This window comes from Rhamphochromis sp. 'chilingali', assembly GCF_963969265.1.
Source record: "Rhamphochromis sp. 'chilingali' genome assembly, chromosome: 13".
NCBI classification, from domain to species: Eukaryota; Metazoa; Chordata; class Actinopteri; order Cichliformes; family Cichlidae; genus Rhamphochromis; species Rhamphochromis sp. 'chilingali'.
In genome coordinates, this window is record NC_137940.1 from 23706630 (window position 1) to 23848164 (window position 141535).

The window sequence follows — 141535 nt, forward strand, 5'->3', positions numbered from 1 at the left end:
CTTCACAGACAATTGTTGTATACATTTAAAATAAGTTAAAACAGGAGGGAATGTTACAGGAAAAATGATTCTATGTTTCTTTACCTTCTTTTAAATGTGCAAGCATGCCCTTTTGTCTATGGTTAGATTAGTTTAGAATTATCTTTTTAGACTTTCTCAGCAAAGACATACTGTTTTGGGACATATTGTTTTAGATTGTTTTATCTCTCACAGCTTTCTCCCAGCTCTCTGCTGACGAGACTAGCGCCACATATGGAGTTGTTTATTTTATCTGTTTTGTATTTTCTTATCCTGTTCTCACTGTCTTTCCTATAAAAAGTGCCCAGCCTCTGTACACGTTGTGAGTTGTTCTGAACAGCTTACCCGTGTGCACGTTAAAGCATAAAAAGTGATCTTGTCTCATTGTGTCTTTATTTCTCCTGGGTCTTTTACAGAGTTTTCCCCCAACAATCTTCATGTTTGTTTTTGAGTTTGTTTTTTTAAGGAACTGAAATTGTTTAGTTCTCAGTGCTCTCTAATAGGAAAAAAAACCCTTTTGTCACTACTATGGCAACACTGGCCTAATGCAGCATAATGCATCTTGTCTCAACTTCCTGTGAACCTTAATGACTATAAGCTGAAAGCACAAGTGATATAGAAGAACACATCTTTATAGCAGGAATGTCAAACTAATTTTATACAGCCCACTTTCAGTCAATGTAAAGAAGTATACCTATACAGTTTGGACAGTTCTTATACATGATAAAGAAATGCTGCTGTAGCAACAAGGAAATCTGTTAGCATGATTCTTTGGGCTTAAACTGTAAAAAATAAATGTGTTTTTAAAAAGGAGTTCTGGTAGCTCATTGCTCAGACTGCCCTGTAATTATTAAAGTTTTTGTTAATTCACAAAAAAAATGTGTGTGACTCAGAAAACCCCCCCATAAACATTTCTATAGTAGATCGAAAAATACTGCTGGCTTCCAGTGCGACCCCTCAGGCTCCTAGTAGATGCAGATATGTTATCAATTTGAACATCAAAGGTGACTTTTTTACTGAGTTATCATATTCACAAGATTTTCAGAAAACTTTACCAGTGGCCTTGACCTTGAGCTCAAGATCACCAGGATTCAAATTTGCCGAAGACTTTTAGTAGATGCACCTATGGTATGAATGTGAAAATCCTAGGTGACTTCCTTCTTGAGTTATGGCATTCAGAAATTTTTCAGAAAACCTGATCTCTGACCTTCACTGGGAGTCAAACTTGTCCGCAAGCTTTATTAGATGCGCCTTTGGTACGAATTTCTACATCACCTTGTTCTCAAGTTATCGCATTCACAAATTTTGGCGTCCACTCCACCCACCTGGCTGACAACAATACCCTGTCAGGCTTGTTACAGCTGATGGGTAAGAATTGTTATTTAATTGTTTTTCTGTTACTTAATTACTTTGGTGTAGTATGAATGGTGATTATGGGGTAGGTCTTTATTAGTAGAAAAAGCTGTAAAAGTTGTGAAAATACAGTTAAAAGTCTAAAATGTATATCTATATATATTCTCTTTTTTCAAAGAGAATATCAGCAGAATTCTGGCTGATTTGTTGGCCCAATTCTGGCCCCTGGACCTTATGTTTGACATCACTAATCTATTGCGTAAATCAGAATTACTATAAGTACTTTATATAGGGTCTTAGTATGTTTTACTTGTTATGTTTTGTTTTTTAACTTTACTGTTTAATTTAACAATTTCTCAAATTCAGTGAGAGGTCCTTATTCTAAAAATATGTCTACGTCCTAGAACGTTTTTTCCATTATTTAAATATCCCCATAGTCATTAATAGATGTGAATAATTTGCGAAAGCTCTTTCTCTAACTTTATATAAAGGTTAATGTAATCATGTATCAAGGTGGTGTCCGAATACATGCTATAAACTACAACTCCAATCCTGCTTTACGCAGTTTTGATGACGTTGCACGGGCATTTCCCATAGTAACCTTTCCTGTCTGCTTGCTGGTGCGTTTGCGCCTCCTGTCTTGAAAGCGAGGTGAAGAATAGTTTACTTTCCAGAGTTCAAGGTTTGGTGTCGGTGTTCGTTTGGAGTAAAGGCTTTTGCCGAGGCGTTAAGCCCCCTTTCTCAGAGCCAACATGCTGAACATGTGGAAAGTTAGGGAGTTGGTTGACAAAGCGTGAGTATCTTCTTATCACAGTACGGCTGTAACGAGTTATTTGTGCTTGTAGTTTACCTGTTTGAAAGAGACACGTACCCAAAACTTTGACGTCACGTCATTCTTTACAAGTTAGCTAGCCTGTATGCTACTAGCGAATTAGTTAACTGACTTTTACAAACACCATACTTCTTGTTTTAAGTGTGGGTGTCTTGTTTTTCTTACAGTTCTTCTTGCCTTGTCGTTCAGCTAAACTGTAACTAAAAGGATATGGTGTGACTGCGCTTGACATTTGTTCGTTTTCTCCGAAAGCGCATGCTAACCTGCTTGGCTAACAAGCTAATTATGTAGCCTGTTGACTGGGTGGGTAGCTAGCTGACCAGGCTAGCCAGCTAAGCTAGTTTGACAGCTCCCAGGCTGAATAATTAAACAATGGGTGTTTTTGGAGTTATGTGAAACAGACTTGTCGTCCAACCACTGTTTAGCTGCTACTGCCTGGAAATACATTTTTAATTAATTAATTTAAGGTAGAAGTGCTTTACGATCGTCTTGACACTTGTAGCTAAGTTACACACGACGTTGTGGTAGTTGCACGAGAGCCCTTGAGTTGTAAGTTAAATTGTTCGTCGTTAAGTTACAATACAACAATTGTCTAGATTGTTGTAGATTTTCCACCAGCGTCACGCTAGCATACACATAAATACATAAATTAACACATCGTGTTAGTTTTAAAATAAAAACACACCCTTAAAAAACAACTACCTTTACACTTTTGGCTTACAATCATGTTGGTGGCAACTAGTTCCCAGTAAACGTAAGTGTGTGTTAAGAAGTTTGACCACAACTTACGACAGTTGTTATTTGAGTTGGCTTTACTGTTATTGAGGGTGCTTTATGTTTTTATTTATTTTTCTACTTAAAAGAGCCACTACAGAGTATTTATTAATGAGTGATCAGTCATCTGCTGGGTTTTGTAACTTGTTGGTGGATGTCAAGCTTTCTCCCTCTCTCTCTTTTGTTTGCTTCCGGTGCATTTTTGCATAGTTTGATGGGAGTGTTGGTCAAAGCTTCCATGGCAGTAATTTATTACCTAGCTTTATCAAAGAGCAAGCCAACACCTTTGTTCAGCACATTTGTTCTCCTTTGGCTGCTGGTTTATTTTCAGCTGATGACTGTACTCTGAAGCTTTTGTAGGCTATTGCACGATTTTCTTAAAAATGTATTTTTATTTTTTGTTCCTTCAAGGGCTTAGTGGCTTATTGTGCACAGTCAGACAATAGTGTGTTAAGTCTATCCAAGAATGCAATCCTGTGGATGCACTTGACTCCCCTCTGTGTGTGACCTTCTGCAGCATGTTTTGCTTTTGTTGGAGCGAGTCAGACAAAGAAGGAAATATTTACTTTACAAAATTTAACTCAGTAATTCCACATTTGAAAGAACTTAAGTTTCAGTTGAGATAAAGGAGACGAGGCATAGATGTATAAAGATGCCGCAACTTGTAAAAACAATGGTCATGACGTGCCAGACATTCATTCATCTACACACACACACACACCCAGAAGCATGTAAATTATTTACTAAACTTAATGTTATATAGATCACACTATCCTGCAGTATTGTATAAATACTGTATATTGTTGCATATATTTATTTTCTGATGCATCTGCACCATTTTTATTTTAACTTATAATATAAAGCAATTTGAATTGACAGACTAAAAGAGAGATTATTTTTATGCCTGAATGAGTGCGCCTTCATTCTAATCTGGCTTTATTTGAAATACTGGGTGGTGTAAGAGCTCGTGTCTTGAGACCTTTGAAATTGGGAACTTGTTGACTTGTTTTCATAATGTGTCAATAAATGCTGAGTCATTAAGACTGATTGTTGCATTCTTCCTCTGATTAATCAGAGGGCTTTATGTGCATTTTTTTTTTGTTAAATATAATGAGTAAAATGCTGATTTGTTTTTCTTATTTTTTTAACTTTTGTAATGAGTAAAGTTAACATTAATATAAGAACTAAAGTGCAGTTGCAATGAAGAGCAAGGGAAATGCTTCAGCAGTATAGCAGCGGAAATATGTGTGATTGTGTGTCACTGAGAGTATCACAGCTTCCGTTTTATCTAGCTGATATCTAGAACAGCAGCAACCTCTGTGTGAAGATAAGCAGTTGCATCAGTGCCTTTTATTTTTTGTCTGTCATTCATGCATGGCAGGTTAGCATTTTCCCTAACTAGCTAGAGAAATTCTGGATATATAAAGTTATAACTACACATGGAGTAACTAGAATCCTTTGAAAACTCTTGGATATAGAATGTTTGAATGTCTGTCTGGGACTTTTCAGCAAATGTTGACTGTGATCCATGGTTGGGCCCAGAGGCTTATTTTAATTAGCTGTGAAAGGACTCTGGCGTGGTAATTTTCAAATACTTTTCATGGCTTAAGCCACATTTTACAAAAGAGAGTATGTTGTCAGAGTTGTAACCATACCCTGCAACTTTTAGCAATGCAGTCTGCCTGAAAACCACAGAGAGGGTGTATCCTTGTTAACAATATGGCATCAAATCAGTGTTGCTCTGTCAGGCGCTGTGCTGTTTATTGCTGATGTGGCAGTAGTGAAGGAGGAGGTTGTAGAAATTTCAAATTGCTTATTTGCCTTGCCACATTTTATTGCTAAAGTTGCAGCAGGGCCTGCTTACTTATTTTAAAGATGATGCCTGTATGATTATTGATCATAGTTCTGCGGTTCTGTAACAAACAAGTTAATACTCTAAATCTGAATAAGCTCTCAGGTTGTGGCTCAGTTTTACGTTGCATATACAATTTGGGATAGTGGCTATACTGCTTCCCTTAATGCAAACACTGCATTAAGGGATAACCAGTTTATCCAGTTATGACTGAATAGATGCCAAATGACATGTTAAATTAAATCCCCTTACACAAACGGCGATTAGTCAAATAAAGATGCAAAATCTCAATTAAAAAACACAAGGACACCATTGTCAAATAATGCACAGCAGGTGATGTAAATAGAAATTACAGAAGCAGAAATGAACTTTATAAAAAAAGGTAAAGAAAAACTTTATAAAGTCCTTTGCTTTTTTCAAGATCTTGGTGGAACCCTTATACACACTGAAGCTAAGACGTGATATTTTTTTCTTTCCCTTACAGAATGCTGGCTATATTTTTAAGTAGAAACAAGATTTGTAGACTCTAATCCTGGATAAATATAAGGCAGAGTTTGATTAGCCTTTGTTAGTTCTGTACTGATTGTGATTGCGTTTTTTACTTCTTTAGTCTTTTATAATATACGAAGTCCTATATATTTGGAACACAGATTTTAGCCTGAAATGCTTAGAGAGATTCATTGTTTTGATTTCTTCCCATTTGAGTCTCTGATTCCTGTTGTACTAGTTTCTAACTAGAGCTCAAAATCAGTCAGCAACTCTTGTTTTATTCATCGCCATTTTAGCCTGCATGTATGTGTTTACACTGAACGCATTGTGCATTTGCCTGTGTGGTAAGCTGTTTTAGGTTTTGACAAGGAGTTATAGAAAACACGTGATCCTTTTGTTCTTTTAGCCTTTAAAAGGGCACTTGTGGTTGGCTTAAGCATCTTTAAGTCTCTGATTTTATATGATTTTTGTACTGTCATTCATGTTGGTCTTGCTGGGCTGAGGTGCAGGTGCATACTTTGAGCAGAAATGACAAATAAAATGTATTATAATTGAAGTTTGTTTTTGTTTGTTATTATAGAACCAATGTGGTGATGAACTACTCCGAGGTGGAGTCTAAGGTGAGAGAAGCCACCAATGATGACCCCTGGGGACCATCAGGACAGCTGATGAGTGAAATTTCTAGGTAAGGTTTGTTGTTTATTTCATTTATGTTTTACTGAAAAGCACCCACTGTAAATAAAAAGAAAACCTTACATCCCTTTATCTGCATTTCCATGAACATTATTTTTAAAGATCAGGCTTCTATGACAAATCCAGCTCTTACTGGATTTTAAGCCTCCTCGCTCATCAAAACAGGAAACAGGGCTTCTTTGAAAGTCAGCAGAACGTTTCTGAATAAACAACCATAAACAATTATAGTTTAAAAGTTAAGCTGTAAATTACCTGCATCTGAATGTCTAAGAACTCCCGTGAACTACCTCTGATGTGTCTTACGTGACTTTCTTTAAGTGCAGAAAGCTTTGTCAAAAACGTATGAGCCCCGAAGTTATGAGTGACACAGAAGTTTCTAATGACTCATTTAGAAGCTGTTTTTACAAAAAATGGTTTTTGATGTTCAAGCGTCCCGTTTGACCTCAAGTCTTTTCCTGCACAGAACTGCAAACAATGAGAATATTAAACCCCCAAGTGTTCATTGTTGATTATTTATCATATTCAAAGTGGACATCAGTGTTTGAGTTCATCTGGCTTTTACTGTTCATGCTTTCTTCTTATGCAACTATGCATACACAGATATGCTTAATTGCAGATATGCTTTTTTTTTTTTTTTTTTTTTTTTAACATGAAAGTAAAAAGTCTAATTCCCCCCCCACCCCTCCGTTTTTTTTATAAACAGAGCCACCTTCATGTATGAACAGTTCCCAGAGGTGATGAACATGCTGTGGGCCCGCATGCTGCGGGACAACAAAAAGAACTGGAGGAGAGTCTACAAGGTCTGCCTCAGTGCTGTTGTAAAATGACACAAACGCATGTTCTTGCATTAATTGTGAAACAAGGCTTGAAGACCTAAGTGCTGAGAACATTTTTCATTCTGTGGAACACTTTGGACTTGCTAAACTAAAATTAATAGATTTGATTTAACTTTAAAGGCTTTTCTCCTTACTTTTAGCAATAATCGGGTATCAGCAAGAACTTTAAGATTGGGTTAAGCTTTTTTTACAAATAACCTACTGATGGATTTCACTCAGCAAGAGATGTGAAGACAAACCACATTGTTTGAAACACTGTGATTGAGAGTAAACGAAAGTCTGACACAAGAATCACAACTTGAACAAACTGGGTTAACTCCAAACTTGAAGTTAAAAATAAAATCTTAAATCTTTTTTTTAATTTCCCATTTTGTTTTTTTCTTCCCCCCTTCCCTTCAGTCTCTATTACTGCTAGCCCATCTCATCAGGAACGGGTCTGAAAGGGTTGTGACTAGTGCCAGAGAACATCTGTATGACTTGAGATCACTAGAAAGCTACCATTTTGTAGGTAAGGTATCATTCTGGTCTTCTTTTTTTTTCTTTTTTTTTTAATTTAGATCTTAGATGGCTAGACATTTTGTTTGCTGAATGTTGTTGTAATGAGGTGAAAAGTTCTGTATCAACAACAGCTTTAATGTGGGCTGCAATGAATGGAAGGAGGAAGGAGGCCCTAAGCAGTGCTTAGTCCAGAAACTCTTCGCATACTACTGTAAAGCTGCTTTCAGTGGCCCAAACCATGTGTGTATTTTAGACTTTGTTTAGAAGGAAGGACACAATAATTATTATTCTTTGTCTGTGTCTGGATTTTGTGTATTACTGTTGTAATTTAATCAGTTTTGTTATTCTTTCTCCTTAAATTGCTACCCTTAGATGAGAATGGGAAGGACCAAGGTGTGAATGTACGTCAGAAGGTGAAGGAGATGGTGGAGTTTGTTCAGGATGATGACAGGCTTAGGGAAGAACGGAAAAAGGCAAAGAAGAATAAAGACAAATACATTGGTGTATCCTCTGACAGCATGGGACACAGAGGCTACTGTAAGTCCACAGATGTGCACATTTTGTAAATAGAGGTGTTGGGAAAAGAGCAGCTGGAACTGATGTGATTACTTTTTGGTGCGGAAGTATAACCTGATATCCTATGATGTCCAACTCATGTTTGCTTCTCTTTTTCCACTAATAGCGGGGGACAGGTATGACTCTGGTGATAGAAAGTGGGATGATGACTGGGAGAAAAAAGGGCCATTCCCCTTCAGTGATAAGCTGGGGGAAATCAGTGACAAAATTGGCACCACCATTGATGACACCATAAACAAGTTTAGAAAGAAGGACAGAGACGACTCACCAGATCGATTCAGGTAGGATACAGCCTCCGATCTGATGCAAGGAAACTAAACACAAAAGGAAAGTTTCTTGTTGCTATTTAGGACAAAGACATTTGAAGATGTGATCACAGAGCTTTGTGTGTTTCTTGATGGGTAGAATGTGTACAATGATTGTGTCTGGTCACCTTACCTCTCATGTTGTTTTTGTCCCTAGTGACAACGAGGAGGACAGGGGTCGATCATCTCACAATGGCCAGCAAAGAAAAGAGTTCAAAGATGAAGAGGAGACTGTTACCACAAAAAGTCTACAGATTGTCCAAGCAACAGAGACGACAGCAACACGGAAGAGAGGAGGGCCATCCAAGAAAGTAGACCTTGGGGCCGCAGCCCATTACACAGGAGACAAGAGCCCAGATACCACCGCCAAACAGGTAGCAATAGCGCTCTTCAACAAATGAAATGAGAGAAGATTTTATTGATATGAGGCTGGTTATGTTTACTCTGAATCTTGAGTTTTTAGCTTTCTTATTTTATTTTTTTGGTTGTTTGTTTTAATTCCAGATGCAGCCAGCCGCAGCCCCTCAGCCAACCAATGCTGCCCTTGCTGATCTACTGATGGTGGACACAACACCTAGTCAGCCTGCTGCCACAGGTATAATGTCACTAAGTTTGAGAAACCTTTTGTGAAGCACACTTATAACCTGTCTTATGAGAAGATTGATGAGACTATTATCAGTAAAAAAAAAAAATTTCCAGTAGACAAATTGGACAGGATCCTTAAAGAAACTGATGGTCTCTGCCCAAAATGAAAAATACCTTCCAGTCACTGCAATTGTGACATACCAGTAAATCCAGGACTAACCGTTTTAGTTCAGCGTTACAGTACCACAAAGAAAAAAACTCCAGAGTAGCTGCACGAACACACTAGACTCTACTGAAAGTGTGGTGCCCAGCTGCTGATAGCAGCTTCCCATTTTTTGGGGACAGCAGGAGGAGGGAGTTGATGTATAGGAACTAAGTGCACCAGATGTTTTTGGAGGAGTCCCTAGGGAATGGAGAGGGCAGAAGCACTGAACAGATGTTTGGTCCCCTCCACCTATTCACTGCTTCCCCCTCCCCTCCCTCCTACACTTCTGACACTAAGGGAATGCTAACTATGGTGGAATGACACCTGGAGCTCACTTGTTTTAAATTTATTTCTGTTTCTCAATGCAGGCCTGATCGGTGGATTTGCCGACTTCTCCTCACCTGCTGCCTCTGCTGGACTGTCCTCGGGTTGGTTTTAAAAGTTTTTGGAGTGTGTGTGTGTGTGTGTGTGTGTTGTTGGTGTGTGTGTGTGTGTGTGTGTGTGTTGTTGGTGTGTGTGTGCATGTCTATGCTGTCCTGTTGCAACCATACCACTAGAATATTCAGAGGGATTCTGGGAGGGAGCCCTGGCCATATGGAGCCTGCTACCTGCTCTGCATAATAAGAACAGACACACATCAACTCCTGTTATGGATGACAAGGAGATGGGGACAGAGGAAGAAGTTGGTGGGGGTGGAGAAAGATGAGAGAGACTGAGAGAGGGAGAGAGACATTAGGCCAGGCCAGTTCAATAAAAATTTAAAAAGAGCCATCAGTGGTCACTGAGAATGTCCTCAAAAACATAACCTCTTTAGCTTTCTATTGTTTACTGTCAGGCTCAGATTTGTGATTTTGCTGAATCATATATTTGCACGGCTCACAGTACAAATATCACTGTTTCGATGGCAAATAAAGACACTCATGCAGCTGTCTGTTTTTTGTTTTTGTTGTTTTTCTGCCTTTCTTGTTGCAGCAGCACAACCCTCTAACCCCAATGGAGACTTTGGAGAATGGAATGCTTTTCCTGGAGGTCAGATGCCAGCATCTGCTCAGACTGGCAACATGAGTGGAAATGACCTTTTTGCACCCATGAATGCAGGTCCTTCTGTTGCCACCCCAACTGCTGCCCCGGCCCCAGCTTCAGGCTCTGGTCTTGCCTCAGCAAACCTGTTTGACTTGATGGGGCCAACACAGTCTCTCACCTCCTCTCAGAGCCTCAGCTTTACCATGAGCAACACACAGAGTGTGAGCACCACGGTCCTACCCCAGTCTAAGTCACAGGTATGCATGATTGCACTCATTCATACACACATCCTTGTTAAATTATTGATTGTTCTACACATCATTACAAGAGTCCTATCGGGTGTAAATAGAATACAGGTGGAATCAAAATCTCTTGGGTCACAGACTCTTAGGCTTCATGGATACAGAGCTAGAGATATGGATTAGTGTGTGGTATATAAAGCATAGCATGAGATATGAGACATTGCTAGCTCCAATAGTAAGTTCGAGTGATTAGATCTGGATTTTCCTCAGCAATATTTTTAGATCTTGTCAATGCCGAATCTGAATTAAGCATGTTTTTGTGAATTCAAAATGTGTACCTTTTATCGTACCACATGCTTGTTTGCTCTTGGCCTACAAATTCAAATGCTGTGCAAAATTTCTTTCACATGCTGTTTATAATAGATTAATTCCAGATGTGACAAGCTAGATAACTATTATCACTAAGGGTCAAATACTTCCATTTATCCTCTTACTCCCACTTTTTAACATTGCACCTTGACCTCCTTGTGTGATGGAGACATACTTCATGTGATTGAAAGACAAAGGACAAGCGGGATGGTGGAGAGTTAATGTGCAGCCACTCCAGATGCTCATCTTCCCCTGAGACCTTTCCATAACCACCCACTCCTCATTTTACTGACACCGAATGAGAAAAATGAGATTTGAGTCACAAAAACATTAAAAGTCCAAGGAAAGTTCACATATGTTGACTGTATCTTCATGTAAAAAGGGTGTTGACCTACTTTAAAGGGGGGAAGACATTCACCTCTTCCATTTCGTCTATTTATTTTAAATGATATGTTTTTATTGAGTTAAGAAAGAGACTCGGGTAGATTTCCCTCTGTCGAGGTTAAGTGGGTCATGCTAAAGGTTTAGAGGCTTGAATAATGAAGTAAAAACTGCATCTCAATTTTTTTATGAATTTGGCACAAATGAGCTCTTTTTCTAACATTTTGCCTGCTTGTTTATCTGTGCCAGCCCCTCCAGACAATGGGGGGTCCTCTTCAACCACAGCCCATGCAGTCTCTCCAGCCTGTTCAGCAGGGAGTGTCATCTCAAGGTGCAGGAGCCAAAGCATCCCTTCCATCCACCTGGTCAGATCACTCTGTTAACATCAGCCTGGACTTCCTAGGCCCTGGAATGCAGCCCCCCAAACAGGCCCAGCCCAGTCTCAACACTCTCCAACAAGGTGAGAGGATTAGTACTTCAGATCTGACATGAATGGCAACAACCTCACAGTCCAGGTTCTGGCTTAAGTCTTTTTAAAATTTGAATTTCTCTTTTGTTATTTCCAGGCAACCAGGCACCCGGCAACATGCTCTCCCAGGGATTTTCCAATATGAGTCTGGGACCTACAGCTGCCCGACCTCCTGTTAATCCCATGATGCACCCTGGTGCTGGCATGGGGATGGGGATGGGAATGGGCATGGCCCCCAATCAGGGCATGATGGGAATGGGGATGAACATGGGGATGCATCAAGGTGGGATGAACATGGGGATGCATCAAGGTGGGATGAACATGGGGATGCCACAGGGAGGTATGACCATGGGGATGCCTGGTGGGATGGGGATGGGGATGAACCCTGCGATGGCCCAGCAGCCCAAACAAGATGCTTTTGCTGACTTTGGAAATTTTGGAAAGTGATGGAACTGGAGAGCAAAGATTATAAGAGGAGCAGTGGCAGTCTCCCTCTCCGTCCACTGGTGAAGGATTGTTAAGAGCTGCAAACAAAGAGTACTTGAATGTCAATAATGTCAACTATCATAATACCAACACCCTGCAATCTCTTTTTTATAGTAATATGATTTGGATCTAAGTGAATGAGTGTGTGCGTGCGTTTGAACGAATGATCTGTCAGGTCTGGGTTCATGGTCAGGCACTCTGATGATGGTGTGCCTTGTAGGTTAGTTGTATATCAGTGAGCAGAAAGAAGAAAGTGCCACTGAGAGAATGTCAGGGGGATTTGCTTTATAACCTCAATCAAATGAAATCACCAGAATTGCAAAAAAACACAACTAGCTGCGTTTGTTTTCCTTTTTTCCTTTTGCTATATAATGTCGATAACTTGATGAATCATGAATTTCGATAGCTTGATCTGCCATTTTAACTTCCTAACAAACATTGAAGGATGTCAGGTTACCTCTTTCTTTAATGTCATCGTTCTTCCTTCAACGTGTAAATAGAAATCTGAAGCCCTAACAATAAGTTATGAAGCTCATATATGAGAGGCAGTGACAATGTGAAGAATTGTATCATGTAGACCAAATCTGATATGAATTAAGAACTATAACAAAGCACATTGACACCTTCTCTTTGTACATAAGTATCCAGACTTCAAATGTGCCTGCAGCTGGAGTAATTAATTATTTGCAGTGAACGCTATCAATTGAATTTGAGGAGTTGCACCTGCAAGACCATGAATTTGCCTTTCTTATTGGTATATAGCTATATTTTTCTTCTGATAATTATAATCAGTTAGCATCCAAATGAGATAATCAGTAGGTAGAAAAGCCTTATACAGGAGTAGAGTGCCTGAAAGACCTTTGCCTTTTCTCTTCAGTCAACCTCTTTGAAGGCGACAATGTGACTGCAGTGTTGAAAATAGCTGCGAGGATGGAGTTTTTGTGCTTGGTACAAATATGCCTGTGCCTCAAGCCAAGTGTACTGTCTGTACAGATGGCGGATGCAGTTGTTTCACTAGTTCTGTTTGTTCATCTGATTCAACTTTTTTTTTCTTGTTTGTTTGTTTTTGTTTTCAATCTATTAAGGCCAGTGAGAACTTCAGAGCTACAAGACACCAAGATAAATTCATTCAAACCTCAAGTGTTGATTCAGACTGTTAAGATTGTAAAATGCAGCTGTCTGTTAGATGTTCATCAGTGCATTTTGGTACACGACACCTTCCATGTTGATTAATGTTGCACATTAAAGCAGGAGCAGGAGTCCTGAAAAGATTTTCTGTCATAGCCACCATCAGTCCGAGTCTGTGTGTTTAGTGACTTATCAGGTACAGATGATTGTGTGAGAGGAAGCACTAACCTGCCGTGTTTCAGATCAGCATGTTGGTTGGATTGCATTTGTGTCATCGGGTAGCACATCATGAACAGTCCCATCCAGCTGTATGCCAGTTTCGTTATGCTATAGATGTACACAACATTGCACTTCAGTGGTTCAAGTGCCTGCCGGTGGTTGCCTCCTGATCCTTGTGATGAGTGATAGATAATCAAAATTGAATCTTGACTGCCTGACATTTTTGGTGTGTCGACGCTGAGATAAATAATTCACTGACCACAGGAGAAGGCGGTGGATTCTGCAGCCTCAGGAGGATTTAAGTTGTGTTTTTCTACTCTCAACCCTCCTCTCAAGGGCTCATAAGGCTGAGCACACTAACACATAGTAGCCTTGCATCGGTGTCTGAAGCATTAAAATGACCAAAATCTGTTTGCTGTTTTTAGTTTTGTTTTTTTTTTCTATTATATACATATATATATCCGTAGAGGTTTGTTTTACGCATTTTCTTTTCTACTTTAAATCCTCTTGGTCCTCTCAAAAATGGGATTGTTGAAACACTAGTATATGCAAATGTAAGATCATGGAAATCCTTCTAGAAAATGAAATTTTGCATTATTCCCATTTTGATTTGATTTACACATCAAGATTCTTTATCTACAACATTAAACAGTTGATTGAAATTTGCTAATGGTGTGTGTTATTTGGTGTGTTGTGTCATTAGCCTCATTCAAAACTGCTTCAAGCAGCAAAAGTGAAGCATCTGCACTTGGCTTGGAAATTACATTTACTTGATGGGAGTTTAATTTGTGCCAGTAACGAGACGGTGTTCAAAAGGCCGTCTGTAAATCAAAGAGAAAAGTTACGCGCTGCCAGATGCATTATAGCTCAGGTAGATCCCCCAGCATTTTATCTTTTTGCCGGCCAGTCACAAGGACTCCTGTACCACTTCAAATCTTTATTATGGATCTCTTATAACACTGATATAATGTTTAAAAAGGTCTTTCAAAGTTTTTCTCTGGACGCTTTTCTGCTTTTCAACTCCTTTTCAGTCCAGTACCTGACCATTTTCAGAGGAATGTTATTTTTGCCTCTTGTGGTCAACAAGCAACTTCACAAATAATCAGTATAAAATTAAATTTTTAAACACAGTTTGAGAATTTATTTTTTGCACCAACAAGGTTATTTTCACAGATCTATAGGTGAAAACCTGACATATCGCAGCATAGTGTGTCCTTAAAAATTTTAAAATGAGAAAACTGCTCAAGTGGAGGACAAAAGGAGTGGAACTAAACTATAGATTAACAGTATCTGAAAGTCATGTCCTTAAAAACTAAAGAAGTCTGAACTCTTATGCAAGCAGTCCTCTGAAGCGTAGAAGTGGTCATACCAAATATTTACCTTAACGCTTGTTATAATTGTGCAAACTCTGATTTGCCTTGCATATTGTAACCCTGTATGTTTGCACGTTTGAATAAACCTGTTTCCAGGTTTCTTAGCAATATATAAAGAAATGAGGTGACTCAAGACTTTTGCACAGGACTGTATTTCAATTGTTAATCCAAACTTAACAGTTATAACTCTAGCTCTAATTTTAGCCAGTGAGTTTATCACTTTTTGATCATTCAGCTTGTCCATTATTGCTGATTAAGTAACTTTTCTTGTGAAACCAGTTGTGGTCCACGTAGGTCTTTAATTAACTGTACTTCTGTTTTCTGATAAGTTGAGCTAATTCCAATTTACCCGCCGGGTCCTGCAAAGGTAGCCCAGGCTGAAAAAACACTGATTATAGAACACAAGAGAATAAATCAAGAAAGCAACGAGCCAGCTGCAGCTCCTGAGCTCAACACATGCTTTGAACCTTTTGCACTTTCAGACTATCGGGACTTAAGGAATGCAACAAAATCCTTTTGGTGTTACAGTTAAGGAAGCGCTGGATTCTTTTATTTGTCAAATTTATAGTCTCTCCCAGTGCAAGTGATGGCCTCATTACTCTGGTATAACACACACAAGAGACAGATGTTGCAGTTGTTGCCACAATTAGACCACACAATCAGTACTGTGCTCTGCTCACACTGCATCAGGGATTGTTGGAACACACTTTTGTGACAAACACAGCTTGCATTAAACAATTGACCCCATTTTTTCCCTCTCTGGAGAGGCCTTTTAAATGGGCTACACTAATAATATTCTGATACATTATATGAAAAGTAACGTTATATACAGTAAATGAATAAAAGCTCACCTTATTCATAGAACATGCCCCACTTATGACATAAAATATATGGAAAGAGGGTCAGTCTCTAAACAAATTAAGAGACGCTGAAATGCAGAAAGAAATCTGACGCAGACCCAGAAACATTGCAGCGACGGTTGTTCTGTGCCACTCATCATCCAAAACTAACCTCTGTCATTTAAAAAGGAAAAAAAAAATGCAACATCTTTACAACTTCTAAGAGATGCAGTAAATCGTGCTTTTATGGGTAATGTGCCCATTAAAGAGTAAAAGCAATCTAAGACGTCAAGACAAATGACAGCTTTTGAGTGCCATCTGCAATCTCGAGCTTCACAAACTCAATTATTCATAATGCATTTATGAAGTCCGCTGAGACTGCGCTGTCATTCCCATTCAAACTAGCGGGGAAATGCAACATAAAGGGACAAGCTCTTTGAGATGACAATGGCCTGTTCGATGGCTCTGGTGTGTTTATGGTGCCACCTGCTGGGAGACAGCCATTTCACTGGGTTTCCTTTACAGGGTGTCAAATAAACTAAACAGGCAAAAACAAAACACATACAAACACACTTTTCTGTAATTACAACTGGAAAGCTTTTATTTATCAAAAGCAAAATCATTTCTCTGGTGGGCAAAGACAAACCTCCATATCAATATGATATAAATCATCAGTCTGTGATCCATCTGAATCTCTAGAATTTGTCAGTACTAGTTAGCGCAGAATGCTCCAAAAAACCCTGCATTGTTGCCCGGGATCAATGTAAGAGTGAAAATCAGAGCGGCTGGGGGTTAACCAGGATGACATTCTCGCCACGGATGAACAGCTGGTTGATGTGGCGCGTATGGACCTTGCCGTACGTCTTGGTTTCTTTCTTCTGGCGAGCCTGTGGACTTTGGACCACGAGCAGTGTTTTGTTTGCATCCTTTTCGGTTTCAGCAGCTCCTGACAGATCTGAGTCTGCTGTCCTGCTGTCTCCTCTCACACCAACGGCAGGAGAAGAAGAACGACTTTCTGGAGTCTCTTTGGGAGAATCTGCAGGCTGCTTCTTCACCGACTCAGCACATTCAGAGGTTTCCTGGAGACTTAGCTTCTCAAAAAGCTGCAGATACAAAGATTTGATCATTCTTAAGATTTTCATCCAACTGAACCACATAAAAGCGCTCCGTGTGCTCTATATGTATATGTAAAAAGACCTTTACAATTTAAGCCAGCAATACTACTGTCAGCTTGCTTGCAAGCATTTAATCAGCAAAGCACAGATAGCTGTTATTATGAAGTAGTCATTAGAAACTAAATGTTTCTAGCTTTCCTTAGAAAATCGAAGGACAAAATTTTACTCGTGTGTGTGTGTGTATATATATATATATATATATATATATATAGAATGAAAACTCATCCATTACCCGTGTAGTGGTGAGGGCTTTCTCATGATAGAAAGCCTCTCCAAACAGAGGCTCTCTGTACGTTTCATCCACATCCACCATCGCCTGACAGCGAGAGATAACCAACGATTAAGATACGAAATTTGCGTAGTTCAAGAATGCCACATGAGATCACTGACCATGTTCCAGAACTTGTCGAAGGCCACGACAAAGCCAGAGCACACTCCCCTCAGACCTTTGAAAGTCCTGACGTGAACTTTGACTCTTATCCTCTCCTCCACGCAGCGGTACAGCTCCCCCAGAGGACTGCCTTTACACACTGAAAACACAAGACAAGCAGGTCGCACAGCTGCTTCTGCCTATTATGATAAATGATACAGGGAATTCAGCTAAAACTGATGCTTCTTTAAAGTAACAAGTAATGCTAAAATTATGAATAAAATATTTTAAAAATGAAATATATATATATGTGTGTGTGTAATGTTGTAATGTGGTTTTCATTTTATTGGGGGCAAAGGGGTTATACGTAAACCACAACTAGGAACCTGCCAACCAAGCCATTCTGCGTCTTTTATTACTCCAGTAGTCCTATTTTACTGGGACATTTTATTTTATTTGTCGGTTTATTTGGGGTAGTCTGTCAGTTCTTAGTGTATTCTAATAAATACAAATATCGTATTCTAGTCCCTCCTAAAGTTTAAAGCGGCTCAGTGAAACTGCCCAGGCGGGACTAGGTCTCCAACACATTACATGATGAGTGTTGAACCTACGGGGCATTCTCGTCAGGACATTTTTCACAGGTTTCTGCCTCCTCTTCCTCCGCGTCGTGCCGCTGCTGCTTTCTCCCTCCTCTGACTCAGATACCGGGTTGTTCACCATGAGTTTCTTCAGCCTCTCGATGCGCTCCAGGTCAACCACGCCTTTCATCGCCTTACGCTGCCTTTTCTCCACGTTCTCCGGTTTAGCTCTCCCGCGGCCGCCCTTCAGAAAGCTCTCGTACTCGGCCACGTTGTTGAAGCACTTGATGTTTGGGATGGGAAGCTGCACTGTCGGTGAGTACAAGGCCAAGAGTGGATCAAATTTATCCGAGCAGACGTCCAGTTTATCTGCGCCATCGTCCTCGGCTTTACTGCCAGCCTCCGGCGCCGAGGCCGGGCTGGAGCAGGGTGCTGACAACGTCTCCTTACTGTCTGAATTTACACTTCTTTTTTCCCTCTCCTCCATGTTCAAAACAACCGAGGAATTCTGGGTATTTTGTCGTGTTTATCAACTGGACTACAAGTCCCATAGCCTCCTAGATGTACAGTATCTAGTTTAGTTTCTATTTAGGCACAAGATGGCGCTAGAAAGCAAATTACTTTCGTAAAATCTTTAAAACTTAAAAAAAAATTCCGCAAAGCATCCAAAAAAATTGAAAATTGAAGCATTATTTTTAAGGTGGCTGAAGAAACGGGAAATTATTTGCGTTTTATTTTAAGTCTACCGTAGCTCCGAAAATTTGTGTTCCGGGTGATTGTAGTTCCTCTACGACACAATTTCTGGGCGGACCGTATACAAACCAACGTGTTTGAATGTGCGGAAGAGAATTATTCTTATTATTTAGATATATTTAGTTTATATATTCTCTAAATAGAGAACTGACATACGTATAACACAGATCATTTTAATAATAACACTTTCCATCATTTGAAGTTATTGAATTTAGTTTTTTATATCATAGTAGTTGTCCGTTTTGACTGAATATTTTCCCACTGTTGACATATAATTTTCGCTCCTTGTGCTTTCTCTTCAGGATCATCCCAATGCTAATTAGTACAGCGAGCAGATTTGGTGTTTCGTGCTGTTCTCTTACACCTTCGGTCCGTCTTTTCTCCAGATCCAGTAACATGGCCAAAAGTAAGTTTGAGTATGTGCGCAACTTCGAAACAGATGACACCTGTCTGCGGAACTGCTACATTGTCGTGAGACTGGATGGTCGCAATTTTCACAAGTGAGTATTCTTCATTTGCGCTAAAACACCAGGAGCTATTTGAATCCAAATTGTTGTTTTGGCGTCTTAATGCATTATGTGTTTCAGGTTTGCAGAGCAGCACAAGTTTGCAAAGCCCAATGACGACAGGGCCTTGGGGCTGATGACAAGGAGTGCACGCTCTGTCATGGAAGAACTGGAGGATATTGTTGTTGCCTATGGCCAAAGTGATGAGTTCAGCTTTGTTTTCAACCGGTCTTCTACCTGGTTCAAAAGAAGAGCCAGGTGCTGATGTTTTACATAATGTTGAATAACATCATTTTCACACAGACATCTTCTAGCATTTTATCTGACTTCATTTTGTCCCCTCTTTTCCTTACAGTAAGCTCATGACCCACGTGGCCTCCCAGTTCTCCTCCTCGTACGTGTTTTACTGGAAGGAGTTTTTTGAGAATCAGCCCCTCCTGTACCCTCCGGGATTTGACGGACGGGTGGTCCTATATCCTAGCAATCGTAACCTTAGAGACTACCTTAGCTGGAGGCAGGCAGACTGTAAGTGCAAATGATGCTCTGAATGGTAAATCACACATTTGGCGTGGTGGAAATATGTCACATTGTGTCTCTGTTTCTTTAAGGTCACATAAATAATTTGTACAACACAGTGTTTTGGATGTTAGTGCAAAGAAAAGGACTCAGCACAACACAGGCAGAGGATCGCTTAAAGGTGAAACACAATTGATTAATGTATTTTTGAGTGTAAACTGGCAGCTGCAAGTGCTTATTAACAGATATAAGTATTTGAAAAAGGTATCATCAAAAAATCATATTAAGGTAATGCCCACATATTTAAGGTTGTAAGCATCGATATGTTAAAGACTGTCGCTTATAGTCAAGGTCATCCACACAGTATTCAAAGTGTACCATGTCCCAAATGACACACTGGCTTCTACCTACCAATAGATTCCAGCAGCATGTTTTGTAGATCCATATCAGCTGATCATGTGTCAGAAAAAAACAACAGTGAATGCTCACATCTCTCAAAATGTGCCATATAAAGGATAATTGATTGCCATACTTGGTGATTTTTTTCTTTCTGGCTACAGATACGTTATGGTAGGTATAAAGCTTTTCAACTACGAGTATCTGGTCTCCTAAACAGCATCAGGAACAAGCTAGTGGCAGTGATGGCTGGTGCTGATATAGTTATGTATTATCTATTACTTGTAAATTAAAAGGTTAATTCAGGGTATTGAATATTGTGAATTAGCCACAGTAAGCAAATCTGCCCTTTTAACATTTCCTAGAAGGAAGGTGAGGTCCCAAAACTATTAGGAAAGGGATTATTTCCATTATTTCCCCACACGCTATAGAAAACTGCCAACCAGAAACAAATAACTCACCAGACCACCAAAAAGCGAGGAAACAGGCGATGAGCCCCCAGTTGGCACAATATGAAAAAGGCATCCCCTTCCCCTGAGTCCCAAGTAGCCATAAGAACAACTTCTTAGTTATGTATTAGTGTTATATTTATTGAACAACAGATTTCCCAAAAATCAGAGTATAAAATGAGTGAGCCAAGACCACAATAACAAACAAGTAGAGCTATCCATCAACACAAACTTACATGACCTGGCAAAAAGTAATAAACCCAAATATATAAGTTTACCTACCCGGACTGTGAAAATGAATAAATTGGTTGATTCGTTAGCTAAGAATGTCTTAATTGTAAAAATTCATCTATCAGTATAATTTCAGTTTAAAAACAAAACAAACATCTTCTCCATTTAATAATATCACTTATATACTTACACAACACTTGGCTTTAGGGGCTGATAAGTTTCAAGGTACTATTTCTGATATTTCATCCGAGTAAACAAAGAGGTTATTTAAAAGATGTAAGCTTTCAGCTACGTCATTGTGAACAATTTATTACTGTGCATTAAAATAGTGTGTACAGGAACAGGTCTGTCACTAGCTATGACAGCTGCTACAGACTGACGCAGCTGTCCTCTGGAAATCACCTCATTCTTGTGGGGGCTGTCTGGAACCAGCTGATGGGTTTTGGGTGGATGTTTAGGCAGCATGAGTTATTTATTTATACCTTATCCAACATTCATGGTTCATAATTCCTACGTAATAATAACAACAACAAATAATAACAAAAAAATGACAGAGTGGTTTACTATTTATTTCTTGTTGATTTTCTTCTAGTTTTAATTCCAAAGTAAAAGAAACAGCCACTATATATAACCAGCGGTTTGGTGGGCGGTGGTGTTCCTGTCATGCTTTTGTTGTAGCTGTTTATAAAACTGTACTATCTAAAGACCATGTGAGGGATTGTGTAGCTACACACCTAAGTTTGGATGTCTCACAGTATTTCTGCCTTTTTCAGGGAACATTGGCTGGAGATAAAAATGAGATCCTCTTCACAGAATTTGGTATCAACTACAACAATGAATCTGCCGTCCACAAGAAAGGTACCACCCTCATCTGGGAAAAGGTGAGGTGCTCAAGAAGGGTTTTAAATCTATTCCCCTATTCCGTGGGCTATCTACTAAACTCAAAGGATAGAAACAAAGTATAGATCCTGTCACGCAATTATCAGTCCGATACCGATACAGGCATTTGTGTCAATACTATTGATATTTTGATCAGTCCACCCACCTCCATTCATCAGGTTAGGTATGCCTCTCAGTGAAGTGCAGGGACACGCTGATCCAATCAGTGCGGTACATGTGCAGCCCTGGACATCCATGGCACGAAATCTATTATTGCTTAATCTAATGTGCATGAATGCCACTTGTCCCTGTAAGAAATTGGACTCAGTCTGCATGGGGGTTCAGTACCTAGTTAATATGTCAGAGTTTTTTGTTGGAATTAACCAGACGAATTGCTCCACCTGCGGCAATGCACCAAATTCTGTGTCAAAAAGTTAGGGCAAAACCTTTTAACAGTTTGAGGTGACGTCAGAACCTGTACATAGAAGTTTGTTGTTGTCCAGAAATTGAATCCAAGGTTTAAAAAAATGCCTAAAAACCTGAATTCTTTTAAATAGCCAGCAGGATCAACTCTTGTGCTTGCATAAATCAATTCCCTTGTTATGAGGTTTCTCATTCACATCACGTAGACATTGCTTAAGATTTGTCTGCCATATTGGACCAGTAGGGAAACGTGTATTCTTCTACTGGTTGGCAGTGGAGTACCTGGAGGTTGCTGGATCTTCCTTGGTGAAATATTTGCAAAGAAGATGCTGCACCCAAAAGCTCATAGTGATTGCTTTGGTTGCTAGCAGGTTTCCAAGGTTGCCTGCGGTTCTTCCTGTTTGTCCACAAGCTTTTGCTAACTACTAGCGTAACAGTAATAACTTGAGAAAGTGTGACGCAAATTGGATAGGGGGAAGATTAGCCTTCAAAGTAAAAGTCGCACCTTTTGAAACTTTGAAAGTCCTACCTTAACATAACACATTGTTTTATTTATTTTTTTAAGTTATTCCCAAATTTCCTGTGAAATAGATGTTAAAGCAGGGTATGCATTTTAGAATGGCTGCCTTATGGTTGATAGATTGCTATTGTATGGTGCAACATCAGTTTTCTTCTCCGTCACATCCACCCCTCGCTAGTTAGATCAGGATTTATAACACCAGTCAAAATGCCTCTCTCTCAAACTCAAAACAGTAGTCCACAAACCAGTGGGCCATGGGTGTGACCATATTTATATAGTCTGTGGTTGTTTTTGCATGTTTAAGCACACTAACGGCTCGCTTTTTCAAATGGTGTCTGTTTTTCTTCTTGTTAGAAGCAGTGAAGTCTGAGATTGAAACATTAAAATCACCACACTGCCTTTTTTCCCCTTTATTGGTATTTCTGTTGTTGTACATGAAAGAGAAATGTCAGCAGCTGCATACACTTTTTTTATTGCACATGACCTCACATTGTGGATGGAGTGTAAGAGAAAAGAGTTCTGCCACTAACATAGCAAGAAGCCATTTTTAGAAATTTCCTTTTCATGTAATAGTAGCAATTCCTTTAATAGGACATTTATTTATGCAGTTAGATGCTCCTTGGTTGTGAAAGGGAAATTTAAACTCACACAAAAACAAAGAAAAGGAAAGAAGAGATTTTCATAGGATCAAATGTATAAATAAATAACAAAGTATAAATCACTGTAATGTGTAGTGTGTCAGGCTGCCACTTGCTGTGGCACTGGATGTAGTCCTGACACTAACTGCAGGAAACGCTGGTTTCATAGAAATTTAAGTTAGGTTGCATCACACTGCACCAGCTCCTCTGAGGGTTTTTTTTTTAAATGCACTCAAAACCAAATCCCACAAAATAATTTTACAGGGTTTAGGTACCGGACTGATTGATTATGTACTGCTTATCTATTCTCCAAATGTTGAACTACTTATATTAATCAATTTTCTCATTTGTCTTATCTAGCGAGATGAGACTGTCATTAAACGCACAAAGCTGCCAAATGGGGAGGAAAAGGACATGCCCGTCACACGTAGCAGGAGGAGGGTAGAGGCCTACCATTGTGACCTTATAGGAGAGCAGTTCTGGGAGGAGCACCCAGACATCCTGGAGGATGACAACTGCTAACCGAACCTTTCCTGTTGAAGGAGAACAACTCTGAACGCATCTGACCTCGGAGGTGGTCGGAAGCGGACCCTTTTAAGCAGCCACTCCAGAGCTACAGCTTTATATTGACTTTGTGTCAAATGACATGTTACCCATGAAGATCCAATGTATTCTTACTTTCATATATAAAAATGTTCCTAATATGTTGGAACTTCCCTTCTTTGACTGCATAATGATGTCTGTCATGTTTAAAGAAAAGCAGATGTGAGTGTTTTAATAGTGTGATATCTATTTACTCCTGCATGTGGCTCTCCTAAGGTTGCCTTTCCTAAAATATGCCCTCATCTGATACCATGAATGACATTTAGAATACTACCAACACTTGATCTTTCAGTACGTTTGACATATTTTCTCTTGGCCTCCTGCTCTTATTACTCAGGGGTATTCAGCATGTGTCAAATCTATTTTACCTTAAAATTCTAATCCTTGAGTTTTAATACTACTTCTGCAAAGCATTCCCTTGCAGTGTCCAGTAAGAAAAGAAATAAGCAGAGTAAAGCAGAAATCAATACCTTGACAGGAACTCACGGCCTTGTCTTGAAGCCAGCTTACCATTTAGAGACGTGAATGGGCTGCACTGTCATCGGAGCTAAGAATACCTCACACACCCTGCATACACTTTATCCTTGACATGTGCGCTGTGGGGTAGTTATCATCACACTTATAAATGACCGGCTCAGTATGAATGGCTGCTGGAAGCCTAAACTAGTAGGAGCCTACTGTATGTTGTTACTTTAGGTGGACTCGGTTGCAGTTGATATTTTTGGTTCTGTGACCTTGTTAAAAGCATTTAGCTGTACTGTATTTTATGTAATTAGAATTTAACTTTCTAAGCACAGATGTGGAGCAAATTCTAATACGGAGGCCTTTTTGTTTCAAATATACAGCGGTCATTATCTAGAATGACTTCATGAACAATTATATACAGATACAGTTATATAGTAATTAAAATATCAGCATATACTATATTATACTGTATGTTACTTTAATAACATATATAATCTGCCTGCCTGAGTCATTGGCAAACAGTCCGCCCAGTGGTTCAGCGTGTGGCCTAGAAAGTTCAGATAGCAGAACATGTTAGAACAAGTGGTGCAGTTATTTAAAGACAGCATATGCAATGCCAAACATTTACTCGCAGGTCTACTAAGTTAGACAATAAATTCAGGAGTGACCTAAATTGTAAGCTTGTGTTTATTTGGGTTTTTTTTTGGTTAGTCCTTCAGTTCTGATAAGGTTACTAAGCTACTGGTAAAATGGCCAGATGGTGTGTGATAACGCCAACTAAATTTAAAACACAGTCATTAGGTCATTTAAAAAGGAAAACACACACAGCCACTGGACCCATGTGGGTATTTTATGGCATTTTTCAAAAGGTCTAGTAGCTCATTGTCCAGACTATCCTTTACTTATAACACTGAAAGCTTTTTTTTTTTAATTAACTGAAAAACAAAAGAAATTTCTGTATTGCATAGTGAAAAAAATCTAACTTTTGTCATTTAATGGTTTATTTATTACCTAATTACTTTGGTGTAGTATGAATGGTAATCAGAGAGGTCTTCATTAGTAGGAAAAGCTGTAAAACTTATGAAAATACAGTTAAAAGTTCAAAATTTATACCCTCCTTTACATTTTCCAAAGCAGTCCAGAGATTCTGGTCCCCGGGCCTTACATTTGACAGCCCTGTTGTAGACAGTAGCTTTTAATCTTTAGCAGCTGTCAAAAAGCTTTACATTTGAAACTAACATGACTCTGCAGATGTCCTAGTGATGTCATCAGGAATGTCTTAAATTGGAGTCTAAGTACATTACCAATTTTAATTATTTCATAATAATTGTTCATAATTATTCTAAATAATTATGAAAAACATATATAGCACAGCTAATGTACACTTATCTTTTCATTTATATATTTTCAATGTATAACATGAATGCAACAGTCCATTGTCTAGCCTATGGTGGCATTAAAGGTCCATAACTTGTTCTGAGAGACACTGCAATGGATAAGCATGTTATAAAAAGAGAACAACAGAAAGCCTCCATTAAAAATTGTTTTGGTGGAAAAGAAAGTGAGAAATGAAAATAGTAGTCAAATAATGGGAAGTACATTCTTATTAATGTCTTTTGTCCTGTCTTCCTCCTTTTACCTTTAACTGGTGGCGCAGATGGCTGGCGTGGTTCTGGTAAAGGTTTCTTCGTGTTAAAATGAAGTTTTTCCTTCCCACCGTCGCCAAGTGCTTACTCGTAGGGGTCGTCTGATTGTCGGGGTCTTTTCTGTACTATTTTAGGGTAACCTTACAATATAAGTGTTATTGTGATTTGGGGCTATATAAATCAAACAGAGTTGAATTAAACATGATCTGGTATTTCTGTCAGTTTTGCCACGGCTTTGTCTTTCAAATTTGTGGAAGTACAGTAGGATATCCTTTGAAGTGGTGCAAAATAACCATTTCAAGACTTCTAGAATAAATTAAATGCGCTAAATTGATATATTTTTTAAATAATCCCGTTTATAGATTTTCACTTAAAAAAGCGCTGTGATCGTGATTTCCTTCTCGCTCGTTTGTTCCTGACTGCTAGTCTGCCTCGTCTCGGCTCATCGTCCTCTCTGTCTGTCGAAGGGGAGTGGTTAGGCAAAATGGTGTGCCAGCATCTCACGGTTTGCCTCTGTGATGTGAAGCAACCGGGCCGGATCACCGCACATTTATGCCTCTGCTGAGCGACTTCACCCGGAGCCGTTTGTTTTTAGAATGCGTCCAGGAGCGCGTCCTCCACCACCACCATCACCACCTCCCTATGCCGCGCGGTGCTGTGTGTGTGTGTGCCTCATAGTTGTCCTCTACTGTACCGTCACTGCTGCTGTGTCTGAAGCCGCTGTTTACAATGGTGAGTCCAAGACTAGAATCTGGATGCCTGCTTTGAATAGACGACTGTTGTTTTGCGCAGGGATGCATTCCTGTTTAAATGGTTGCATCAGGTGTGTGTCGGTTATGTAGACGACAACGTGGATCTCCAGTGTTGTTTCTTAACTAGCAGCAAAGAAAAGACGCTAACTCTTATTCTGTGGTATTTTCAACCTTTCCCTCCGTTCCATGTGTTTCTAATCAGGAGACACCAAACAGGCTTCGCTGGAAAGCATCCTTGAGAACGTGGAGAGTTATGAGATTACTTATCCCATATGGCTGCATCCTCTCAGACACAAGAGGTCTGACAACAAAGAGGTGAATTTGTCTCGCTCTTTGTCCTTCTGACTAACAAAATGCTTTAGACGCACTGACACACATCCAGCTTTCATATAAAACCTTTGTGTAAACCACTGCTGTGAAAAAGTGCTTGCCCCCTTCTTGAGTTCTTATATTTTTTGCATATTTCTCACTCTTAAATGTTTCAGATCCAACAAAGGGATCAGGCAAAGATAACCAGAGTAAATAAAAAAGCAGGTTTTAAATGATTTTAAACGATCGCTTATTGAGAGATAAAGCTGTCAAAGCCCACCTGGTCCTAAAACTAATAACTAGTTGTGGCACCATCAGATTGCAAGAACTGCAATCAAGCGTTTGCAATAACATCACTGTGGAGGAATTTTGCCCACTCAACTTTGCAGAATTGTTTTATTTCAGCCAGATTGGAGGGTCATGTCAAAGCATATCCATCTAATTTAAGTCCAGACTTTAACTAGCCCACGCCAAAACCACCATTTAGTTGTTTTAGGCATTCAGAGGTGGACTTGCTAGTGTTTTGTAGAGTGTCCTTCTGCATAACTCGAGTGTGTTTGAGCTTCAAGGCACGAACTGATGGCTGATCGTCCTCCTTCAGGATTTTCTGGTAGCGAAAAGAATTCATGGTTCCATCAATGAGGGCAGTCGTCCCGAAGCAGCAAAGCAGCCCCAGACCATCACACTACTACCACCACCACGCTTGACTGGTTGCTGTGATGTTCTTTTTATGAAATATGAATTACTGCGTTAGTTTCATACCAGATGTAACTGGACTCAAACCTCCCAAAAAGTTCTGCTTTTGTCTCATCAGTCCACAGAATGTTTTCCCACAAGTCTTGGTGATCATTATAATATTCTTTGGCAAAAGTGAGACGAGCCTTTGTGTTCTTTGTGGTCGGCAGTGGTTTTCAGTTTGGAACTCCCCCATTGTGCCGTTTTACCCAGTTCTTATTGTTAAATCATAATCGCTGACCTTAACTGTGGAAAATGAGGCTTGCAGTTCTTTAGATGTTGTTGTGGGGTCTTTTGTGATCTCCTGGATGAGTCAAGTATGCGCTTTTGGGGTAAATTCGGGAGGCTGGTCACTCCTGGGAAAGTTCACCACTTCAAAGTTTTCTCCATTTCACCCATACAATGTCTCTCACCATGATTCACTGGAGTCCTAAAGCCTTAGAAATGGCTTTGCAACCCTTTCCAGACTGTCAGTGACTCTGTTTCTTTAGATTACAGTTTGTTGCTTTTTGAGATCTTTTAGCCTACTTCATTCTTTCAGACAGGTACTAGCAGTAATTGGGGCTTATAGAGTGTGGCTAATAAAATTGAACTCAGCTTTCCAGAACATGTGTTGAATCACAATTAATTCATGATTTGAAACATACAAGTGTGACAAATATGCAAAAAACAAAACCAAAAATCCAACAACTAAGAAATCAGGAAAAGGGGAAATACTTCCTTGGCACTGTCACTTCTTCTCACTGATTAGTATGCATTTAATGTTTTGCTTCCAGCATCCAGCAGAGGCACAGGTTCTCATCACAACTGAGGGCCAGGAGCTCAGACTACTATTAGAGAAAAATGAGTGAGTAACTTGAGTTTTCAACACCAGCCTTATCTTTCCATGCAAAATCAGTAAAGCAGTAGTTTAGAGGAGCCGATGAAATCACTCATCGACATTGTTCCTTTGACTTCCACAACATGCCCTTTCCATACCTCTGTTTATTTGGCCAGATGTTAACTGTCACATAGACGCATTTATAAGGTCAGCGCCCCTTGAGGGGGTGCTGAGAAGGGGGATGAGCAGAGGAAAGCAGGCTGATGGTTTTTGGACACTGGAGGGATGACACCCGATCCGTTCAACCAGGGCATGATGAGGCAATCAGGAAGTGAGGACTGTGCCTCTGCATCTAACGCCCTCTAATCTGATGGAGCGGTTCCTGTCCAGTAACAATGGATTGGTGATAGGAAGGGAGCTTGGTGTCTCATCTGTTTAATAGACTGTGTACTAGTTTGGGGGGGGGGGGGGGGGTTGCAACATTGAGATATCAGTGGTAACAACGGAGCTGCGGTTTATCACTTTTGGATTCGAGCCAGCGCACAAGTAGACCGGGAAGCTTTTAGGAATATTAGGAATGAAGTCCGTTTTTACCCTCGATTGCATACCGTCTCTGTCATTCATTGACTCGTAGGCACACAAATACTAACAAGCCCCGACTCCACCGTGTCTGACTGACTGCCCCCTGAGGGGATCTTGCCCCCTGTTCTCCAAACCCAGCAGGTGGTCACTCACTTACATTTCCTCCTGAGTGAGGTATTTCGCCTGCGCATGTATGATAAGAGAGTAACTGAAGAAGATACGCCACAAAACCCTTCAACAAGGTGTTGAATGGTGCAAATAAAATATGTTACAATTTTTTCCTAAGAAAGAGGAACTACAATCCCCGCTCGGTACTCAGGACAGGAAAAAATATTGTGAAACTTGTGTTCTTTTGTGAAACTTCTCATTTTTTGTGCAACAGAGAAGCTGTGAGAATGGATTAACTCATAACAGTTTTTTTCTGCCGCAGTCAGAGTTACGGAGATTTCTGTAAAGATATTTACTTTTTTCTGAAAAGCTGGATTTAGTTACTGAAGCAGTGTATCCTGTGATGCACACACTTTAGTATAAAACCGAATGTTTTGATTCTTTAATGTACTGTGTCTGAGAGCTATATTGAGCTGAACAAATGATGCAAATATTCCATCCATGCATCCAGGCAACCATTGTCTGCTGTTTTTGCTTATGTGGATGTAGGTATTGAAGTCAGAAGACAGTTTAACATTCGTTAAAACAACAAACAAAAAACGAGGCTTCAATTCACCTCAGCTCATATTTCCTGTACAGTGCGCTGCATGAGCGGTGCTGCAGGTTCAAAGAAAGCTTGCAGCTTCTTTTGTAGATTCATTGTTTAGCTGAGGCTCAGCAGTGTTGCCCACCAACTCTGTTGCCCCACAGAGAATGCTATTCTGGATTAGCCTACCCTGTTTCTGTTTATCCTTTGCTGGTCTAATGTGAGACTTGAGTCAGGGCTAAGGCAGAAAGCAGTTTATGCCAAGGGAGATTAATGTCTGATTTTGGAGACAAGCCAGAGAAAATGCTACCAGTGTCCACCCTGTGTCCTGGTTACTCCCTTATGTCCTCATTGCACCTAAAACCGGACAAGAATTCAATTCAATTTAAAAAAAAAAAAAAAAAACGATGTGAGAGCTCCAGCTGTCCTCCTTAAATCACTTCAAATCTTAGGGGAAAGCATAACTGTGAGTTTATGTGGGCATCAGCCCCCTCCCCATGGCTCGAGTCAACACTCAATCCATTTCTGTCCTCCCTGGTCATGTTTTTGAATGTGTGTGTATCTGTGTGGCTCTTTAGCATTTATACTTCACTGGTGTGGTTGTGTATAAGCGGCTGCCTGAGCTTTTATCTTAATGAAAGACTGTAGTGCACCAGCAGAGGGTTAATTCAGTTAAGAGCAAGGCAGGGGCCATAGTGAGTGCTGACTCAGGTAGCAGGAAAAGGATGTAAAAACAGAGTGAGCGAGGCAGGAAACAGTAAGAAACTGAACGATGAGCTTGAGGTGTTGAAAGTCATGAGAAGAGGAAAGCAGATTCTCTGGTCAGTTCTGGTTCAGAATGTGCCGACACTCTTGCTTCCTCCTCCGCCTGACTTTCTCTGTTCTCCTCTGTAATGTCCTTCCTGCACACCCTTAAGTGCATTAATCTGAATTAAGCACTCTCATGGGAAGATCACACTATACTGTTTCTCCTCTCCTTCCTTTCCCCTCTTGTCCCTTGCCATCATGCCCACACCTTATATGTCTTTCCACTGGCCAACTTAAAAAATGTGCACCCCGTTCTTTCTCCTTCTCTCCCCCCTTCTCTCACCTCGTCTGATATCCCCCCAGGGCTTTAATCCAAATATACATTCCCACATGTTCCCTGCGGTCAGGCTTGGGCGTCTGCGGCCACACGCAGACAGACGACACTCGCAGACACATTTGTGCACCCCCAAAAAGAACACAAACATGACTTGAAAGCGCAGATCTGATGGATTGCAGGTCTGTTGAACAGAGAGTGGGTTCATGGATTTGCTTGTCCTTGTTTCCCTTGTGCCTATGTTTAGTTTCACAGCCGTCCTGTTTGCTTAGATGCATTAATCTAGGCCTCTGTGTTAGCCTGTGTGTGTGTGTTCAACCAAGGCTCCGCACACACAGAACGTTAGCCTCCACCTGCAATAAAAGCCTCTTCATCATCTGTTGCTGAGAGGTAATTTGACTTTGCATCAGCCTTCCCCCTCCTCCCCGTCTTCCAGCTCTATGTGGTGATGTCATCTGATACTATGAGAGAATGTGACCCACTGACCCTTAAAGCATTACCCCAAATTCCCTCTCGCTCCCCCCTTCTTTATCTCTCAAGTACATTAGCATTACTCTTCCCCCATCCCTTCTTTCTCCTCTTGAGGCTGAACCAGGCCTTTGTCTCAGCTTCACTGCCAGACCGCCGTGATTCAGGCATCGCCAGGCTCCTCAATCACAGCATCTGTCCAAGCGCTGGATGACATCCAGTCGCTGCTGCTGACCGCCATTGGACAAAGCTTTTTTTTTTTTATTCCAGTCTCTACTTGAAAGCTGTCACAGTATTCAGCAGAATACATAAAGCTTTGGGGTATTCCAAAAGTGTTGCTGGAGAGTTTCACGGCAGTTGACTCAGGGCTTTGTGGTGCCATTAAATTGCATATCTGGCCAAATTATTACTGATTTAATAAAGGGTGTAAAAGTTTTTAATTATCTGCAGTATTTCATTTAATTTCAATTTCAAATGACTAACTAAGTGATATTTATCTTTCTATTTCAGTTATTCTAATATGTTTCACCACCCTGCAGGTTGTCCATTTACTTGAACCCTGTATAGTATTTTCATTTCTTTCTCTCACTGAGCTCCAACTTCTGGAGACGTTGGTGATTAGAAATGAAACTCAGACACACCCGCAGGTTGTTATTCTCTGGTTTCTGTGGTTGTAACTCGCTCATCATTAATGCACACCTTAGATCTTACAGTTAGAAGTGCTGTAGAGTCAACTTTTATGTCACGATTGCTCAGTCATTGACTCTGTCTTTTGAGTTCATTGTTTTTTGTCCCCAGTTAAGAGTTTTTCAGTGTTCTTGTAATTATAGATTTCTGGAGTTCTATGTTTGTGGTTATGATTAAGTTCTAGTCTAGTGTATTATCGATTAGTATTTTGGGCATTTTGGTTTTGTCACCTGTTATTTTTATCAGCCTCCCCTGTGCTCATGTGTCCAGCTAAGTTTCCGTCAGTGTAGGCGTATTCATGTTTTGTTACTTCCTGTCTTATTTTGCCAGTCCCAGTCTTGTGTGTATTGTGTTCAGTTTTGGGTCCCCTTGTCTTGTTACTTAGATTCTGTTCACCCGTGTTTCATTTTCCTCAGCTGTATAATGGTTCCCTAATTACCTCATGTGTATTTCACTTCCTTTTGGCTGGAGCCCAGCTTTGTTTTGAATTTTTTTGCGCATTCCAGTGATGAATTTCCTTATTTTGAGTTCAGCCACTGTCTCTGGAGTCCTGCACAGTAGTTAGTCATGGTGTGATAAATCACCATGAATGTGTTGAATCTTTCCAATTGCTTCACCAAAAGGCAGAGGTAATATCACAGAAGCCTCTGTACCGTCTGCTCTGAGATCGATTTGAGAAGATGTATGCTGTTATTGGGAGATATTATGTAAAATGCCCCCAAATTTGTGGACCCATAATGGTCACGTGCTGCAGAACGATACGGGCCTCGACACAGGCTTCATTTGGACACGCCCCCTTTGCTCGACACAGGCCTCGGGGCTTCAACATCAGATGTAACATCACGAATATTGGGTCCTAAATCTGTCTACCGTGCAGCATATTGTGAGATTTTTAGTTGTTATTTTGCCATGTTTTAAGTCTTTTCTATTTCTTAAGCATAGACTACCATCAACGATACCAAAGTAACTTACAAATACATTGCTGGGATTAGACTTTTCATTAAAACTTTCATTAAAATGAGTCCCCAAGGAATAGCAAGATTCAGCTCAGAAACTGCAGCTGACTGTCAAGTTAAGGATAAGGGAGAACAGAAGTGGAGTACTTGTGTGGTTCCATCATGGAAGAAATGACTGTGGAACAGCAGCAGGCTAAAGTTCAGTCATCTAATGTCATTAATTGCCACAAAATTGGCCTACAGTTGACACAGAGGATGATGGGAAATGTCTTCAGGAAGTTAGGGAAGCTGGAAAACTTGTGGAATTACAGATATAAATGACATTTAGCTCAAATCACAACATGACCCTGTTCATGCTGACATCATACGTCCCACCGATCGTTTTGAGGTCCCCCTTTAGAGTTCCTATTGGTCTATGTGGTTAGCCAGCCCCTTCTTCCTGTGAGTCCTAATCTGTTAAAAGTAGTCATTTTGTGTCTTTGCTTGTTTTATTTCAAATTCTCATCAGCAGGCTGTCATTGTCTTAAGAGGCTTGTTTCCTTCTTGGCATCGAACAGGGATGAAAAAGAAAATTTGCATCATCCTTTCAATGAGTTTAACACTGGTGGATCTGTGCTAATTTGCCTTCCTGGTCAGATAGTCAGATTAGAAGCCATTCTTATCCTCGATAAAGCTTATAGGTATAGGTAGGGCTAAATCAAGTGACTCAGAAACATCCCTTAGGTACAATACCGATCCAAGGTTTTGGACTGGGAGGTAGATGGTCTTTTCCTGCCTTTGGGCAGAACATAATTTCCAGCAGTTTAATCATTTGTTCCTCATTGAACTATATGGCAGTGATAAGGATCTTCTCATTTAAGTTAAGAAATCAAATTTGGCTGAGGCATATTTACAAGAAGATTACATTTTTATTTTTCTATTTCCCTTAAAAGCCACCAGATTAAAAAATAAATGAAGAAGCAATGATAATAAGGAAATCTTTAAGATCTTTGGTCTGTTTGAGTCAAACTCCTGCAGTTTAATGCTTCAGGAAACAACATCAGTAGATGTGCTTGAGTTTCTCTGCAGTTACAGCCAGTTGCTGAGTTGGCCTGAGGAGAAGATGAAGATGACTTAAAGTTTAAAGTTGACTGAAAACAGGAAGAATGGTTTGCAATAAACATTGGACTTAATTGTGCTGATACAGATAAATAGAAAATAAGAGGATTATGATACTTTATCCAAAGAAAGCTTTCGGTGTCATGCATATGCATGTTTCTGCTTCACAGCCTGAAAAATAGCAAAGAAGCTCAAGAGCACTTGTAAATAATCCATCTGTCAAACAAATGCAGTCAGGACATGCCAACAACTGAAGCTGTCAGCATAGGGAAGTTATCATCTCTTGCTTCAGCAATAGACTAGTACTCGCCAAGAAGTAAAAAGGATCACTGGGGGACGGTACATATGGCTTTGATTACAGTTTCCCACATTCTCCTGTGCGCTCTCTTGTCACCAATAGGCTCTTTGTTTAAATCTTTAAAGCACTTTGTTTTTTGGGGAGCGCCTGTGTTAGAGTGAATGTTTTACGAGCTGTGGGCTGTTGCAGAGAGTCTGTCCTCTGCTAACCTCTCAGCTTCCTGCAGTTTTGTATTTCACCGTCTTTTCACAATATTGTTGTTTCCATAGACTGTATTACTGTCACAAAATACAGAATATTTTGTTGTCCCTGAATTTGTTTTTTTTTTTACCCAGGCAGCTGTTGGCCCCTGGATATCAGGAAATATGGTACACACCCAATGGAGCGCGCAAGTCCTCTTCTCGACCCAGCACTGTGAGTCTGCGAGATAGTTTCATGCTCTTAGGCTGCGGAGGGGAGTCTTAGCTGATAAACATCAGTGTAGTTGATCAAGTCAAGTGGGAGGAGGGTAATAAACAGTTAGTGACAGGTTTTGGCATAAATACTACTACTTCTGTTTACATTAAAAGGTCAGTGTGTGATGAATGAAAATGTTGTTTTTCAGGGACACTGTTTCTACCATGGCGAGGTTCAGGGCATGGAAGGCTCCAGCGTTGCTGTCAGCACTTGTTCAGGGCTCAGGTAATAAAAAATATTTCTTATTATTCATTAAATCCCTCCAATGAGCAAGCCTTTCATTAAATTACATTGGTCTTGAATTATCAGTCCCATCCTATCTTTAGGAACTCATAGTATCGTATCACCCAATTAGAGCACTTTGCTCTCAGACTGCAGGCTTACTTGAGGTTCTTAGGGTAAAAAAAGTAGAATGGGATCCAGAGCCTTCAGCTTTTAGGCCCCTTGTCTGTGGAACTGGCTCCCAGTTTGGATTCAGGAGACAGACAGTCTCTCTATATTTAAGATTAGGCTTAAAAGTTTCATTTTCATTTTTACAAAGCATATAGTTAGGGCTGGAACATGTGACTTTAAACCCTTGCTTAGTTATGCTCCAACAGGCCTGCGCTGTTCGGCTTCCCATGATGCACTGTTTCTTCTTCAGTCACCTCTTTTTACTCCGTGTGCATTTAATCATTAGGTATCATTATTTATAATTAATCTCTGTTTTCCCCTCTCTGATTCTGGTTGGAGCAGAGGTTTCTTCCTGTTAAAAGGGAGTTTTTCCTTCCCACTGTCACCAAGTGCTTGCTCGTACAGTGTCATCTGATTGTTGGAATTTGCTCTGTATTAAGGCAGCATTTTTGAGGTGTTTATTGTTCTGATTTGGCGCCATATAAGTCAAATTAAGTTGATTTAAGACAGGGGAAACCATGCATCCGAACAGATTTAGAATATAAAAAGTAATAAAACTTTACAGTAACATATATTTAAGTCCAACTCAAGTATGGATGGATGTAGATGGCTCAGAGTAAGAGAAAAGTTTCTCAAGTTTGTTTGAAAAAACACCATTTAAAGCTACATGTTCCATCCATAGATAAAATCTTTAAATTTATCCGGCAAGGAAAAGAGCTGAAAGGACAAAAAAGAGGATGTTTCTGTAAAGTCAACATTTTCTGAAAAAGCAGAGGTAAGAGCTAAAAGACGTGATGGCAGGGGAAAGAGCTGTGCTTATACAAACAGGAAATTGTTTGATACCGACTAGATTGTGCAGAGATTATATTGATCAGCTGGTTGCTCAGCTCATTCATTTGCTTATCTATAGTAGCAATAAGTTGCTTGCTTTTAAAAAAAACCTGCTAGAAACAAGTTTCTCAAACTTCCTGTCTAAAACATGTACGTATTTCTGTTTTATATACGTGCTGAGAGACGTGCTGAGAATTCGACAGCTGGGCAGTGGGAGTAAAAGATGTATGAATTTGACTTTCTTCAGCTTGTGATCAAGCTGTGCCTCAATAAATAATGTTACAGGAAACAGCCCTGTGTACTGTCCGATGTAGTCTCCAAGTTTATTAGGTCACTGGCTTCAGTGCTGGTTCATTGAGTACAGCTCGGTACTGGAGATCTTGTGTGTTCTCCTGATGCACCTCCAGAGCAGCTGCTGCTTCCTGCTGGAGACACTCAGAGAGAGAGAGAGAGGAGAGGCAGGCAGCAGAGGGGGAACTAGTGAGGGCTGACAAACATCTTAGTCGTGCGTGTGTGATTTCTTTCTGGGTTAATGTTCTGCATCTGGAGGATGAGCGAATAACATCTTCCTGCTAATGTAGATTCTGCAAGGGAATGCAAATACAGCATAAAGGGATGTTGACGTGTGGGCGTCTGACTTCTCCAGATGTTTTCTGCAGCTGCACGGCCCGCTGCTCTGCATGCACTCGTGTGTGTTTGAGTATAGGTGTCTGTTATGATCAGTGGCTTTTTGAAGAGGATTGTTTATGTCAGCTGATCTTTATTTACACAACAACGGAGAAAGAGAGAAGCGTGACCTTCTGTCGCACAAATATTAAGACATCGCTGATTTTCTGAATATGACTGTTTTTCCCTCCTAGGGGACTAATTTCCCTGAACACGAGCATCAGCTACCTGATAGAGCCTCTTCCCGTTTCTACGGATGCTGATCGGCATGCTGTGTTCCGAGCCGAGAGTGTTCGTCTCCCCGGGGGTCACTGCCAGCATCACCATGGCAAAGTGGAGCATGAGGAGGGGCTTAATGACTTTATCAAGGGAATGATGTCACCACAGGGTTTGAGGGTGAGCTCAGTAGCAGTAACCTCATCGATGACATTCTTTGAGATTTATTAAAACATGATTATGTTGTCTTTCTCGTCAGGAAAAAAGGGAAGTGAGTCAGAATATGAAGTACGTAGAGCTGCTCATAGTTGCAGACAAGACTGAGGTGAGAAAACAGTGTACTCAGATTGGGTGACTTTTGCAACCACACTGGGGGGGGTTTGCAGTGAACCATTAAGATGTGGTAGCGGGGAGTGTGGCTTTTCGTATGTGGGATTAGGTGTGTGCCATCATTATTATTTATGACCTGTAAAGTTTGCATTATGTATAGCTTCCCACTTCATGCAGTTGCAGGTAAACCCAATTGTGGAGAACGCTTGCAAAAAAAAAAAAAGGTTCACTTCCTGTTTTATTTCAAGTGTGAGATGTACCCTTTATGGGAAAGATATTTTAACAGATGTGTAGACGTTGAGTTTCTATTTCTGTGTGTTCATTGTGGTTTATGGTCGTTGCAGTTTGAGAAGCACAACTCTGATCTTGACAAGACGAAACAGAAATTAGTGGAAGCAGCCAACCTAGTTGACAAGGTAACATCTGATTTGAAACCAGAAAAAAACCCCAGATACTGGAGTTTAACATGCCTATTTTTATTCCTTATGCCGACACCGATAGTACTACAAAGCTTTAAATATCCGTGTGGCACTAATTGGTCTGGAGGTGTGGACCAGCCAGGACATGATCAGCGTCTCCGATAACCCGCACAGCACCCTGGCAGCGTTCCTGTCTTGGAGACAGAAACAGCTACGCAGTCTCCCCAACGACAATGCTCAGTTGGTCACGTCAGTGTTTCTCATTCACTCTAGTACATTTCATAATCATTGCGCAAGACAGTAATAAACACCGGTTGCAGTCCAGTGGGATGCTCTTGACTTGGAACTAATTTCAAGTGCTCTCTTTTGTCTCCAGGGGGAAGTCATTCCGGGGCACGACCATCGGGCTGGCACCTCTCAAAGCCATGTGCTCCGAATACCAGTCCGGCGGAGTAAACATGGTGAGGGACGAGTGTGTTTAGATTTAAATTTGATGATGCTACGCTACATCAGCATGCATCAAGTCAAAGAATCACACGTTGATTTCTGCTGATCTTAAAATTCTCGTGCTGTGTCGAACAGGACCACTCAGATTTATCAGTCGGCGTTGCTGCCACGATGGCGCACGAGATGGGACACAACTTTGGTATGAGCCACGACATTCCAGGTTGTTGCCAGGCGAAAGCAGAAGACGGAGGCTGTATCATGGCTGCTGCTACTGGGTATGAAATTCAGCTTGCCACAATACAAAAAATTGCATTCATTAAACCAGGAGAAAGGGGATAAATGATAGAATATGAAATAAAAAATTGAACCTGATTTCTTCCTTACCTCGTGCTCAGGGATCCTTTTCCTCGAGTGTTTAATGATTGCAACATAAAGGAGCTGAAGAGCTACCTGAGCTCTGGAGGAGGAAAGTGTCTCTTTAACCTGCCCAACACCAGGACAATGTATGGAGGGCATCGCTGTGGTAACGGTTACCTGGAAGACGGAGAAGAATGCGACTGTGGAGAAGAAGAGGTCAGTGGGTGTTTCTGTGTATGCACTGCGGGTTTTTCTTTTGATGGTTTTGCCAGGCTTCATAACTCTACAACACGTTTTGCCCAGGAGTGCACAAGTCCATGCTGTAATGCCAACAACTGTACCCTGAAAGCTGGAGCTGAGTGTGCCCACGGAGTCTGCTGTCAGAACTGCAAGGTACATTTATTAGTGTACATACTATTTAAATGGGAAATCACCAACCCTTATTCTCACTAGTACAGAATAAATGTTCTACTCTTCTAACTTTATTTATGTCATTACTCTTTTGTCTTTCACTGTGAAGCTGAAGAGCCCGGGTGTGCTGTGCCGTGCTCTCTCGGGGTCATGTGATCTTCCTGAGTTCTGTGATGGCAAAACAGAGTCTTGTCCTGCAGATTTTTATTTAGTAGATGGCACATCATGTGCAGGCGGGAAGGCCTATTGTTACACCGGCATGTGTCTGACCCTTGAGCAACAGTGTCGCTCACTTTGGGGAAAAGGTGGGTAAAGCGGACTCTCCATCTATAGCTAACTGCTGTTTATCCTCACTTAAACGCACTTGGTTAATTGATCATCAACAAGTCTCAGCACCTCATAAAAGCAGAGGTTTTGGCAGTTTGCTGGTCTGGAACATGCAGGTGTGTTTTAACATAATCCTACAATCAAGAAAGTAATCAAGGTGTTGGAATAGTCCAGGCAAAGTCCAGAACTCAGTCCGAATGAAATGTGGTGGGAACTTAAGAGAATTTTGCATAAACAAATTCAAACAAACCTCAGTGAACGGAAGCAACATTGTAACAAAGAGTCGTCCAAAACTCCTCCACAAAATGTTGAAACTGATGAACTCATACTGAAAATAACTACTTCAACTTATTTCTGCTAAAGGTGGTTTTGCTTCTAAAAATGGTCTTTATTATTAAAGGATTATTAAAGTTTATATACATATATCTTATAGACTAACTTTAAATCAGTATTTTTAGTGAACAATAACTTAACAAAAATAAAACTGAAACAGTCAAATTTTACAAACTGTACATGGTTTGAAGGTGCATGCACTCATGCTTTGAACTTTAAAATGGTCTTGGTATTATTTTAAATACCAAAACCACAGGAACAATAGCTCACTACTTTTTAAGGAAGTGACTGCACAAATAATATCTCTTTTCTTTTCATCCGTAGGGCTTTGAGGGGTTTGAGTCATACCAAGTTTCTGGACTTTTTTTAATTAAAGAAATGAATGTTAAAGAGATAAATATCCAGTCAGGCTCAGTGTATTTAAAGATGAGTCCTTGATGGGTCACAGGACTAGGGATTGTTATTGGACAGTGTCCATGTTCATGTGGTGACAGAGCCTTTGTAGTACCACAGGAGCCACATTGAACAGTAAGGGATGCCATCTGGTCTTCATCAGACGGTCAAATAACACAACCTGACTGTATGCCTGCATGTGTGTTATTGTGTTTGCGTGAGCTCACACTTTTAAATATGTTTCTGTGCATTTTTTTGTTGTTGTTTTTTGTTAAACCACAGATGGTCGTCCGGCCCCTGACCTGTGCTTTAAGAGGGTAAATGAAGCTGGCAATATGTATGGGAATTGTGGCAAAGATGAGTCTGGGAATTACAGGAGCTGTAGTGACAGGTGAAAACCAAAACGTTCAGCAACAAACTAATCACACTTTCATTTACTTCTCCCTCAACTGAAGTCTAACTTTGTTGTTTTGGGTGGGGGGTTCTGTTTACATGACAGGAATGCTAAATGTGGGAAAATCCAGTGTTTGGCTTCAGCCTCCAAGCCTATTGAGCAAAATGCGGTTGTCATAGAAACCACGGTTACTGAGGGCTACAAAAGAATCATGTGCAAGGGGACACATGTGTACAAGCTTGACAAGGAGGAAAAGGAGGCACAGGGTGACACTTTGGATCCAGGTCTGGTCATGACGGGCACCAAGTGCGGCGAAGACTTGGTGAGAGTTATGAAAATGTACTAAACAGAGTTTGCAGTAGTAGTAAAGAGCATGTACCAGTACTACTTTTTTTTCACCCGATCTTAAGTCACAAACAAAGCAGACAAAACTGTTTCGATCAGACAGAGAAAATGGATCATCTGTGATTTCAGTTTTCACCTGAAAGGGGATAAGCAACCTGTCTCGAAGCGCTTCTCTAATGTTCCTCCTCACGCTTCTTTTGTTTGAACAGATTTGCTTTAACGGATTATGCCGCAATGCATCTTTTCTCAGAGCGGGGGAATGCAACGCCAAGTGCCACGGACACGGAGTAAGTTTCAGTGTGTCGCAGAAGAGATGCTGGTTTGATGGATTTCTCTGGACTTCTGAGAAAGATTTGGCAGCTAGCCTACAATTACTGAAAGCTGGCAGCCCTAAGCAGCGCTGCAGGAACGGTCCAGATCCTTTGCTTAATTAAAAGTAGCAACACAACAATATAAAAAAAACATATCATAAACAAGTAAGGGTTTGGCATTCAGGCATCTTACTTATGGGAAACCACGGCTGTATTATGCAGCAATATGGTCACCTCTGTAAAATGTTCCATAAACTATACAATTTTTTTCGGCAGAGCCTTTTTACTACATTTTGTTACAAAACATTGACTTCCTGTCCCTGATTCTCCTTCAGTCATAAAAAATGTGACTTATTCTCTTACCAGCTGTGCAACAACAACCGTAACTGCCACTGTGATCCAGGCTGGGCTCCTCCTCTCTGCGACCAGAAAGGATCAGGGGGCAGTGTGGACAGCGGGCCTGTCATCAACCGCAGTGAGACCCATGCACCAATCATTTATGTGCAGTTAATTAAAGTTAAAACAATTTTTTTGGTGTTTGTTTATTTTCTGACTCTTGTCTATTTTATATTCCAACAGGAAGCGTTGGTACAGCCCTCCTTACTTCCTTTCTGCTTCTCTTGGTGGGTTTGGCTGTTTTTGCTTTTTGGCGCTTCGGCAGACATAAGCTCCCCTCGCTGAAGCCTTCTGCTCCACCACCAGTGCCAAAGTATGTAGTTCTGAAGTTGCTAAACACTAAAAACGTACTTTGCAGATAACGTTTTTCCTTTGTGTTGTGCGAACATCCAGAATGAATGAAATCCACACTTCCGAGCCACCTGACGTCAAGCCTCTTAATCCGGAAAGTCGTGCCAACGGTCATGCCAACCCAACATTCTTGCTAAAGAATTCGGTAAATAAGCCCACTCTTTGACCACCTAAGTAATGTCTGTCATGTAATACCATAAAAAATGTTGAAAATACTTGTCATCTTTGTGCTTTTCCACATGGGAAGCCTTCTCCGCATCCGAGCCCGTCTGCCCCACCTCTACCCAGGAATGGTATTGTATATCCTGCAGGGAAGCCTCCCCCTGTACCAATGTGTGCAGGAGAGCAGCGAAAGCAGACACCACAGCCCCAGAGAGTGATCTCTCCTCAGGGCCGCACTCCCCCTGTCCCTCCAGGACAGAAACCCAACCAGGCTTCTGCACTGCCTACAAGACCTCCACCTTTACGCTCCCTGGATGCCAAAAACTCGTCACAGCTTTCAGCAGTACCCAAAAATAGACCAAACCCCCCAAACAGACCTCCACCGCCTTGCCCTATCAAAAAACAATCAGGGGTAAATCCTTCTCTTCTGCATTAATAAGTAAAGTGTGTACTTTTGCAACAGTGAAATAAATGCTGAACGTCTCGTTTGTCTTGCAGGACCCTGTGAAAGGCCCACAGGTTACCACCAATGCCTTGCAACGAGGAAAACCTGGTTTGGCTCCATCTGCTGGACAGAAAATGCCAAACAGGTAAGTGGTCTTGTGTTCTCAAATGTCTCTCTGTAGGAATAAACAGATCTTAATACCGTCCTATATTTTATTAAAATTTTCTTGCACTTCTTCTCTCTAGAGCCTAATCTACAAGCTCAGGGAGGCATTGGGGACCACTGCTTACATCCAGTGACAGACTGCCTCACAATATATTTTCAGTGCGGTGCCAGGTCGTAAAAAAGGTGATAAGCGAGGAATACTTGACGCTGTACACTGGTGTGCAATATGTGGAAAATTATATAATTACAGCAAGTTATAAAGTAGAGATGTTTTAAGCCTAAGATTTAGGCTTAACAATGAGTGCTTTGTGTATTACATGTGTCTGCTTTATCAACTTTGAAGCTAGAGCTCTGAATTGAACCGCGTTTAGTTTCTTTTACTTATGTTGGTAGAATTATAAATGAAGAAGTATTTATTCACAAAATCAATGAGAAATGAATGTTTACAGAGAAACCATTGTACCAAACGTGATGCCTCTCAAAGCGAATTAGCCATAAAGGGATGTCTTATATTAAGAAAAGATGCCAGTAATGAAGTTCTTATCTGTGAATAATAATGGGTTTTAACTGGACTGATAGTAACCAGAGAAAGACCTGCATGCCTGTAAGTTTATTCTTATGGTGAAAAGTGCATGTCTGATATGTAGCAGGAGCTGTGAGGGACTTTTTTCCATTTCTTTAGTTTTTAATTTCTTTAATTTAATTTTTTTTAATTGTCTTTTTGAGTTCTCATGCCCTGAAGGGTTTAAAAGGTGGTCGTGTAACCGCAGGCTTTGGAGCAGTAATAATTTGGCATTACTGTTAGGTGCTTCTAAATATTGTGTCATATTGTGACTGCTTGGGGAATTGTAATCTGTAAAAGGGAAATGCAGAATGCCAACTCCCATGTTTTACCTCATTATCAGACCTATGCAAACACAGGGCTTGTGTAACACTGTGTCTGAAACTGAAATTCAAATGAACACATGGGTAAATAAAAAGATATTGAACATTTTAACAGGTTGTTGTTTTTTCAGCTTTTTCTTCCTAGCTTTCGCCAATACAGCTGCCAGCAGCAGTTCTTGAGTTCAGATACTTGCTATGTTAGATTTAAAAAAATGGCTTTTTTTATAAAACCAAAAAGTGTGTGAAAAGTGTCAGTAATGAACATATAATCTGACTTTTCCCCTTCATTGTAAGTGCTATGTACAAAAACAGCTCTAGAGGTACTTTTAAACCATAGATTTGAACATGACTGCATCATAGAAAACTTCAATAAATAGCAACTCTGAGGGATTGTAAATTATTTTCCTGTGCATTCTTACAGTAAACTGGAAACACCTTTATTCACCCTGTTCACAATTCTCTTAAAGTGGTTCAGACTGCATTTGCAGAAGAAAAATAAACTCTTAATTTTAGCGTTTACATTCATACTTTGGCCACCAGGTGGCAGCACAACATGCTGGAATCAACACTGACACATTATCACATGACCAAAATAGAAACTTCACAGCCAAGGCTTATAGTCTTACAGTGAAGGGATCATCATTAGTATTTCTTTGGGGAACTGATGACCACCCGACTACCAGTTAACTCATTTAGTCTAATCTCAATGCTGTCGTCACGTGTTCTCCTCATAGAAGGATGTTTTTTGAACATATTACACTAAAAATAGTCGTCCATGTTTGATTTTTCACATCCTGTTCTTCCTGAAAACAACTTGGTAGTAGGAGCAGAGTGGAATAAGATGAGCCAGTGGCTACGTTTATCCATGTTCTGTGCACTGACAGCCATGAAATATAATGAACTTATTTTTTTAACTGTTTTTGGCAGCTCCATCAAAGCAACTGTATCCAGGTCTCAAATATTTTTATGTTTGTTATTTAGAGATCATTTGAGGCAAATGCTGTGGGGCAAATTGAGTCAACAGTCCAGTTTACATTGTACAGCAGCACATTTTCATTGTACAACTTACTCATTTTCCCGTATCTTGGATATCACGAGTTAAAAAAGAAAAAGGCTCTTTTTACCCCCGTCTCCCATACCAGTTCTGTGCTGAGACAATCCACTGTGCTAAATTGGAGTTGAACTGTTTTTTGTACATTTCCCTCTGCTTTCCTGTCACTCACCTGTCACCAGTGTTTGTATAAGTGTAAATGGCATCCCCTCTTAGTAGGGCTAGAAATGCTGAAAGGTGTCTACCTGCCCTTTAGATCTCTGCATCATTCACTGAGATGAAAGCGCTTTGATTTATTCTAATTAAAAGACCATTAAATACCAGGGCCAGACCCCCCAAACCAATCTATCTCCAACACAAAGACAGCCTATCGCATGCACACACATATAGACACATACACAGTAGTTGACTCTCTGTGGACTGAAGAGCCAGGTGATCTTCCACAGGCATTGGTAGGCAAAGGTTTTAGCATGTGGCTTAATTGCAGCCAGCCTCCCCTGCTGAGCGTAATTAGTGTTCGCTACCATGTCACTTCCTGTGGAGGTTCATTTATTAGAGATGATGATTGGCTGTGGGATGAAACGCGGGGGTGACACCCCCGCCTCCCCTCACAGTGGGAGAGGGACACAGCCAGGAGGCCAGTAAAGAGAGGATCTCTCCTGCTGGATGCTCCCCTGCCTTGTATAATGACCTCATTAAACCCAAGTTGTTTTGCCACTTGTCATGTTGATCATTTAACACACACAAAAATTCACTTTTCGCCAGTCGGCCTGAAAATTCCTCTTTGTCCTGACTCTGTTATCAAGCTATTTCACATTTATTATTCAACACTGACACACTGACGATGCTTTTTTATTGCTTACTTTCTTTCAAAAGTAAATAGGCTGAATTCAGGATGAACTATTTAATGCCAAAAATGGCATACACTAACAGGCAAACACAGGTACTACTAATCAAATTAATGAAGGCTCTATACCTAGATGAGAATCTTTATTAATGTCATTAGTAACACCTGAGTTTATCAAATATTACAGTTTGTGAAATAAAGGAGCAGACACTGGGAGGCAATCGCAGTTTCCCCCACTGCAGCATAATGTTGAGCTGCCTCTTGGTTTATGCGGTGTAAGACCGTAGATCAGCACACTGATATCAGAGTGAACGCAAACCGTTTCTTTGTGGTTATCCATTGTGTAACAGAAATGTGGGTTATTATCGCCGAGAGGCTAATTTGTGCTATGACAATGGCAGTCACTTCACATCAGCACGCGTTTACAGCCAGTCTCTTCATTGCATGCAGTAAGTGTCTCCATTCTCTCATGGAAGAAAAACAGATCAGTTAATCTGTTCCATAGATTTTTTTATTGATTATTTTATTATTATGAAGTAAACACCCGACTGGGGGCATGATTTCCAATATGACAAGTGATGTATGTAAGCTCTGTGGTCTTGAGCAATCACACAGAAGTGTGAGGGAGTTGTTACTTGGGGCAGGTGCAGTCTGATCAGGCACAATAAGTAAAACAAACTCTAATGCACGCACTAAAAAAACGTGTGCATGACACCATTAAATATACAGCTATACTATATTTTGCATATTCGGTCTACATTATAGCATGTAGAGGAAGTGCACAGGCTCCTCTTGGCTGAAAATAAAATGATTTAATGGTAGCATGCAAATCTTGGAACAATACAAAAAAAATCTTATGAAGTTTAATTGAAGGTTTGGGTTCAAGCCTGGAGTTTGATTGTTGTGCACATGCTTTTTGGAAATCACTTCACCTGCCAGTAACTGTGCCAAATGAGCAAGCGAGATGCCTGCCAGATATTAGCAGCTCCTGGGGTTTCTGTTGAAATTGGATAAAATCCCACAACTGCAGATTTACTGGCTCATTTACCAGACTAAATGCTTCAGCCAGAGGTGCCAACAACCATGGCTGTAAATAACATCCGTGTACTTTTGTTAAAGATAGTACAACAGCCACGATTAATGTTCAGTTACTGTTTGTTTTTGTTTTGCAATAACATTGCATTATTTCACCGCTGAAACAGCAGAGGTGAAAACTTCAGTCCACTAATGAGGGTCTAGCTTTTTGTTGCCTTCAGTGTTTATGGTCAGGTCACTACCCCGGGGACTGATGGTGGGTTGTATAGTTAAGTGTTGCTCTGATTGATGTATTTTGCCTCTGGCAATAAAAGGTCAATATAAATGATTAATGAGAGGAAAATGTCATGAGGGAGGGGAAAGCGAAAACAGGGTGATTAGAACCTAAACTTTCCTCTGCTCTCTCTTTTTTTCAACCTTTTACCCTCATTTTAGGATGTAAAACCCTGAGATTTAACTACACGTAAAAAAATAAGAATGTAGGTCTTTCATTAGGGAGGAGGAGGAAGATTATTCAGAATGGGCTTGAGTGTTAATCACAGCAGCAGACAGACAAATTGATTACAGATCAGCAGAGTTTCCACTCGTGATGTTTATCCCTTTTACTGTGATACCTGTTATGTGTGTTTAAATCAGTGAAGAGAGAATTCCTTGTGAGATTCCAGTAAAACTGCATGTGAGTTCAGACGACGGCTCTTTCTCTCTAATTATAAAACTTCAGCAAATCTAATGAATACCCTTATGAAAATACATTCAATGACCCGATCAGCTTGAGACATGTTTGATGCATCCCTTTAGGATGCTACTGTATGTGCGTGAGTGCCACTGATTAAACCAATAACAAGAATATTTTTGACACCACAAAAACAACCACACTTGAGTTAAATTTTAATACTCTTTATTAGATCACAAAACAATCCCCACAGATCTTTTCATTTTTGTGCAAAAAAGCTGGTCTACTTTAGCATTACTTTATAACATTCAGAGAGTATTTACATGCAGTTATTGCACAGCTGCAAAAATTATTTTTTATATGTTCAAAGAGCAGCATGAAGTCCAAATAATATAAGCTGGCAAATATTCCACAGAAACACCAGGACATACAGGATATACAGATCTGTTCTACTGTGTAATTTACATAATCATTATTGCCAGAAGTTTCTATGTACAGCCACCAAAAATCACCTTACTCTAAATATAGTAATGCTAACACATTGTTGTGAATTCGGTCGTTTACACAGATATAGATGTAGTCCACATTCACACCGATTGCACTTCTTACCTTTGAATAATACTATAAACACACCTGACAGAATTACAGTTATTTACAGTTCAGCACTCTGCAGTCCTCTCAGCTTCGGTCGGGTGATGATCGGCTGAAAAGGTGGTAGCTATTTTTTTTCCTCTATGCTTTGGTTCTCCCACGGCACAGGGTCGTTTTCCTGTGTGAGTGATCCACCTTCCCTCTCGTGCCAGAACTGCTCCACATCAGGCAAGACGCTCCCATCTTTAAGACTCACGGTGTCCGCTTCCCTCCCTCCTCCTTCTGCTCCGACTTGCTCCGGCTGAGGCTGAGCCTCCCTGGTGGCTTCCTTGCTGCAGCCTGATTGAAGGCTTCTCTCCCCCCGCAGCTGACCTGAGGTCTCTGGTCTAGGACAAGGGGACTGGAGAGTGGTGGGGTTGTGGGGTCCAGGCTTAGGTGGCAGTTGCTTGCGCAGGGTGAGGCGTCTCCAAAGCCCCCTGTAACCCTCTCTGAACTCCTCGGAGAGAGAAAGGACAATGAGAGGGTTTACCAAAGACAGAGAGAAGGTGAGCAGCTGAGCAGAAAGGATAAGGAGAAGGGGAGGAGAGGAAATAAGGGGCTGAGCTCCTTCAGTTTCCTTTTCTGCAATCTGGCGCTCCCAAAGCCACACAACCCAGTGAGGAATCCAGAGGACAGCCATGGCCACAGTGAGGCTGAAAAGCATTAAAGTGAGCTTCCTGGATCTGATCTGTGTACGGAGATTCTGACTCTTACTGGAACGGCGCTGGCACTGGCCATAAGCCTTCCAGAAATACATAAGGGCAATGCTCAGAGGTGCACAGTAGACCCCCAGAGGATACGCTTTCACATACACAGACATGAAATCCTGGGCTTCAGGAGGAACCGTCATTACGCACACCAGCCCACGGATCTCTCTCTGCAGCCGAGCAAACAGCCAGTGTGGGATGGTGACAGTGCAGCCAGACAGCCATATGAAGAAGAGCACCACCAGGATGGAGCCCAGGTGTATGCTCACCTGCTTGTTTGGATTTGACACGTAGCGGTAGCAGGCTTTGGCCATGATGGCCACGGTGAAGCTCTTCACAACCATGCAGGATTGGAGAAACCAGTCGGCTGTCTTGCACACCACCCAGCCTAGATTCCAGCTCGTCTTGGAGTATGAGGCAGCCCTGAAAGGCACTGTAAACATCAGCACCAGCCCATCTGCAAACATCAGGTTGAAAATGAGGGAGTTGATGAGAGACAGTTTGCCTTTGTGCGCATTAGAGAACAGGATGACCATCGCAGTGAGATTGCAAGCCGCGCCCAGGATACAAATGACTCCCAGAATAGCTGGCACCAGGACCCTGAGCTCAGTCGTGTCCAGGTGCTGGAAGGAATCGTGTTCACTAAATGACCACATGTCTACAGAGCTGTTCACCACAGTGCTATTGGTCCCACTAAGCTTATCCATTGTTTCCAGAAGATGCTGATCTGGTCACAAGAAGATAATAAATGAATTTTAAAAAATAATTGAAGGCAGGCAGGAAATGTAGGGGAAAAATGCCCTGGGCGGAAAAAATGTCCAAAAACAATGTGACAATATATCTTGGAGTTTACACCTGTTCAAATTTAAGCACCAGAGAAGCAATGACTTCGCAGTGTACAGAGCACCTGACAGTCCTCTGGTTTATCCCGAGATGCGATGGTGCAGCATCTCGAGCAAGTTATAAAGATGCTGTTTGATTGACAGCTGCTGTCCCCAGCTGGCAAAATGTGTGTAGACTACACCCACATGGGGCCAATTAGGAAAATCTCAGCACAGATGAATATACTGGATTGGTGCAAATGATTCATTAAAGTTATGGTCTTAACAGTAATCAGATTCCTTAAATAAGAGTTAAAGGTAACAGTGCCTACCCAAGGCACTACCATAAACTGTGACCTGCATTCACTAGACATCCTGACAGAGTATGTGATTTATCAATGAGGTGGTTGGGACATAATCACAAGCTTCATTTAAAATGTTTCTTTTGTTTTGTTTTGTTTTCAAAATTTCATCATATATAAACAACAATAGATATTAATATTGAGCTTCCTCCAACGGGTGGCTGGCCTCTCCCTTAGAGATAGGGTGAGAAGTTCAGCCATCTGGGAGGGACTCAGAGTAGAGCCGCTGCTCTTCCACATCGAAAGGAGCCAGCTGAGGTGGTTCGGGCATCTGACAAGGATGCCTCCTGGGTTAGGTGTTCTGGGCATGTCCCACCGGGAGGAGGCCCCGGGGCAGACCCAGGACACGCTGGAGAGATTATATCTCTCGGCTGGCCTGGGAATGCCTTGGTGTTCCCCCGGATAAGCTGGAGGAGGTGGCTAGGGAGAGGGTGGTCTGGGCTTCTCTGCTTAGGCTGCTGACCCGTGACCCGGCCCCGGATAAAGCGGAAGAAGATGGATGGATGGATATTAATATGAATAAACCAACCAGAACCAATCAGAAGAAGTCTCCTGTAAATGTGCTCAGATGAACAGTTTTTATAATTTTGTCTTTGTAAACCACCACAGTGAATTTGAAGTTAAACACTCATGGCATTAATTGTTTAAGAAATACAGCCCCTCATTTTCAGCGACTCAAATGTAACTTCACAGACTAACATCATTTTAATTTTAACACGTTTTAATACTTGGGTGAAATTCCTTTAAATCAACGAGTGCCTGAAGTCTATCACCAAATGTTGTGTTTCCCTACCAGACCTTTCATTGCAGCCACCTTTAGTTGCTCTAGTTGCATTTTCTTACTATCAGCCTGTCACAAAAACACATAATTTGTTAGAGTTTGACATACAATCATACCAAAGATAAGTTTGAGAGGCATAAAATTATAGTTTTGCAACAACAAGATCTATTAGCTGGAAAACTTCATAGGCAAGTTGAGGACAAAAGGTAGCCAACATCCAAAGAAGAGCTTTGAATGTCTATACTACTCAAAGAAATTACAGAAAGCTTGCCTCAGGATGTTCAGACTGTGGTGAAAAATAAAGATGGTCATAGCAAATACTGATGAAATGACAACAAACAGCCTAAAATGTAGGAATATGTAGTATGAGGTGTGGTCCAGAAATTCATGTGTAGTGAATTAAAGCTGAAAATTGCATCTTGATTGATTTAAAATCCAACATAGTGATATACAGGCACAATATTACAAGTACTTATGGACCTAGCTGTAACTTTGCTTAACCTCCTAGGACCTGGCATCCACATATATGGACATCACATTTTGGGTTATTTAGACCAAAATACCAAAGACCAAAATTTTGCTCTCCTAAGGCCTGATATCCACTTACGAGGACATTATACTGCTACTGTTCTATCAAAATTGTAAACAAATATCCTTATATGTGGCTCTTATTTTTCTTAAAAACAAAAATAAGGTAAAAAAAAAAAAAAAAAATCTGTTAATTCTTTGTTTTTACATTCATCAGGCCCCAATCAGCCCAAATATCAAAGAGAAATTAAAAATGCATGCTGTGGAAGAGTTCGGGTCTTAGGAGGTTGAGGAAAATCCCATTTCATCAGCTGGACTGCCTTTATTTGTCTTAATTTTTGTCCACACGAGGGCGCCCTAACACCACAAGCAGAAACGGTCTTAGCCCATAAAACATCTTACATAAAGTTTGATAATTGATTCAGCAGGTGTTAACAGAGAAAGTCCACCAGTGCATGATTTGAACTTGCACATCTTTATTCTTTTTTTTTATTCAAAAGAAAGTCCAGTAAGCATAAAGACTGCATGGTATTTCATTGCATTTCAATACATTCTGAGCTATAAAAGTCTTTTTTTTTTCAATTAGAGTGTCACAAAGGAGGTTGTTTAGAAGACATTACTGTTTAAAGGAATCACACTTAATTATTCCCTGATTTCACAGAGTTCACTTAGACCTTTGCTTTACGGGAGTTGGCCGGTAAGAGCCGAGTGCTGAAAGACAATCTGCTACTGTTCCATGTTACCCATTTTCAGCTTGATGAGAAACATGGAAAGGCATTGCAGCAATCTAATATTTATATTAAAAAAACTGAATAGTGCCCCAGATGATCTGCAGATGTACAAATATAGCTATACGCAGGCTGTCAGCTTCATCAGAATCAGATCCAACGCATGCAAAGAAAAAAAAAAGCTATGCTAGCATTGTTAGGCCAAGAAAATCTCAAGTTTTAAATTCAATATGTCAACACGATGAGTCGACCAATCTACAGTCTACAGATCATTTTTAGTACTATCCAAATAAAGAGAAAATGTGGCAAGAAATTTAGAAATGAATGTGACTTTGTTTGTGTCTCTTGCAAACTGACAACATCAGACTGACTTGCAAGGTGAGAGCAACAATTACTTTGTACATATCACAGCATTCTCCCCTGAGCTCACAAGCATGAAACCAGTGCTCTAATGTAGAATTGTGACTACATTGATTCAAGCACTTTTTCTACTTGGGACCTGTGTGGAGCTTTTTTTGTGTGTGTTTGTTTATTTAGAGAGAAAGAAAGAAAGAAAAAGAACAAAAAAAAATCCTAAGTTAACATTTCATTTGAAACATTCACACACTCCCTCCTTGTGGCCATTACCCCTCCTCCCCACCCGACCCTCCCCTCCCCTCCCTTCCACTACATCGAACCCCCACATACCAAAAGAAGGCACCACAGCTTCTAAATAGACTCATTGACCGAGAGAAGGACTCAACAAAAACAAAAGCGTTAAATAAAACCCAATGACACAGCCTGGAAGGGCTTCATTCACATTACAGACTACAGCAGTCTCACAAGGAGACACGAGATTGGTACTAGAAAGACTGTCTGTGTTGTGTCACAGGCAGCGAGAACTCAGTTTCTGCGGGTCAGAGATTAACAGTCTTTTCCTCTTCTGCAGCACATTGCGCTGTTCAGGAATTTTGCCTCACGTAGAGGCTGCAGGGTTGATCACATGCATTGCAGCATGAGAAGACCGAAAGACAGGGGGCACTGTTGCTACATGACAGTGAGCCACCATCACGTAGGCCTGGTTTCTGTCAGTGTGCTCTATTTTCTGTTCATTGTGCCCACATCTGCCTCTGTCCTTAGGGTCCAGAGTGCTGCTACGTCATAATGTGATGGTAGCAATCCTCTTGTTGCATAAACGCATGGGAAACAATTCTTCGGGTGTCCGCATGGCTAAATAAATTAAATTATAAGTCAAATTGAAGAAGTTCATTCTTGATTTCAAGGAATCAAGTTGTTGCTTCCTAAAACATGTGCTGTCCACTTCCCCCACTTTAGTCACTGGATACTTTTACCCTGGTCGTCATCAGCAGAGTCAGGGAATTCAAGACAGCAGCCCCTTACAGGTGCAGGGTCAGGGGTCAGCAGGGGGCAGGCTGCCCTTTAGTTGACCTTGTCCTGAAAGATGTATAGGTTGTTGGTGGCTGCTACAGCAATGATGTTTTCATGTGGGTGCCACGTCGTGTGAAGGATCTTCTTGCTGAAGTCAAGGCTGTCGACGCTGATCTCATCCTTACGCCGCTTCCCACCTACACACACCTGGAGGACAACAACAAAAATGAAGAGGCATTAAGAAGTGGGAGTGTGGCAGCTCGCACGTTTCACTGATGTCAGTCATTTGAAAGATGACGGGGTGGGTGGGGTGCTGACTAGGCTTGTAGCTGGCGTCAATGGCGTCACTGAGCTGGACCTCTAAACCGTGTTGGTGCTAAGCGTTAAGAGGCCCATGCTCCAGTTTTGGTGAGTTAAAAGTCTGGCTGTATTTATTAGGTATCTGTGTCTGCGAGATATAAATGGATGCATCTTGATAACGAGCCAAGCTAGTGTTAGCTGATAGCTTTGCACCCTTCCAGATATGGTCAGTTTGGTTCAAAAACCTCTAATGGTGATAGCCAAAATGCTAAACATAGGACTTAAAAAGGGCTATTACCAACATTTGTTTCAGGTTTGGTCACTTTACAAAGTTGATATAAGATTGAGTTAGCAAATTAGCTAGCCCCATATTTACACATGAAAGAACATAAATCTAAAGTTATCTTTCATGAGCAGAAAACAGAACTTTGATGAGAGCAAGCAAAACCTAAAGTGCTTCAAAACCTAAACCTAAAGCTGTTCTTTACAGCTTTGTGTATACAAAAGATTCTTCTCTCCACTGAAAACATGTATCCGGTCTTTAAGTCTGACGTCATTAGCCATGTCTGGGCCCAAACTCCGCTGCAAGTCCCTAAGTCAAATGATCACTGCAGCATTACTGAGAGTTGAAAACTGTCTAAATTCTCTCATCTGTAATAAAATGATCAATGTGGCTGCTCTACCAGGTGTAACAATTAAGTTTAACGTCCAGGCATCCATGAAAACAGAATTTATGATATTTAACAGAGTTAGAAGTTAGCAGGGCGTTAGCTTGCTAGCTTCCATCTAAATATAATATATAGGGTTGCCAACCGTCCCTTAAAATACGGAATCGTCCCGTATTTCGAAACAAAAGTACACGTCCCGTATTGAGCTAATAAGGGACGCACTTTGTCCCGTAATACAGTGAGAATCAAAAGTAGTCTATAAATGTTTATGGAATTAACGCTTTGTTTGAAAACATAATTCCCAGCCCCTCTCCTGCTTTGTGACCAATGAGCTGACAGCACACTTATGACAATTCGAGTATGACAATTCAGATTACCGCTCATCTCATTGGTCGAGGAAAGGTCGCTTGCGGAGAAAATACCGGAAGACAACAGATGACCACAACAAGAAGCATGGTCAACAGGGGAACAAACGCCGACACTGCGGTGCAAGTCTCGGATGACAGTACACCTAAAGCTGGGCAGACACTGTGCGATTTTTTTCAGTCACGTTATTCAGCTCCTGCTCAAACTGCACGATTGACTCGCAGGGGTTAGAAGTTCGTATGTCACGATGTACTCTCACACTATACCGCCCGATGCTCTGATGGGACCTGAGTGCTCACACTGTGCCTCCATAACATGAAGGTTATAACAGAAAATCTGTCGCTCGCTCTCTCTGTCTTTCACTCACACAGACACACCACTACCATCAACTTTGCTAAATTGCTAATGAAAAACATGATCAGGCAGCTGTGATTTAGCAGCAGTGTAAATCCAACTATTTTCACGGTTGTTGTGGTTGTGATAATTTTGTGATGCCACATCGAAAAGGCTCGGATGAGCTTTCCAAAGTTCTACAAGTTGTGCCTCCATCGCTTGTGTCCAGATCACACGCTGCACAGCCGTGCTGCGCCGTCTTTTTCACCAACGTTTACGTTTGCGCGCGAGCAGTGTGAGCGCCTGTGGTGAGAACCTCACGAGCGATTGATGATCGGGAGCTGGTCATGAGGTGTTAATCACTTCTCGTTACCCCACATATACTACACGACGCACGATGAAGGCCAAAATCGGTCCGATCACTCAAAAATCGGCTCAAAATGGGCCAAAAACCGCACAGTGTGAGCCCAGCATTAGAGCAGCAATGTTTGTTCCCCTCAGAGAAAGGGAAGAATGGGAAAAGGAAAACACCTGGCTGGAAAACGTTAATATGGGCATGTGCAGTGAATATCAGCGCTATGTGGCCAGAAGTGTGATAATATAATTTATTTTGTGTAATAAACAACTGCAAGGATAGATGATTACAACAAATTGATGACTAATACATAAAAGTAATACATAGATGAATAATGATGATGAGTTATGATGCGTAATCATGGGAACAAGCGGGTTTACAAACAGGAGCAGCTGATTAGCTTTAGAAAAGCTGAAATAATACCTCAACTGAAGCCAATTGTACTAAATGCACTAAATGTGCACTGTTACAAGAATATTTTTCTTTCTATTGTTTTCTATTATTTTAAGTTAAGCAGGACAGAGTGCTTTTAAAGAAAGATTTACTTATATTCTCAAAAGTTAAGCATGACAGGCTTCTGTTTAAGAAAGAGACCTGTTTTACTGTGTTAATGTTGTCATTTTGAGCTAAAAATAAATGGCTAAATGATCATTTGTTTCACATGTGTTCATATCACAAAGAATAGAATATGCATCTACTTAAATCAACTTCAAGTCAAATGGTTAAAAAAATAATTTCACACACAAAAAAAGAGCTAGAAAATTCACCACACTGGGAAGGGTGAAGACAACTGGGTCGCCCGGCCCTGGCCACGAGGTGTCCCTTATTTATTTTTCAGGGAGTTGGCAACCCTAATAATATACCATGTTCTGACTGAGCGATTTATGAAACAAATTCAAACGTACAGCTCTGCTATCACTTCCAACATAAATGAAGACAGAAAACTAAACAGCAACGACATTTGTTACTGAAGTTGGGCTAGCTGGTATATAATGATGTGCTACGTGATCGCTAGCATGACAAAGCTATGTTAACATAACATAAACAGTAAAGCTGGAGGGCAAACGCTAACAAACGGAGGACTTTTTTCCACACGATAAAAGTTAACATAAGGGTTCCCAATGGTTAGGGGCAAATGCAATTGCATGGCAGAAGACATTACTGTAAACTGACCAAACGTCAGTCAGGAGAACCACCTAGATAATCCATTCACAATACAAGGTTAGTCATTAATATACTGCTGCACGGGCTGGGCTGTAGTTACATCGTAAGGGTTTAAAAACTGAGCTTTAAAGTGATTAGCAGTAATAAAAACCGAGAGAAGCTGACAGTGATCACTGACTGTTTTTAGGGGCTTGTTGAGATTAAATAGAACAAGATACAAAGCATTAAAACATGTTAAAACACATGACAGCCTTATTAAATGCAGACTACTTTGGGCCCGGAAGCAGTATTCATCACGTCATCACTTAAAGACCGGATTACTGCAGTTTGAAACATAAGACTGCACTGTGTACATATACTAAACACATTTCTTTTGTTCATTTGTGTGTTGTATTCAGTCATGATTGTCACTGTTAAGTCAGGTCTGTTTTGATATTGAATTTCTGGACTTGTACAGCAGATTTCTAGTGAGGACATTTTTATCAAAGTTACAGAATATAAGGAGGGGAAGTGAATTGTTTTTAGTGACACCATTACTTTAAAATCTCAAAACCGACTGGTCACAAAAACTGCTGGTATTTACTTAATCCTTTTTTTTTTTTTGTCATAAATGAATATCATAGATGAACTCAAAGACATCTGGAGGTGCCACTTTCAATCAGTGAAAATTACAGCAGGAAATTTCACTATTGACCAGCTTTTTATAGATATTCAATAAATCATTTGGCTTAGGAAATAATTGACAAATTAATCGATTATGACAATCATTGCTTAAACCCTGAACTAATTACATTATCAATGAGTCTGTCAATGATTGCCTCTGATACTTTGGTGATAACATGTCAGAAAATAGTGAAAATAATGTCAATCACAGGTTTCCAAATTAACAAATTGAATACTTTTGCTTGACAAATCAAAAGATATTAACTGTCACAGATCCACACAATCCAGCAAGAATCACAATTTTGGAGAACCAGTGAATAATTAGCATTTCTCCATTAGAAACTCACTTGCGGTGAGGCATTATAAGACTAAAACCAGATGTCTTTGAATTTAAAAAGGATAACTTGTGTTGGTGATGGTACCTTGCGAGGCTTCAGAATAGCTCTGGGTTTGCTGTTCTCTCTGGATGCTTCCAGTGTGACATCGCGTTTGGTATTTCGGTCGAACATTCGGAAAAAATTGTTGTAAGAGCCGGTCATTATGACGCTGAGGAGGGAAAAAAGAAGAGAGGGGGTGTTATCGAGAGGGGTGGCTGGATGGACCGAGCGGTTGGTAGATCTGGTCGATGGCGGCGCTGAAAAGAAGTCTCACCTGTCTGATCCATTCCAGACGCACTCAAACTTGTCAAAGATGCAGTCGTTTTCGTACAGAGAACACAGCTTACCCCGTAAATAGTCGTGAACCTGAAGAACAAAACCAAAAACATGACAATCTGCAGTACTTTTTGGATCAGTCTTTATAGGCCTTTGGAGTTCTTCGCATTGCCTTTTAGTGGGCAAACACACCGAAACCATAAGCTGCACCACCATATGCTCTGCTTTCAGTAATCCCTCAAGACCTGGTGACCTGTGCTAAGATGCTAGGTAGCAGGTGGAGGCTGAGGTGGAACTGGACAGAGAATCCCTTGAGCCCGGTTGATGGCCTTATCAATCATGATCTGCCCTAAGATGGCTTCCCCTGATCAGACAGCGTGGACGTGACTGCCGTGACCACACAGTGGGAGGTTCTGCCCTCCGGGTTCCATCAGCGCCTATACTATCCGTCTTCTTACGGACATTCAGCTCAATAAGCCCTCCTGGGGTAATTGCTACACATGACACGGTTACAGATTGGCAGGGTGACAGTGAAACAGGATTATATTGAGTGATAAGCCTGAAATCAATAAGTTTTGATTTGATCTGGGCACAGCGGTTATTTACTAACTTCAGCAGCGGAACATTTTCTTTGGAGCCCTCAAGCTATCTAAAAAGCACACGAGAGAACAATGAAAAGCGTACCTGGTACGTCTCGAGCGGCTTGTTCTCCATTTGAAGGTCCCACACCTTTACAGTGAGGTAGTCTCTTGTCATCAGGTAGCGTCCGCTGTGGCTGAACTTCACGTCAGAGATGGATGAGATGATTTCAGAGAAGAAGGAGCGAGTGGATGGATCCTCTGGCTCCTCAAAGTCTACATGTAAAAGAAAATGTATAAAGCAGTTATCTTTCAACAGAAGATTTTACACTGTTGGTGCTCGCTGCTTTAAAGACTTTAAATCGCTTCAAGGAGGAAGATTCGGTTTGGGCAGTGGAGGCTGCTATTAGAAAACAATGACAGCCACGACAATGCCTGGATGCTGAGTTTTCTGCAGCAGCTGCATCTCCTCACAGAATTACATGTGTGTTTAGGGAGATAGTTGTGGGTCAGCATGGTGGGTAAATATTGGTTATGATTCATATTGATTTTGGCAGCTGCTGTTCCGTGTGTAGGCCAGCACGCTGGGGATAACAGACAGGCATTCCATCGTTAGCTGTCAAGTTATTGTTCCTTCTCCTCCTCCTCCTCCTCTTTTCCTCCCACCCTTCCTACCCTCTCTCTCTCTCTCTTTAAAAAAAAAAACCAAAAAAAAAAAAATTCCCCCACCATTCTCCCCCCACTTCCACTCAATCCCACTCCTCAGCTGAGGCCTGGAGAATAGCTCTGTGATGTATCAGTGGGGAGTCTAACTCGGGATGCAGTGTGAGAGATGAAAAAAAAATGGGGGGATGAGGAAGGGATAAGAAAAACAAATCAATGTCAAAGTGCTGGGTCCATATGAGCCCTGCTGGATTTGTATGTGCGCGCGCCAGCGAATGCGTGCGAATAAGAGCAAGTGTAATGTGTGCATGTATATATGCATGTGTGCCCCTGCCCTCCCTCCCATCCAGATCCACGGGTGGATAATAGGGTCCCCGGGGAGTCAGCAGGGGGGCTGTTTGGTCCCTCTCTCTATTTGTCCTGGGGCTCAGCTCACTGGCAATCCTCGGCGGCCATTCATCCTTCCTGTAAAACTGACTGATAGCAGCGTGCTCCAGAATTTATTTTTTTTATATATATATATATATATATATATATATATATATATATATATATATATATATATATATATATATATATATATATATATATATATATATATATATATATATATATATCCTTCTATATAGAAGGAGATACACTATGATTGTGAGTTTGTGTTGTGTGTGTGTCACAAAAAGGAGGAGTGGTGTGTGAGTGCAGGAGAGAAGGCTTTACATTGCTCTGAGCCGTAAACGTTAATGCAGTGAGACAGTAGGTTGGTATTAACAGACCTCTCCTGAGGCTAACAAGAGCACCTGCCTGCTTTGCCTGTGTGTGTTTGCTACAAGCACCTGTCTAGGAATGGCACACACATGCCAAACAATCAGAGTATGAAGCCGACAACTTCAACTGCCCAATGTCTCCAAATGTAAACATTTTTTTTCCAGCTCTCATGTGATGCTCATGTGAAATTCAACAGGCCGTGTTGGTGCTGGGTCCAGTGGATCCATCAATACGTCTGAGGAAATGAGTGACATTATTGAACAACAGGGTGTGTCCATGAGGGACTAATGCGATTGCTCTTAAGCCATTGATTTCCCAGCAAAAATGTCAATGTATTCATTATTCATTCAGCTAAAGTGTATCCATGTGATGTCAAGCTTCGGAGAAGGCCATTCATTGTTTGAGACGCGCTACAAGATTTATTCGTGTGTTATCAATCGTGGCATATTGAGCAGGGGAAGCCCACATGTCACAGCTGAAAAAAAAAGGTGGAGCTGAGTGTGAATTTACAGCCAAGGTGTGGAATATTGGAATCGGGCTATATTTCCCTTGTTGACTACCATCACCTCAATGGCAATAAAGGCATCGATGGAAATTGTTGATTTTTGCGGTTTTGCGTCCCGTGAATTTTGCAGTTCTCCAGTATCTAAATTTTGTCTGCCTTAAAGGAATAAATTAATACAATAGAACAAAGGTGTTCAGTATTTCAGTGAACCTTTAAAGAATTGTGGCTAGATAAAAACAGCCACGTTTCTGGTAGGTCTACCTGAACACTAAGACACTTATTAAATCTGCTCCCATGATGCTCTGGTACTCACATTTGCAGTGCTTGTCGCAGAGTGCGGCTTGTCTCATGTCACAGAGGCGTATTGAACCTTTGCTGCTACTGTAGGCAAAGGTGTTACACTCCTGCGGGTGGAACTCTGCAGAGGTGATTACTTCCGTCAGCTCCTCCATGTTGGCTGGTTTGATGTCCACAATGTCTGAGAGAGAACCGCTAAGGAACAGAAGACTACAGTGGACATGTAACCCACAGAGTAAAATGAAAAATTGTGCCACTACTGAAATGCAGCCCTGGAAAAAAATACATATTTTATGTACAAACTGTTACTAACAATGATTTTTTTAGAACCTCAAATCTATTTATCACCCTATCATTATTAATTAAAAAGAATTAAGTGTGATTTTGAGTGTTTTTTTCTTCTCTTTTTTGTCTTTTTTAAAAATGAAAACAATGATAATCATAGGAAAAAAAAAAAAAAAAAACAGAACAGAACAAGAGGATACTGAAGCTGCGGTCGGTGATCTCCAGGTTCCACAGGTTTATCCGAAGGTCATCGGTGGAGATGAAGGTCTGAAGGTCGGAGTTGACAGAGATGGAGTTGATGTGGTAGGTATGGGCGTTGCTGAACACCCGTCTGGCTGTAGCCTCGACCATCAAATCCATAGGTTGAAGCACCGGCACCTGGAGTGAACATTTAAGGGAAAATGTAAAGTAATGCAGACAAATATGCAAGAATAGAAAAATCAGCTTGAGGTTTTTGAGGGTAGTAATTACTAGGCTGGCCTTCTGTGAGTGTATCTGTGTCTATACTTGTGTCGGTGTGTGTGATTGTCCAGATATTTTAGTGAGGACCATTTGGGCAGTTTTGTGTGTGTCTGTGTGTGAGGCACAATCGGATGACTCCGGGGATTTATTTGACATTTACTCCGCAAATCTTAATGACACAGAAGCTCAAGGGCTGCTTGATGAGTTGGTTCAATCAGACCGCAAATATCTCTCTGCTACACAGCTACCCAGTAATCACGCCTCCTTCTCTTTCTCCAAGTCACTCCTGCTTTCTTGTTTGTGTGTGTGTGTCATGGAGAAAGAGAAAATGGAGAGAAATCGAAGGAGGTGGAAAAAAAGACATGGCCCGAGGGCATCGGCAGGCCCTGCTGAGGAATGATAACTGAACTCTGCAGAATTAAGACAAGCTTGCACAGACACACACGCAGACACACAAGAACCCAGAGTTGCACATTGCTGCTCGGGCTTCAAAGAAGCCCAGTACCAGTCTGCATGCAGCCCCCCGTTGGCCAGATAAAACCCAGACAAAGAGAAGAGAGGGGAGGGAGCGAGGAGAACAAATCGGCTGCTTCTTCCCTTTTTCTCTCGTCCGTTGCTGGCACTGACAGAGACATGGCAGCCCAGCAGGCTGCTGTATCTCCGTGGATGTCACTTTATTTCCATGTCTTTCACTGGCTGTCCAGAGAGACACAGAACATATTAACCCATAACCCCCGAACACTGACAGTTGTGCCGTTCAGCTTGCCCCTTGCAGATTCGCTGTGATCTGATTGTCTTTGTAACATAATATATTTATACATTTCTGCCTTAAAAATAATACTTCAAAGTAAATCAGTAGGTTATAATGTTTTATATATGTCTTTATGAGATACTGAATGATAAACTTTAAATCATTGTATGAATTCTAGGATGAATATTAGTGAATTCCTCCCTCTCCTCCTCTGCTTTCTCCCCCTGCTGAGATTTCACAGCCTCTAAACAGGATTGCCACAGTCCCGGCCTGTCCTCCAGGTTGCTATGATCCCCTGGCCAGCCAGACAAAGAGGGACAGACACGCTGAACACAGCACTAATCTGCAATGGCAGACACACACAGACACAGTCCTGTGTGTCTGTGTGTGCCCTCTTTTGTGTGAAAATTAAATAGGTAGCGGAGTGATAAAAACGAGAGAGAGAGAGAGGATGATCCCTTCACGGTGTTCATCTCAGCGCACATATTGATCGCTCATTCTCAATTTCTTCTGCCAGAAGTTCAAAAGAGTCCAAAGATAGCAGGTTGCTTTGTTGGTGTCAGACTCTCATTTATCGGGACTGAAACTGATCACAAATGAAAAAACAACTGTGACACACACAGGCGTGCAGCATATGTCACTAAGAAGTTTATGCTGGATTAAAGGCTATCATAGCATAAAAGGCTGAATGCTAAATTTTGACTTAATCAGCTTATCTGAACTCTGCTTGCTTGGATTCCATGTGCAGGTCTTTCCAGAAACGCTGGTTCATTCAAAATACGTGAGCCTGGGTTACAAGCAGCAGTTGTGGGATCTGTAAAACAGGAATCTACCAAAAGGTTAAATGAAAGATGCTACTGCTAGGTGATGCTTTTAATTTCATTTTTAAACTGAGCACCACAAATATTCTTAAATATTTCTGATATCCATGCATAAATAAATAGTTCTCCATCCATCTACCCTCTATCTGTTATCTGGGTCATGGGGGGCGCTGGAGCCTATCTCAGCCTCCACAGAGCACAAATATTCTTCATTTTTGTTATTTATGGATATAGTGGCAGTAAGTTGTCATGTTTTACTTTTTTCTATAGTAGTTTTTTCAGTCTTAAGCCACCCGGACCACTGATGCATGGCTTCAAATATTTCATTTTTGTCAGATTTATCGCAGTCTCGTTGGGTCATCCAGCCTCCCCTCAAATAGAAAATCTGTGGTTTTTAGTGACAGAGAATAAAAACTCTGCCATCACTGACTCTAATTTTCACGTCCATAAATTGCAGTCCATTTCATTGTGGACTAATTCAAAGTAGTGCCATCGATGCAATGTTTTCATTCCACTCAAATGTTGTGCACTGTCTAATAAAGTGAGTGTAATCTAGTCGCAGCCTATTTTCACCGCAGTGTATGTGACATCATGGGTGTTGTGACATTCAACAGTTTCACATACCCGTAGAGTGGTGATGGTGGATGGGTCTCGGATCCGTCCGTCCTCATCCTTCAGGTTGTAGCCTTCAGGGCGCTTATCCCTCTCACTGATCTTCCACAGCTTCACTGTCTTGTCTGAGGTGGACACGTCACACAGGCGCACAGACATACACAAAATACAGTTAGATCACGGCTCAGCAGAGTGAATCTCAGATACAAGATGGATGCGGGGGGCTGGGGATACAATCTGGCAAGTAGCTGGGCAGAAGCCAGCAAGGATGATGAATGGCGACTCCTGCGTAGATTCTGATGTCACCGATATCAATCTACAAGTTGACTTAATTTCCCTGCTGCTGTTTATACCCTCGCCCCTCCCCTCCCACACCCTGGAAAAGCCATCTGGGTTGCTTTTCAATTTTTGCATCATATAAACATCGGTTACATCTCATCTTCTCGGTCTACTGAAGTGGATGGCAGCCGCAGTCAGGTTGTCTGCTTTTTTTTTTTTTCCTCTCCCCTCTTAATTTCCGCTGCGATGCCGGTGTCAGAGCAGCGAGGCCATCGCCACAGGACTCTCCACCATCTGCTCCAGCCACCGCAAACACGTCTGTAGCAGCCATGCGTGAAGCCCACAATCTGCAAGACGTCTCTCAGCTGATGTGTGTACTTGTCTGCTGTGGCTCTCGTACATGTACGGCGTGTGTGGTGGCACATGCCTTAATATGTGGCCCTGCTGTGACAGCCATGCATGAAGCCCTTAATCTGAAACTCTTCTGCAGGTGACACTTGCTCACCCAAGCAAAACAAGCAACACTGTGTTCTCCCAAAAAGTCAAAAAGACACTGTCAAGTGATATTCATCACACCTCCTTTTACATCAACTGCAAATCTGAGCATTCTGCAAAGTGACGAATGAATCATTTTGCACAGTACCTGACTAATAACACTAGCTCACATGTAAACATACTCCAGTGTAGGGCTGGGCGATATGGCCTAAAATCCCTATCGCGGTATAATTTGAAGCACGTGCGGTAACGATATATATCGCGATATATTATTTTCTTCTGTATAAGGTATTTTCCACACTATAAGGCACACTTAAAATCCTTTAATTTTCTCAAAAATCGAGAGTGTGCTTTATGTATGAATTCTGGTTGTGCTTACTGACCTCGAACCGATTTTGGCGTGCAGAAATCTGTTAAAAAATGTTTTAGTACAACTTTGGTAAGCCACACTGCTTGATGAATTGTCAGAGCATTACGGCTGCCCTAGTGAGGAGCTTCGCGGAGTAATCTGGGTCCAAAACTCCGTCCTCTTCAGGTCCCAAAGTCAAACGAACACAGAGTTAAAAACGGTCTAAATTCTTTCATCTTTAATAAAATCATCAGCGATGCTGCTTTACCAGGTGTAACAATTAAGTTTAACATCCAGGCATCCATGAAAACAGAATTTATTAAATTTAACGGAGTTAGAAGTTAACAGGAAGTTAGCTCGCTAGTTTCCACCTAAACATGATATACCATGTTCTGACTGAGAGATTTTTGAAACTAATTCAAACGTACAGCTCTGCTACCACTTCCAACATAAATGAAGACAGAAAACTAAACAGCATTGGTGTTTGCAAGGTTACTGAAGTAGGACTACCTGGTATATAATGTTGTGCTACGTGATTGCTAGCGACACAGCTATGTTAGCATAACATTAGCGCAGTGAAGCTGGGGAATGAACGCCAACTTTTTTCCATTCGATAAAAGTTAACGTGAGGGATTCTGGTGGTTAGGGACAAATGCAATAGCTGCGATGCTTTCGACCAAAACAGGCGCTGCTTGATGACGTCATCAACATGCGCTATCACGATAGAGCGGTGTAGTCAAAATCTTTATCGTTGGCCAAATTTATATCGTTTCTATCGTATATCGTTTCTATCGCCCACCCCTACTCCAGTGATAGATTATTGGTTCTTTTGACCATTCTGATAGTTGTGCTGCTCTTACAGCACCTTAGGTGTACTGACCGTTGGTGGAAAGCAGGAAATATGCTGCATTCTGCTGAGGAAGCCATTTGATCTTGTTGATCTTCTCCTCAATCTCCAAACTCTTCAGGTAGTCAAACTCTGGCTCATGGCTCTGGAATGTGCTGTAAACATTGTACTCCCCACGACGCTGGGGCTGACTCTTACTCTGCAGAGGAAGAAAAAAAAAGAAAGTGAAGCACAGGTAGACTTTGGTTTTTTTGGTGAAAGTTTCATTAGATTCCCGTGATTATAAGACAGGTGTAAATGATTCAATATTAGATCTAGCATTTTGGAAAAGATGTAATTTATCTTTAATTTATCTTAAATTCCCCCTTAGGAAGCTTACTACCAATAATAATAATGCATTTTATTTAAAAGCACCTTTCAAGACACCCAAGGACACTTGACAATAGAATAAAATACATAGTAGAACAATGACAAAACGTAATAAAACACTTTAGTCAAGCTTTGCATTTGGGGACCTCCTCTCCTAATTCTGGTTTGACACAATTACATCAAGCCCCTACCTCCACGGATGAAAAGTAAAAGTTACATGGAAATGATATCTCGTTCTGAGGCTGCGAGATAAGGGTTTTGGGGGGGTCACCATCTTGTTTGGAAAAATGAGATATGACCAGGAGGGGCAGGTCATTCACTGGCTAACAACTTGTGACTGAAACAACAACAGTTGTTAGCCAATGAGCTAACGGGTAGATAAAATAATTTACAAAAAAAGACTTAATTTTTATGCCGTATGACCCATAATATGAACCATAAATGCAGCAGGTAAGTGTTTAGCATTTCCCATATGTAGGAAAATGGGAAAATATAGGATCAGAAGTCTTTTATGCAACCACAGCCATTGGCATTTGGTGGCCCTCAGACAGTATGCAGGATAGGTTTAAGGAACTTCCGCGAAGACTTCATTTCCCGACCTGGAAGCTATACTTTTTTTTTAGTAATATTAAAATGTTAATACCACAGGAAAAATTAATGAGCGATTTCATGGTGGCCACATCCATTTTTTTATACAGTCCATGATATATTTACATAGATTCTGGAATATTATATGTTGAGTAACAGAACAGACTAGATTTTCGAATTGGGGCTTTCAACAGTACTTTTGTGCCACATTGTTACATGTCTTCATAATGTTGGTCCAACAAAAGCTTTTTGTTTTTTAGCATATTTACAGCTGTCCTTTTGAAATACATCCTCTTGCTTGCTAGTTATCAAAAAAACAAACAATCCAATGTTAATGCTTTAAGGCTGTCAAATCCTTTTCAGCTGAAGGACAGCATAATTATCACTGCATTGTTGGCATTTCCTACCTCCTGCTCCCTTTGGAAGACAACCACTCTACCTCCTTTATCCCCAGTGGCCAACAGCTCCCCCGATGAGTTAAACTCCACCGTTGAGATAATGTCAGCTGCAACACAGGAAGCAGAGCAGACAGGGGGAGAAAATGTCAGTGTGAACAAACCTGTCAAGTATCTGACAGAAAAAAGGAAACACTTTTTCAATGGGATCTTCTAGAAAACACTTCAGGAGAAAAGGGAGGGGAATCTCATGACAGTCCCACAGAGGACTCCTCGGTGCAGACAGCCCAGTTTGGAGGAAATATAGGTTAGGAGAAACCACTGGATGAGTCACTGCATGATAATTGAGACTCTTGTCTGATTGAAGTGAGCCAATCTGTGTTATTTAATTGCACTTCTGCTTATTAGAGGACTCTGCCGCCGCACTCTTGCTCATCACAAAACACATTCAAAAAGCTTTAATGTGTTTTAGCAACATCAGTTATCAGTTGCCTGTATTTTACATTTTGAAGCATCTCTGCATAGCTACAGGTTCACCAGAAAGTAAATATCGGACACCTACCCTTAAGGTAGGTTTTCCTCTCCTCAAAGACATACAACTGCCTGAATTTAGGAAAGGCTAATGGTGACTGTAATTACGTATTATACAGCCCAGGGATAAATTGTCATATCATAAAGTCTGTCTCTCACACACACACACACACACACACACACACACACACACACACACACACACACACACACACACACACACACACACACGCACGCACGCGCACACACGCAAACCACAGCAGAGGCTAGCCCGGTTTTAAACAGTGACAATAATATTAGACAGAGAGAAAGAGAGAGAGCGCTTGTTGTTTTGTACCCCCCATGCCCTCTGTGGACCTGCTGCTGGTGGAGCTCTGAACAGGAGAGGGGAATGTTACTATGGAGACCGTTTCCATCTCTAGCGGCAGTCAGAGAGAGCGAGAGAGAGAGAGAGAGTGTATGTGTGTGTCAATAGCTCTCTGACTTAGTTGCTGATGCTAGCTGTAATTCAGCAGACAGTGAGAGAGAGAGAGAGAGAGAGAGAGAGAGAGAGAGAGAGAGAGAGAGAGAGAGAGAGAGAGAGAGAGAGAGAGCTGCAATAGAGTCCCCATAGACGGACTCATCGCTTCACAAAAACCTGTCGTGCATGGTGGAAATGACCATGCATCCTGTCTGTGTGTATACTGTGAATCTGGCTCTGTCCTCCTCCAGTTTTAATTTAAATGTTAGAGAAAGTCACAGATGAGGCCAGAGGGATTCTTACGAGCACGTGTTGATAATGACATGATGTGGGAGGGCAAAACTAATTATATTTGAATGAAGAAATAATGACCTTTCACAGAGAAGACAAAGTCTGACCTAATTGCAGCCTGGGAGAACCCTTCAATGCACCATGCTGGTGTTGCATGTACTGTAGCAACACATGCTAAAGGCGCTCTGTAAATGCATTTGTACACCGTCTCTCTCTCTCTCTCACACACACACACACACACACACACACACACACACACACACACACACACACACACACACAGTAATGTCTTCCAGTACCACCAGGCCAAAGTCACTCATGTGAATCGAATGGAATCGGCTTAGCATTCAGCATTCTTTAATCAAAGCTGGTTTCGCCCTTTTTTGCCCTTCTCCTCTCTGTTTCTGCCCCCTCCCCATCCCCCCCCCACTGCCTCTCTTCTTTTCCCTTCCCTCATCATCATCATCCACACATTAAGTCACTGAGGGGAAACAGTAATTGATGGATGCTATTTAACAAGTTTACACACGAATACATCCTTCAATCATCTCTTTGAATGATCAACCAGGCAGAGCCAGTGGAGCTGAAACACACGCTAACGTGATGGAATGCTCCCTTAAATGAGTTTTTTTTTCTTTCATGCAAATGATTTCAGACCAGACATGACTTGTAATTGCGTTTGTGAATGGCAAACATCTTCTTCAAATGAAACTTTATGACAATAGAAAAATAAATTCGCAGCACTGTCACAGGTGGGCAGGGTGTCTCAAATGATTTCTGCTGTTGTCAGTTGTTACATGACCAAGATGACTTGAATTAGAGGGAAGCCAGACACTGGACTGATCAAATGCTTACTTGGATGGACACACACACACACACACACACACACACAACCAGATGAAGCCTATAAATCCTGTGGCCAGCCAGGTCTGACAAAGACAGGTCAGCGCTTCCTGATGCATCAGAGGGATGCTTGAGATAACACACATCCATCACCAGTAATAACTCAGACGAGCCTGCTGGCCTGCTGCTCAGATGTCTACATGGAAGACTGAATTAAAACAGGCATGGCACAGTTCTTATCTGCTTCTATCCAACAATCTGACCCCCAATAACCCCTTCACTGTGCAATATAGAATTGGCAATCAGACCAGCTGGATGGAAACATAGATATGCATCGATTCTGGAATGAAAACCCCGTACGAAGAGCCAGAGACACAGGAAAACCAGGAAGGGAGGGAGAATATTGAGTTTATTTATAGAGGCCTGTGCACAGCACACCACCCAAAAGAGAGAGGTGCCACTAAATGCAATCACAGAGAAAGGAAAGGTCTGGGGAGAGAAGTCGGTTTCACAAAATAGCTCAATAAAAGCTTGTACAGCAAGATTCACTGGCACAGACACCGGCAGAGACCAAAAATAAGAGTGCCCTGCCTAACCTCTAGACAACGCATAATCCTGTCAGGAGCTAAGGCAACAAGAAAGCAAATTGACGTTGATCTCGTGGCACTGCGGAGTTGTGTAAGACACAAAGACTTGAAAAAGGTGTGCCTGAATAGAAAGCAAGTTGCATAAGGGGTGTGCAGTATTTCCAGGTAGAAGGAGGGACGTGAGCAACCTGGTGCTGTGCAAAAGCTTTGTTAGAGGTAGAGGGGAAAGGATTACAGCACTTGTGCTGAGCTGCCTGCGTCAAAGGATCAAGCCGGAGGATAATTCAAGTCTGTTCTCACACTCCCTTTCACCTGCCAGTCTTGTTCCCTCAATGACAATTAACAAATGTGTCTTTAGTGCCATTCTTCCTAGGGAATGAATAAACACACGCTAGTATTACATGCTCTGGAAATGGAGACCATTCATGTGCTGAACAAGCAGCTGATAATAACTTCAATTCACACCACCAACAATAGAGATCAATCACATTTTTGAATAAACCCCACTACCTACTGGTCCGGTACCCCGTCAGATGATTAAGGGTTTATTCAACTCGATTACCTTCACATAAAGCAACAGAGCACAATGCAGGTCTCCTCATCAGAAGAGAATGACTCTTTGTAAGATCTGGAGTGAACAAGCTAATTAACCTGGTTTCTCCAGGATCAGCCCCATGAGACTGAGACAGGGTGTGTGTATTTTGTGTTCCTTTTTCTTGCATGTGTGTGTGTGGATTCTTTTGTGCATGTATCTTTGTGTGTGTGCATGTGTGATTTTTTTTTTGTATCCCCACACTCCAGGGAGTTGAGGGTGAAATGGGCAAGACGTGATACTGCTTCTCTTCTCACACTTCATTAACACATCGCCGTGGTACACATCTGACTATAGACACAACACGAGGCAAAAATGGAGCAGAGGAAGAGGGGATAGAGGAACCAGCATTCATCCCCTGCAGGCCCTAAGCTGAATACCAAGAAGAGTGATTTCAAATTCTTGTTATTTGGTATTCTTTTAGAAATTGAAAATAGAGAGCAGGGGGGATGGTAGGAAAGCGAGGATGCGCAGTATTATAATCCCCCACCAAAAACAAAAGCTGACACTCACGCTCGATCTGTCTGCCTGCGATGCTTTGGTGAAATCCCTTTCATCTTCCTGTTTCCATCAAAGATTAGATGGCTGCTGTACAGACTAAAACCTTACATTTATTAGTGACCTTATCACCAGCACATGTAGCATTCTGAGTGGCGCTGCTTCCTCGACAGGACACGGGAATTAGCTATCAAAACTTACAAATATATCCCATTATAAAATCCCAGAAAGGTCAAGAACTGCTTAGCCTTGAGGCTAGCTGCACCCCGAATGACTCACACACAGTACGTCTATTCCAGTGCTAACTCATCTACTGACCAGGAAGCCATATCACAGTAGAAAAATAGGACATTTTTGTCATCGTCCTACAGTAGCAACACCACGGGTATTCTTTAATAAATTCTCATTAAATTTTCATGGTGCTTCAGACTTAATAAGAAGCTAATCAGGGGATGAAAGCAGCTGCTGAATAAGGAGTGCGACTCGCCCCAACTTCACAGCTTGCCATTAAGCCTCCGCTACCCCCCGCACCATCTCCATACATGTACATGCACAGTCTTTCTTGCACTATGTGGCGAGGCGGGGCGAGGCGTTTTGAGTGCTTCATAGTAAATAATGGATGGGACCTGAGGGTATGGTGGGCTAAGTCTTTTTATGCCGGGGTCCTAAAGTGTGGCCCCAGGCCGTTTGCCTTGGCACAGCCGACAGAGCTCTGGCTCTGTTCTCAGCAGCAGCGGCGGCAGCAATAAAGGCTGTGAGCCCTCTGTAGTGGGACTGCATCAGTATTCAGTGGGGCTAGAGAGGTCACATCACACACAAGCTTGTATCAGACAGATGTATAACAGCAAAGCAAAGAGCAAGAGGTAGAATGTGAAGAAGAGGGGGGGCAGGGGAGAGAAAGAGGAAGGGATTACATATCCGACCAGTTGTTCTTTAAGTCATTGTTCCACTAACAAAATTGTAAAGGACCAGAAATCAATACTAAAGCAGGCGTTATGTTAGGTCCTGCCTCACAGCCAGAAAGCTATTTGCATTTTTAAACCCAATGTGGTGCTATTTCATCCATTATCACAACATCCAAGGAGGAGGTGGCTGAAAATGAACTGTTGTAGGAGCACCACAGTCCACTGACTCAACACGCGTATACACAGCCACGGTGAGAAATCATCCATTCTGTCACCATTAGCAACGTGTCATCTGCAGGCGGTTGCCGAATGCAAATCAGAGTGTAATACAATTTTCTCCCCTCTAGATAATAATGATGACTCTGGAAACTTCACTTTAAAATTGAGGAGACTTTGAAATTTCATGCCTGACTACGAATGACTACAGCGTGTTCAACAGAGTCAGTGTAACCACCCACAGACCCACCAAGCACTGAGGGGTGGGATTGGTGCAAGACAAAGGTCAGCTTGAGTGACATCATTAGAGTATCCTGCTTTTGTGGACAAGGATTGCCTGAGGGGAAACCCAACCAACTCACTGCTGCTCATCAGAACCATTGTGTGTGTGTGTGTGTGTGTGTGTGTGTGTGTGTGTGTGTGTGTGTGTGTGTGTGTGTGTGTGTGTGTGTATAAGATGTGGGTCACATGTCAGTAGGAACAGTTATCATATACTGTATCATCATGTACAAAGAATTAAAAGAAGTACATGTGAGTATAAGATTACACATTTTTCATGGTCATGCCAGGTTCGTGCATGTATGCATGTGTACTGCATGTGATGTGACAGCATCAATATGGAATCCATAATTTGCTCACCCCTGGCCTCAGAAACAAAGCATAGCTAATTACTCTGGTGACACAGAGGGCACAAGCTGCCAGCTGAGGGCCTGGAGGAGAGCTTTGAGCTGAACTAGCTGCGAGAGGTCGACGTGTGGAAGCGGCCCTGTGATCTGTGATTTCTGAGTGTTCACCACAGATGTTAGAGGCCATACACTTGGCTGCACAAGTATGCAGATAAACACATTCATACGGATTTTGTGTGAGAGAGAGAGAGAAAGTGTGTGTGTGAGTGTGTGTGTGTGAGAGAGAGATAACGTGTGTGTGAGAGTGAGAGAGAGAAAGAGAAAGTGTGTGTGTGCGTGTGTGTGGTCTGCACATACTGGGTCTGATAAAAAATGTGCAGTTTGGGGAATTCATAGAGATGGGTAGAAGACTGACTTTATAGCACTTAAGGGTGACAAGGATTTAGAGGTTGAAAGGACACACACACACACACACACACACACACACACACACACACACACACACACACACACACACACACACACACACAGTAATTCATGATATATGAAGTGTGATGATCAGTCATAAATTACAGCAATAAAACATAACAAAAGCAGACATCTGAAAAGCACAGATGGGCTTCAGACTGGATGGTCCTTTGCTTTGGGAGGACATATTTGACAGTCCTCGTGCTGAATGAATGAGATGGTAGATGGAAGAGTGGGAGAGACAGAGAAGGAGCGACAGGGAGATGAAGATTCCCTGCCGTTTTTAAATCTCAGCGCACACATCAAACAAAGATATTCATCGCACCCTCTCGCGCACTCGCTGCGAACCGGTGGCAGTGAGTTTAGTTGTGAAAGAGAATCATCTAAGCCCTAGGCAAATAATGGTGCTCTCCATTTGAATGAAGAAAAGGAAGGAAAAGGGACGAGGGGAAACGGCACAAAAGCGTGCAAGAATGAGAACATACGTATGTCTTTTGAGCCCTGACTTTGTTTCTCCTCCAGCCTGCAATGGCATCTGTAACCTGAGCCCCACAGAAGCTCTGTGGTGGCTCTGACCCACCCTGCAGCCACTCATAACCTCCAACAACATCCATCCTGTTCAATTGTGTAGAGTGTGTCCATAAATATCTTATCCCATGTGGAGCTCCATAATATTTGAAATTACATTCCTCTTTTCACTGATTTTGTTCCTCACCCAATCTTATGGTAAGTGGGTGGCAAAATGTGTCTGGTGTGAAAAAAACTAAAGGATTTCCCAGTTCTGCAGTAACTATTTATACAATTGGCAAGCCTTCCACTGAAACACTGCATCAAACTGAACAATAAAAACCACTCAACAGAATAGGACAATTAAGCTGAAGATGGGAGATGTCCACTTATTAAGGAATTGAAAATTGAGCTTAATCTGTGGTTAAAAATATAAAGTTATTCATATGTGGCCCTTGGCATTTACAACAAATACAGTACAGAAGGGCATTTAGCCTCTATGAAGTTTGATTGTACTGCAATAATTTTAAAACAAAAAGCCATCAGACCTCAATGTTTTTGTAATCTCAATGCTATCAGTGCAGCAGATAATGTCTATGAGCAATCTGCATAATTGCATAATGAGATCAACCACCATTTTCACCTATAAATCAGTGTTTTATGTTCATTAGCGATCCAAGGAGCTCATAGAGAAAAGCTGGAGCTAATTGGCAGAACATAAGGGAAGTATTAAACATCACTTTTAACAGGTTGGAACTCAAAAGGCTGATGTCTGTGGTAAATGAGGAGAAACACATGCATGGAACAGAGCAACATTTGTAGCTGCAGGGTGGGAAAAAAAGGTTATGTGCATTGCATACAGTGAAAACGTGTGTCTGTGGATGCATGTGTGCTAGAGAGAGAGAGATGGATCCATATTTCATTGTGTTGTCTCCTTGAATTAGGGCACCTTGCCTGCTCCTTTTTTTTTTTTTTTTTCAACAAGTGCACACAGAAGGAAAAAAAATACATTTTTTCCCACTACTTCACACATTCTCTTTAAACTCAGAAACTAGGGAATAAAACATTCTGTACTGGTGCCTCTACAAGGAACAATCCAAACAGATTAAAAAAACCCTGATTACTCTGATCAAGATGCTTATTATAGCGCTAACCGGTGATGGGAAACCACCCCATCCTGCCCAGTTATTACATTCTCACTGGATCTTCACCACAAATGACCAGAATGTTCCCGTAATAACCCCAGCTTATTCTGTGACTAAGGTGATTAAACGAGCTTTAAGTGATCCCACCTTTATGCATTTAATAGTCCCCGCACAGCATCATTATATAGCCTAACATGAGGATATTTATTTTTATCATCTATTTATGCCATCTTATGTGTAACCTGCTGTCATTTACGGGCTACTTAATAATTAGATTGACCAATTTCTTGCTGTGATATTAGCATCCCTTTAGCTACAGCCGCAGGTTATTTACTGTCAAACACCTTTAAACTGTGTTTCTTTTCAACATCAAAATACCTTCGGTTGCATAGTTGTGGTCGCGAAGGAAGCTGTTGTTGATTTTCCGGGTGTCACTCTCCTCCTCCATTGAAAAATCGGCTGATTCGAAATCCTGAAAGCGGCAGACCTGCTCCCATCCTGCCCGGTACCGTCAGCAGGCGGGCTGTGGGACCAGCGGGGGGCCTGTCATGGCTCCAGATCTCCGGTGTAATCAACACAATCGCGATCAAATACCTGTGATGACGACGGTGCACGGGGCAGGTCCTGTCCACACCTCGGGTGGCATCCAACAGACCGACCGTCCGCAACGCAGTGACAGTGTCGACTCCAACAGTGGATTTAATAGCCTAATTATTGCAGCGCGTCATAGGTGCGTCTGCCTCAGGGAACTCTTCAAACGCGTATCTCCCAAAAATGTCAGCACGGAAAACCTGCAGCTTAGAGCTGATGATGATTTCAATAAACGTGTTCTTGAAGGTTGAACCTGAAGTAGCAGCAGCAGCATGGGCGCACTCCGTAAATCTGTTCTGGAGGACTGGAGTTTAGGCAGGCGAGATTTTCCCCTCCCAGTGCCAGCGGGGCGGGCGGGATTATGCGTCAACAAGCTTGCTCCGATCACCTCCGCATTTCCATGTCATAGCCTACAGCGATGCATCTCCACTTTTTCTGGATCCAGATTCTGCATGGTCTCCTCGCTCTTTCTCATTCATTCATTGATCGAAACGGCCCGGCGCCTGCGATCCCTGCAGCTCAGCTGACTCACTGTGCCGGATAGCGCAGAGCTTCACTGTAGCTGCCCACTCTGCTGCTGCGCTTCAGCAGGGGCCCCTCCCTGCTGCTTGACGGCTGGCTCTTTAAAAACCTACAAGCAGCACCACCAGGACTAGTAAAGACTTCAAAATCTGTTCACAGATTTTTGAACCACCGAGGTTTGTGTGTGTGTGGGTGTAAAGTCACTGGTAGCAGGTTGCTCTTAAACTACCATTCCTCCATTCTGCTTCAGAGGCATCTATGCACTGCAGTGGCTTGTGTTACTTTTCTTCTAATTAAGACCCTAAAAACAGCTATTCAAGCCACAACACTGAGGTTTGGATGGATGTGTTATGAGGTGCATGACATGTCACATTTCTGTCCGAACACATGACAGAGGATTCAGAAATTAAAGGCAGAGAGGGGTCACAAAGCAGAAAGACCGAGACAGAGAGAAGGAAAGGTGAACTTAAACTAGAGAACAGAGGTGACTAGAAAGAATAAGAAAAAATAACCAGAGGCTGATTAATTAGATTAGTAAGGTCACCATCTGCGGCTCTTTCGGGAAAGATCTGATTTCACTGCTGAGTTTAATGACGACGCACAAAACGAACTCATAATCTTTAATGAGTGTGTGTGTGTGCAGCATCAGAGTGCAATGCATCTCAGCTCTATCTACTCACTTTACGCTAAATCTCTTTGGTACCACAAAGGGACTGGGTATCTCCCCTGCACAAGCCTCAGCGCACATAGCATCAGCAGAGATTGTGGAGCCCCCTCTACTAAATGCATTAGCTCTCTAATCCACAGGACCATTTGCACATCCAATCCTCTTCTCCTCTACTAATGGGGATCTGGCTGTGAGGGAGGCATGCTGCACATAGCAAAAAAGACAGGGGCCTCCTACACATGCTGTTTTACACCCCATCAACCTCCAAACTCCATCTCCATCAGAATACATTACGGGGCATTATCCATGCAGGGGGATAATGAAGGCTGCTGGAGCATCCGTGAGGACTCGTAGTTCACGTTTCCATATTTACAGTCCTCCACACCTTTAATGAAATCAGCAGAGAAATGCTGCCATCCTTGACCCTCTTAGATTTAACTGAGTGGTCAATAGCATTTCCCACCTCTATCAATATTTAAACAGGATATACGGGGACAAAAGAAACACAAAGCCCTCCTCTTCAACAAAGACTTTGGCTAAGTCACAGCTGAGCAGGCCGAATAAACTGAAATGGAATCGGCGAGACAAAAGGGTTTTATAGAATGAAGCCACATGGATGAGCGGTTCAGTTTTGTCAGATTTTGTTGGGAGTTGAGGGGGGGAAATTATGAGGCAGAAACATGGTTAAAGCACAGATATTTGACTGTATAATGAAGGAATAAGTGGAGACTGCTGCTTGGAGCCAGAGCCTGGGATCAATGCTACAACATCTATACAATATCCTCTCTTCCTGCCTTGGTCCCATTCGCTGTGCATACAAGTCCTTACCTGCATTCCATTCCCCTCCAGCACTTCATAATGTGACTAAGAAAGTAATTACAGGTTGATACACTCATATTCTCAAAGCCTTCACTCAAAAGGCCCCAAGTTTCTTCACCCCGCGGCTCAATTGATGCTGTCCTCCTCCTCAGAACACCAAGCTACTTGTTCTCCTCCGCTACCTCAGCTCTCTCGCTCATTACACCCCATCTCCCACTCCACTGGGTAAGACACTAGCGACTGAGCGTCTACAGCCCAGCTGCTGCGTGTCAGACTTGTAGGAAATGCTCTGGGGGGCGGCCAGAATTGGAGAGCGTGTCCTCAATTCTCCTCGATCGTGTGGACAAAGTGGGTTAAATTAGACTCCAGCAGCACCAAACATAGGGACACAATCACGTGGCAATGATATTTTAGTCATGGCCAATTGCTTTCCTTGATGTGTTGTAATTGCTTGACCCGGGGATTCCGGTGAAGGGCTACAGGAGGCAAAGACGCTGTCTGCATACCAAAAAAACGCATGCATACGCTTTTACATATAGATACTTGAGAACACCGCAGCTGTTCGGCACAGTTCCCTATACTTCTACACCTTCATTGCAATTACCTCATATCTCAGAACTTCAGTCAATAGTGTATTGATCGGTGGATAATGTCAGGTTTAAATAGGCGAAGATATTGACTATTGTCATCAGTTAATCCAATAAATAGGAGGTTGTGGTAAATAAATCCCAAAGCATATACGCAAGGTAACCATAGTTTGGGCTGAAAATGCAATAATTTATTTTACACCAGTTATCTTGATTGTAAATTGGTCATGTCAAATCTTAGACACAATGCTACTAGAATACCTTTATTTGTTATTGTACGGCTATATAACAAAATCTCGATCATCTCTCTGAGAGATTTGTTAAGTCCTTGATCCACCTGCATGTGTCATCACCGATAGCTAGATTTAGCAGTTTGGTCATGATTATATCAAACGCAGAGCTGAGGTCTACAAACAACAATCCTGCATATGTCCCCAGGTGTTGAAGGTGAGTCAGTGCAGCATGGAGACGGCGTTTATAAGAACCGCTGTTGACCTGTTGGTCCAGTGTGGCTGGAAGTGAAGTAATCTAGTGATGCTTTTTAGCATGTTCACTATTTATTTCAATGTACTGACATGCTATCGTTCTTCAACTACCAGTATACACGAGACTGGAATGTTTTGCAGGGTTTGTGATTCATAAATCAAATTTCCTATAAACATGACATTTTCAATTGATGGTGCAAAAGGAAGAGGTAACTAAAGTTATTACAATTATTCCAGAGGGGAAAAACAACATCTGTGCCACATTTCATGGAATATCATTGAGTAGCTGTTGGAGGCGTTTCAACAGAGAACCTCGTGGTTTCACAGAGGGAAATGTCAAGAGATGATCAGTCATAGGGACACGCCATTTGGAAACATAAATGAAGACGCAAAAAACTGTGCCCCGGGCCATCGAGCTGGTTTATCATATATTTCATCAGATGTCAAAACTCTGATGTGCTGGCAGAGTAAGACTAAAAGTCAGCTTTTTTTCCACACAAGTAATTTCTATCATTCATTTTATGTTCATGTTCATCACAGCTTGACTGAAACATGCCCATGTCAGAAGGCAGAACACAAATGTTATAGTCTTACCTGTTCATTTAACTGGATGCAACATGACCAGGGCACTCATTCAAATATGAAGAAACATGTTCACGTGACATTTGATTAATGATGAACGGAGCATTAAGATTGAGCTGCTGAGCAATAATAATATCTATAAAAGATTTCACAGCATGACATGTTCAAAATTTCTTGACAATTTATTTGACACTTGGAACAAGTGGTGGACTGACCGACTGAGGCTGCCTAAAACTGCTCGCTGCTGCAGCTTCAAATCCAATATTGCCATAATTGCTAATTGATTTACAGCACTACCCACAATGCTTTAATACATTCAGATATTTTAAATGAATAGCTGCCGTCCCTTGAACAGCACAACAAAATCTGTGATGGAAAGCAAATCTAAACTGCCTGAAGTCATACAATCATGCAAATTGAAAACTATGGATTATTTTACTCAGGAAAGCTGTGGTTACAGAATTAAGATTTAACCCTAGGCAATGTTTGACCTACTTTGTTTCAAGATTTATTGTAGAATTATGAAGCAGGTATTCTCACAAAACAGCTGTTCCTAAAAACTGCCATCATTTGACCAGGATGCTTTAACTGAACATAAGAAAGGACTGTATTATTATATTATAATAGTCCAGAGGTTTGAAAGCACAAAATGCAAAATAAAACAAAATACATTAAAAACACTAAAAAAGGCCATTTTCTTCCTCTTTAAGGTAGAAAGGTAAAGCTGTAATTCAAAACATATACAGTAAAGCCTATTTAGTAGTTGAGCTGATTTCGTATGACATGCCTCAGTGGGACAAGCTGTATCAGAGCACAACATGCTGAGCTACACAGTTGTTATGGTCATAATTTTTAATGTCTGTTCACCGGTTTTAGATTTTTTCTGTGTTACCCAACAAATCAGGATGATAATCATTCAATGGCATTAAATTCCCTCTCCAAACATTCATTGCCTGCCATTAGCCATGCAACCCACCCTGGCATTAAGAGCAGCTAAACACACGGGGGTAATAGGATTGGCCTGGCAGTCCATCTGTCAGGGGACTGAGTAGCAGCAAACCCCAAGGAACAAGTACCTGGCCTGGATACGCTCTCTCATTCTGCCCTTTCTTTGCGGTCTACTACGGAAATATTTATACGGTTTTTAAATGTAACCTCTGTGAAACTAAAACACTGTCATTCAAGCACATAAATGCCAGAAAGAAAAGGTAAAAAGCTGGAAAATACAGTCTCTAGTGGGAGTTTATAACCTCCTGGCTTTAAGTAATATAAAATGCTGCTACTCTTCTGTTAATAGACTACAGATGGAGATACATGTAGTCGGCAAATGAATTGAGTCAGGGTGGGGGAGGGATAACAGAGGAGAACTCAGGGCCTGGAAGAAGGAAGGGGAGAAAGATAAAAAGATGGATGTATAGTTTTGGTTGAGGGCATTAAATCAAGCCTAGAGGCTGTCCCTAAATCAGTAGGCTTTACTCTTGGTGTCATTCCAATTACATCAGGATGAGACTAATGCTCCATTGCTCCGAGACTTCAGACCAGCAGGACTGGATTTTCTGTTTCCCCCTGACTCTCTAGTCCCCTCCCCCAACCTCCCCCCCTTTAGCTCTCTATCTCTCCCTCCTTCGCTCTCTCTCTGCCTCCCTTGATAATAAATTAATTGAAAAGAATGCATGTACAATGATTAGCGCAGGACGTAGCATTTTGGTTGAACATTAATCAAGCGAAATGATTGTGTTTGCATGTACACACCTCAAGAACAGAGGCATGGATGCATGACCCACATTGGCATCTATATAAAGCAGGTACCCTAATCACAAAATACACACATATACACACTTATAATAGCCTTTGTTGTGTTAAAATGTTACGAGCAATAAAGCAACATACAAATTGGCCGACAGGTGAAGAATCCTACAACGCTGCTACACATTTTGATTTGTTTTCTGACTACACAGTCTAGTCTTGCTGAGAGGAAATGGTGCCACTTAACAGAAAATCATTGCATTGCGCTGCTACGGTTGCTAGGTAACTGCAATTGAACTGGCATTGCAATGCAACACAACAGCTGTCCACATAATTGGACAATTAAGATCTTAAAATGTCATTATTTTGGTTATATTCATCTCTATAAAGGCTCAAGCACGTCCCAACACATTTTGTACTAGTTGGGTTAATGGGAAGAACACAGAGGGCTCATGTTCGGAGGAAAGCTGGCTTTCATTAGTGAAAATGATCAGCGCTTTATTGGGAGAAAACAGCAAAAACAAAGTCTGTCTGTGCGGCCCTGAAAGACTGGACAAACACAGTGTGTTGTCAAGTATGCTATATTTAACCTACAGGACTTTCCTCTATGTGTGGACGCATGAAAGACCGACTGGTAGAAAGTAGGTTAAGCAGGTTAGTGAGTGCCTACAAAGCCACCTACCCATACACAAGTAGGGATCAATGCGCAGCTTATGTTCAGAACCGTGGACAGCTCTGCACTGTGCTGAAGCTAGCAGAAAGTGAAAAAGGCCTAAAGGGGAAATACAATTTCTATAAAATGTTTCTCAGATGTCGTATAGCTCGGCTTTCATTTGAACAAATCAGAGAGAAAAGCTAGTGGAGTTAGTTCAGGAGCTGCTTCTAATATGAATTAACTAGTCAGTATAATAAAAAATGACTATCACGAGTTTTCACAGCCTTTTGTGTCTTCAAATATTTTCTCTGTATCAAACTAACAATCAAAAACTAAGAATAACAAAACAAAGAAACTCTTTTCTGTAAATGGAATTCTTTTCCAGCTTTCACACAATTATACGCTGTTGTAATGTACATGCCTACTGTGTGTGCTGTAGTACCATGCTGAAGCACTGTTATGTGCCAGCATGTAGGTAATCACGCTTGTTGGACAGGGAGTGTCTATTCAAGAAGAACTCCTGTTACTAACAAGAAAAGCAGCAGTGTGGAAATAGCCTGACCCCACATCTGAACATTCTTTTCTTCTTTTTTTTTTTGCTACAGCTTGCCAGAGAGGGTTCCCTGCAGCCATTCAGTCATGTTTCAACCAGCCCCATGTGACAACAGAACATGTTCTCTGTGCACCTCGGTTCAAGACTCCCCCACCCACACACACACAGACTCAAGCTCTCACACGCAAATGCACATTGCTTTATTACAATAGTCCACACACACGCACTCCGTCAACAACAAAGACAAACACATGCAAGCATGTCACACTTAGAGGCTGTAATCTCCAGGAAAATCCCATTTGGCAGAGCAGCTGCCAGCGTGGATCACAGATAGACTGTAGTTGTGGTGCCCACAGGGTAGCAAGCTGTCCATCCACACTTTTCTATCAAGTAGAGTCGCCAACCACCCACCCACCCACCCCCGAAACCGACACGCACACCTAAAGATGAGCTTAAGATGGGATCAGGCCCTACCACTGTGATGGTAAATTCTTGCCATTTGCCACTCTAATAGGTAGGTGTCAATAAGCTCAAACAGCCTTTTTCTCATTTAAACAGGGCTTTGCTTTGTTATTTAATTTATTGATTTGTTATGAGTGGGATCTATGTTGCAACGTAGCTGCAGGGATTTGCCATTTTTGATGTAGCATGATGTGAGGAGACTTTCTGGCAAAAGTGGTCCGTCCATCTGTCTGCTTATCGTGCTGGCTGGCTGTCAAAAACACTTTCTCTGTTGATGTGAAATGAGACTTGGATAATAAAATAAAATATTAAAATCATTCTAAATCTTTCATATGCATTACAGATCTAATAAAAAACAACAACAAACTATATCCACCCATCACAGCATCCACAAATGTATACAAAATAAGATTAAACATACAATGACAGCATGTCATGTGCTCGAGGCTCCAGTATTAAAGGAGATAATCTTATAGCACCACCAACTGGTAAAAAATTAATATTACATGCTTGAACCTAGGCAACGATTTAAGATTGATTTAGCTTATTTTAACTCCGGCCATGATCCCTAAAAGCTGTTTGTCAGCCTGTACAGTTTACAGTACCACAGTTATGCATCTGTGTAATTTGGGTTTGTTTACTATTACATTCACATATTTATTGATTTTTTTGGACATAAGTGTGCCTACATTGTTAAAGATAAATGAGGCTGGGTCCTGTCTTTGTTAAGACCAGAAAAGCAGGATGTGCATGTGCATTGTTGAGCAGTGATGCACCCATCTTATTCGCCCTTTTGTATTCACTATTCATTTACTAAAGTGTCTCCATGTGATGCTAAGCTTAGAGAAGGTCATTCACTGGAAGAGACCTATTGACTGGTTGAAAGTCGTGGCACATTGATTGTATGTGTGTGTGTGTGGGAGGGGGGAGGGGTGAATTTGTGTTCAACATTCAAAGATGTAATTACTTTATTTATTTGACACTTGTCTATCTGGTGCAAAAAGGCATAAATAATAATCAAAACAATACAAAAAACCATCTTGCTATTGATTTTGTAACCAGCTGGCAGGCAAATGCATTTTTTCAAACACTAAATTTTATAGTGCATCCCTTGTTTTGAATATATTTTGTAGAATAAATTAGTCAAAGATAACAAAAAGCAGACCTTAACCATATTAGAATTCAGAGAAATATACCAATATTAGCACGAAAAAGAAAAATGTCATAAACATATAATGTAATGGATGTCATTTTAACAAGTACTTTTGTGAATGTTCCAGTATAATGGGTCATAACACAGTTCAGACATTGAAGCGGGCATTAACAGTTATTTATAAATGATTAAACAAACAGGTGTCCTTTTTATTGTTCTACTGTGAATGAACCAAATTAATTAAACACACACACAAATAAAATATATTAACAGTCAAATATAGTAAGCCAAATTAAGATAAAAGTGAAATTCACCGTTGACTCTTTCAATATATAACTTGTCATCAATTCATAATTCTCTGAAAAATGTGTTTATTATTTCCAGCACACTGATTCTTGAGTTATTTCCTAAGAACTTGCTTTGTGAGGTTAAAACTGAAATCTAATCATTTTATCCTTGAATCCCAAGAAAGTTTGTGGATTTTTTTTAATAGATTCATGACGATTTGAGATGCAATTGTTGCCAGGACAGCAGACGTTAATAGTAGTTTTCTCTGATAAAATATAGATTGCATATAAAAGATGGCTGTAGCCATTAATGAATCTCTCTTTGGTTTGTGAGGCTGTGTTATAAAGCCTCAAGATATGATGAGCAAGTGAGTATTATACTTTAATGTATAATATTGTAAAGGAAACAAAACAGGAAACAAAACATCAATCAAAAAATTGCTCTCTTTTTTATTCGGGCTACTGAAATTTATTTTGGGCTACCAAAAACTGAAGAGTCCCTGCCCGAAGGGCTACCAGGGATTTTGAAATTTTGCGAGCCCTGAGATATATATATTTTTTTTCTTACTTTTTTCTTTCAGCAACATTAAATTTAAAAACTGTACTTTTGAGTTAAAATATATATTTATAATTTTAATAAATGACAAATTAAAAAGGCATGAACATTTTTTTTGTATCGAAAAAATATCGAACCGTGACACCAAAGTATCGAACCGAACCGTGAATTTTGTGTATCGTTGCACCCCTCATATCTATCTATCTATAGATATAGATATATATACTTTGATCAGGCGTATCAGCATTTTAACTTCTCATTCTTTGTTCCACATTGAGAAAATGTCCCATAATTTTTATGGACTCAACCCTAGGGACAGGAACTTTTCTAAAGTCTACTTGCTTCCAAGGCCACCCTCAAAAAGTCACCAGGTACACTGATTTGGCCACAATTTGATGGACCAGCCACAACAAACACTGGGAATTTGCTTAGGACTTGAAGCTGGTGGAAGGTGACTGTGTTATTTTTCAATTTCACAAATGGAGAATACACAATGTGGACTCACTTTCAGCTTTAGTGTCTCAGACAAACACACTCTTTGCTTCAGATTTAGTTTTAGTTTGTTGGGATCTGGTCACCCTACTGCCATGTGATATGAATTATACATAAATTAAATGTGTGTGTGCGTGTGTGTGTGTGTGTGTGTGTGTGTGTGTGTGTGTGTGTATAAGATGTGGGTCACATGTCAGTAGGAACAGTTGTCATATACTGTATCATCATGTACAAAGAATTAAAAGAAGTACATGTGAGTATAAGATTACACATTTTTCATGGTCATGCCAGGTTCGTGCATGTATGCATGTGTACTGCTCTCCCTGCATGTGATGTGACAGCATCAATATGGAATCCATAATTTGCTCACCCCTGGCCTCAGAAACAAAGCATAGCTAATTACTCTGGTGACACAGAGGGCACAAGCTGCCAGCTGAGGGCCTGGAGGAGAGCTTTGAGCTGAACTAGCTGCGAGAGGTCGACGTGTGGAAGCGGCCCTGTGATCTGTGATTTCTGAGTGTTCACCACAGATGTTAGAGGCCATACACTTGGCTGCACAAGTATGCAGATAAACACATTCATACGGATTTTTAAGGGCAGTGGCGCTAAGAGGACCTCCATCTCCTCTGACAAACGAGTGAGTGAAACCGCCGAGAGAATGTGAAACGAGGCGGGGAGTCGGGCTGGGAGTTTTGCCTTACAGACATGCTTCAGTAATCACACAGCAAGGAGGCAGACAGATAGGATGTTTCTTTGTGAAACAGCCATTTCCTCCATGCGGAGGTTCTTCCTGGCAAATCTAGCTCCTGGAACCTGACCCTGCTGCTTACAGTGAAAACCAGTACGCTCAGACAATCACATGTTACATGTTCAAACTGTTGCTTTTCCACTCAAGTGCTATGTTAATGTAAAATAGCAGCAATCAGACACACTGAAATATGTCACACACATCTGCGGGGCACACGTACTAATCTCACAGCTAATGGCTTAAGTTTGAGGTAAACAGTAAACAGCCCTGTGCGCCAGGACAGCTTGGTCTAGCGGCACACTGTCAATACTAATGACATCAGCACACAAAGTATCACTATGGAAACCTGGAGGCCCTGGGTCTGTCCCACACCCCTGTGTACTACCGGAAGGCTGCAAGAAAAAGAAGCCCAACTGGGGAAATAAAATGAAAGCGAAGGTAAGGAAAATCAAAAACAGAGAGTGCTAAAGGATGGAAGCTAGTGAATGAGATTCAGTAAAATGAAGACGGGTGAAATCAAGGGTGAGCCAATTGCCTGAAAGAAGGAAAGAGAAAGAGGGGGAACGGGTGAGTTGTGGGGTTTGGAGGCAATGGTTGGTTGAAGCTGGTTTGGAGCCAGAGGCGAGTGCTTGGTATGAAAACAGGCAGAGCAGTGTGCGGCAGCCAAGCCTGAGATTTAACTCTGCCGGAAGAGAGCTCCTTCCCCCCACCAAAAAAAAAAAAAAAAAATCTGCACTCTCATCTTCTACCCCTCCTCCTGCATGCATCACCCTATCCATCACACACTCCATTCCACAGCCCGACCGCCTCTCCTTTTACTCAGCCACACTTTCAAACAGACCAGATGGGCTCAGTACACCCCACTGTCTGCTGCCATCGACATCACTGTAATGCTACCGGCCTCCTGAGCTGTTTTACTTCCAAGTACAGTTTTGCTAAAGTGACTGCTGCAAAACCAGCTTGGCACTGGATCACTGTGAGCAGGTCTAACAGTATGAATTAATGTGTGGCTCATTAAGGGGAAAAAAAGCAATACCTCTCATGTTAGATCAGTCAGAGCATGTTGGGTCTTGGCCTTCAAAAATATTTACTATCAAGCGTAAAATTGGCTGCTGGAGGGAAACTTAATTTAGCCTCAGTATTGTGCTTTGTCACCTGCCGGGCCGCCAAACACCTTTTGTGCTACGTGGGTCACAGAGGCATTTGGTCAGAACAATGTGAACTAATCACAGGAAGCCACGGTTAAGAAGGAAACGAACATCGTAACAGAGTGGGTACAAACCCACTGTAGTCTGAGTTAAAGTCAGACTACAGGTGCTGGAAGATTAATAACTGCCTGTTTGTCTTTAATTCTCTTGCACAATTTTATATGTAAGAAATGCAATGTTTGAGCTTTAAAATGTTTTTGAAAATTTCTTCTTTACAAGCAATTATGTAAATTGGGGTTTAATAATATGGGCTGATTAGACTGAGATTTAATCAGTAATGTGATTTGGGAAATCGCATTGTCTAATTTAATTTGAGTTAAGCTTTTTTCTTTCCTCCTTTTTGGACTCATTGCCTTCTGACTCAAATCAGTTTCTGTTGAGCCTCAGCAGGCTCGAGAGATGGCGCCTAAGCAAATGAGATAACAAGTGCTGAACTGACAGACTGTCATCCAGTCACGTCTGCATAATCCCAGAGTATGGTGCTGGTGTCATGGTGGGATTTAAAATCTGGTTGCAGTGAGACAAAGGTGGTCAACAGAACACTTGGCTAAGAGTTATTTAAAAAGCAGAACTACTGAAAAATATTCATCCAGTTAAAACCTGTTTTAATATGCCTGACATCCTTTACTTTTTAAATTATTTTTAAGCATGTGGATATAGTACATGTGTTGCATTCATTTCATTCTTTTGTAAAATTAGTTTAAATGTTATGTAATAAATATCTAGCACAAATATTTTTGATTTGATATTTTTCTTCTAGAATCAAATCAAAGCATATTCAGAATGTATTCAAAATTTAAGCTGTTATTACCTGGTACTGTAATGTACATAACAAAGTCACAACAAAGAAAAGCGATATTTAGAGTCCTCCTATACAGTGTTGGTCAAGTTACTTGAAAAAAGTAATCAGTAACTAATTACTGATTACTTCCCCAAAAAAGTAATCCCGTTACTTTACTGATTACTTATTTTCAAAAGTAATTACTTACTTAGTTACTTAGTTACTTTTTAAAAACACGATTTACAACCTGAAGAGGTGATAAAGCGATAGATCTTTCAGCCCAATTCTACCTTTTCTACATAATCCATCATACAAAATGTAATCAAATGGAAAAGTCCCTTTTTTAAAACTTGTTTTATTAGTTTTAATCTTTTAACTTTATGCATCAAGCAAAAATTTAATTATATGCAACATTCTCTGACTGGAAGAAATTTGTTTAATATTTAAACCTATTTTCTGCACATTCCAGCACATAAAATTATTGGTTTTTTTGTGTTTACACTCACTCTTTCAAATAGATGCAAGTAAAACACAGCAGAAAATAAATAAAGTCAAAGACTCAGCGGCCCTTTTGCTCTATTTTCACCTGTAAAGCAGGAGCAGGGTAGGCGGAGGTTTACCCTGGTGCAGGTGTGCCGCAGCGGTCAGTGGAAGAATCCGCGAGTTTCTCTGTGAGTTTCCCATTACGTCATAGCGCTCTCGGTGCTTGCTCGGAAGTTTAGGGGGGTTTTTTGCTGTAAAAAGAAGTTTTCTTCCCACGCACGATGGACGCTAATGTTTTTGTCACTTTTTATGGAATCAAACTTAAACTAAGGTCAGTACTTCCACGCTTTAAACGCTGCAAGCTCATACTCGCTCCCGCACTCCATATATTATCCACTGTTGATCTGCACACAGCTGTTTTCACGAATGTTGCACTTGCTTACGTCACTGTCATGAGACATTCTCGCAAAAAAATCACAGTTTTAGTAACGCAGTAACGCAGCGTTCCTACGTGAAAGTAATGGTAATCTAATTACCGTTTTTGCAATAGTAATCCCTTACTTTACTCGTTACTTGAAAAAAGTAATCAGATTACAACGCGTTACTGCCCATCTCTGCTCATATATCATCCACCATATACTTATATGTTGTCAGTACAAACAATGGCAGTAAGAAACATAGTTTTAATAGCCCTGTATAGCATAAATCATTAGCTTGACTCTGAAGACCTTGGTGGATTTAAGCCAAAGTGTAATGGATTGTTGACATCACTCTACACCTTCAACTTCAAATCTTTTATTACACCCAAGAAACATATAAGCAATCATAAATACTAAATTGCTCACTTTAAGTGTGCGGCAGATAGCTGCTGTTTATCACAAGTCGTCAATATCAGACGTGACTTATAGGTGAACAAAATATAAAAAGACTGAGTTCTGGTTTTCATGTGACATCATGTGTCGGAGAGCTGGATGTTCTGTACTCTGTGTGCGCTTCCATGTGCAGGACTCGGGGGTTGTGGGGTAGCACAGTGAGTGAAAAGAGACCACAGGGAGAGGTTGACTGGTACTCCGTGTACTGCTGTTGTCTGCTGCTTCATACTGTAACATCTGGTTACATTATTTATCCAGTGCCATGTCTTCAGTGTATAACACCATTCAGATAGGACAGTAAAAGCTTTCACTGCAGTATGGCGCGAGCAGTGATGAAGCATTCCTCCCTCTTCCCTTCTCCCTCACACACACACATGCAACACTATACTCTGTGGTTCTGACAGATAGAAAACATAACAGATGACTCATAAACATCCTGCTATCTAAAGCTGTCTCTGCTCCAGACAATGTTTTGGTTTTGATTCCTGCCTCTTATCGACCCTAATGCTCAGGTTGTTTTGTACAATCAGAAGTGCAATGACTCTGCAACGGTGGATGGCTATTTTCAGAAGGATATAGGAAAAACTATGCTGGGAAACCATAAAACGGGCACCTAAACCAAGATCTAATTGGATCACAGCTATTGCTTCTATGGGTGCGGTTGGGTTTGGGTTTCTACAGGCAGCTGAAAGGAATACCAAGTCATGTCTGCTCCTTAAACTGAATGCTTACTATCCTCACAGCAGATGACATTGTCACCTCTCCTTCACTGTTTTCCTGCAGCTTTTTGGTAGGATTCATGTGAAAACAGCATTATTCTATTTTATTTTCACTATTCCCAAAAAAGAACTATGGTACAGTAACACTACAATTTTCATGCAGTTATATTGTTAGTTTAAATTATTTTCTGTATATTTTCGAAACCTAAATAAAAAGATTTTTAGCCACTTGGGGGCAGCGGAAACTACATGTGAATAAACAGGTATCAATATTAACTCTAGCTTAACTATTCTGGCCTCACCAGCTAGCCTTAACTTTGTATTTTAAGTGCTGCAAACTATGCAGTATCAAGAAAAATAGATACCTGCCCCAGTATACACATATATATGTTATCATCCCCACTGCACTCAGTATACATATGAAAAAAATATCTGTGACTGTATTTACTGTATATAGCAACTATTTTTGTAAACCATTATTTATTTATTTTCCATTTTTTTCTAATATCTAATATTTCTAATAATTCACTTTTTCTCATTGAGCCTTGTGCTGCTGTAACATGTGAATTTATTCATATGGATCCATTGCTGAGACTGGACCGAAAAATAATGTTGTAGGCTATGAAGCCATAAACCTTATAGCTCTTTGTGGTTTTATTATTATAATCCCTCTGATAAGCATCCAGTTATGATCCATTAATACAGATACATTATTTATAGCTACTTTAAGACTATTAACTGTAATAAAATTGGACATTGTTAAAAGTGCCGGTAGTTTGGTTTGCATTTGTGCTACATGTTTCTGTTGCACTCCTAAAGTTCTATTTTTTTCCACATTAGCTCAACCCCTACATCTGAACTGTACAAAAAACCCCACTGAACTACAAGTGCCAGTGTGTACCTCAACCCTTACACAACAAATACAACAACACCCACACAATCGGTATGTCTGCTTAAAGTGAAAAACCTGATTTCTTCCATTTTGGGCTGCATTGTTTCAAATACGCGTGGTCGCTTTGTTTTGTCATCTCTTGTACCATTTGTGCTTCTAATCGGCTGTATATTCTTGTCACAGCCGCAGCACAGTCTCATTAAAGTTTCATCCAAGCTAGTCTATTCTTCCAGTCTAAATTCACAAAGCTTTAAAAGGCTGCAGCGCAAACAAGAGAAGTCTGTGTGTGTCACCTTGGCATGCTGAACACTTGTTATGCCTTCCACTCCGGGAAGTCTAATTTTAATCGTATTGTGTGCGCTTCATAATGGAAATCACCAAAATAGGAATTAAAGACGAGAGCTAGGTATCAAAACTATTTTAATTACACCACAACAGTATCAAACGAATACTTCCTCTATAAGCTTGTTTAGCACACTCAAGACTATATATTGCACTGACTGCCTTATCTTTTTTTTTCCAGGGCCTAATAATAATACAAGATACAGGAGCACTGTCATGCCAAGGGTTTAATGAATTGATTTTTATTGCACCACTGTGAGCATGTTCACAATAACCTGCCTCATTCAACATCTCTTTTATAAAACCACAGAGGCAGATGGGCGGAGAGAGGGCAGAGGAAGCCCATCCTGATGTTCTATATATACCTCAGTCCCAATAGTAGTTGTGTCTCTGCTGCAGCCCGTCAGCTGGAGCACAAGCCCAGCAGTCAAGCTTGCAAAGGAGCCCCTTTGTCTGGCTCCCAACCGGGGCACAGTCGATGCTGTTTAACAAAAATGAAAGGGGGGGGGGGGGGGTCGTCTCACCGTTAAGTTGCAGGCCAAAGGATGTAACATAATGTTTATTCTACTTCCACATATGACGAAACAGCGATAAAGAAACAGGACAAAGAGACCTGTGTCACTGTGTTTGCTGTAATAATACACTAACCCCTGTGAGGCACAGAGTCTCACTCATACTGTAAATGTGCGCTTCTTTTCTTGTTTTCCTGCAGATTTGCTGCGGAAACTTAGCAGGAAGTGTTTGCTGTAAAGTGAGATTACGGGAAAATCCTGTGTGAGGAGGACACTGATATGTTATGGTGTTTTTGTCTCACTGTGCAAGAGAACGTCATGTTTCTTTCAGTTGTCAGTGGCTCCTGAGATCCTCTGCTTTTTCCAGATAGTGTATTATCTGCCATTTATTTCCGTCTGTTACAAGCACCCAACTTGTCTCGCTTTATTTAATTCAGTATTTAAATAATTCTTGTATACTTCATATTCCTCGCCATTGTCTATCTAGGCTCTCCTTTTGTTGCTCTCTCTTTCCTCTCACATCCATCAGGTTGCAGCAGATGGCTGCCCCTCTTTGAGCCAGGTTCTGCTTGAGGTCTCGTCCTGTTAAAGTTCCCCAATATTCCGAGGTGACTGATTATAGGGAATTTTCCTCTTAAGGTCTTCTCTCAAATTATTGTAAATTCTTTACCTTGCAATATAGAGCAACCCGAGATGGTTGTAGCTCTAAAGTGGCACTAAACAGAACAGAACAGTTTTGTTTTCATGTTACTGTAAACTGCCTGTGGAGCAAGGGCAGGAGCTGTCAAGAACCAGACTAAGATACATATTTCTAAGCTTAGGCCTAGGCTGCCACTCGTTTGACAAACCACCTAATTTATCTCCCATTTAGGACGGGCCAGTCCATCTACTGGTTAAGAACAGTGACAGTGAACCAAAGCAATACAGGTCATAAAACATAAACAGTGCACTGAATGACACTAAAGGGATCCGCATAATTGTTTAGTTACTTGGAGTTGCTCGGCCCCATGTTAAAATACATTTTTATTTAGTACAACTTTAATCTTTACACAGCTGGAAAAAAAGAATGGATGCATGACTACAGCTTTGGTCATTCGTTTGCTAAAACCGAAACAAATCTTCTACTTTGTCATTCTAATCCTTTGCATGCAGCCACACTTCTTTTTACATTTACACCACTAGGCCTATGTCATGAGAGCACCTGCAGGCAACAAGCCAGAAAAGTGTCTTGCTCTAGGGGAGATACAGCATGGGACGTCAGAGGAGCAATCCAGGTGGGAAGAAAACCTTTTCAAGTTTACTTTACTTGTCATTAGGGTACTGTTCAGTCTTTGAAACCTCCTATTAGTTGTCTTCTCTGTTTTAGATAAGCTTTCTAGAATATGTGGAAATAACCCCATTTGATCTTTCCTATCTCAGCTTGGATACTATTTAATTAACGAGTTAAAAAGCGAGCTAATGGACATGCGATACTAACTGCAGGAGTATCCTATCCCTTCAAGGGCTGTCTCCTTTTTGACAAGCTGAAGCAGAACAGTCACACTTGTAAGTGTGTGAATTATGTGAGTTTGGTATGTAGGGTGTTTGTCCCCAACGGCATGCAAGGGCAGGATGATTACGACAAGTGTGTTTTGAGCCGTGAACTGGGTGTCTGCCAGGGTAACAACAACAGAGCAGGATGTAAGATAAGGGAATGAACACACACACAAGCATATGCGATGTTCCTCAAACACAAACACACGCTGTGTTCTTCAAACAGAAAACTCCAACTCAGTGTCATGCTTTGTCAGACTGTCGACAGAAGTTCCCCTCTGGCAATGCCACGAAAAGCTCTTACAAATAAAAAAACCACGATGTAGCAAAAATACACAAATGCACATGCGTGGCACGAGACACGTGTCAGCTATACCTAATAATCACAGAGACTTGACACAGATCTAATCTTCAAAAGTTTAATTAATTAATTAAAAATCACTTCCCTTTTCAGCTTTTTTCCCCCCTAGCATAATAATGTACCACAGGTTTCCCCTTAGACACTACAGCCAATAGACGAGGAAGCTGATGCAGGACTTGCTCTGCTGATTGATGGCAGTTTGAGATGTGGTGAGATGTCAGTTGGGGGTTGCACTTTTTCTTTTTTTCCTGACTCAAACACAAAGTATCAGCAAAGAGAGACACACATATGCAGTCCCTTCAGAAAACTTGAAGACTTAATCCATCACACCCCTACTGACAGACTCATGAAAAAAGGAGAAAAGTGAACACCAGGGGACAAAAAAAGACAGATAAAAGCCACAGAGAGACCAATGCAAACTTATAAACTTATACAGGGAGGCAGACAAAAGCTTGCAGTGTATCCCTCAGAGACTGGACCCAGGTGAATCCGAATGATGCTGGCACATTGCTCTCTACAATGGCCCAGATAAACAAAGAGAACACACACCGACACACACACCATGGTCAGTGCAGTGCTTATATAATATATTTTCCACTAACATGGTAACTGCACACTCATCTTCCCTGCGGTGAACTCCGCTCAGCTGGAGCGGACATGAAGGAGGACTACAGTGATGCACCACCCAGCTTCCTTCAGACCAGCATGTCTGAATAAGGGGCAATAAATGCCAACAAGGTCAAAACGGGACACGCGAGCAAAAGCTTTTACGCAACGCAAGCGCATGCATAGATTCTAGCACAAAAACATCTACCTTCTCTTACTTTTTAAAACACACCCAAACACATAGTGTGCAGAGGTATTTATCTCTCTTTTTCTTTCTTTTGTTTTTAACACATCATATTTCTAAGGTGATCTGCTGTGTCATCTCACTCTGCTGGCCTCCAGCACATGAGATTCAACATCTCTTACTCCTGCTTTCTCCTTACAACTGTTTCATATTTCTTCACACAGGGAGCAGCACAGGATCGTGTATCATATTACTGAGGCTGAACAAGGCAGCCGTGGGTTTTTTCTTCTTCTTCTTGATCTATCACTTCCTCTATTATACCACTCTCTCATGTCAGGCGGAGGGATGGAGACTCAGAAAGTGAGTAAACAAGCTTGGAGTGAAGGCAGTGAAAAACATTTTGTATGTTGGCCGCACCTCTTAACATCGGGGAGCTCAAACTGGGTTGTATTTGCGATCGAATGCAGTAATGATAAACATTTCTATCATATTTACGCCATGTGATCATGGTGAGAAACTAGGCTACAGGACAAGCAGGTCAATTTATATTTTACAAGATAAATATAACAAATTTATTAAAATCCACATATGTACACTCTGAGTATAAAAGAAATGTTTTCCAAACTCATTTGTTAAAAACCTTTTTTGTAAGTTATTTTGTTGTGATTCACATTTTGTGCAATGCATTGCTCCTGATCTCATTAATAGCCTGCATCCAGTATTAGATAAACACACTTTAAACCTTGGACCTTGGATTTTATACAGATTCAACATTAGTGTGGCCGATATAAATAAGATGAAGTTTATTGACGTCAGATACTGATCTGATGTGTTGTGTCACTTTTGTGCTGATTAAATGTTCAAAAGCTGTGTGATGGAGATCTAAATGACTTTGAAACAGGTATATGTTCAAAATGCACTCAGATTTACTTCCACTGCACAATCAGAGCTAACAAAAAACAAAATAAACTGGCACTGGCTATGAGGCAAACTGTTAGCCATAATTTCACATCTGATGCCGCTTTAAGTGCTGTAATTAATGTTTGATATTCATACTTTTAATGGCTAATCAAGATTAAATTAGCCAGAAGGATGGGGGGGAGAAAAATGAAATTTAGGACCGGGAAAGATCTGTGATGAAATAGAGAAGACATGTAAAAAGTGCAAGAGTAGGTAGCCTCAAGTGCTTCTTCTTCTTTGGTGAATATATACAGTATATAGGTCAGCTCTACATGCTGTGAAAGACCTTGTTGATGCCCACAACATACTGGGATGTACAGTGTATCACACTATCTTCCCTTCTACCAGAAGGCTGAGGGCAGAGCGCACACAGGAAAGAGGGCAACCATGCAAAGCTAAATAATGCAATGCCTCAGTCTCCACATTATGACCTAGTAAGTGGTTGGTTATACAAACACTCAGACCCTCTTGGGCTGTGTCTGACAGCACAATCAACAGGATTATGAAGTCATTTCTCGGTCTAACGGCATGTCAATTCACCATTTTAACTTCAGGGACTCCAGAGGAATAACTGGAATGGGTGAATGTGAGAGGTTTGGGCGATATCTGGAGATGCCTAGATGTTCTTGAATTAAGTGATCTAGGCAGTGTGAGCTGGTGAAATGAATGAGAGAACCATGAGTAAGGAGCAATGTGGGTACTTGTCATGCAACTCCACAAACTGACTTTCTCTCTTGGCATCCTGTAGGCCTGTGTGTTGACACCTTTAAAGGGAGCAAAATGCGAATGGAGTGATACTGTTTACAAGACACAGTCTCTCACACACACACACACACACACACACACACACACACACACACACACACACACACACACACACACACACACACACACACACACACACACAGAGCCTTGGAACACTTTCTATAATTTGCATCAGAAATTGAGAAAGGGCTCCTTCAACTTCATGCATAGTGTCAAATCTGCATTGGTCTGGGTTAACTACTGGTTAAGCCTTAGCCCTTCAAGTGGCCAGCCTAACTTCTGCACATGTGTATCATATGTGCAGCAGCATAAAAACATTGATGTCACAAGGCACAAACTAAGCGACTCACAGACCCGTGAAAGCCACCCCCGGTTAAGCGTTCCACCCTACCTTCGGTGTGGCAAGTGGAGGACAGGATGGTGCTCGGAGGGCGGAAGAGATACGGGAGATAACGGGAAAAACATTTCATCTTCTTCTCCGGTGCTTGCTAACGGGTGTAGAGCGCTGCGTTGCGGGCTCCACATCCGCACTGCTGCCGCCGACAGCCAGCCACAGAGGATCCGGGGAGGTTCGGAGAGGAGGAGGGGGGAGTGAAATAGGCTCTGTCCGCGGTGCAGGGGGGCTATGACAGCATCACTTTTTCACAGGCAGGCAGGGAGGCAGGCAGGCAGTAGGCTCCGGTAGATCTGCGCTTCACCCGGGGAGCGAATAGCGCACGGTGTCAGCGCGTCTCCGCTTCGGCAGGTCTCTCCGTGTATGTGGGCGAGTTTGTCTGAGCAGGACAGGGGGTCGCTTCTGTCCTCTTATCATGGGAGGTCAATGTATGTGTGGTCTGCTGGTGTGAACACCCTCCTCGTGTTTATTTCTCAGTGTATTTGGGTTTAAATAAAATAAAAAAAAGAGCAGGAAAAGCGCAATTACATCTGCGAGAGCCAGGAAGTTTTGCCTTATAAATTTGGTAGTCTGTTTTATATTAAATGTAGCTAAGGGCAAATACTTTGATTGGAAATTACACTGAATGTTTTTTGGGGTGTGTATTACCGATAGAACATGTGTTTTGCCGATCTATTAGTGCTACTCACACTTATCCCTGATGCCTAAAAGAGGGTTGTGTGGTGCACAGAGCCCAGAACTTGATGAATCATAGACAAAACTTGTTTGTAGACCAGGTTACCGATTAACTAAGTTTAGCGCCATCTTGTGGAAATATTTAATGTAGCTAGAAAACACAAGTTATAACGTCACAAAAAACAAACCTAGTAAACATCGTTGTGCATGTTTACTAAAAACGCCCCTGCAATTTTATCAACTAAAAATTATTACGTGGCATTATTTAAAAAATAAATTTGTTATGGTGAATAAAAATCTTAACGGTCACCTTCTTTTAGTCGAATTTAACTCCTCGTAGCACACGCAGCACTTAAACAAGTTTCAGTACGACGAAATTGTGTCATCTTTGCCAGACCCCTCTGTGTTTACGCTTGCGTTTATCTGTGTTATCATTTTAAACACTGACTTCTCGCGAGACTTGAGTGTGAACTAATGCCAGCGGAAGTAGTTTGCGAGTCTCTTTTCCGCCGGCCATAGAGGAGCAAAGGCAGGGTAAGAATTCCCGGCAGATGAATTCGCCAAAGTTATCGTTATCCATCCTGCTTTTAATACCACTGTGTGTCCGTATACAAGTGTAAACCCCACATATACTTCAGTACAATTAAAAATCAGCGAATATTGGCTTCGTGTTGACGATGGATTACTAAATAAACGCTGTCAGTAGTTGGTCTCCCTGTTAGGTCCTTCAGTATCCGCATGTCGGTTAGCGATAGTGAACCAGCTCTACTCCTGGTGCTAGCCTTTAATATTTGACCAATTTTACATTCTGTAACTGTAATGGGCTTTTAAAAACATTGTTTTGGAAGTGTGTAGTTTGTTCAACCACTGTACCGAGTTTATGTTGCAGAAATATCCCGCTTCGGTCTGACGGCTATCTTATGCTAACTACTTGAGCTAGCTTAATAGTCGCCTTTAAAACGTAGCACAACCTAGCCAGGTACCTAATACAGCAAAATAACACACATAGTGGACATTCTAGGTTTGGGTTCTCAGTTGCTTTATGTGGTGTCGGAAGATAGTAGTGTGTACTTTAACCCTACATTCTTATATTTTCTTAAAACTGTCGATCCTGATCCACAATTTGAGTGGACTGTTTTGCAAGCAAGTGCAGCCTTTATCGCCTGGGTTTGTCAATGTGCCATTACTTGTTTCTTTACAGCATCATGAAGCTCAATCCCTTTGTAACATCCTCCCGTCGCAAGAACCGTAAGAGGCACTTCAATGCCCCCTCACACATCAGGAGGAAGATCATGTCTTCCCCCCTGTCTAAGGAGCTCCGCCAGAAATACAACGTGAGGTCCATGCCCATCCGCAAAGATGACGAAGTCCAGGTAATGTGGTTTGTATTGCTGAGGGGTTCTTTTTTATAGCTGATGTGCAACATGTTAGGCAGATTAGTCTGACCTCCTTGTGTATTTACATACAGGTTGTCCGTGGACACTACAAAGGCCAGCAGATTGGCAAAGTAGTCCAGGTCTACAGGAAAAAGTATGTCATCTACATCGAGCGTGTGCAGAGAGAGAAGGCCAATGGAACAACAGTCCATGTTGGCATCCACCCCAGCAAGGTGAGACGTAATTGAATAGATACTGAGTTTGTGTGAGTAGACTTGTTCCGTGGTATAGTCACACATGGTGCTTACTGGCTTCATATCTGTTTGGTTTGTTTGTGTCAGGAAGATGTAGTCTTGAGCTTTTCATGTCACAAGCTCTTAAGCTGATCAACACAAATTCAATGTGGAGGGTAGCTATATAAGTATTTCTTGGGTATTTTGGGGTTCTTAGTGTTTTTTATCTATTGTAATTTTGAAAGTTGAGGTATTTTAGCTCTTGATGTTTGTTTCTTTTCCTAACAGCTGGCTCAGAGCCCTGTTCCAAGAAGCATGTTCAACAAATAAAGTTTATATATAAACTTTGAGTTTAAGTCTAAGATCTGCAACTCTTAAGCTGTGTCCACACTGAAAACAATTGTCGTGTTGTGCCTTTTAGCCGTATTCTTCATTCTGTGGTAGTCTTTTCAGTCACTGGTCTGAAAGTGTGAGGGGTCCCACCTACTTCACATTGATAACAGTTACTTCACTCAAAGTCGACAAATATCATTCACTTTTTGTTGTCTGCTTACCAGATTGCTTTGAACTGCTAAAGATTTTGGTTTCAGAACAGCTGATCAGAATATCTTCATTGAACTTGAGTGTTCACCTTTAGTTAAGCACATGCATGAGTAGAAAAAATGTAAAGGAAGCCATCAGTGGAGCTCTGACACCCAGAATCATAGGATCGTGGGATTCCAGCATTTTCCTCATGTCTGGATTAACAAACCGAGGGATGTTTGCTAAATCTGCTTCCATGAGTGGGCCCCAGTCACTACAGTTGTAAACTTCAATAGCATTCAGGTGCTTGACTCTCTCATCTTGCAGTCGGACAGACTACTTGACTAGTTGTGGTTGTGTGGGACGGTAGTAGCCAAAGGCGGTGTGTGTTGTGATCTGGAGATTGTAAACTGGTGTTATGGTTGATGTCGTTGGCATACTCTCTGCACATGTATGCAGAGAGCAAAGTAAAGTGGAGTCAAATTCCTTACTTGTTAAGCACAAACCAAATAAGGGTGACTCTGATGTATCTGATTCTGCTCATTGCACTTCAACGCCACCTTAGACCCATTTAAATCTGGATACTGGGTGTTGTCCAGTCGCTGTAGTCTGCTGCTAAATTGATACATTTTCAAGACTCAATCACTGCATTAGTGCTGGTAAAGAAGAAGTCAAAACAAGTAAACATTTTTATTATGGAGAATTTTTCAACTGCTGCGGTAGTATCCCGCTGTGCTATTGGGAAATCCCTATGTTCCTGAAGTTAATTTATCAAGGGACCAACTCACTCCCACTTGTCTCCAGTGAGGCTGCAGTGTTTTCAAAAAGAAAAGGAAACTTTACATCGAGCCCAAATGACACCAAATCTCACTATGCACCAGCAACTCACTAAGAAGGACTTTTGTGGACAGTCTAGGATTACTAGATATAAGAAGATGCCATATCTAAGCCAGACTTCAGGTTTCTATATTACACGTGTGTAAAGCTGCCTGTTGGGCTAAGATTTGCTTCTAACTAATTATGTCTTAATCCTGCTCCCGGGTGCACACCCTAAACTCTGATTACAGGTAGACTTGAGAGAAATTTCACTTGGTATTTGACACAGTGTTTCATCATACTCTGACAGTTGGTGTTATGAGCACTGAAATTGAAAAATCAAAGTGACCAAATAACATTTTGTGAAGTGCAGTTGCTCTGGTTTAGCTGGATTATAGATTTTTTCTTTCTTTTTTTTTAAATTTGCTGATGCTGTTCGGTTTTAAATTGCAGTGTAATGCATTAAACTACCACAGAACCTCTTTCTGTCAGTTCTGTAAATCTGTAAACACTGGTGGATAGCTGAAGCAAGTACAGAGCTAATGGGAGAGCATGTGACATCCTAGATGCGGAACATTAGTAATTTAAGAAGAATTATATTTGAATTTCAGCATGTCCCTTTTGATTCAATTTTTTATTTTTTTTTTTATTTTTTTAAACGTAAACTGGAAAAGCAAGATTTTCCTTGTAGAGTAAAAATAATAATCCTTGGTTACAAAAACAGTGGGAAATGTTTCAATTATTAAGCAATGTCTTTTTGTTAAATTTTATTAAAGAGATTTGAAGGTAATTTCAGACATATTGCTGATGTATCCATGAGAGAATACATGTTTGTTTACCAAGATGTTTTTGTGTCTGCAGGTGGTCATCACCAGGCTAAAGCTGGACAAAGACCGCAAGAAGATCCTGGAGCGCAAGGCCAAGTCTCGTGCTGATGGAAAGGAGAAGGGCAAATACAAGGAGGAGACCATTGAGAAGATGCAGGAGTGAAAATGATCTTTTGCTATCAATAAACTCTGTAAATGGACCTCATGTTGTCTGTCATATTTTCGTTGTAACGCCCTAAACTCGGGAATGTTTTTTAATGTTTTATTTTAAACATGCTTGTCTTTTTTATGGAAATTAACACTTGGGTATACTGTATGCCTTCAAAGTCATGTTCAAATCTCTAAACAGCACACTGTATTATAAGGAATTTAATGAATTGGCCAGTGCTGCTGCTTAATTAAAAACAAGCTGTGGCCAAAATTGCATAGGTTTATTGTTTAAAAATGTTAAAAGTGAACTACACAAAGAAATGTTCTTTAATTGCACAATTAACTGCAAATATGAGTGTAGTTTTGTTACAGGCAAGGAAATTCATGTGACTGACTACACACCACCTCAGCTTCTATGTTAATTGATTTCACTATGAAATGAGGTGAAAATCCAAAATACTGTGCAAGAAACAAAAAAATATTTCAAAGCATTTAAGCAAAAATATGGAAACCCAGCATTTGCTCTAACAGATCCAGATTAATATACTTTATGGATCCTCCAAAGGAAATTACTTTTAAGGCACCAGGATAAAGGATAAAAATGAAATCTTATATCCTGACAGGTGTGTTCACCTGTCACAGAAGAAGAGAACAGTAGGAAACCATTTTGGTTTTAAACGAGCTGATGAATGAGGACTGTGGTGACCGTGATGGGCTGTCCATGGTGGACAGCAGGTAATTCAGTGACCTCTTGCTCCTCACTGAATGCCTCTGGGTCCCTGCTGCCATCTCTGACAGTGTTTGAGAGGGAAGAAGAAAAAAATAGATTTTGCAAGAAATTTTACATTAAATTTAGCGAAACTAAAACATCATAGGAGGAGAGGCTACCAATTGAATGAAAAAAAGATATACAGGTGAAACTTGAAAAAATTTGAATATCGTGCAAAAGTTCATTTATTTCAGTAATTCTACTGAAAAAGTGAAACATAATAAAAACTCATTACATGCAAAGTGAGATAATTCAAGCCTTTATTTGTTAAAATTTTGCTGATCGTGGCTAACAGCTTGTGAAAACCCCAAATTCAAAAGCTCAGAAAATTTGAATATTGTGAAAAGGTCCAGTTGTAGGCTCAAAGTGTCCCACTCTGATTAGCTAATAAATCCAAAACATCTCCAAAGAGTTCTTGAGCCTTTAAATGGTTTCACAGTCTGGTTCAGTAGGAATCACAATTATGGGGAAGACTGCTGATCTGACAGTTGCGCAGAAAACCATAATTGACACCCTCCATAAGGAGGGAAAGCCTCAAAAGATAAGTGCAAAAGAAGTTGGATGTTCCCAAAGTTCTGTATCAATGCACATTAATAAAAAGTTATGTGGAAGGGAATGGTTTGGAAGAAAAAGGTGCACAAGCAGCAGGGATGACCAGAGCCTGGAGAGCATTGTCAGGGAAAGGTCATTCAAAAGTGTGGGGGACCTTCACAAGGAGTGGACTGAGGCTGGAGTTGGTGCATCAAGAGCCACCACACACAGACGGATCCTGGATTTGGGCTTCAAATGTCATATTCCTCTTGTCAAGCCGCTCCTGAACAATAATGTCAGAAGTGTCTCACCTTGGCTAAAGAAAAAAAGAACTGGTCTGTTGCTCAGTGGTCCAAAGTCCTCTTTTGTAATGAGAGAAAATTTTGCATCTCATTTGGAAACCAAGGTCCCAGAGTCTGGAGGGAGAATGGAGAGACACACAATCCAGGATGCTTGAAGTCCAGTGTTAAGTTTCCACAGTCTGTGTTAATTTGGGGAGGCATGCAGGTGTTGGTCCACTGTGCTTTATTAAGTCCAGAGCTGTTGAAGCTGAAGCTGGCTTCATTTTCCAGCAGGACTTGGCACCTGCCCACACCTACAAACGTACTAAAACCTGGTTCAATAGATTCTCTATGGGGCATTGCCAAGATAAAGATGAGAGTCGTGAGACCGAACAATGCAGAACAGCTGAAGGCTGCTATTGAAGCATCCTAGTCTTCCATAACACCTCAGCTGATAGCATCCATGCCACGCTGCATTGATGCAGTAATTCATGCAAAAGGGCCCAAACCAAGTACTGAGTACATATGCATGATTATACCTTTCAGAGGTCTGACATTTCTCTATTTAAAATCCTTATTTTATTGGTTTCATGCAATATTCAAATTTTCTGAGCTTTTGAATTTAGGTTTTTCATAAGCTGTAAGCCACGATCAACAAAATTGTAATAAATAAAGGCTTGAAATATCTAAAAGGTGAACCTATATTAGTTTCACCTTTTAAGTAGAATTGCTGAAATAAATGAACTTGTGCACGATATTCTATTTTTTTTCGAGTTTCACCTGTATAACAATGTGTAATATTCATATACTATTTTTCACGTTAATGAGAGAAATGTAGTAGAAATAAACATAAATATGGCACAGTTTGTCTTCCAGTTTGTCCGCTTCATTTTATGCATATGGAATATAACCACAAATAAAAGTTGGGTTAAACCGCAAATACTTTTCGCCATTTATTTAATTTAAGAATTAATGAAAACGTTTCACAACACAAGCACTTTGAAATTTGCAGTGCAGTCCCTCCACTTCCTCTTTCTCCGGTTCACAGTCATGTGATACGTGTTGCCTTCTGCGTGTCGTCGTCGGCTGGGCAGCATACATTTAGTTGAAAGTTTATACCTCTGAAGTCTTGTGTTTTTAGACGAAACTCACAATGGCAATAACTTCGTTTGCGATCGCGATTTCCGTGATGACTGTGTTCTGGGGTATTGTTGGAGGAATTGTGCCTTGGTTTATCCCCAAAGGACCAAACAGAGGGTAAGTTGGTTAGCTTAGCTCCCCGGCTGGCTATAAGGAGTTTACGGAAGGTTTTTATGTCAACGTTGTATTATTTTCTTAGTTTTTATACAAACAGGTGAAGTGTGCGTGAGCTAAATTTACTGTTGGCGTTTTGTAAAGCTGTTTATTACACTTACATATCACCTTTAAACCCTGTTAGCTACTCTAGTTACTAAAACTTAAGAGTTAGCTAACTAAAGCTAATTTTACTCTGGCTTCGTGCTAAAGTTCCTCACACCCCTTGGCAGTGAATCCTGCTCTTGTATTTCAGTACATAATACGACCATTAATGGATTCTATTTTTGGAAAAAAAAATGCCAAAGTCAGTACAACTTCCTTTATTTGTCTGATTTTCAGTTGCATCACGAGATCCAGCTCGTGAATGTGGATGAATGGCTGGATCTGTTTTAAATCCAAAAACTCGCAGACATTAAATATTAGATGTGCTGTTTATATATTTAAAATGTATATTATTTCCCCACAGTGTGATAGTGACGATGCTGGTGCTAACTGCAGTCTGCTGTTACCTTTTGTAAGTATTCACCATCCGGATTCCTTTTTTTTTTTTTTTTTTCCACAGACAGGCACACACACACAGTGGTACTATATATATCTAAAAACAATAGAGGAAGCCTGCAATGAATCAGGCCTATAATATAAATGGCTGAAGTGAGCAGTCAGTTAAATATAAGAGAACTATCTTCTTGATAGGTGATTAATGCATTTGGATAATTACAAATTGGTCCACTTCTGTTGCTCCAAGTTAATTGATGCACGTTGCTTGAAAATAAAGCAGACTATGCGTATCTTATTTAAGTCATAAATTATTTACATTCACAGTTTTGAATGCATCTGGTGTTTTGTTGCATGCTGGCAGACAAAAGGGGGCAGTATAGTCACAGTAGTGTTACAGCCATGTGAGGTTAATCTCCCAAATGCCCCCCAAGCTTGATGCTGTTATAATAAACCCAGGAGCTGGTTGCAGTGTTGTGACAAACCGTGGTGTTCATTCAAGATGACATTTTTATTAGAGAATATGATGTGAGTGTTTTGTTTGTGATCTTGATGGTGTCCTCTCTGTTCACCCAGCTGGTTGATAGCCATTCTGGCCCAGTTGAACCCGCTGTTTGGGCCTAGCCTGTCCACTGATGTTATTTGGTACCTGCGCTATCACTGGCCTTAATTTGCCTTTCTGGGGCTCCCAACCCTTAAGGTAAGCTTAAGACTATACCTACATGCTACTTTTATGTAATATATTAATACTTGGATGCCTCTCGTCTAATGTTGTGTTATTATTCTCTCAGCAGCAGGATGACCTTGCAGTGCTGCACACCAGTGGATGTTTGCCATTGCAGAGATCAGTTGTCCCCAATTGCCTTAAAACTCTGAACCCTGTATGATTATTGAGTGGCACCAGTGCCTTGTGTATATAATGACTCCCAAAGGGCTGTGAGATCTGTGTGGATGTGCTGTGACCTAAATTAAAGTAACATTTCCTTGTTGCAGTTTTGTTTATATATTATGTACATTGTGTTCAACAATATTGTTAGCATGGATAGCAGTTGTTGTGTGAGTGTGTGTGTGTGTATGTGTGAAGTTTGTGTCAGCTGGTTCATCAGATAATTAATAAATTAATAAACAAATCATTCATCCATAATTGTTTGTAATTATATTTTTTTTTCAAATATAAAAGTGTTCCTTTCTACATAATTATGTTGAAAGTCATTTACACATTAAACACATTTATGTCACTAAAATATTTTCATAGGGCATAGAAAATGCTGTTGTTTTTTTGTAATTTATCTGGAAAAAATGACCCCATAAAACATTTTTCATGCAGTCATTATCGTTGACGTTTTTTGCGTAACAAAACACGTCAAACAGCGACGTTGACGTACGGACTTCAAATTGGCCTCTTTGCTTTCCGTAGCTCCAGCCGGCTACGTTGGCAACATGGCGTCGTCAGATGTCCACGTCCGAATATGCGAACAAGAAATACTCAAATATGACTTGGAAATTAAAGCTCTCATCCAGGTGCGAATATTTCTTTGGTAAGACTGCTTAGTGCTGCGACGGGACACGTTATTTTTTGAGCGTGTCACATAGCGGAGTTGTATTAACTTGGCCTGATTTTATGAGGTGTAGCGACCGTCTCCGAAAGCCTGCACCGGAACATTTTCTATCAAAGTTACAAAGAGGCTGTAAAAAAAGAATATTTTCAGCCAAGATTTTATGAACAAGATGTTGTAATAATAATGTAGATAACCAGCCGGTGTTGTGTTCCGCTAACTAGTGATTTCCGGTATATACCAAATGATGATCCTCCCAAAACAGGTCACTTCTTTATTTTATATATAACCCCTTCATAAATCCCGTTGACTGCAGCCCGTTTACATTATAAGCAAAACGAATACTTGCCATAAAAACACATCTGAGATCACTTTTTGGTACATCACCTGTATTTAAACTGTTTAAAATAACTTAAAGCTCTAGTGTGTTAAATATTTCTATCATGAATAATAGAAAACCATTTAGATTCAGAAAATTGAGATTGAGATTAAACAGCTCCTTTTTGTAGGAGAGATGTGGCCAAGAGGCTAAGAAATATTTGCAATGTTTCTTATTTCTTTATTCTCTGTTTTTAATTCCTGTTGACTACAACCTGTTTATCGGTGTAAAAAAAATCTTTCTGGCAGCAGGTATTTAGATGTTTTCATTTAAACGAAGGATTAATGTAACTTATGGACCTAAATAAAAATCTACCTACGTTAATCTTTTTCAAGTAGTCAATGGACAGGAAAGCAATTCAATAAAAGGCGCGCTGGAAAATCAAGCATTATTTTCCAAACATGTACCGGATCAAGTGCCTCACTTTTGCGACACTAGTAAGCACAAGGCAGTGTAGGACCATATTTGGTAGAAACTGTTCATATTTTAAAATGATTTTAGAGCATATTTAAATATAAATGGGTAAGTTAAACTCTATTTTGCAAAACTTGTCAAAAAATATTAGAAAGCTGGTTAATTTGGGGGGAAGTGTCGATAAATAAATACATTAAAAAAAATCCGCTTTGCAGGAAAAAGTGAAAATAGTTAAAAGGTGAGGAGGAGGTCTAAAACAGTGCGAATTCCACAGTTCAGCTTGAGAAAGCAGTGTTAATATGCAGAACAGCTGTCGTTTCAACATGTGAACAGTAACAGCAGTGTAGCAATGAAATGTCATGACTTTTATCCTTGGTTCAACATTTTACCAGGATATCAGTGAGTGCACAGGCCCTCAAAGCAAGCTGACAGAATTAAATGGAGAAGTGAAAAAGAACTTCCTCAGCTTAAGACTACGGATTCAGGTGAGAGATTTTTCCCAATTAATAGGCTGTACATCGGTTGCTTGAACTTTTTTTTCTTTTAATTGTAAGCCCTTGTGGTTGTTTTGCTTCCATGTTAGGACTTTGAGCAGATGGCAATGGAGCAGGACAAAGAGTCAGACAAGCAGGCCTTGATGACTCAGGTAGAAGGCCACAGAAAACAGATGCTCAGGTAATGCATTTTGCCCACTTTAACACTTTAAAAGTCTACTTAATAAAAGCTTATTCATTTTCTTTTTTGTATTTTTTGCAGTAACCAGACAACCTGGAGGAAAGCCAACCTGGCCAGCAAACTTACAATCGACAACATGGAAAAGCAGGCCCTTCTTAATGGAGCTGATGATTCTGTGAGACAGAGGTGAGCTGAAGATTGTCCTAATATTTAAAGACCACTAAATCTCAGCTTTGCACTTAAGCAACGTTTGCTTAAATGCAAAGAAAAAAGACTATCGGGGAGCGTGCTTTTTCTTTACGTGCCCCATTTTTGTGGCACAATCTCCCTCAAGATATTAGGCAGGCATGCTCGGTGGAGGTTTTTAAAGCTAAGTTGAAGACCCACTTGTTCACCCTATCCTACATGTCTTAATTCTATGCCATTTAGTTTTAAAATTTTTTATTGTTTTTAACTTTTATTATGTTTTTAACTTGTTATTGTGTTTTTAACTTGTATTGCTGTGTATCGCTTTTATTTATTTATCTCTTTATTTTCAAATAAAGAGATAAAAATATTATTATTATTATTATTATTATTATTATTATTATTATTATTATTAGTATTATTATTATTAGTATTATTAGTATTATGTGATGCATTCTGTTTGCATGCATTCTTTTTAAATCAGGAAGATGACCAAAGAGGGTCTGGCCCAGACCACCAGCGACATCACCGAAAATCTTATGAGCATCAGCCGAATGATGGCCCAGCAAGTTCAGCAGAGCGAGGAGACCATAACGTCACTAGGTTGGTGAATGAACAGTATCCTGTTGTTTTGATATACTTGTTTAATTTTAAATGGCATTAAAGCATTCTTGTTTACTGAGAGTAATTTAACAGGTTATACTGTGTTAATGCACACACTCGGAATATAATGTCTATTTATATCAGTGACAAATGTGTAGCCCCACATTTTTTTTCTTTTCTGTTTAAAGCAACCTCCTCCAGAACGATCCAAGAGACAAATGATGAGTTTAAGACAATGACAGGGACCATTCAGATTGGGAGAAAACTCATCACCAAGTACAACCGGAGGGAGCTCACCGACAAGCTGCTCATCTTCCTGGCGTTAGCTCTGTTTCTCGCAACAGTGCTCTACATCCTAAAGAAGAGACTGTTCCCCTTCCTGTAGACCAGAAGGGTTCTCCCGTGAGCATGAATGGTACTTTCCATAGTCAGTGGGAATGATTTAAACAACTCTGAATGCTGCGTGCTATGCTAGACGCATTACGGCGTCTGCACGGCAGAATGCGAACCGCTTACTTGACTGAACTGAGACGCTGCTGAGAGTGAAATATTGTCCACACAGAGGGAGAGCGACCTACAGGCCTGCAGCTCAGAGGCAGACTAAAGGAAAAAAAATATTTTGGCTTCAGGATGTAAAACGTGTCTTTGTGTGAGGGGAAACTTGTTTGCTGATTATTATGAAACATGAAATATGGTACAGCATGAGTAATATCATGGTTTCATTTGGAAAAAAGAAAAGTCATTTTTAGCTTCAACAGTTTTTTTATTGGCAAGTCAATCACTGAACTATTAAAGTAGCATGCAATGCTATTAATTACTGTTAATTCAAGGCAAAAAAATGCTATGTAATGACATTATATTACAGACATATATATTTGGGATCAAAACAAGGCCTGTACATGTTTTTGCATCACCAGTGGAAACCAAGCCATTTACCACAATCCAGTTTCCCACAATTACTGTTAATAACGTTCCAGCTTTATATGTAAATGCTATTTGTGGGAATGCACTGTGCAACTTACATTACTGTACTCCGTAATGATGAATTAATGTTGTTTATGTGAAAAGAATATTTAAGTACTTTTTAACTTTATTATGATTCAGGCTCAATTGCACTCACTCCTCACTGTGTTTTCCTACTTGAACAGCACTCGTAGGTTGTATATACACTTCTAACTGTCCCTATGTTTATTCACTTGGCATGCAAATCAAAGTTAAAAAAAACCCCCTTTATTAAGTGTAAGACTGGATGCAGTCTGCTCCGTCTCTGCCGGTGTGGCTCTGCAGCAGAGCAGAAAAGCTCCGAAAAGCACCAGCAGTGTTCGCACTGGCAGAGATAGGACAGCATGCAGCCCTGCCTTTCTTCAGATAAGACCCGGAAAAGCAGATTATTCCAACCTGTTTCCCTCTCCCTTTCCAGCGTGAGTGGAGGGTGAGGGATATTTTTAGGTTTGTGTGGCGCTGTTATCTGACGTTCCCTTTTCAACACTACAGAGGAGAGGGTGGCCAGAGAAGCCACATGACCTTGCCACCCTTTGGGCAATTGCCTGGCATTGCTGTTTCATTTTTATTATTTGTAAATGTCATCGCTAATTATTAATAAACACAGTGGCTCCCGTCTTCTTTAGTGTGTCTCAAATGTGCATTTGTCACTGTATTGTTTACAGTAAGATAGCAGACAATAGAGTATGTGTGAAGAGACCTGAGAGATGCCTAAGCATCTCTTACTTGTGTAAAGTGGCGGCAGTTGGACAGAGCCAATTTCCAGCCTGTTCGTATAGCCGCACACTTAGACAAAGCCTTTGGCTCTCTGTCAAGCAAATTGGGCCATTCTTGCATTTAGCACCAAGATACTGACAATTGAGTGTTTGGGTTTGTATCTGGATAAGTGGGCAGAGGTCTCTGAAGTGTACACGACACCACACTGATGGTGTAAACACGGGGATCGGGTGGCTAATGGGAGACCTCTGCAACTTCACATTCATTTAGTAAATTTGACTTTATAGAGCTTTGGTATTGTTAGTATTTAATACATCATTTTGATACTGGGTGTATGTTCAGTTGGAGAGTAACAGCTGTGTTACAATAAAAAGCGAAAGGTTATATTACAGTAATTTTCAGTAATCCAGTGTACTGTCCATAAAAAGTTACATATATTTGATCTGGTCACGCCTTGTATTTGCCACCATGTTTCCAAGTTCAGGGAATAAGACTATTGACTTTCAGGAACAAAGAGAAGATGAAGAAATAATTCATATAAAATTTATCTACATAAAAAACTGATCATTCGTTTCAGGTTTTCCGTATTGGAACCCAGTTTGAAACATTTTAAAAGGTCAAGGTCACGGCTAGTCAAAGCAACCTTATAAACATGTGTAAAAAGTACATGCAGCTGACAGTAGGTTGTAAAAAAAGTGTAAACATTTAACAACCTTTTACCTTGTTGAAGCCTACTGAATGAAGCTTTCTAATAGGTACTTGAGCAGTTTAACCAGAAACAAACCATGGGGTGGTTTGATAGATGTCAGATTTTTTATTTTATTTTTATCCATGTTTACCAGTATATAACCCACAGGTGTGCATTATATGTGCTGTTAAAATTATCGTTTTTTTTATTGGATGATTTAGTTGAATTCTTGTGGGGGGTTTGTGATGTACAGTTAGATAACAGAGCCAAAACAGACACGATGAGGACGTGGTTGTATGCTAAAAATTTTAATGATAATAATAATGGTAGTAACAATAATAATATAGAATACATATACAATTATATCATATAATTAAGTTGTAAGTTGTTTTGTTTTCCACCGAAAATACTTTTCGTAAAAAGAAATATGTAATAACCACCTTAAGGAAGATATGGAAAAATAGAAAGTGAAATCTGGCAATTTTTAAAATTAAAAAATGGCATTTATTATGTTGTTTTTCGCTCAAATTAAATGTGCGCTGAAAATAACTTAAAATGTAACACGTTTAGAGGAAAAACTGGTGCTGAATTCAAACGGAAACTACGAGAAATAATTCATCAAATATAAGTAAATTACACAAACTCCTCAATGTTTTAATTCGTTGGTATACACGCATGCAGTCATAAAATACTATTAAGGTAAATTAACATCTTTTTTTCTTCTTCTTCTCTTGTTTACCACGTCCTAATGCCGTGTAAGGAAGACACCCCGTTACTGGAGGAGTATGTGTTCTGGACGTTACTGAAATCCCCTACCCCAAAGTTCATGTAATTGCCGTTGCTGGAGGTACCTTGCATAGTCTGCATTGCGGCTGCGGGGTAATTGCATGCATAGTTCGTGTTGCAGCTGGAGCCGGTGTAGTTGCTGAAGGCTGTGTAGTTGTTATAACTAAAATGGTTAATGTGACCCATACTGTAGGAAGGATTGTAGCTGGTCGCGTCACTCGCGAGACAGGGCTTCCCATCCCTCACCAGCACCGGCACCGACACCCTCCTGGGCGGCGGCGGCAGGGACACCATCTCCAGGCTCTGGTCCTGCTTCTGCCGCTTGCACTTGTACCTCCTGTTCTGGAACCAGATCTTCACCTGCGTCGGGGTGAGTTTGAGAACACCGGCGAGGTGATCTCTCTCCGGGGCCGAAAGGTACCGCTGCTGTTTGAAGCGGCGCTCCAGCTCGTACACCTGTGCCTGGGAGAAGAGGACCCGGGGCTTCCTGCGCCTCCGAGGCTTGGGCCGGTCCTGATCATCGGCCTTTATGTCCTCCACAGACTCTGACGGAACACTGAATTCGCCTGATTAAGACAAACACAGACAGAAAAAGCACAGAGAAATAACTGAATTAGATTAGAATTCTTCACGATTTTAGAATTTATATTCATATTTTTTATTTTGCGCTGTTATAACGATCATAATAATTGGCACAGGTTCGGGCAGATTGCCCGGCCATCCGTGCGACCAATCATTCCTAATATGATTTACGCACAACGCTATGATTTGTCATTTCATACCAAAGACGTCAATGATAGTTTGGATTTTATTACATTTTTCAAATTAATTTTCAAATCAGTATTAAAGTTCACCAACTTTCATTTATGTTTAAATTTCAAAGGTTTCGTTTTAGGGCCTTTGTCCAGCAGCCCCCGTTTTTCTTGTATACTTTCTTGTGGTACTTATTGCTTTAGTGCAGATAACATTCAGAGAATCTGCCATTATTCAAATCAAGCACATGTGTATCCAGGCCTAGGTTTAATGGGCCTCCAAACTAAAGACAATTCTTTCTTTAGCTCACCTTTTCTTCTTTTCCCCTCAAACGCATCAGATTTTCCACCCTTATCTATTTCCATCTCCATGAGGGATTTGCCATAAAAGGTAGAAGCAAAGTTAAGTGCATTGCCTCTGCCGGCTCTGGAGTCGTGTGTGTCCTCTACAAGAAGCGAGGCGGCGGTGGACGAGATGTCCCGGAGAGGCTCCTGCTTCATTCGGCCCAGCATACAAGAGGAGGAAGAGGATGTCGCCACGGTGCAGCAGTCCATGCGAGAACAATCGTCCAAAGAAGACGCCAGAACGTCATGAGTCTGCTCCAAGTTTAATATATCCTTAACAGAGAAGGGAGTGGACGTGCTAGGGCTGGGAAACATTGTCAAAAACCAGAAAAAGAAAAATAATCTGTTAATCTGTCACATGGAGGCCAAAAAGAAGTCACCAAAAAAAAAAAAAAAAAAAAAAAACCCAAACAAAAAAACCCACCTTTCCTTCTTGGATTTACGTATAAGTTTGGTATACCGGACTGTTCTTGAGTGAAGTGTGCATTTTGAATGTCAACTCTGACTCCAAACTTTTTTCTTGGCCCCTCTCTCTCCCTCCTTTCAGTGACGCAGAGAATGAGGGAGGGACGGGGGATCCAGTGGGACCTTGAGCTCTGGTACTCCCATTTACTGACGTAAAGTGATGTTTGGTAGGTTGCATGTTAGGCCTGATGTTGGTCATAGGTCTATTTCTTAATTTGCAGCAAAGTAGCCTGCTTAACCAGCCTTTATACTCTGCCCAGAGCAAATAGGATTGCTGTAAATATTCCACTAAATCAGTACATCCTTTCATCCTGTTGGAGAAACACATCTTATTGTGCTTTGATTGAGGATGTCACTGGTTTATAAAGCTTCTAAATGAAGTATCCATCTCGCCGGATAGTGTTTAGCACTGCTGTAGTCCATTACGCACAATACAAGCTCCGGATGTTTATACAGGTCTTCAAGTACCAAATAAATAATTTATCTGACATACACATCAAAAACTTGCATTAGCGACCACTGACTTGCATTGTTTAACTTTCTGGGTGGAATCAAAATCCATTAATGCGCCTAGATGGTCGTCTGCGCGTGTGTGCTTGGGGTGTCGGCCCGTGGCTCTTCTGAGGGGAAACGGAGCAGACAAGCGTCAAGAAGGAGGGAAGCAGACAACAGGTTGGGTCCCTGAACAAGGAACCTGAAACCAGGAGTGACACACTCTGCTGTCTGCCTCTAAGAGATTTTTGGAGACGCTGTCTGTCTTATCGGGACGTGATAACAGATGACAACAAGCTCCCACCCAAGCTGCAGGCCGGGTTATCCTAAAAAAGTGTCATGTGTGACACTTTTGTCTTATGGCAGTCAGAAAGTCCCAATTCGTTCAGCCGGGTTTACATTTTCTGTGCATCTTCTCTGTCCTGTTAAATACAGGCGCACTGAGATATCAATTAAGCATACAATCATTTAGTTCTTAATTTAACAATGATAATTTGGGCAATATGACTTCAGCTGTCAGCAGTGAAATAGAGACAGCTGTGCGTAATGACGCGTAACCTACATGGGTTCCCCCTCGCACCATTGGCACTAAACCTCCTATTAATGCCTGTGGAGACGGTCACAGGAGACAGACAGTATTATCGTTTGTTTTATCTTAAGCGTTTAGCGCAGCCACGGGGTAAATGGGTCCCCCCGTCTCCGATCCAGCGATTGTGTTTATAGTTTTAAAGACTATTTGTGCGCCTCGCGAGCTGATGAATGGCCATAAAATCTTTCTCCGGCCCAGCGAGAGTCAACACTGGCCCGGCTCTTGTCGTAATAATTGGTTAAATAAAGTAAACGCGCTTCGGGGAGGCTCAGAACGTGATGGAAACGTTTTCGACATGATTAATTTAGGCTGCCCATGCGCAGTCAGAATGAACGTTTCCATATTTTTTATAGCATCAATTGCAAAAAGAGATTTAAAGAAAGGAGCCATATTATGAACATGCATGCAGAATTAAGTGAAACTCCCAGTCCTACTGGATACTAACTTATTCTGTCAACTGTAAATTGGACATGACAGGTCTGGCATGTGTTTCATATCCCTAATGCTTCGTCCTGCAGAAGCCCCGCGGTCCCCTTTGACCTGTCTTTCTGCAGCACATCTCCAGCTCAGATAAAGCTTCAGATAAGGTTGCTTAAAAACTTCCGCTGCAGGAACGTGTGGGTATTTTGAGGGTTGTGTGTTAGAGGGAGGCTCACTGCGTGTGTGTATGAGAGAGAAAGAGAAAGAAAGATAGCAGGATTTTGTGGGGTCTTAGACCGTTGGCTGGTGCTCTCTGGCCTCGAGGCTTTTGGATAATTTAAATCCTCTAACTGGCTGATTATTTGCGTTTTGCTATATAATAGTTAACAATTAGATTACACTTTCCCCGTTAACTTTATTGTTTCAAATGTCAGAATATTGCAGTGGTGGACAGAGTAGACCGATACAATTAAAAATTGTCCTTCAGCTGACCTTAGCTGTGCGTGCATGTATATAAAGTCAGGTTTATTTTGCGAACGCTGAATGTACTAATGTAAATAACTTTACCAGTCAGTGATGAAAACAAAGGACATTTCTAGGAATTCTTCAAATAAAATAAAATTCAACATTTTATTGAAATTCGTGAGTCCAAATACTTTTATCCATTAATGTTGGGAAGAACAAAGAAATAGTATAATCTACATTTTATACATGATATATTACACCAGCTATATTATATTCTATAATTTGTCTGTTATTCCAGTGGTTAAGTAAAAAATAAAAAAAGGAACCAAAACAAAAAACCCACAGAAACTACTGTTAATACATGTAAATATGCAGGTAAGCATGCACATAAACAATTATGGCATATATACACTAAAACACAAATATGTGGTCAGTTCTGAATAGTGCTTATTGAAAGACTTATTTAAAAAACAGAAAGCAAAACAATACGAAAACTGTATTACTGTGCAAAGGTTTATGTCAGAGTCTGATCAGGCACACAAAGTCTGTTGGAAGACAGCAGCCCCAAACATACAGGAGAACAATGCCTGTGGGAGATTTGGTCCGCTCCCTGCAGAGGCCAGATCTCAACATCATAGTCAGTCTGGGATTATGTGAAGAGACTGAAGACAATGAGAAATTGTGGCAAAGCTTTCCAAACTGCTTGGGATAACCTGCTTACCGAAAACCTTTGAAGACACTCTTTAGGAGAAATGAGTCCTTCTTTTTTCTTCAAGGGAAAGGTTTGTGACACTGCATCAGTTTAATTTTTTTAATCCATGTTATGTAGTTTATTATTAAGCTTTATGTGATTATATGATGTTTATTAATAAATACAAAATGTTAATGTTATTATTTTTAAATGCATCCTAATTATACATGTAGAGTATGAAACATTTACATAGCAACACACCCAAGTTTACACACTAGATACACTCAAACTTTTGTCTTACTTGCTAGAAATAAAGGCAGAGAAAAGTGAATTAGTGTGGTGACTTTAACATGAAGGCTCTACCAAAGTATACCGGCAGTCAGAACAGCAACACACCCGAGTTCATACAGAGGTAAGGAATGGATGATGCCGAACTCTGTAACAGCTCTAAACTTCTTTGAAAGTTGCCATTTAATTAGGGGATATCTGATGTAAATTTAAATGTGAAACAATAATTTACATGAAGAAAAAAAAAGAAAAAGAAGCACTGCTTGAGAATTATTTATTTAATTACAAAAAAGCTCCTTCAGAAAATTTGGAATGTAAATTTGTCATAGTCTGTTGCTATATTTTCCAATCATTTCATTTATTTCATTTCATTTATTTGTTCATTTTCAGGCACAACAAATACCTATATTGAACATAAAATGCACAAAACAAAAAACAAAAATTGCCTGAAAAAGGAGTGGGACGAAGAAAACTTATTAAATCCCACCCCTATACTCACTCATCAACAAAAAAAACAAACTTCCCGCAGCTACGCCCATCATTGCATACAGACCCATCAACAGCCCCGGGCACATACAAGCATCTAAACGGCAGCTCGCAAACAACAATTAGAGCCTTCATAACTGAATACAGAATATATAAATTATAAATTGCATTACCACAGGTAACAGGCAGTAATAACTACAAGTAACAAACACACATACATATACATACATATATATCTACACACACATGTACATATATGTACATACATACGCACACTTTTTTTTTTTTGGAATCCATACCAGCAATGGTAAGAGAACAGACATTACAGAGCACACTAAAAGCATCATTGAGTATACTGTGACCAGACCAACTGTTTGTAGAGAAATTTAAATCTATGAATATTTTTGCATTGTTTCAATTGTAAACTCAGACTGTTCCAGATTTTCACACCACATACAGACACACAAAAACCTTTACGGGTTGTTCGAGTTCTGGGTAATTTGAATTCTCCAAAGCCTCTCACATTATAAACCTTTTCTCGAATTTCAAATCTAGTTTGTTAATTTGCCGGTAAAAGTTTAGTAAAAGCTTTATACAAAATTATGGATGTATTGTAATTAACCAGATCCTGGAATTTAAGTAACTTTGCCTGAAGAAAGAATTTGTGAGTATGATCTAGATAACCAGCCTTGTGAATAATACGCAGTGCTCGTTTCTGTACTGTGACTAATGGATTAACATTAACATTTTCATTACAGTTACATTTTCCTACTGTTACAGAAATGAAAACAATGAGTGACTTGTCCCATAGGAACAAGACATATCTCCTACTGTGATACACTAAGTCAAAATCAAACTAATCCAACCAACCATCTAAGCATACAACAGCATGTTATACTGCTCCAAAGGAGAATATTTTCAGCAAAAATCCATCAATTTCACATGAACAGCAGTTAGTTCAAATTTGTGAACCATTAAAAAACGTTTAACTGAATATCTTCAAAGTCCCAAGACTCAGAAAGAGTAGTAGTTAAATTGAAATTCTGTATCCTGTATCCTAGTTCAGCATAACTGTAGTGTAACCTTTTTATGCAGAGACCACTTAGGCTGCTCCACCCTGAACTTATATGTCACGTTTTAAGGTAATTCATTGTAACTTACAACTGGATTTCAAATTGCAGTTTTTTCCAAAAACATTTAAACACATCTCCAGAAACTGTGGCTCAGTTTTTCAATACTCCAAACACAGACTGAAAATACTTAAAGAGTTTGTCAAAAATCCACACACCTCTTAACAAATGAAACACAGCACTCAACGGTGTGCTCTCTCTTCTCAAAACGAATTTCTTGCATCAAAACAACAGCCTATGCACAGCAATTATATGTCTGTCTTATAGAGTATCATAATAAACACTGACGTGATCATTTGATCTATGTTTTAGCTTCATGTGGCTATGCTACATATTTACATCCATACACAATTGAATGGTTCTTCCAATTGAGATGAACGGATGCAACATGAGTGAAACTAATTGGTAATCAGGGTGTTGTATGCCTGTGTCTCTAGGTGAACAAAGTGTACTAAATGATGCAGTTTGTGTTTGGAGATTTGCAAAACCTCCACAATGTTATTTGAGTGAGACCAGTGGAATTGTGCTTAGGGTTAAAGTGTTGTTAAATGAGTTTCCATTTTCAGAACTGTGTGCACAGTTTTTTCTGTGTTTAAAATATGTATCTCCTTAAAATTCAAATTACAGATGAGCCCTAAAGTATTTTCTTCTCCCGGTCTTAATATAACACATCACAGTTCTTGTGTGGCCCAGAAGACCTACAGTGTCAGATGCAGCTGAAATTCATATCACCACCTGTTTTTCCATCCTTGTTTTCAAGACTTCATTACATATTATGTTTCCTTGTGTACTTTCTTCTTCCCCCCATGTATAACCCATAATGGGTTATACAGTCCAATTTGCTTCCAGTTCAAGGTCAGGTCTTGGCAACTGCACTCTCATGCTGTGTCTCCATCCACGCTGCACCCTGGATGTTTCTCACAACATAAGTAAGAGAAGGGGACCTGATTATTATGTAGCTAATACTGGTGTGGTTTACTGATCAATAAGTCAAATCTAAATCTATCTCTTAATTTTAAGCTCTAAGACTTCCATGTGGTTCCTACAAGAAACAAAAAAAGTGCTTGCTGTCGTGATGAAGTGGGTTTTTATTAGTGAATTAAAGCAATAGAAGTCATGCTGTTGCAGGGATCATTCAGGGGTCAACACTGTCTCATTCATCAAGCGACACAAGTGTAACCATAAGCATCCGCTGATCCAGATTCAGGTTGTTGTAACTGGAAACTATCTGAATATGGCAGTGATGTTGAGTGCCATCTGTCTGTGGATCATTTATCTTTTTTTGTGATGGAGAGAGAAGCATCCCCTTTATCTACCCTCCATCCTCTCACCCTCCTCCCCCATCCCTCATACACACTCCCCAGGTCATGTTCATAAGCTTGGCAAGGCTTCCCACAATCTTTTGCTGGGTTCAAGGTGATGTTCGAGCCCCCAGGGGACATAAGAGGATGGATCTAACTCTGCGCCTAATTTAGTTTTGTCTACGGCCCTTCACAGCTGATGTTTGAGGTCAGTAGTGGGATACTGTGTTGTAGCTTATGAGCTGATGAATGGATTTTAAATGGGCAGATTGTGCTTTGCTGACATATACAGATTGTACATGCTACAGTGATTTTAATGGGGGTAATCCAGCAGTTTAGTACTGCACTTCCATAAATTTAGGAGACTTATGAGCAGTAGAACAGTTTAGGAGCCACTCCTAAACTTATGCACTTATCTCTGCAACCAAGTCCTTTTTAACATCCCTCATATTTTTTTTTACATTTTATTACACATCTGTTACACAAGTTCCCTCCAGAGTCATAAAAAGCCTTATCTTGTCACACTTGTTTGGTTGTTGGGTTTTTTTTTTTTTTTTGCTTGTTTATTTGTTTCTCTTTTTCACTTGTCTTATTTCATGTCCATTCTGACCAAGGGTGATTTCCTGCACTGTGTTTACCTGCCATCACAGTTTTTTTTCCCTTTCTTTCTTGCTAGTGTATTTTGCTTGCACCCACCCACCAGGTTTGCAGTCCTTTCCTGGTGTTCATGTGATTGCTTTGTCTTCTGGATTCTCCCTTACCCTTCCTCCCGTCCTGCTGCCTGACATGTTGCCTTCACCAACTGTTGAGACTGTTCAGCGACCCAGTGACACAGGTGGTTGCAGGCTATAAAAACTAAATAAAGTCTAAATAAATCTGTTTTCTTTTTTGTAACCAAAAAGAGATTTCTTAGTAACACAAGATTTTACATTTCATAGTAAAGCACTTCTTGTGTAAAAATGTCTTAAATAAAATAAAATAAAATAAAATAAAATAAAATAAAATAAAATAAACACTATTCCCTGACCTCATCAGTTTGAATTACTTATTTATTGTTATCATGAAAACTGGCCACAGGGGGGCAGCATCACATAGTACTTACTAACTGTCACACATCAACATCATATTGTTTATCTAAATAAACACCATGACATATTTTATCTTATACTCCAGTCAAATTTAAATGACAGATTTTTTTTTAAAACCCAAATTGTTGGAAATTTCTGAATGCAGGGTAGATAAACATCTACAGCCCTGTTCCTTAAAATCTCCCTCTGTGCTGTGTAAAATATGGGGTTCTTTATAAAAGTGTATTTGTCTTATCTGAATTCTGCATAAATTATGTATTAGGAGCTGTATTACTCCCCTAATGTTTACCTATTTATAAATATATATGAATTCTGCGTTCTCCCTTCTTTAAATATTAGTTTTCTTGATCCTCAGCTCATGGGTCCTCAAGTGAACTGGGACCGACTACGTGCCCCGAGGTTTGTAGGTTCTCACTGCCAGCCCGTTTGTGCTGCATCAGCTGCCATTGCTTTATGGTCCTTAAATTACCCAGAGTTTACCAGCCAAGTTCACATGTTGAGTAGTCTGTTTTTCACACCACTGGAGTTCACCAAGAAATGAGGTAAGAGCATTGCTAATAGGCTAAATGACCAACATTAGAATAAGTCTTGTTGGTATAGCTTGAGTTACACACATGGCTAAATGCATGAAAATTCATGTGGAGACAAAGAGCGCCGATCTCTCTTCATGGATGAGTGATCTGCCACCCATCAGATCCTTATATGCACATAAACACACACACACGATACTGTCAGCTGTAACATATTCCTCCAGAAGCTATCATGTCGTTGGCATCTTCATGACTGCTTCCTGTGGAAAAACACATAAACACGTCATTCACTTGCTCTGAATCAATTTTCATCACCTCTAATTGTGTGGCAGGTTCTGCAGCGTTGAGGGGTTCGATCATTGTGTTGTTATCTTGGCAAACAGATCCTGCTGGGCAGGTCTGGACACTGATTCATCCAACTCTGGCCTATTATTTTCAGTATTTGACAGTGGACTTCTGGGAAACCCATGTGATAGCTTGACCCAATGAATAGGGCGTCTTTTAAGCAGGCTAAAAAAAAAACACTTTTTTTCAGTGCTTACTATAACATACTGTACTGTACTGTTGGTGCTTCTGAGACACCATGCTTACTACCTTAGTAAGCATATGTCTGTATAAGGTTACTGTACGGCCACTGTGTGTTTATAAGTGGGAGAGAGAGACTGTTATTGTGTATCCTCCTCCTGTCTTCCCTCACTGCCTGTCTCTCCCTCTTTAATGGGGACAGTATGAGAAGAGAGCTTGTGCTCCGTCTGGACCTTTCTAATTGCCCCTGCCACACAGGCCTGATACAGCAAGACCCTGTGTTTCCAGCAGGTCAAGCATGTGTGTGTGTGCGTGAACGAGAGAGAGAGAGAGAGAGAGAGAGAGAGTGAGAGAGCGAGAGGTAGCTAGAGAGACTTGGGCAGACAGACTCATCACTCAGGTGGTGATCCCTTGAGTCCACCACACATATTCAGGCCCCACATAGAGAACACCATTCATTATAAATTTCAGAGCAGAGGAGTGGTTAGGAGAGACATGAGAGGGGGAGGAGAAGGGGATGGAAGAGAGTACAGGACAGAAAGATGAGCAGAGGTGAGCATGTAGCACAGGTAAAAGTTATCTGTCACATTATAAGCCCAATGAATTCTACTTAAGCTTTTGAATGCCCTTATTCACCACTCTGGTGAGCAAAACCTTCTTGGGATGCACACACATAGACACAGGGATCCATGCAGCTCTATATTATCTTAACATATAATCTTCTCGCAGCCCTAAGGCTCTCTGCTACTGCCAGGCCAGGTTATGAAATCCACCCAGGGCCAGGTTACAAAAATCCTCTCTGTGGCATCTGCCATGGAAGGCAGCTCTGTGTTGACAGATGGGCACAGCATTCCTGGGCCTGGACCTTGCCAGCACACTGCCAGGAGCTGGACTGAAGGAGCCATGGAGAGGCTGGCTGGCATTTCTTTACACCTATGTGCTTAATTTCTGTGGCAACCTCGAGGCACGTACGACAGGAGTTACATTCCCTGAATGCTGCACGTTCAAACTGACACGTAGAGCCAGTGATGACTGTTACTGGGAAATAAATAGATGGGTTCGAATTCAGGCATGTGTCCATTAAACAGACACTAAATTGATTTGTCCACTCTCTCTTGTCATGTTGTTCTGAATTTGTGTAATAAGGCTTGACTTTCAGCCACAGAAGTGTCTTCATTCTAGTTTTGATTTACACGCAGCACTGAACTTACACTGATTGGCAAGTTTCTTTCTCCCCCCCTTTCCTTTATCAAGAGGTTTACCTCCACAGCTGAAGCCGACTTAGACCCATGCTGGCCCAGTTATGTGATCTATGTCTAGTCAGGGAAGAAAGTTTGACCCCTTCCCCCATGCCTGCCTCGTGCTTCCACAGGGATAGTGTTTTACATGCTCAAGGTGAGTGGAATACCAGCGCAGCTCTGTTAGCCCAGCGTTTTACTCACTCAGGGTACCTAAGTCTTTGCATAACTGGCCACCTGCTTCAGGACAATCCAGGTCACACCGATAAAACCCGCTTAGCAATCGCCCATGCTGCAAATGACTCTGAGTTGCAACTCAGATGTTTATGAAGTCGATATGCAGTTTTTCATTTTAATATTCCAGACATGGGAAAACAATGTACAGTGCCTTGGATTGTAGAGCAGCAGAGCGTTTGGAATGCAAATATAGCTCTTGGCGTGGCTGAACTTATTAAGCTGGCATTCTGCAAAACCATGCCACATTCTCTGTAATCACCACTCTTTAACATCTAACACTGCATGAACACAATGTACCAAGACGCAGTGTACAGAAAGTGCCCTGCCAAGTCCTGCAACTGATTCCTGAACCAGTCCCAGTGTGGACCGATGTATGCATGGGGGTCAGAAAGAGAGACTATTGGGGAGAACGGGAACATTGGCAAGTTCCCTACTGACAGCCCGGAACAAAAAAGGCTAGCAAACGTGAGCGAGTTGCTGACCTCAAAAATCACTGTTAAAACACAGTGTCCCCATTTAGTAATTATCCTCCTCCAGAGATGAGGTCAGGCTGAAAATCAGCTAAAAACAAAGTGGGATGATAATGGCAGCGGTGATGAAGGAAGCGAGTGAATGAAAAGAAGAGGACATACAGGGTGAAATGAGAGAGAGAGAGGAGAGAGTGAGGTGGAACTCTCTGCTTGGTGTGAGTGAGCATGGGAAATGCGTGGGACTTATGGTCCATCGTTGGCACCAATGATGGGGATCTGTTTGGTAACTGATGCACATATATGTATGGAAACAAGTCATCAAATGACATTATATTGGCTTACCCTCATCCAGACCTCAGATTTAGTCTTTTTTTTATTAGAATTATCCACCTCAAATGGGAATTGCTTTTTGTCCCAGTAAGAGGAGTAAGGACCCTGTTGTGGAAATAAGTTTATATCCCCGCAACATTAGTAATACAAGGACACACAAAGATAAACACAATTGAGTTAACAGCAAGGCAATCACTTTTCATCTAAGCTACTCGCCTGCAATTGTTTTCTTTTGGAGCCTTACATTTCTTTAATCATTTAAACTCATCACTCATACACAGTACACAAATGTCCTTTTCACTCAGATGGGTGGGAGGCAAAACCAGTGCTGCCTAAATTTTACCACCAGGGGGCAAAATCTGGTCAGAAACCTTAATGTAGTGTCTCTGGAGCTCACGTGCACGTGAGCAAACGGCACAGAAACACACATATTCTCAAACATAGATGCATAGATGGCTTTAAAATGTCAGCAGCCCTTTTACATATACCAATGTTAAAATGTATACAGTCAATCTAGATTTCTAGCAATCTCGCTGAGCAGTGTTATCACATGAAATAGTCCAGCGCTGGCTTAATAAACTGACCCAGCAATTAAATCCACTAACATCTGCACAACTGTCATGTTTGAGCTGCTAGGGCTCCAGTCTATTAGCTCAGCTCATGGCAGATTATGGCCTGTGGTATGCTTACGTTTAGGCCAAATTTTGGCAGGATTCAGCACGATGCAGTCTTTTCTCATGTCTAGGTTATTTTTATGGCCGAGGTGGTGGTGAAACCACTGGGAGGTCTGATTACCCTTCAAAAAAGCCAACACAGTCAAAGCTGTCTGCAGTGGTTGATACAGAGTGCTGCACTGAGAACCCAGTTTTGATGAAGCAAGGCTGCACAGGGCTGCTGTGTGCAATGGAAGTATGTTGTTAAACAGCATTTTACTGTATGCTGCACGTCTGGCCTACGCAGCTTTCCTCATGTTATGTTTCTAGTTTTCCTATATGTCTTTGCAGAGACGTTAGCCATAGGTGGTTTAGGTCAGCTGTTGTCAAACCCATGCTGAGGGCTGAGGGAAACAGAGCCTCTCAGGGCCATGACGTGTGCTGTGTTACTGCATGCGTGTGCACTTTTATACGGCTTTAATTACAGGCTGTGAACACAGACAGACTTGTTTATTCTGCTGCATAGTATACACTGAGGCCTGGTTGGCACCACAAACACACGTGCCACACACACACAGACACACGCACTCACACACACTGCTTTGTAGTAGTAAAAAGTATCTATTCTGAACAGGTTGTACCTGCCAGTTGAGTGACTCACTTGTGTTTTATGTCCAATAATTCAGTCATTTGTGGATATCTGAGTGCAGGACACCATCGCAAACAAGCATTAAAGTGTTCCTCTTTTCATCATTGTATGACGAATTGCTCACATCTTTTTCTACTTTTCAGGCTTTAAGCAAATTAAAGTTAGAGTATAATAATTATAGCAAGCGATCGTCACCATGGAGTTGTATTCTAATTCCCTTAGCTTAAACTAACAGGCTATTTAAAGAGCATCAGTCTAACATAGGCTGCTTTATTTTGAGTAGACGGAGAAAGTATAAATAGACTTTGAGTGCAACAAGCGAATGCTTCATATGAAATGGCTGGCGTTACATCATTGCCTGTGAGAGTGAAGTTCTGGAGAGGCACCGGGCTCTTTGGGCCAGCCATTATGGTTTGTACTAATGTTCTGGTTTCACAATCCAAACATTCTAAGAGCTGTTATTTGCTCTCTTTTTCCCTTTTACTCAGTAATTCTACTGCTTTTTTTTCTTCAGCCAAGCAAAGCTGTCAACAGGAGAGTATAGGAGGCTTTAAAGTGGGAGACAGAAAAGTGATGGATGAAGATGAGTAGATAGACAAGATGAAAAAGAAGGAGAAACGAACGGAAAGCGACGCGACGCGACGGCCTTGGCTTTCAAGTTTATTAACCTGGATTCAAAGTTATAGCACGTCCGTGTCTTTCCATTTAAGCACGAGGGGTCCATTGCCCACAAATCTTGATAATTAAAGCATAAAACATCAATAGTAAAGTGTATCTCTGTGCAGACAGTATGAGGTCTGAGGAGGCTGCTAGTAAGGCAGCAACTGCCATGTGGTTGTACTGCAGGGGTTGTACTCATCATTACTGTTGGCTTCAGCTGATGCTACTGACATGACTTGTATAAGTGAATCAGTGCCGCTGTGAGACCTTCCAACTGGTAGCTAAATCACAGGACAAACCATATCCCCCATAAAGCATCTCTCCTGCATTTATCCTCTGTCATCTGTAACAGACCCTGCTCTTTTTCAAACACAGCATAGTGAAGTATGGCCGAGTCAGCATTTTCAGACACCAGACTTGTGTCTCTGCGTTGGCTCATAGCTATGTTATTCCCTACAATGTCTGGTATTTGAAAGAAGTTTAATTTTGAAGTGCATGGATAATGAGATGAAAATATAATTTGTGGCGGGGAAAATTATGATGGGTGCCTGTGTGTGCTATATATGAAGTAGGACTGTGTCATACCCAGCTGCGTTTATACACTTTTTGTTTTTTTCCTGTATTCTTAGAGAAAAGAAAAGTTCATTTGTCACGGTTCTGGGTCAGTTTGACCCAGTATTTTGAGATATGTTTTGGTTTATTTTTGAATGATGGATTGTTCTTTATGTTTCTCTGGTGCTTTGTTGGGTTTTATGATGAATCTGCATTTCAAGTTACTTTGGTGTGTTTGATTGTTTCCTTATTCTTTTAGTGCTTGTGATGATGATGATGATTATGATGATGTTCTATGTTCCAGCTTATTCTGGTTTATTTTTAGTTCTGCCCGTGTTAAGTCTGTGTTTCTTAGTCTGCGCCCTTGTGTCTTATTTCCTGTTTTATTGTGAAAGTCTATGTCTATGTTAGTCCAATTTCTCCCAGCTGTGTCTCCCTCCTATTGCCCATTCCCTGATTACCACCCTGTGTATATTAGCCCTGTGTTTTCCTGTGCTCAGTGTCGCGTCGTACCCTCAGAATTATGCCTGTGTGTTCAGTTCTCAGTGTCATTGTTCAGTTCATGTTTTTGTTTATCACCAGCAATAAAGCTAAGGTTCTCAGTTTCAATTCAGTCTCAGAGTCTCGCATTTGGATCCTCCTCTCCATCCGCCTGCACACAGAGCCCTGACATCATTAGATAATTTCAAATCGTCATTTAGGCTATTATTACACAATCCAATACACCAATTGAAATACGGATGTTCTTATAAAAGGTCAAAAAGTAACATGTCAGCCATGTGTGAGACAGTCATGAACACACATCATTTTTGTGCCTAAATACATGAAAAAAAGACCTTTTTTAATGATTATCCTAAATGCTAACAATGCAGCAAGATAAAACCTGGAGCATAGCAAATGCAAACAGAATCACGCTAACCTTAAATTTACTTTGGTTAAATAAAGCTCACGATCCTTATTTCTAGATCATTTTCAAAAATAAATCTATATATTAAACAAGGAAAAAAATCAGAAGATTCAGATTTTATTACATCATTATGGTCATAGTTCAGCTGTGGATTTAACACAGCCTGTTAATGGCTCAAAACAAATGGATAACACACAGTTAGTTAAAATTTAAACAATTATACAGTATTAATTGTCAGTTATCTATCCATCGATCTTCTTCTGCCCATTCAATTCATAATCGTAGAGCCTATCTCAGCACTCATATGGCAAAAGGCAGGGTGCACCCTGCAGAGGTTGCCAATCTATCATAAGGCTAACATTCACACCTCCAGCCAATTTAGCCTTACATGCATGTCTGTGGGAAGAAACTGGAGTACCTGGAAAGAACCCTAAACATGGGTACACATCCACACAGAAAGGCCTCAGGTGGCCAAAGATTTGAACTCAGGACATTACCTGTCAGGTTATTCTAACTACCACTCCAAGATGCCCTCCCTGTGTTATAGTACCGTGCAAGTCTGTGCAAAAGTAGTGTGTCACCCATATTTCTTGAAATTTTGCTAGAAAAGATGGGAAATAGATGGAGTGATATGTATTCTTAGACAGGCTTTCTTGTAATTTCTATAAGAAAATTTCAGGAATAGTTCTCCAGAGATATTCCAAAGCTCTGGATGCTGGATGAACACAGTGCTCCGCTATACATGTATAATTTTTGCTGAAATGGGAATGTGTTTGGGATCATTGTAATGCTGAAAAATAAATGAAAATATTGCTAATCCGATTCTTTCCAGATGGTATTGCACAATGGATCAAAATCGGACTTTTCTGCATACATAATTCCATCAATTCTGACAAGATCACCACATGATAAAATGCAGCACCAAACCAGGAAAGAGTCTCCATCATGTTTACAGATGGTTTTAGATACTTCTTGTTGTACCTCTCTCCTGACCTCCTCAGAACGTGACGATTATGATGATGATGAGTTGGGCTAAAAGTTTCATATTTGGATTCATCACTCCATCAGATCTGTTGCCGGTGATTTTCAGTCCAGCTCTTGTGTAATTTGGCATACATCAGCATTTTCTTACTGTTTCCCTTTCTTAAGAATAACTTCTTGAAAGCCACTCTTCTACTGAGACCATTTCTGACTAGGCTTCAGTGAACAGTAGATGGATCAGCTGAATGGCCAGATGCATCTCTCAGGTCATGTGTCAGGTCTTTGCTGGAATTTTTTCCTATTTCTTAAGGAAATGACATGATACTGTTCATGTGCTGTAGATAGTTTTTAAGCCTGCCAATTCTTTTTTGTCCTTCAGTTGTCCAGTTTCTTCAAATTTTCAAGGACAGACTGCATACCATTCTCAGCCATGTTTCCAAATAGCTCACTGGAATCAACTTATTGGTGCAAAAATACTCAGTCAAACTGTGTCATCTTTTCATTATCTGGTAAAGAAATGGGAACAAAATTGTGTGTTTTGGAGACAGTACTCAAAGTACTTAAAGACACAATTAGATCTTTGCTAAGTTGTCTGCAATGTGTAAAGACAACACCAGTTGAGTGGCACATGAACAGTATCATGTCATTTCCTTAAGAAATAGGAAAAAATTCAAGCAAAGGCCTGACACATGACCTTGAGTTGAGTGGATTTTTTTTTGTACATGAGTGATTTATTCGTCAGTGTTAAGTGGTTTAACAGACGCACAGAAACCAAAAAAACATTTGTCTGAAAATAGTCAGGTACAAGGAGTGGACTGAAAATGACTGAAAAAGCAGCAGGTGTGCAAAGAAAAACTTCGAAAGAGCTTCAGAAAGCCTGGAGAACTACTGCTCAGATCACCAATAACTACAAGACAGTAAAACTCCTTGGAAGCATAATATAAAGAGATGAGGGGTGGCTCAAGGCTTTTGCACAGTTCTGCCCTTTATCATTTTATTGTGGTGCAGGGATGCGACAAAAGGACTGGACAGGCAAACATTTGAGACAGTGGGGGCCTTTAGATAACCGATTCAGAAAGGGATAAACTATGATTGAGAAGTTGTTACATACAGTATGTGCACAACTGTGTTTGTATTTGAACACGCAAATCAGAGGATGCACAGTATGAAAAGTGTAAGATTTCATTTTAAAACGAATTCTGCAATTAATAAAGTAATGCACTGGTGCACCTTTATAGACAACATAACAAATTCAAGAATATTAAGAACAAATATCAGGAAAATGTCAGTGTAGCCACATTTTCAAAAGTCTTGGGGAGCACAGTGTACAAAGCAGGAGAGACACTATCTCAAGGTGCACAAGTGGATTAGTGAACTCACCACACACTGGGACAGCTGGAGTTGCCAAATTTGAGGGCAGGATCTCCTCAGCAGATTTCCATTTGTTTTGCCATTTTCAGTGAGCTCATACTTTAAAGCTAGCTGCACAAACTGATGAATGACTTCTTCGTAGTTCCAAATAGACATAAGGGACATGAGCAAACCTGACTTGCTTTGGCTCAAACGCTACAAAATCATCAGTCTAGATGTGATTTCAATCAGCCACCTATCCCCAGTGGGATCAGTTTCCTCAGTAATGCTAGTTTTGTCAGAGGCATTATGCTACAGTTAGCTAAATTAACACGAGCTAGGCTGTTACTGTAATGACTTTTTGCCAGTGTAGATGTCTATATTACTAATTTGTACTTATAGTTGTTAGAATATGTCAGTAGAATTCACAAACTGGACAAGTAGTCCCTGCGTGGACCATACAAGTCCATATAAGAATAGATAAAAAATTTTAACATGTGGTTATTTGCTTTCTGTCTGACTTTTATTTTGATAATGTGCTTTTTGGTAAACTTTCGCTGGCAGATGCAGTTATCTCTGAAAAGAGCCTGGACATTAATTTCCCTATATTTTAAATTAAGTTAGCTTGTTCCAACTTATTTCTACATGCTACATGAACAAGAATGAGGGCTAGTCAGTATAACAATTTGTTAAATAATGAAAATGACTTAATGATTTATGATTTATTCAACTACTTTTTAACTAAATAACACCTGATAATTCATACTTACTGGGATATGGCAATACATTTGCTGTTAAACGACACATCAGAAGAAGTATGTGTTACTACAGGGAAGTTACAACCACTGTCACACTGTGATATTACATGTTGCTATACAAAAAGGGGATAAATGCAATGTCAAAGACTACAACATCAGTCAAAGAATGGTGGAAGTTCTTAAAAGCCCTTAAAAAAATAAAAGAAAGCATGCTCTGCCAGGTAAAAAAAATATCACTGCTCATTTGAAAGCACGTGCACTATTGCTTGAAGACCTTTCTGTTTGAGATTCCCCACTTTCATAGCCACACAGATTAAATAGTCCTGTGTTTAGAATGTAATAGGGCCAAAAAAAAAGCAAAAACTCTGGACTGTTAAGTCAAGGCCGCCATCAATCAAGTCACCAACTCAACTGGACACTGTGATTGTACATGCAGTCCTCGCAGATGGAAATGTAATATTTTGACTAATAATGTGTGAGTTGAAGGAAACTCAAATCACCTCTGGGTGATTGAAAAAGTTATTGGAACAAAATTTGTTTAAGCATGATACAAATGGCAGGTCCAAAAGAAAAAATGTTGGTTCATTACAAGAACTAATGTTGGAAAAATGAACCCGCGGTGTTTTTTTTTCAAGCTGGCATGCAGTTAAGGCTAACAATTGGTCTTTCACCAGTTGTTGGGCTGCTAAAGGCACTTTTGTCAATGGCTTGCCATTATTTCATTGACATAAGTCATGTTTTCTTAATCTCTAATTACTCTGCAATTGCAAACCAGCTGTAAAATCACAAGTGTGGCCCTTTTCTAAATGCTGTTGGCATGAGCTGCCAAAAATGTCCCAGCACTTTCTTTCTTTATTCTTTATATAATTAAAGTGAAACTGCTGGAGGTCATTGAGAGCATTCTCACTGCATATCCACTGTAAATGCAGATCCATGCATCAACCTCATATAAGGCCACTGATGGAATCTACACTAATCAAATAAACAGCTTTATAATAATGAATCTATAAACGGCTTCAATAGGAAATAGTAAAGCTTTGGCTAAGCGCTTGATTGTAGATGGCTAGGTTTTCCAGGTGCTTGATTGCCGTTCCAGTGAAAACAACTTTTTTGGATAATTGTCCTGCCATCTCTCTACCTCCCAAGTGATCCATTTTGTGAGAGACAGAGAGAATAGAGAAGACAGAATCCTGGAAAAAAACAAATTAGGCATCGGACCGTTTTCCTCCAAGCATTTCTCATTCAAGTTAGACAAAAACTGCAAGACTAAGTCACATAGAAAAGAAAGATACAGATACTATAGTCTAGCACTTCCAACACAAGGCGCATACTGGAAAACGTTTTGAGGGAGTGCCTGGCACGGTTGGCACAGTGCCGTGGCCTGTGCTGCCTGGTGCATGCCACTCATTTCTGCGTGAAGCTGAAGCTGTCGCCACATGGACAGCTGGCTGAGGCCTGTGCAGCCCCACAAACAGCCACATCCTTTTTACAACATCAGTTTGAATGCATAATGTCCATAGGATCTGCATCAGTTTACCCTCTCTAAATCACTACCATAGACATTTGTCTCGAGACTGTGAAACTGACCTTAGACTAGTGCCTGGAAACAAAATGACACCCTCCGGCGTTCCACAGCAGTGCAGCAGGACTCTGTCCTGAGTTAGATGAGCCTGCTTTCAATCAGCTCACATCAGGCTGTATATCAGGTCTAATTAGTGTTTGTGGGGCCTGCAGCACAGAGCTTGTTGTGAGACATGAGCTTTCCGTGCACTGCAAGCTCTCCCCTGCACGGCACAACCAGACCTCGTGCCTATACAGCATGTATTGCGTGGGATGTGACGCACAAGTTTTATGGGCTCTCTATTTCTCATCTTAACAGCACATGTGTCACAGTCTGAATAAGATTCCACAACAACTGGATCAAAAACATGAAACACGGACAGCCGTATCCGTGCTGCCCTCGCACACACATCACGGTGCTCATCAGTGCTAAACGTCTTCCAAAGCTTACAAGAGTGGGTGGATTTAAACTTTTAAAAGACAACAGAGGGCTGCAAGGAAGGGGATTTGTGGGGAAAAGTTCATATGATATGTCACTGTACAATGCACACATTGTAAAATAAACTTTAAGACTACAGGGGGAAAAAGCTGCGAAGCATAGGTGTAACATAGGTGTGGGTTTCTGAGAATGGAACAATACCTAAGAACTTAACGCTTTTATCTGTTAGGATAGATTATTTATGTTTATTTTCAGGAAAACACATCCTTAAAGCTCCACTTGTTGGTATTTTTGCAGTTAGTTTTAATAATTCATAATCAGATTTTTGTGCTGACAAATGCACAGAAAACTTCTGCAACTCAGCTGTTCTCAGTAATTCAGAGCTGTTTTGTGTCCCTCAGTGCATTGTTTTGGTTTTATGATCCAAATTGTTACTGCTTTGCCTCAATCTTACCGCTGTTATGATGACAGTGAGAACTGTTTGTCAGAAGTTGGCAGAGACTGAATGTTAGACTTAGATTCGGGTGGATACAAACATGACTCCAGATGACGCATGCTGGATGTGTACATAAGAAAAATGTTGCTAACATTTTCATCACAAAATCATAAAGGAGAGAGTTATGCTAATTTGCATCTCTGTCATTTTATTCTTGGACCCTGCTGGTTTAGCTTTGCATGATTTGGTATTCAAGATAACTTTTATTTATCTTAAACAGACCCAGGCTGCAGCGCCTCAGTTCATATACTGCTAAAAAAAAAATAGAAAAACTTGTTAGTCAGAGCATAAGTCAGTTAAACTTCTGTGATAGTGATCTGGTCAGTTAAGTAGCTGAGGGGTTGGAGGTGGAGGCCTCTGACATTTTTCCCTCCTCTAGTTTTGCATTTGGTTAGGGTCACTGTCACTACTGGTAGCATGAGGTGATGCCTGGACCCTAAAGAGCTTGCACAGGTAGTCCAGGATGGCACGTCAATTTTCTGCCATTGACAGAAAGTTTGCTGTGTCTCCCAGCACAGTTTCAAGAGCATGAAGGAGATTCCAGGAGACAGGCAGTTACTGTAGGAGAGCTGGACAAGGCTGTAAAAGGTCCTTAACCCAGCAGAAAGACAGGTATCTGCTTCTTTGTGCAAGGAGGGACAGGATGAGCACTACCAGGGCTACAAAACGACCTCCAGGAGGCCACTGGTGTGAATATCTTGGAGCAAACAGTCAGAAACAGAGTCTAACATCCTCTAGTGGGCCCTGTGAACTGGCCACCTGTGCTTTTCACAGGTGAGAACAGGTTGACATCTGTACATATGACAGATGTGAAAGGGTCTGGAGAACCCGTGAATGTTACCTGCAGACACATCGTTCAGCATGACAGGTTAGGTGGCGGGGCAGTGATGATCTGAAGAGGCATATCCATGGAGGCACACACAGAGCTTTACATGCTGGGCTGTTGCGATTTCATCCCAGTACCTCTTAGACACTGCAATGAAATTCTTGGACCCATTGCCTGACCTTACACTGATTCAGTAGGTCCTGGGTCAGCCTCATGTGGTAAGACTCTGCAGGCAGTTTGGCGAGAGCATCTGACAGTTCCTGGAGGATGAAGGAATTGATACGGCTGACTGGCCCCCTAAATCCAATAGAAGACCTCTGGGACACAATGTTTTGGTCCACCGATGGTGTTGGGTTTTTAGCTCAGACTGTTCCGTAGCTCAGTGATGTCCTGACCCAGATCTGGGAGGAGATCCTCAAGGACACCACGCTTCATTTCATTAGAAGCATGCCCTGATATTTTCAGGCATGCATACAAGGACATGTAGGCAATAAAAACAGCTGAGGACCAATTTGAATTGCTGCAGTGAAATTTCATCAAAATGGACTAGCCTGCTACATCATTTTTTTCACTTTGATTTCAATAATTTGTAAGTGGATAATGTTCAATTTCCATTAAGCAATGTGTTCCCCTTTCATTTCATTATAGAGATCCAGCATGATTTCTATTAAATTAAGATCTGATGTGTTTCCAAAGTGTTTCTTTAAATTGTTTTTTGAGCAGTGTACACTATCTTCATCGAGTTTTTTAAGCTTCTCTCCCTTTAAGTCAACTTTCTTCTGATTGGCTGCCCCTCACAAATAGAAGGTTTCAGAGCTCTGTGCCTCTGATGATTATATTAAGGCCCTTTCACACAGGAAGTGGCATGCACCGCGTTCACCGCTAGTTTGAACAAACGGCCCAGAATTTGTGTTGAGCAGACCGCTGCACGGTGCCTCTACTACGTCATTTTTGTGGCCACTAATGGTCTCCATGTGTTGTATATATGCCCACTGTACGTCACACCGCATCAAGTGTGCACAAGTGTTCCCTGGCCGACACATTCACGCTGTGCTGTACTTTTCAGAATTCAGGCTTTTTTTTTAAATCAAAGATTTCTGACTTTAATTTCAGAATTTTTACTTTGTTTTTGTCTTCCACAGTTGTAATAAGCCTTCTCATTCAAAAGTAGAAAAGCTTTTTTAAAACGTGTAAAAATAGCTTCTTTTTTTTAAACTTATGTAGTAAGGAATTACTTATGAAGTGACCTCATTATCAGAAACCTTTTTAAAGGACTTCACATTGTCTCAACAGATGTGAGCTCAACAGTTGTTTTTATTTGCACACAGTGATCTTGTACTGAACAGGACTGCCACAAGCATGTGATAAACTTTAATTAGCAAGAAACTCTGGGTTTTTAAATGTTTAACACGATGGTATTACCAAAGCCAGGATGAGGAATCAGGACAGTACAATGGAAAGGTGTGTGCAGGCTGGAGACGTGTTTTGAACCAATCCACTGTCCCCCACAGCGTCTGTGTACTTCCCTGGCTAGACGCTGGCTGAGTTGTGCGACTTTATTGGGAAAATTAGGGTAAGTGGTGTGGTGGGGAGCATGTGGGCGGGGGTGAGTTACTGACAGCGGAATTTACTTACTGGCCTTCGGGAGACGTTCCTCAGTTACGCTGTGGCTGTTGAAAAACTAATCCTCGCTGTAAATCATGACATTATACATCCACACACCTAAAATTATCCAGCAAAGGTCAGGCAGAAAATTGTGACCAGGGTTTGGCTGCATTCTGACAAAGTCCTAGCAATCCAAAAGCAGACAAACATCCAGATAAACATAGTTCTATCACTCTGGCGACTTCACAAGGCTCTCCGACAATGTCCAAACATTGCAATTTCAATTTGCACGCCCTGAATCATTACACAAAATGCAGGTATTTTAGGTAGGCCGAAATTGTTTTATTATTTTTAACACAGTAATTGCAAGGCAAATGGTCTTAATTGTAACCCCAGCCTCTGAAATAAACAAGGCTGAAAAATGAAAGTGGTGATTATGGTTTCCCAGGGCCTGATGTGGGATTTGTGAAGCCACTGCCAACTGCATTTTCATGTCACTGTTTCGAGTTCCTGCTGAATATAGACACACTGAATCACTCATCAGAGTACATGCCTTAATGGAGGACAATTCGAAGGCTCCATCCAACACAGGGGAGATGCTGAATCTATCCACCCCCCCAACATTCCTCCCTCGGTGGAATGTTCCATATGTTGTACCCTCCACAATTACTCCAATCCCTGTGATTAATGGTGGAAAAACTGGACTTGACAAATAATATCTATCAGTGCTCCGTTTTTTCCCACAAAACAGTTAAATATTTACAGCCCGACCAGCAGACATGTACAAATTCCATTATAACATACAGGAAGGATTTCAGTGCTTGAGTTTGATTAATGCTCAGTGAGAGACAAAGTCTGTGAAGTCTGTGGACATGGATCTCTGCTCTTCATGATATGCATTTAGCTACCTTTAAACAGAAGCTTACATTTTCCTTGAAGGCTTACATCGGAAAATATGACCATGAAGTTAAGATGCATTATGCAAGCAGTGGTGTGTTGATGGGTTTTAAAGTGAGATGCTAATCTGTCATTGAAGACTGTTTTGTGGCAGCTTGCAGTGTGCAGCAGAGGTGAGGGTGTGACCTTTTCCTGCGTAGACTTGATTTTTGCCGCTTCAGCTTGGCATTCTCCTGTTGGATGGCCCTGCCCTATTTATGGCCATTTTGTTGCTGTGCCAATGTTATCTTTGGCCAGATGTAGGAAAAACTCAAGTGATGGCAGCAGGCAAAGCTTCACCCACACATACACACAATAACCAGAGAGCCTGTCACAAACAGGTGCAATGGTTTAAGACCCAAATTAGGTTTTAATTGTGCTTCTGTCTGACTTAGGTTGTTTATGGATCATTTGCAGGCTGATGTGGTGACCACATTGAAATCCAGGCTAGCAAAAACACGCAGACACATGCGCACACACACAATAATGACGTACCTACATGGCTTTAGTGAGAGATAAAAACAGTACATTAAATAAATAGTTGACGGTTTTGTTAAATATGCGTATTCACATTCACCACAATGGCTAGTTATGCGACGACTTAAAGACACCTGGGAAATTTCATAAACTGCACTTCATAAAATGACCACTTGAGGCTCACTCCAAAGAAAAAAAACAAAACAAAAACAGGCAGGATAAATGTCTTGGCCCCTGTATGGACTTCTTCATTCTCAGCTTTTTGAAGGACATTCAGCGCTCTTCTTTGGATGATGGCTGTCGTTTGCTCCTTGTCTGTCAAGATGATCATAATTCAGTCAAATTAGGCAAGATCCCTGATACCACTGGCTCAAATGCAGCTCCGAACATTACAGAGAATCTACTGTGTTTTATAGATGGGTGGAGACACTCGCTGTTGCACCTATAGTACATATTGACGATGATTTGAACTAAAAATGTCAAATTTCATCACTCCAGAAGACATGTTGCCACTAATTATCAGTGCAGTTCTTGTGTTATTAGGCATAGCTCAGAATTTTTTGTCCCTAATTCTCTTAATGGCTTCTTGACAGCCAACCTTCAACTGAAACCATTTCTGATGAGGCTTGAACAGTTTACAGTAAATGCATCAACTGACGGATCAGTTGAATCTCTCAGGTCCTGTATCATGTCTTTGTTGTCCATTATGTGGACGCAACTCTGAATCATCACTTGAGCTAGGTGCCTTTTTTTAGTGCTTGAATGACTGACTGGCTGGTGTCAAGTGGCTTTACAAACAAACAAACAAACAAACAAAAAAAAATTCCTCTAAAAAATGGTCAGGTACAAGAACTTGATTGAAAACGAGTACAAAAAAAAAAAAAAAAAAACTTTTGAAAGTTTGTCAAAAGAGGCTGGAGAACTGTTACTCAAGACCACTTTAACAAAAAGTCTCTGACTTACTGGAAAGTTTTTGTTTTTAAGTTTTTGCTTATAAGGAGCAAAGCTTCCTTGCCATTTCATACGTCATTGCCATAAAAGGGGGCAGTTGCTAAGAACTGTCTGCTAGGCTTCCGAACTCTACCCTCTCAGCCATATTTGTGGCATTTGTTTGGAACATTTGTAATGTATTTACTAACAGTCTATCCAAGATGTCTGAGCTTCAGTTTTGCTAAATGTAGTTGCCTCTTTTGGTCTGATAATTAGCACTAACTAGGAGCTATCTGTGTATGTGTGATGCACTCATGCGGTTTGCTAACCAAGCAGTGAAAGTAAAGAGTGAGGGAAAGAAAAGCAAAACAGGGAGGGAAAATAAACTGAAATCAAATGCAAAACACAAAACTACTACACAAGACATGAACATCAGCGTCATGGCCATCAAACTTGTAACTTACTCCACAACCAACCTTGTAATTTAGACTTTATTGCTCTCTAAAAGAGTACAATTATCTCTTGGAGTCTAATGTTGTGTCAAGGCCAACACCTTGTGCGCATCTCTGCCAGGTCAAACACATACTTGATAGTTTGGTACATAGTGTAAAAGCTGGTATTGAATAGATCTTGGCTCAGATCCTGTTTTGATGCTAGCATAAATCAAAGCCAAACCTAAATGGAAAAGTAATTGTCATGCATCTTTAGAATCCTTAATTTGTTATTCATATTGTTTCAGCCATAAGTTCTAACTTAAAACTCATTACAGAAGTTACACATATTCAAAAATGAATTTCATAAGTATGCATATCAGCTGCACCCACCTTCCAAATTCCACATTCCTTCAGTATTTTTCTCCCTCTGTAATTAGCAGCGAGTCTGATAATGAGAGTTGATATCGGTGGGCAAATCCCCGAATAGCCAGTGGCAGCTTATCTGTCACAACAGGAGCTACCCTCTCTCAGCTTGTCTCACTTGTGTACAGATTTTCACACACGTTTCCCTGCAGCTGCAAAAACACTCACTCCTCCATGGTTGCGCACACATTATTAAGCTAATTTGGAGCTTTAAAGAGAGTGTCTTGCTCCCTTTAAGCTGTGCACGCGGTACATCCCGTGGTGATATTTTAATGAGGGAACTCTGATCTACATAAGCCAATAAGCAGGAGGGCATTAGACGTTACCTCAGTTCATCCCTCATGCTTCCACTAATTTCTCAGCTCACGCATCTTTTTCTCTCTTTCCCTCTGTATTTTTCATGGCTACAGAAATATGTCATTTACTTTGTTTTTCTTTTTGTGCCATTTAGTTTTCTGCTCCGTTTTCTGATCCTTAACCTGTATTCGTTCCCCCCCCTATCTATTAGAGTTTCATCAATGCAGAAGAATGACAGCTTTTTGGCTCATTCATGCAAGTCAGCGAGCAAAAGTACCCCTTGCCGGTACTTCTGCCTGGACCATATAAAACTAGCCTAATGACAGTTCTGGAGTCGACTCAAACATCAACATCAGTCTCCCAGCTAATGTTTTGTGACAAGCCAAAGAGTAGCATAATTTTCACCACCAGCCATACAACACCCTCTCAGTGTGAGAATCTTTAAAGCATCAATTCACTGTCATGGTGGAATGTGTGTGAATATGCACATACCTTCACATGTGTGTGCGCAGAGGCGCAAACGTGGCACAGTGTCTGTGTCATTCCAACAAAAGTGTTCTGGCAGTAGACATGGTTATTCAGTATGACTAGGGATGGGTATCGTTTAGGTTTTATCCAATAGTACCGGTGCCAAACCGGTACTTTTGAAACGGTGCCGGTGCTTAAAAGGTGCTCAAACCGGTGCTTAAAGAATGGAGAACACAAAATTGGTCCTAAAACCTCTCATGTTCAGCTGTTTTTTTGTAAAAAGATAACAATGTTAGCCTTTTCTGCAGCTATAGGGGATTTATGGTATCACTCTTGGCTGGAAGCAGTGCTTAAACAACGGAAAAAAACCTCTCATGTTTAGCTGTTTTCCACTTTTTCTTTGGTCATTTTAGCCTTTTTGGCCAGGGTGAAGGGAGTATCTGCCATCAAACAAGAAGAAAGCCGCATGTAGCTATGATGATGTTTGCTAGTTCACCTTACATGCATTAATGTAATAACGTGGTTAGCCTGCTCAACGTAAATTACACACGAACAACATTAAGCTACTCACGCAGAGAAGAACGGCTGCTGCTGCCATCATCATCAGTCATCATTTCTGCTACACTAGGGGCCAGGACTCTCCTCTTCGTGTTTTTGGGGATGTTGCTAACTCCGGGTCCGATAACAGGCACCACACCCGAAGTAGATGTGCTCAGTGTGAGGTCTCGCAGCAAGCTATCAAATACAGCGCATTTCTCGGCTTTTAAAAAAAACACTATGCGTCGCCAGGTGTTTCATCGGATTTGAGGTGTTACCTCCTTTGACAGTATCACAGTAACAGCTTAAAGCACTTGTTGCAGGCTGCTGAGTTTGCATATTTTGCTGTGAAGTACAGCCAGACTTTTGACCACTTCTCCTTGGTCATTTTTAATCTGTAGCTCTGCTCTAAAAGAACGTACGTACCTGGACTCGCCTACTATTCTCGGAAACGTAAAATGATTGGCTAGAATCTAAAGTGTATCACAGCTCAGGAAAAAAAAGCACCGAAATAAAGCACTGAAATGTGCTCTGCTTTTCGGTCTTGTTACTACCGTTTATGTCAGAACCGGTGCCATCATGGCACCGGATACCAGTACCCATCCCTAAGTATGACCTCGGGTTTTCTGACTGACCATTGTCACTTGAGGCTTTTAAAAATAGTTTTGGACTCCAGAATGGTGTACGTTTATCCCAAGCTTGAGTACAGAAGCCTTTTCACTGTTTGAGACACTGATGAGCCAAAACATTGTGACCAATTCCACCTAATATGCTGTTTTCCTTGTCAGTGCCAGCAGAACAACTCAAACCTGCCAAGGGATGGACCCTGAAGGTGCCCTGAAATATCTGGTGTTATGATGTTAGCAGCAGATTTTTTTTTATGTCTCGTTAGCTGCAAATTAGAGTTGCAGCACATCAGACTAACCCCAGTCCTTTGCTGACGTTTATTAATTAGATATCCTGCTACTAAAACCACTTGTTTTATTTAGCTCTAATTAGATCTGCTAATGTCACGAAGTGTATCAGTTTGCTGTTTTGAAACAAATAACTATGTAATCAACCACTAGGAGGCTAAAGAGGCTTATAGCTGCAATGGATTTGCAAAAATCCATGCTAGGGTCTAGAGCCGTTTGCTGCCATTTATTAAAACACTGTCAAGCAATAGTTTTACTGGATAAACTAAAGAAAAAAGTGACAGTCAGCAGAACATTTTGGAGCCCTACTCACCTTCTTTGCCTCTGTTACGCCCCAGTCTAGGGGTACAGGAACGCAACATAAGTTTGAAAAGATTGCCCCACCCTGGTCCCCAAAACCATACAGAGGGAAAACCAATTTCTTAGTGAACGGTGGTTTATTTTTCTACACTGCAAAATGAAGCTCCGGGGTGAACGAAGGCCAAAATAACAAACAAAACAAGCTAAGTCAGGAGGAGGTGCTATCTAAAACCCTATGTGAAATCAAAAATCAAACAAAAGACAAGCGCTACACCTAACTCCCTAACTGAGATAAACAGGAGAAAACAGTGCAAGGGAAAACAATAAGGCAGCTCACCCCTTCTGTTCCAGTGCTATTTAGAATGTGCTATTTACAATGAAAACTAATGTACACATTATATACAGAACTCAGAAAGTCACAAATGTCACAGGTTTTGGAGGCCAGGGTCAGGTCTGCTGCTGCTGTCAGTGGCTGCCCCAGGACAACTGCTGGTGAGGGATTTTGAATGAGACCACATGACCAGGGGACCAATCAGCAGCCGTCAGCTCATCCACTCAGGGACCTGCAAAGACTTAAAGACACAGACAAAGAAACAGCCACCAAAACAGATTATGGCCAGGGCCATAACACCTCCAACCAGATGCCTGCCGCCTGGAAACCCCTGTGGTTGCTAGGAAATAACGGGGGAATTCCCAACTGGTTGGTGAGTGGTTTCTGGCAGTTGCAAACAGGGCACAGCACCAAAAACCTCCTTGTGATTGCTTTGGTATCACAGATTCCAGTGGTACTTTGCAGGGAAGATGCCAACTTCCTCAACTATTCATCGAGTAGTAGTTGAAACTTGAAAGAGTGAGTCACAAAAAGAAAATGGAGAACATTTGCCTTCAAAGTAAAAGGCACGCCTTACCGCAGCTCTCAACATATTTCAAAGGCACAGCTTTTACTTTGAAGGCGAGTAGTCTATTTCTGGTTCGCGCTCCACTTTTCATAGTTTCACCACCGCTCGGCCAGTAGCTCTTGTGTGTTTGCAAGGAATCCGGCAACTTGCTAGGGACCAAAGAAATCGCAAGGGGGCAGCACCATATACCTCTTTGCAGTTTTACCCAGTGACTCTCAGAAACCTCTAGCAAGAAGTCTGAGAATACACATTTTTCTCTCGAGACACAGAGTTGTCAGGGTCTGACTGCTCTGTGCAACTGGGGCCTGACAGTGACTGACTGTCCCCAGATCACCCTCAATCTATACATAAGACATTATTCTCATAATTTCATATTTATTGAAATTATGAGAATCTTTATTTATTGAAGACTTGCGGAAAAGTTCTTAGGTAGAGTGACAAAGTGGCACAAGCACACCCCTTTATGGCAAAACTATCACTTGCTAACTGGGTCCAAAACCTTCGCTAAAGGCCCATGGGCTCAAAGCCCTATCCAGGTGTTAGAAGGTTTAAATGGTACAAATTCCATGCTCAGTTTCCAGGAGCTGGTTACTCGTTATAGAGTCCCAAAGCAGTCGCTATTTCATTATTTTAGATTACACTCGGCCCTCAAATCGCATAATATTCAGTGGGGAGACAATTTAAAACTCTCAGTTGTAGAGCTAGTACAAAACTCACCTAAGAGAATAGTTTCATTTATCTACGTGAATCTATTAAAGCGGTTAAAATCCCAAGATTTTTCTATTAAAGAATGGCAAAAAGACCTGGTTGACCAACAGGAGAAGATAGCCAGGACCACAATCTGGGCCAATGTCACCAGTTCATCAAAGAATCCCGGCCACCAATTTATCCATTATAAGATATGTCCTCGAACGTACTTAACTCCTCAGAAGAGATTCCAGTTGAAAATAACCTCTCACCCTTACTGCACATTCTGGTCGACTGCTACTGTTGGAACCTTAATGCATTCTCTATGGGACTGTCCTGATATGTTCTTATTCTGGGGCAAGGTAATAAAGTTACTGTCATCACTGAGAAATATCAGTCTTCCTGTTGACCCATTACTACACCTTCTGCTTGATGACTCTAGGCTTCCAATGACAATGAAAGCTGGCAGGCATAACTGCGGCCAAAAAGCGA

General features: G+C 40.9%; 10 protein-coding genes across 17 annotated transcripts; 6 read left to right on the plus strand and 4 right to left on the minus strand.

Annotated features, from left to right (window-relative positions):
- The first annotated feature begins 1980 nt into the window (after positions 1 to 1980).
- On the plus strand, positions 1981 to 13783 carry clint1a (clathrin interactor 1a). 2 transcript variants are annotated; one of them, XM_080901897.1, is made up of 12 exons: positions 1981 to 2164; positions 5899 to 6003; positions 6715 to 6811; positions 7247 to 7355; positions 7718 to 7882; positions 8028 to 8202; positions 8384 to 8600; positions 8731 to 8821; positions 9385 to 9444; positions 9992 to 10296; positions 11281 to 11491; positions 11598 to 13783. In XM_080901897.1, the coding sequence occupies exons 1-12, from the start codon at positions 2124 to 2126 to the stop codon at positions 11945 to 11947; spliced, it is 1926 nt and encodes a 641-aa protein (XP_080758023.1). In that variant the 5' UTR covers positions 1981 to 2123; the 3' UTR covers positions 11948 to 13783. The 2 variants fall into 2 exon arrangements, with proteins under 2 accessions (XP_080758023.1, XP_080758022.1); XM_080901896.1 differs by having other exon boundaries at positions 1982 to 2164; positions 9989 to 10296.
- Positions 13784 to 16111: 2328 nt separating this feature from the next.
- lsm11 (LSM11, U7 small nuclear RNA associated) lies at positions 16112 to 18192 on the minus strand. Its single transcript, XM_080900211.1, has 4 exons — positions 17702 to 18192; positions 17111 to 17250; positions 16953 to 17036; positions 16112 to 16648 (listed from the first exon to the last, which is right to left on the minus strand). The coding sequence occupies exons 1-4, from the start codon at positions 18153 to 18155 to the stop codon at positions 16322 to 16324; spliced, it is 1005 nt and encodes a 334-aa protein (XP_080756337.1). The 5' UTR covers positions 18156 to 18192; the 3' UTR covers positions 16112 to 16321.
- thg1l (tRNA-histidine guanylyltransferase 1-like) lies at positions 17853 to 24749 on the plus strand. 3 transcript variants are annotated; one of them, XM_080900214.1, is made up of 7 exons: positions 17853 to 17983; positions 18808 to 18921; positions 19009 to 19185; positions 19283 to 19452; positions 19536 to 19624; positions 21293 to 21400; positions 23340 to 24749. In XM_080900214.1, exons 2-7 carry the CDS (start codon positions 18818 to 18820, stop codon positions 23499 to 23501), a joined length of 810 nt encoding a protein of 269 aa, XP_080756340.1. In that variant the 5' UTR covers positions 17853 to 17983; positions 18808 to 18817; the 3' UTR covers positions 23502 to 24749. The 3 variants fall into 3 exon arrangements, with proteins under 3 accessions (XP_080756340.1, XP_080756338.1, XP_080756339.1); XM_080900212.1 differs by lacking the exon at positions 17853 to 17983 and adding an exon at positions 18439 to 18504 and having other exon boundaries at positions 18724 to 18921; positions 23340 to 24743; XM_080900213.1 differs by lacking the exon at positions 17853 to 17983 and adding an exon at positions 18473 to 18504.
- A 1373-nt stretch (positions 24750 to 26122) lies between these two features.
- adam19b (ADAM metallopeptidase domain 19b) lies at positions 26123 to 43347 on the plus strand. 2 transcript variants are annotated; one of them, XM_080900209.1, is made up of 23 exons: positions 26123 to 26425; positions 26648 to 26760; positions 28266 to 28336; positions 34509 to 34587; positions 34778 to 34854; positions 36714 to 36915; positions 36995 to 37060; positions 37410 to 37481; positions 37567 to 37733; positions 37861 to 37945; positions 38067 to 38206; positions 38327 to 38504; positions 38592 to 38681; positions 38809 to 39004; positions 40035 to 40143; positions 40252 to 40468; positions 40701 to 40778; positions 41169 to 41277; positions 41382 to 41511; positions 41592 to 41694; positions 41797 to 42123; positions 42210 to 42301; positions 42402 to 43345. In XM_080900209.1, exons 1-23 carry the CDS (start codon positions 26290 to 26292, stop codon positions 42406 to 42408), a joined length of 2844 nt encoding a protein of 947 aa, XP_080756335.1. In that variant the 5' UTR covers positions 26123 to 26289; the 3' UTR covers positions 42409 to 43345. The 2 variants fall into 2 exon arrangements, with proteins under 2 accessions (XP_080756335.1, XP_080756336.1); XM_080900210.1 differs by lacking the exon at positions 28266 to 28336 and having other exon boundaries at positions 26287 to 26425; positions 42402 to 43347.
- A 3719-nt stretch (positions 43348 to 47066) lies between these two features.
- On the minus strand, positions 47067 to 49019 carry gpr151 (G protein-coupled receptor 151). The gene has a single exon (XM_080901235.1). It carries the CDS (start codon positions 48854 to 48856, stop codon positions 47531 to 47533), a length of 1326 nt encoding a protein of 441 aa, XP_080757361.1. The 5' UTR covers positions 48857 to 49019; the 3' UTR covers positions 47067 to 47530.
- Positions 49020 to 52030: 3011 nt separating this feature from the next.
- ppp2r2ba (protein phosphatase 2, regulatory subunit B, beta a) lies at positions 52031 to 96406 on the minus strand. 2 transcript variants are annotated; one of them, XM_080900929.1, is made up of 10 exons: positions 95484 to 96406; positions 66313 to 66410; positions 64982 to 65147; positions 62991 to 63103; positions 60533 to 60710; positions 60064 to 60228; positions 57924 to 58093; positions 57238 to 57329; positions 57009 to 57132; positions 52031 to 52944 (listed from the first exon to the last, which is right to left on the minus strand). In XM_080900929.1, the coding sequence occupies exons 1-10, from the start codon at positions 95560 to 95562 to the stop codon at positions 52789 to 52791; spliced, it is 1341 nt and encodes a 446-aa protein (XP_080757055.1). In that variant the 5' UTR covers positions 95563 to 96406; the 3' UTR covers positions 52031 to 52788. The 2 variants fall into 2 exon arrangements, with proteins under 2 accessions (XP_080757055.1, XP_080757056.1); XM_080900930.1 differs by lacking the exon at positions 95484 to 96406 and adding an exon at positions 74348 to 75151.
- A 147-nt stretch (positions 96407 to 96553) lies between these two features.
- Positions 96554 to 100135, plus strand: rpl26 (ribosomal protein L26). The gene is made up of 4 exons (XM_080900931.1): positions 96554 to 96695; positions 97363 to 97534; positions 97630 to 97770; positions 99970 to 100135. Exons 2-4 carry the CDS (start codon positions 97367 to 97369, stop codon positions 100096 to 100098), a joined length of 438 nt encoding a protein of 145 aa, XP_080757057.1. The 5' UTR covers positions 96554 to 96695; positions 97363 to 97366; the 3' UTR covers positions 100099 to 100135.
- A 2572-nt stretch (positions 100136 to 102707) lies between these two features.
- Positions 102708 to 104601, plus strand: atp6v0e1 (ATPase H+ transporting V0 subunit e1). Of its 2 annotated transcripts, none has more exons than XM_080900933.1 (4): positions 102708 to 102923; positions 103429 to 103476; positions 104034 to 104157; positions 104252 to 104601. In XM_080900933.1, the coding sequence occupies exons 1-3, from the start codon at positions 102820 to 102822 to the stop codon at positions 104125 to 104127; spliced, it is 246 nt and encodes an 81-aa protein (XP_080757059.1). In that variant the 5' UTR covers positions 102708 to 102819; the 3' UTR covers positions 104128 to 104157; positions 104252 to 104601. The 2 variants fall into 2 exon arrangements, with proteins under 2 accessions (XP_080757059.1, XP_080757058.1); XM_080900932.1 differs by having other exon boundaries at positions 102709 to 102923; positions 104249 to 104601.
- Positions 104602 to 104883: 282 nt separating this feature from the next.
- bnip1a (BCL2 interacting protein 1a) lies at positions 104884 to 108897 on the plus strand. The gene is made up of 6 exons (XM_080901063.1): positions 104884 to 104978; positions 106199 to 106291; positions 106390 to 106481; positions 106563 to 106667; positions 107152 to 107270; positions 107459 to 108897. Exons 1-6 carry the CDS (start codon positions 104898 to 104900, stop codon positions 107653 to 107655), a joined length of 687 nt encoding a protein of 228 aa, XP_080757189.1. The 5' UTR covers positions 104884 to 104897; the 3' UTR covers positions 107656 to 108897.
- A 944-nt stretch (positions 108898 to 109841) lies between these two features.
- On the minus strand, positions 109842 to 112321 carry nkx2.5 (NK2 homeobox 5). Of its 2 annotated transcripts, XM_080901059.1 has the most exons (3): positions 111985 to 112321; positions 111527 to 111864; positions 109843 to 111029 (listed from the first exon to the last, which is right to left on the minus strand). In XM_080901059.1, exons 2-3 carry the CDS (start codon positions 111768 to 111770, stop codon positions 110413 to 110415), a joined length of 861 nt encoding a protein of 286 aa, XP_080757185.1. In that variant the 5' UTR covers positions 111771 to 111864; positions 111985 to 112321; the 3' UTR covers positions 109843 to 110412. The 2 variants fall into 2 exon arrangements, with proteins under 2 accessions (XP_080757184.1, XP_080757185.1); XM_080901058.1 differs by lacking the exon at positions 111985 to 112321 and having other exon boundaries at positions 109842 to 111029; positions 111527 to 111976.
- Positions 112322 to 141535: the final 29214 nt, after the last annotated feature.

What these genes read in the sequence shown, in the direction of transcription:
- thg1l (XM_080900212.1), top strand. An exon ending in GATGGTCGCAATTTTCACAA is followed by an intron (nt 18,922 to 19,008) that starts GTGAGTATTCTT and finishes TATGTGTTTCAG; the next exon opens with GTTTGCAGAGCAGCACAAGT. An exon ending in TAGCTGGAGGCAGGCAGACT is followed by an intron (nt 19,453 to 19,535) that starts GTAAGTGCAAAT and finishes TGTTTCTTTAAG; the next exon opens with GTCACATAAATAATTTGTAC.
- bnip1a (XM_080901063.1), top strand. Translation starts at nt 104,898, where the DNA reads ATGGCGTCGTCAGATGTCCACGTCCGAATATGCGAACAAGAAATACTC. An exon ending in GCTTAAGACTACGGATTCAG is followed by an intron (nt 106,292 to 106,389) that starts GTGAGAGATTTT and finishes CTTCCATGTTAG; the next exon opens with GACTTTGAGCAGATGGCAAT. An exon ending in GGAGACCATAACGTCACTAG is followed by an intron (nt 107,271 to 107,458) that starts GTTGGTGAATGA and finishes TTCTGTTTAAAG; the next exon opens with CAACCTCCTCCAGAACGATC.
- adam19b (XM_080900209.1), top strand. Translation starts at nt 26,290, where the DNA reads ATGCGTCCAGGAGCGCGTCCTCCACCACCACCATCACCACCTCCCTAT. An exon ending in ATCATGGCTGCTGCTACTGG is followed by an intron (nt 38,207 to 38,326) that starts GTATGAAATTCA and finishes CCTCGTGCTCAG; the next exon opens with GGATCCTTTTCCTCGAGTGT. An exon ending in TACAGGAGCTGTAGTGACAG is followed by an intron (nt 40,144 to 40,251) that starts GTGAAAACCAAA and finishes TTTACATGACAG; the next exon opens with GAATGCTAAATGTGGGAAAA.
- lsm11 (XM_080900211.1), bottom strand. Translation starts at nt 18,155, where the DNA reads ATGGAGGAGAGGGAAAAAAGAAGTGTAAATTCAGACAGTAAGGAGACG. An exon ending in TGTCCTGACGAGAATGCCCC is followed by an intron (nt 17,251 to 17,701) that starts GTAGGTTCAACA and finishes TTGTGTTTTCAG; the next exon opens with TGTGTAAAGGCAGTCCTCTG. An exon ending in AAGCCCTCACCACTACACGG is followed by an intron (nt 16,649 to 16,952) that starts GTAATGGATGAG and finishes TTGTATCTGCAG; the next exon opens with CTTTTTGAGAAGCTAAGTCT.
- rpl26 (XM_080900931.1), top strand. Translation starts at nt 97,367, where the DNA reads ATGAAGCTCAATCCCTTTGTAACATCCTCCCGTCGCAAGAACCGTAAG. An exon ending in GCAAAGATGACGAAGTCCAG is followed by an intron (nt 97,535 to 97,629) that starts GTAATGTGGTTT and finishes ATTTACATACAG; the next exon opens with GTTGTCCGTGGACACTACAA. An exon ending in TTGGCATCCACCCCAGCAAG is followed by an intron (nt 97,771 to 99,969) that starts GTGAGACGTAAT and finishes TTGTGTCTGCAG; the next exon opens with GTGGTCATCACCAGGCTAAA.
- atp6v0e1 (XM_080900933.1), top strand. Translation starts at nt 102,820, where the DNA reads ATGGCAATAACTTCGTTTGCGATCGCGATTTCCGTGATGACTGTGTTC. An exon ending in CCCAAAGGACCAAACAGAGG is followed by an intron (nt 102,924 to 103,428) that starts GTAAGTTGGTTA and finishes ATTTCCCCACAG; the next exon opens with TGTGATAGTGACGATGCTGG. An exon ending in GCAGTCTGCTGTTACCTTTT is followed by an intron (nt 103,477 to 104,033) that starts GTAAGTATTCAC and finishes CTGTTCACCCAG; the next exon opens with CTGGTTGATAGCCATTCTGG.
- ppp2r2ba (XM_080900929.1), bottom strand. Translation starts at nt 95,562, where the DNA reads ATGAAATGTTTTTCCCGTTATCTCCCGTATCTCTTCCGCCCTCCGAGC. An exon ending in CCACCATCACCACTCTACGG is followed by an intron (nt 60,711 to 62,990) that starts GTATGTGAAACT and finishes TGTTCACTCCAG; the next exon opens with GTGCCGGTGCTTCAACCTAT. An exon ending in GATCACCGACCGCAGCTTCA is followed by an intron (nt 60,229 to 60,532) that starts GTATCCTCTTGT and finishes GTTCTCTCTCAG; the next exon opens with ACATTGTGGACATCAAACCA.
- clint1a (XM_080901896.1), top strand. Translation starts at nt 2,124, where the DNA reads ATGCTGAACATGTGGAAAGTTAGGGAGTTGGTTGACAAAGC. An exon ending in CATGGGACACAGAGGCTACT is followed by an intron (nt 7,883 to 8,027) that starts GTAAGTCCACAG and finishes TTCCACTAATAG; the next exon opens with CGGGGGACAGGTATGACTCT. An exon ending in TCTCAACACTCTCCAACAAG is followed by an intron (nt 11,492 to 11,597) that starts GTGAGAGGATTA and finishes TGTTATTTCCAG; the next exon opens with GCAACCAGGCACCCGGCAAC.
- nkx2.5 (XM_080901058.1), bottom strand. Translation starts at nt 111,875, where the DNA reads ATGTTTCCCAGCCCTAGCACGTCCACTCCCTTCTCTGTTAAGGATATA. An exon ending in TGAGGGGAAAAGAAGAAAAG is followed by an intron (nt 111,030 to 111,526) that starts GTGAGCTAAAGA and finishes TGTCTTAATCAG; the next exon opens with GCGAATTCAGTGTTCCGTCA.
- gpr151 (XM_080901235.1), bottom strand. Translation starts at nt 48,856, where the DNA reads ATGGATAAGCTTAGTGGGACCAATAGCACTGTGGTGAACAGCTCTGTA.